A 144,179-nucleotide genomic window follows, 5' to 3' on the forward strand; every position below is an offset into this window, starting at 1 on the left:
GCTGCCCCTCATCCGTGGTTACAGCTCTGGGTCCACTTTTTCCACACACAGGTGTAGTAAAGAGGCCGAGCCAGGCAGTCGCTTAGCAACAGTACAACGCAGCGAGGAGACAACTGCGCACACGCACCCCGTATCAGGGCGGTCCCTACTGAAGGCGAACTCAATCTTCCGTTTCCCTCACCTTGCGTCTGTATCCGGGGTTTCTTCAGCTCACCCGGAAGAAGAGCGGGTTAATACGCTCGCGGGACTGGAAGTCTTCCGGTCCCCTCGCAGCCGTCCCGTGACTTTCCCAGCGTGCCGGCAGGGACGGAAGGTTGAAGTCTCTGGCTGCGCTCGACGAACCTACAACGAGCCCGCAGGCAAAGGGGAGCTTCTTTCCCTTCCGAGCGGCGCCAACGGGACCTGCTGACGTGCGGTGCCCGCTTCAGGTCCCAGGCATCTGTAAGGGAGAGAGATCATGGCGGAGCAGGTGTCATCGGGCTGCTCTTTAGGGCTTCCATGCCGTGGCTTTTTTTCAGTGTACCCACGCAGAGTCAGCGCAGCTCAGCCCTTCCCACCTCCCCCAATCCGATTCGAAGCAGAAATTGTATTAGTTGTTAAAGGATTTAGCCGTTCAAACGTAATCAGATATTTTTTAAAAGGTTTGCAGACTAATCATGCTGTAAATTAATTAGTCGGTAACTTTCTTTTACAGAGCTAAATAATTCCAGGCTTCTGTAATCTCGTTGTTTGACAGTCCTGTTACTGTAGTGAATGATGTACACGGTAGACCTTGTGGTATTTAATATAACCTAGTGTACAGTCGGTGCTAAATTGGTATACTAGTACAACAAATATAACAAATAGTATAGTAATAAATACTACTAGTGGGTATTTCTTTTGTGCAGTATACATTTGGTGTAACCACACTAGATTAATGTTTCAGTTAAAATTTGACTGCTTCAAAATTGGCCAGTTGTACTTACAATGTAGTAACTACTACATGGCTACTAAAATCTCAACCTGTAGTGTAGTCATAGAACAGACAGCAATGGGATTTTAACTATAGAAATGAGACACCCCCTCTAAAGGCTCTAAACATTGAGTTCCCCTAAACTGGTTTACTCTAAATTGGCCTATGGAGTACAGTGTTGAGTAAATCAACTTTGATTAACACTGGCAGTGTTAACAAACTTTCTATTAAGTGTACAGAGAACTGAGCTATTAGAGCTTTTTAATGGAAAATCAGCAAGAAGAAATACTGTCCAAAATTAATTTAAATTTATTTTTAAAATGTTTGGGGATTAGAATGGCAATGTTCTATGCACTTAATTGGGAGTAAAAGTACTGTATTTATATACCATCCTCTTTTTTCAAAAGAACTCAAGATAGCTAACAAAGACAAAGGAATTCGTGACAGCAGACTCACTGAATGTGCCTTATTCCTTCTTCAGAGTGGCACTGATGGAAGTGCATGTAGTAGCTGATGAGGCAGGCTGATGAAAGGACTCTTGTTCTCTATCTCTCCATCTGTGTTACGGCTTCTGATGGAGGATCCCAGTGATAGTGGGATAAGTAGACATATGGAAGGGACTAGAGTCTTTGCATTCAGTGGGTCTGACTTTTCAGTAAACATGCATGGATGGGATTTGAGTGTTATTCTAACCCTGTTTATCTAGAAATAAATCCTGCTAGTCTCATTGACACAACTCTTACTAAACCTGCTTAAGATCTGGCTGTAAATATAAATAGTTCACACTGTATGGATATGTTGGTTTTGAAATAACATAATTTAAACGTCCTCATCTGATTCTTGGGATCTTTTCCCCTTTGCGGTAAGTACATTTGGAGTGCACCCTAAGAATGAATTCCATTGAACTCGGTGAGACTTACTTCCCAGTAAACACTCATAGGATTTACGTGGGTAGCCTCCCAAGTACATCTACAAAGATGGAAGTCTCATGGAATTTAGTGGGACTCCTTTCCAAGCAGCATGTTTAAGAGGGATGGTAACTGTTGAAACATCATGTAGAAATGTTTATGGAACTGTCTTGAGTGGCTCAAAAATAAAACTTTTTATCTTTCCGTATTAGTAACTAATGTCAGCACCATCAATGAAGGAAAGGCAAGCATGTTGGGAAGCACGGGATAAGTTCTGGAAGTGCTTAGATGAAAATATGGAAGATACATCCAAGTGTGAAAAGTCTAGGTGTTCTTTTGAAAGTGTATGTCCACAGCAATGGGTAAGTGATACTGATTTTTCAGTATTCACGCTAGCCTTAGTCATAGAAACTGGACAGGATACAAGGGCACAGATTGTATTTGTCACCCTAGGTCTACCAAAGTTACACAGCATTGTAGTTACACTGTTTTAGAACCCCAGAATGCAACTTTATCCTTTTCTTTACAGTAATCTGTCCAGTGAGATGAAGCTAGATTGTGCTACCTACTCACCCGATACCAAGGAGAGACAGAACCAAACAGTTCTTGAGATTTTTTTTAAGTCATGTGTCCTTAGATAACACAAGTTACTTATAACCAGTGCTTTTTTGTTTTAAAAAAGGTGGCAGTACTCATATGTAAGGTTCCACTGATTTCCACCAATTCCCAACTGGGGAGAGACATGCCCCAAAAGTGTTGGTACTCTGTACTGTTGAGTGCCACCACAAAAAAAGCCCTGCTTACAATGTAAATTAGTATTTAGTTGAGTATCACCAGTATCTCTCTTTTTTGAAAGTAACAAGGGAGGTGATGGATATTCCACACAGGCGCCTAGGGCAGTAATGGGCGGAATGAGGGCTAATAAACACCATCCACTTAAGACAAGTATTGTTGGTCAGTTTTATACTAAATCAAGGATTCAAGAAGCAGTCTCTTCTGTATGGGGTTGCAATCTTCTTGAAAGAACAAGTTTGAGATTTGGGGGTGCAATTAGATCTGTCTCTGTAACTGAAGTTCAGAGCTCTGTGGCATGTCACACTTCTGGCAAGGTATGATTGGATCATTACGTCCACTCTTTCTTGAAAAATGTGATTTGGCCACTTACGTATGCTCCAATTACATCCAGGGGTGTATCCAGTTTGGTGTAGTGGTTGAGTGCTGGGACTCTCATCTGGAGAACCAGGTTTGATTCCCCGCTTCTCCACTTAAAGCCAGCTGGGTTACCTTGGGTCAGTCACAGCTCTTCTAGAGCTCTCTCAGCCTCACCCACCTCACAGGGTGATAGTTTTTTTCATTCTTTTTAAAATAAGTTTTATTTAAAGTTTTATTTTAAAAGAAAAATTAATTTAATTTATTACATTTATATTCCACCCTCTCCGCATCAGCGGGCTCAGGGCGGATAACAACAATTCAACATATTAAATATCACTAAAAACTTTAAAAACTTTAAAAAATGATAGTAGAAAGTGCATAGAAACATATATAAAATACAAAGCACTACATTTGAGTTACGTTTGAGCCACAACAGAAAAGCGTATTCAAAATATGTAACAGCACAATTAGCTTATATAATAGTTCTCTTCCCCTCTCGATTGCTTATACCCAAACTTTAATATCAGTAATTTTTAATCAGTCATCTCTTCCATATTTTATCTCTATATTATGATTACCTTAATTTTTCTTAATTTCGACCTAAGTAATGAAATCTTTCAATTTTTTCAAGAATTCTGATACTGGTCTATTGTGCACATAGGAAGTTAATTTAGCCATCGATGCATATTCATACAGCTTGTCTATCCACTTAGGCATATCAGGGCAAGAATCTGTTTTCCATTTTGCTCGCTGTCACTGTACTGAGAGATCTCCCTGTTCTTTTTTAACATTATTTGGTAAGATATTTAATAGCAGGGTGATTGTTGTGGTGATAACATACTTTTTGTAAACCGCTCTGAGTGGGTGTTAAGTTGTCCTGAAGGATGGTATATAAATAGAATGTTATCATCATCATCATCATCTGCATATTGTGCTGTCATTGCAATCATTTGCAACTGGGTTTTCTTGTGTGGACTAAACAATCCAATTGATTGCCATAGCATACCAGTAGCACAATATCTAACGATATGTGGATGTAGCCCAGTTTAGACTACTTGGCTGTTTTGAAGACCGCTCAGCTAGTTCACAAGATTACTGGTGTAGCACAAATTAGAGCACATGCCTCACCTTTGCTAGAGGTGAATTGAGACTAGAATTGAATTGAGACTACAAGCCAGTTGGTAGCCAGAGTGGTAGTTAGCATCTTTATACTGTCTGGGACTTGAGTGTTTAAAGGACTGGCTGCTCCTGTATGAACCTCCCTAATTAGTAGTCATCACCTGAAGCCGTGCTTCATCTGCCACTATTTTTCTGACTTACAGTAGGTGCTCTGTCAGGCAAGGATTTTTCTGTGGTGGCATCTCAATTATGGATCACCTTCCCCCACAGACATCTGGCTGGCATTGAGTGAAAAGTTCCTGGTGCCAACTAAAGATGTATTTTGAATGTGATTTTATGCTTGTATCTTTAACAATTAAAACAATGAGCTTTGAGTACCTTTGAGAAAGAGTAGATACAAATGAGTAGATACAAGAGAGTAGGTACAAATGATTATATGTAAATGTGAATTGCTGTAATAGTGGTCTAAATTCTGTAAGACTAAAATTTTGCTGTACCAGTCTGGTTTCCTAACAGTGATTTTGTTCAAAACAGGTTAAATACTTCAATAGAAGAAGAGAGTATTTAAAATACAAAGCTAAACTAGAAGCAGGAGAAATTCAGCCTTCAGAGACTACTGAGAAGTCATAGCTACGCAATCCTTTTCTGGATACTTCAGCCATAAGAGGGTTTGCCAGAAGAAAAGCACCAATCAGCCAACAGCTCCTTTTGAATTAAAAGGAACACTAATCATGTGATGGCTAGAATGCTGGTGTGTTGCTTCCTTTGACGAGGACAGTAGTGGCCTGTAAATAAAATGTCTAAAGATACGATTGTTTCAGTCTCCCTCTTCCATTCTTTGGAGTGTTGGGTAAAAGAAGGGTGGTCACCAGTCCCTTCAACTTAACAGGGCTTCTACCACAATTAATTATAAATAGAGACACTCTATCAACTCAAATGTCATGTTATGAGTGCATATTATCACTATTTTATTCACCTCCAATAGGGAATCCTTCCTGGCAGGTAATAAGCCAAATACTCCAAAGCCGTTGTGTTACGCCAGTTTGTCAGCCAGCCTCTTTAGAGAGGATGTAGAAGTCTGCCTTCATTATTTCTTTGCATATTGTATTGAATTCAATCTTCAGGTAGAAAATACCCTTCTGCAAGGGTCAACATAGCTCTTTTTTGGATCTTTACTGTCTTGGAAAAACAGCATTGCTAGATGGCTTGTTTGAAAGGCTAAGTTTGAGGTGTTTAGAATAGGATACTGAAGAACCTCCAACAAGTCCTGCAGGTTCCCCACCATGCAACTGGGCCTGGCTCACCTGGGACCACACCACTGGGCCATAAGGGAGAGGATGCTGAGGGGGGAGGAGGAAAGGTGGATGGGAAAGACAGAAGGAAGCAGGAAAAGGGAGAGAAGCTATAAGGAACAGGGAAGAAAAAGAGGATGTATTGGAGGGAAGGAAAATGAGATGCCCCCCCACCAGACCTTGCAGTCCTACTAATATATTTATAAATACCTTATATGAAAAGTACAAACATGTTCATGTGAGAGTCTTTGGGGAGTAGTAAACTGGTATAGAATGATTTTGCAAGTATGTCCCAAAAGCCAGAGTAGTTTAGAAGCTGGAGAATCACTGCTCAGCTTCTTTATGCCAGGGTTAGAGTTTTTGAGTATCTTGGAAGCCACGCATGATAGCTGCATTTATTGATGGCTGTTGTGGGTTTTCCGGGCTATATTGCCGTGGTCTTGGCATTGTAGTTCCTGACGTTTCGCCAGCAGCTGTGGCTGGCATCTTCAGAGGTGTAGCACCAAAAGACAGAGATCTCTCAGTGTCACAGTGTGGAAAAGGTGTTGGCAGGTCATTTGTATCTACTCAGGAGGGGTGGGGTTGAGCTGAGTCATCCTGTAAGAGTTTCCCAGGGTGTGGAATGCTAATGGCGGGAGGCTTCACTGTATCCTGAGGAGGTTCTTTTGCATATGGATTGGTGCTTGATGTGCTAATCTTCTCTGCAGGGCTATTGTCGAGTATAGAGTGTTTTGTTAGCCTGGTGTTTTTCAGAACTGGAAACCATGCTCTGTTCATTCTTAAGGTTTCTTCTTTCCTGTTGAAGTTTTGCTTATGCTTGTGAATTTCAATGGCTTCCCTGTGCAGTCTGACAAAGTAGTTGGAAGTGTTGTCCAGTATTTTGGTGTCCTGGAATAAGATACTGTGCCCTGTTTGAGCTAGGCTATGTTCAGTCACTGCTGATTTTTCAGGTTGTCCAAGTCTGCAGTGTCTTTCATGTTCTTTTATTCTTGTCTGGATGCTACGCTTTGTGGTCCCGATGTAAACTTGTCCACAGCTGCAGGGTATACGGTATACTCCTGCAGAGGTGAGGGGGTCTCTACTGTCTTTTGCTGATCGTAGCATCTGTTGTATTTTTCGGGTGGGTCTGAATACTGCTTGAAGGTTATGCTTTTTCATAAGCTTTCCCATCTGATCAGTAATTCCTTTGATATATGGCAAAAACACTTTTCCTGTAGGAGACTGTTTTTCCTTGGTTGTTTGATTCATCCTGGGTTTGATTGCTCTTCGGATTTCATTTCTGGAGTAGCCATTTGCCTGAAGTGCGTGGTTTAGATGATTAATTTCCTCATTGAGAAAGTGCGGCTCACATATCCGTCTTGCGCGATCCACTAATGTTTTCATTACGCCTCTTTTCTGTCGGGGGTGGTGATTGGAGTTTTCGTGTAAGTACCGATCAGTGTGAGTTGGTTTCCTGTTTTTTCAAAATGTTCCATGTAGAAGTTTGCTATAACTGGGCTGAGAGGGCTCCCCATGGCCACCCCATCCATCTGTTCATAGAATTCGTTATCCCATTGGAAGTAACTGGTTGTCAGACAATGATGGAATAAGGCTGTTACATCCTCTGGGAAAATCTGATTAATAAGTGCAATAGTGTCTTTTACTGGAACCTTGGTAAACAGGGATACAACATCAAAACTGACAAGTATGTCTTGTGGATTGAGTTTCAGAGAACTGATTTTGTTGATGAAATCTGCTGAATCTTTGATGTAAGACGAGGTTTTCCCGATGTGGTCCTGCAGGAGATCGGCCAGATGTCTAGCTAATTCATATGTCGGTGAACCAATGGCACTCACAATGGTTCGGAGTGGGACTGAATCCTTATGTAATAAGTCCTCAAATTCACAACAGAAAGCACTACTGGAAATGGAAGATTTGTATTCACTTACCGTGAAGCTTCCTTTCTCGGTTGTCCAGGAGTGGGGCAGTCCTTACTTTTGGGATATAGCTCCTCCTCTCTGAAGGCAGGGTCAGTCAGCTGATTTTGATCCTGGAGGGGATGGGCTTGTCCCTGGAATCACCAGTCTGTTCCCAAGCCCTGACTCCCCATCATGATACCAGAAGGGAAAATAATAACTCCCCTCAATTTTTTTTTAAATAGACAGATCCCTCCCTTGAATCCACTGGGAGGAAGACTATCGTCCTAACTTTTCATCCAATCCTAGAAGCCGCCCTGCAAGAAACTCAGGTGGGCAGGACTACCCCAGTCCTGGACAACCGAGAAAGGAAGCTTCACGGTAACTGAATACAAATCTTCCATTCTCCGGTGGTCCTAGGAGTGGGGCAGCCCTTACTTTTGGGACATACAAGAGCAGTGTACCCCAGGGTGGGTAGTCCGGCTTCCAGGTCTAGAGGGTGTGTATTAGTACCCTCCTGCTAAAGGTTGTCTCTGGGGAAGACAACTTATCTTAGACAATTATTGGGAAGACCACCTTATCGATCATTTCTAATGACTAAAGGATTTATAGGTTGCCTGTGTAGCTGTTTCCCTTAGTGTGTGAGCCCTGACATCTATGGGCATCTCCAGACCTCTGGCTTGACATGCCAGAATTATGTACCCTCTGCTTTACCTACTTAGCCAAGAAAAGGACACTCTGGGTCCCAAGAAGGGCCTCCTGCAAACACACAACTAGCGTCCCAGACTTCTGAAACACTGTTTAGTCCTGCCCAAGTGGAATCTCACATCTCTACATATATCAAAGTAGTGAGATTTATTTATTTATGTATTCGTTTTTTTCCTGTGCTTTGGATTAGATTAGAAGGAGGTAAGTACTATCTCTCCTGTCCTATGAAAACATGAAGTTCACCTTTGGAAGAAAGTTGTTTTTGTTCATAATTTGCTCTACCATCTTGGAGGAAAGAGCATGGCTCTCTATCTACTGCTAGTGCCTGCCATTCTGACACTTGTCTAGCTGATTTTTATTTGCATCTGAAAGATGGTTTTAAAGGTCAGTTCCTTTAGGGGACATGAGGTCATAGGCTCAAGGCATCTTTTGTATAATGCTCTCAATACCAGATTAAGATTTCACGGAAAAAACCAGCGAATCCTTGGAAGATTCTACAATGAGGTCCCCTTTTAGAATCCACTGCCATGAAGGTGATATATAAGGGAACGTCCCTTCCTAGAACCCCTAACTGGTCACAACCTGTTGTCTAAGGGTGTTGGTATTAAGACTTTTCTTCAACCCCTCTTGAAGAAAGGATAGTAACTCCCTAATTAGCCCCAAAAGATTACATGACCCTATCCATGCACTCTTCTGAGAGCTTGGCAGGAATTTTTAGACTCTCTGGAACTCTTCCTGGAGATTAGCATAGTACCAATCATGCCTTCTGTTTAGTCCAACCCTATTAGCTGTTTGTGTTCAACCTCCACACTGTGAGGCTTGTCAGAGCTGGTTAGGGGCATCGTATTGATCCCTGCATCAATGAGCCCTCCTTCAATGGAGGTGCCAGGGATCAATGCTTGAAAGATTCTTCAGGTTTTGAGACCATATTTTTCTGGACCTGAAAGCTGCTGCATCACTTCTGCACTTCACTGTGTGATCTTCTGAACAGCCCTGTGCAATAGCTGTACTGTGGAAGACATACAGGACGTGTGAAGGCAGCTTGCTGCTCACATCATCTATCCCTACGGTTTGAGGGTTTCTTCTCCTTGCACCTTGTTGAAAACTGTGATAGACCAGTTGGGGAAATCTCTCTGGATAGCATCCATTCTGTTTGGTCCATCACTCTCTGGCTTAGCCAGTCTGCCTCAGAGTTGTCCTCTGAGATTCCACCATACCATGTCTGATGGCTCCAAGTTCCAAAGGGTTTACCCTGTTGATCATTTGTCCTTCAGTCAGATGCCCTATGTCATTCTTCCTTGGGTATGGGATCCCCATCCCCAAAGACATGTCCATAGTCATCGCTGTTCTCTCTGGTTCCTTGAGTGGGACACCAGCGTGGGACTGAATGAGGTACAGCCACTGGTTGTTTTCCTGTTTGAGGATCTCTGGCAATTCAACTATCTTGGACCTCTGTGATCTAACACCCCATGATATGGCAACAGGCATTTCTGCAGATCAAGATGTCATTTGGATATGGGGAAGGAGCCACTCTCTGTGGCCTAGCCATGCTATCAGTGATACTAGGATTCTGAAGAACACCATAGGTGGGGTTTTCAGCTCAGAGGAAAGGCCCAATGTTGGAAGTGCCTCTGAGAGATCGATGGAAGCCAGACAATCTCCCTTCTGAACGACAGTCATGACAAATTTTACCCTTTCTATTCCCACCTTCTTGTTCCTAGGCGTCTATTTTATTTGACCAAATTCCTTTGGATCTAGGGGAAAAGGGACCAGGTGGAACAGAATTGAATTCCACTGATCACATTATCAGCCTGTTTCTTATTATTAGCTGCCAAGGGTTTGTCAAATATTGTAAGCATCCCCCAAACACCATCACGCCTGCTGCCTTGGTGTAGACACATTGAGTTCCCTTCTTTGGCCCTTTAGTATTCTGATCAGATTTGCTGAGGGAGAAGGTACTACCCTCCTCTCAATGTTTGGTCTGCTTTCCTTTATTTAGAGTTTCTCCAGACAGGTTCACATCTTTGAAAGGAACCACAGTTACTTTGGCTTTGGGACAAATGGTCCACGTTCCAATTTCTAAGCTCAGTGTTGTGCCTGGTTTCCTGAAAACCATGATCCTTGTTGACCACAGCATAGTATATTGCCGGGGCTATTTTCTTAGTTTTGCTCTTTGGCAAGGGTTTACTGCTCACTGCAGCCAGGTCTGACACCCGAGAGAATGTGACTCCAGGAAGGAGTGGAGCTGCCACCAATGCTCTGAAGGATGTAGCGGAAACTTCCAATTTTCTGCGCACAGCCAGTTCAAACCACGAGGCTGGAATCCTTGTCAATGGGCAGCACAGGATTAGATGGCAGGCTGGTTACCAGATCATCCACTAATGGCAGCTCGATCCTCTCAGTAACCCCTGGAACTAATGTATAAGACTTGGGGGGCGGGGGGGAGGAAATAAGAGTAGTTAGTTTTGCCAAAGTGTCCCTCTTAGACTTCTACAAGTATGTGAGACTACTGGAAGGGAATCCCTGATGGGATTATTCCTGATTCTAGAGATGATTCTCTCCAACCCCTTAGTCCTTAAGGGAGAAGACTCCAGGATCCTCATCACCTTAGGGAGCTTTCTAGGATACGGCCCCTGAGGAAGACCTGCTAGGGAATTTTCCCTTCTTTTAACAGCTCCCCTTTCTTCTTGACTGAGGGAGAAAACTGATAGCTCAGGGTCCTCAGGTTGAAGGCTTAACCAAGATATGTGCTCTTAATGGCCCTTGCCTCGCCTTTAATCTGGGGAAGGGGCACCCTTTTACCTATTGGGAGTCAGACTCCCATACTGGAATGCCTCTCTTACCCATCTGAGAGTCTAGTATTTATTGGTGTGCTTTCAGGACCTCTTTGAATTCCTTATTTCATCCTGGGCCATGCCAGTTCGTTTGTTAAATAGTAACTATGGCTGCAACTATGTAAATAGGGGGCATGTAATTTTTTTTTTTTAGTGGTAGAAAAAGTCATCCAGTCATAGTTGCCTCTGCAACACTGGTCTTTTTTGGAGGTCTCCCATCCAACTGCTAACCAAGGCCAACCCTGCTGAAGTACTGAGATCTGATGAGATCTGGCTTGCCTGGACTGTGATATCACAGTCAGGGGCTGTAATAAGGTCAGAATCATCATCATTCCCCCAGAACTGCTAGGTAATTGAGACTTTTACCCAAGGTCAGCCACCGAGTTCAAATAATTATGAGACTCGAACCAGCAGGGTAATGATTCTCAGCCCAGCACTTAACCACAACATTACAGCAACTCATTTCAGGCTTCCTTGCCTGGTGCATGCAAACTCCAGACCTTCTCCCTTTCACTAGTCGCTTGAGACGCCCGAGAGTAGGCCAAGGCCTGGGAATTGGGCAAGTTTAGGCCACAGGCTTGCACTCTCTGAGGCCTGGAAGGAGGCTAGGCCTGCCTTTGCTGACCTACCACCAGCAGAAAATTTTCCAGGCATTCTTGCCTGACGGGTCCAGGCCCTTGGGCTTTTTCTCTTTCACTGGCCTATTGAGAGGCCTAGAAGGGGCCGAGGCCTGGGAGTTTGGAAAGTCTAGGCTGCAGGCTTACGCTCTTTGAGGCCTGTGAGGTGGCTAGGCCTGTCTTTGCTGACATTCTGCCCACAGAAATTTCCCCTCCAAAAGGAGAAATGAAAGTGAAAGCATACCTCACAAGTCCCGGCTGAAAGGAAAGAGAAATAAAGGAGGGCTCCCTTTTATTTAGGGCGAGCTGGCTCTGAGGCTTCTGCTACTCTTTTCTCCTCCCTCCTTCCTTTCGCTGCCCCCATTACCCGCAAGATCAGTCTTACCACGGTTCAGTCGGGACTGCCAGGGTTGGAGCAGGTCCTCTGCTGCTGCTGGGGGCTGCTCCTTCCAAGCCTGAGGGAGTTCCCAATAATATCGGTCTCTACAACAGGCTACCGCAGACTCAAACACCGCACCCTCTGGCCATCTGAGGGGTGGGGTTCCTTCCAACCCGAAGGTGGGGAACCTTGGTGGAGTTTTGCGGTTGTGGCCTTGGAACCTAGGAGCAACCTAGGGCCGTCGGCTCTAATGCTCGCTGTCGCTCCGAGCGAAATGGGGGTGTGGTAGGCTGTAGGGCCTTTCCTTTCCCCTGCGAGCTCCTCACTGCCTGTGGCCTTGGCCTCATTGAGTACTGGGATTACAGGCATGCGCCACCACGCCTGGCTCATCTCTGGCAGTTTCTTCTTCACCAGGATCACTGCGCTCTGAAGAGCGTTGCTGAAGACGTCCTGCTCGGATGGCAGGGCCAGAAAGACTGGTGATTCCAGGGACAAGCCCCTCCCCTCCGGGATCAAAATCAGCTGACTGACCCTGCCTTCGGAGAGGAGGAGCTATATCCCAAAAGTAAGGACTGCCACACTCCTAGGACCACCGGAGAATGCAAACTGATTCCCCTGTATTCCCTTCCCCACACTATTTCCTCTTTCGCTCTTCCTGGCAGCCTCCATATCCTCACCTTTTCCTACGCCCTTCTCTTCTTCAAAACCACTGAACAACTTACCTTTTATCTGCCCCCATCTTCATCTGTATTTCTTAATGTACTTCATTTATATGCTGCATTTCTGCACAATGGGGACACACAGCAGCTTACATCATTCTTTCCTCCATATTATCCGCACAATAACCTTGAGATGTAGGATATGCTAAAAGTGTGATTGGATCAAAGACACTCAGTGAGCTTTCACAGCAGAGTGGCAATTTGAACCTGGTCTGCCAGAGTCTAGGTTGAAACTCTAACCATTAGACTACACTGGTTTTTGTGGGGTATCTGCTGTTTTAACAGTAGCAAGCAGCAGAGCCTGGGTGAGTTATGCAACTCAAGTCACCTGATGGTTGCTGCTGGGCCTGGTCCCAATGAGTCTCCCCCTCAAAGGCCAAAACAGAAAAGGGCCCTGCCCTCCTCCCCCTACCTTTTCCTGACAGAAATCAAGCCTGGAATATAGGCTAATGGTTGGCTAGCAACAGCCCCTGAGGGCATCTGGTTAAAGCTACAGGCACTTACCATTTTCAGTTTTTTTTTTAAAAAATCCCATTTTAAAAAAAATTCTAATTTTTCTGCAAACCTGGGACATTTACAGCTGTGTAGGAAGGTCTGTCTTGTCTGTTCATGACTCCAGTCTCCAGCGTTAAGTATCCTCGGATCAGGGCTACTTGGCTATTATTATATAAGATATATTACTACTGAGCAACAGACTATTCCCTTTGCTCCTCTGTCTCCGATATTAGTGTACTTGATGGGAGGGGGTGAAGAGGAAAGAACACATCGTCTCTGCTAGTAGTCAACAAGATAAGCCTACAATAATAGCCTTCTTGCATCTGCACCAAGACATTCTCATGTATCCCAAAAGTATTTATTATCAACAGTTTTAATTCAGTGATGGTTTAAGGCATTTATTTTTTTAAAAAAAGGCGCATGCAAAAATTATGAAAACTTCCTTTGACATCTACAATTGCTTTTTGGATTTTATAGCACCATCGAAGCTGCAAGTCTAATATAGTTTGTACATTTATCTCTGTAGTTTTTGCCTGATGATCTGTTGCCTTGTATATTCCCAAATCAGCAGAGCTCCACTTACATGGACATTAAGTGACCGAATAACGCCTTGCTGAGGAATTTCTACACAAACATCCAGCTGCTGAATCAGATTTGCAGGAATTCCCTCATGCTCATTTCTGATGATAAAACACAAACATTCAGAGTTAGAGAATACAGAGCCATACTCAGGGCTGGCGCGCCCATTGAGGCCAGGTAGGCTGTGGCCTCAGACGCAGGGTGCCGGAGGGGGCGCTGAAGGAGGGGCAGGAGGGGCAGGAGCGCACGCCATGGAGCTGCAGGCTCCTATCCCACCCTGTGCTGCTGCTGCCACCAGCACACACCCCCGGCCAGGAGCAGCAGCCGCGGGCAGGCGTCTGCGGTGGCGCAGGGCAACCAAGCGGGAGAGCTCGGAGACCACCCACGCGCTGTCCCAGCCGCACACACGTGATGCCATCTGCAGGCCGGCGCGTGTGTGGCTGCAAGCACCAAAAACCCTGCAGCCGCTGCTGGCCATACTGTTAAAACTCTGGTTTTGTTTTGAGGAGAGTATTGCAATGAGGCAAATTCCTAATATTGGTTTTTGGTTCTGGTTCACAGAACTCAAAGAATATCAGCCCTGATAGGCTTTGAACAATGAATGCTTAGACCTCTAATAAATACCCTATACCACTGGCAGAGAGCTTTTAAGAGAAATCTTTTAAATGCTTTCAGTACTAGGTTATCTGATTTCTTAACAGTATACCTATTTTAATTTACTGCAATGATGTGCTTACCTATGGGGCTACAGATATATTGGTATTGTGTTTTATATGAGAAACTAAGGTACCATGATGTCTAGAGACTAAATGAGAAGTAAGAAGGCCATTTTGTGTAGTGGCAGCAAGTATACTCTTAAATACATAAGACACACAAGTAGTAATAAATAGCAACCAGATAAATGTTGAGGGTCAGATCTGGGAAGTTTGTAAACAGCCCTGCTTGGTCAGAGGCTTCCCACATTGGCATTTTACATTAGACTAAACTCTGTAAACTGGCATGTTAACAGAAAGAAGAAAAGAGTGATGCTGGGGTCAGCATGTTTTATTTTAAAATATCATTGTTATGATCTGTACTTTCTTTAGGGTGGATTTTGCTTTGAATCTCCCCCTTACACCCTCTGGGTAGTTTGCTGCCACCAGGAATATATTATTCCAAAATGCTTTATTTAAATTTTCCCTTTTGTAACGTGTTTGAGCATCAGGCTCCTTCGTGGTTCTATGTGGCCCTGAGGATAGGAATGGGAGATAACTCTGGGATATAACAAAACAGTTTATTTTTTTTTAAGAAGCGTATTGGTTACATAAAAGTCGTTCTTAGTTCTTCTAGTTGCTTCATCCAAACTCATTCACACAGATCTCTTGTAAGGCTTCACACACAGTTAGCCTCTTTCTCTAGGCTCTATATTTCCCTCACAGAGAACTCCTCAGGCAGCACACAGCTAGCCTGTTTTCTTTTCACTCTCAATTCTTTCTCTCTCAGGCGCACACACAGTTTGCCTGCTTCAAATAGAGTGAATATATAGTCTCACAGACACACTCAGTTCAGGCTTCCACTCAGGTTGCCTTTCCCACACAAATACATGAACACACTCAGGCTGCACACAGCTCGCCTCTCTTGCCCTAACTGAATCTTTTTTCTCTTCCTCAGTAACTGAAAACTGCCTTCACTCCGCCCACTCTGTCATCAACCAATCATATCACTCACTCATCTCTCTCTTTCACCCCCCACTCTTCACCTATCTCACCAAACATTTAAAGACACATGCACCCATTTCTTGAAATCATTACAATCATCATCTTGCAATATCCCTGATGCTGCAGAAAGAGCATTGATCCTTCATCTTATGGGTTTGGAACTGCGAAAAGAGTTCAAAACTAGGGAAGGAATTACTACATCGGTTATATTTTGTCTACCATCTCCACAACCCCTTCCACAACTAATACGAGACAGAGATCCATTGAAATAGCGATTCCTGTCTGAGCTCCTGAAAACTGCACTCCGTGCTCTTGTATCAACCTGTGAGGGGTCACTGTTTGACATCCCTTCAGGCACTTTCTCCAGAGGGAGACCACTGAAGTTGAAGTACAGGTTCCTCGCATAGTGGAAGCGGAATACACAGAAAGATCCAACATCAAGCAGAGAAAGATTAGGAAAACAAATCGGAACATAAGGGGGTTGGTGGTGGAGAGGGAGAATCTTGTTTTTCTTACCCCAGCAACAGCAGGGATTTCTCTGGAAAGTGATACTCTGTTAGATCACAACTTTTAGCTGTTTGTTCCACACCTATAATAGTGTACCCTTCACTCTTCTTCTGATCCAAATAATCAATGAGCTGAAATGGCTTTACCTGCATATTAAAAAAAATCCCAAGATTTGTTTGGAGATATCATAAAATCCTCTGACATACAAAAACAAGTGGGGGACTCACAAGAACTTGTGGCGGGGGGGGGGAGATCTCATTTCCCCCTTCCCCACCATGTCCTCTTTCCCCCATAGACTCTCCCCGTAACCTGATTCCTTTTCTCCTTCCCATCCACCATAGTCTGCCCTTACCCCATCTTCACCTCCCCCCACCCCCGCAAATAGCTTCTCCCTTTAGGGCTAGTTGCATGGTGGGGACCTTACAAGGACTTGCAGGGGGTACTGCACTTTCCCCTCTATCCCCTTCCCCACACTATTTCCTCTCTCGCTCTTCCTGGCAGCCTCCATATCCTCACCTTTCCCTATGCCCTTCTCTCCTTCAAACCACTAAAGAACAGCTTTTATCTGCCTCCATCTTCATCTATATTTCTTCATTTACTTCATTTATATACTGCCTTTCTTCACAATGGGAAGTCAAAGCAGCTTACAGCATTCTCTTTGCCTCCATATTATCCTCAAAACAACCTTGAAAGGTAGGTTAGGCTGAGAGTGTGCAAAGTCCCCCAGTGAGCTTCTATAGCATAGTGGTAATTAGAACCTGGGTTTCCCAGATCCTACTCTGAAACTCTAAACACTACAATACACTGGGTTTTGGTGGTAGTGGGGGGACTGCTGTTGAACAATAGCAAGCAACAAGACCTGGATGAATCATGCAAGTCATGTGGTATCAAGTCACCTGGTGGTTGCTTCTGGGCCTAGCCTTAATGAGTCCTCCCAAGGCCAAAACAGCCCCAGAAAGGGCCCTGTCCCTAACCCCTGCTTTTTACTAACAGAAACTAAGCTTGGAATGCTGGCTAAACTGTTATGGGTGCCTAACATTAGCCACTGAGGGAATCTGGATAAAGCTACAGTGAACCGTTTATTATTTTGGAATTTTTACAACTCCCAAATATGGGTGGCTTTTTCAGGTTTATAGAAAAATCTGTCTTGTCTGTTCATGACATCAGTCTCCTGATTTAAGTATCCACAGATCAGGGCCACTTTGCTATTAGTATATAAGATAACTGTATAAAGTCATATCATGTCAGATTTTTATTAATTCAAAGGCTAATGTTATGTGTATTGAAATTATTCTTAGTAAAACTGGTCAAGATATATCACTAGAACAAATAATGTTCCCTTCAACAGGAACAGAACAGCCACCATGCTGGGTCAGATCCAAGGACACATCTAGTTCAACATCCTATTTCCACCAATAGCCAGCCAGCCAAATGCCTCCAGGAAGCCCACAAGCAAGCTATGACCAAAATGGCCAGCTTCTCACCTTGCCACCAAGAAAGTGAATTTCAGAGGCAGAGTGAAAGATAAAATATTGCAGAGGGTGTCAGGCAAAGAATCTGGGAACACTCCGTTTTTTAAAACTTATGTGAGACACAGCTGTAGCTACTCTTAGGTAAGAAAACCATGAATCTTTACAGAGCTGTTAGAGGAGCTTTGCAGGCCGCTTATCTAAACATTACTGCGAAGTAGAGCACACCTAGTTCACATTCCTTCAGCCACAATCAAGTCAGCAAGAACACTTTCACATCCAAGTTGGCAAGAACACTTTCCCAGCTACTCTTATCAAGTTTGCTCAGACAGCACAAATTCTTTCTGTCTGTTTCAATAGGACTTTTAAAAAATGGAATTTCAGGGACACACTGCAGATTAATTTATAAATTATATATCTCACCCATAAATATGTGGGCATTTACAGAAATGTAAATATACTATCTTAGAAATAAAAACCAACAAAAACAAAGTTATACCCTCTAGATATATTGTCATAAAAATGTTAGTTTCTGTCCAGGTTGGGCACCCTGCCACCCCCAGACTTACCCCCCCCCCCCCCGAGAGCTAGGAAAGACCCAGGTGTGCTGGTCTGGCTCACAGCAGCTGCGGAGGCTGCAGGAGCAGCTGCAGGAGCCAGGGAAGCTCCTGGCGTGCCAGCCCAGCTCGCAGTGGCAGAGGAGGCTGCAGGAGCGGTGACCAGAGCTGGGGAAGTCTCAGTGCGCCGGTCCAGCTCATGCAGCAGCAGAGACCGCAGGAGGGGCAGCTGGAGCTGGGAAAGACCCAGGTACACTGGCCCAGCTCACGGCAGTGATGGAGGCCATAGGAGTGGCAGCTGGAGCTGGGGGAACCCCCAACAAGCAGGCCCAGCCCCAAACCCCCACCAGCCCCGAGGCCCCCTGGCAGGCCACAGAGAATGCCCCCAAAGCATGCCCGCCCCCAGAAGACGGGCAGGCAGTGCCTGGGCTCTTGGGAGCCACTGGCCCACAGGGAAGTTACTTCAGCCGAGTCAACTGGGGACAGGTGACTCAGGACCAAGCCCAGCACAACCCAAACGGCCCCACCTGGCCAGAGGAAAGGGATGGCTGGGGGCGAAGCCTAGCTTTAGCAGGGAATGGGAAACGCACAGGGAAAGGCCAGTGCCACTGGCAATATCTCTGAGAGGGGGATGGGAGCCTCAGGGCCAGGTTGGCGCCTGGAGGGGGTGGGAGCCCAGATGGGAAGGCTCCATAAAAGCGGGCAAGAAAGGGAAGCAAGTGAGGAGTGTTGGGAAACAGAGTGGGTACGAGAGAGAGAAGTGAGACAAGCAAGAGAGAGAGAGAGAGAGAGGGGAGAGTTCTGTCGGCCTTATGGAGGGAGAGAGTGAAGAGGGTGCTGCTAACCCCCTCCTCCCCCCATTCTATGGCACACCCTTTCACCGGACAAAAAGGAGGGCCAACCTGGAAGGCCCACCAACCCCAGGTACCAACACCTCAGAGTCAGACTCTTGAGCTTCATAATAATAATAATAATAAAAAAAACCCAAACCTGGTAACACAATCCAGCCAAAGTAAGACCTTACATGAATAACTTTCCCAGTGGAATCACTGAGATGCAACAGTGCTCAATTATCTGAGCAAAGCTTTCTGCAAACAGGTAAAAGCAGCAACTGCCCATTCATGTGCATTAAGGCCCATTATGGAATAGTCTTGCTGAGACTATTAGGAAGGCCTCCATAACTCCTAGCATTTTGCAGAATGTGAAAAAGACAATTGTTCAGGTGGGAATTTTTGTGGAAGGAGCAAAGCTGTAGTATAATAGGAGGTGACTTTTACTAGGGAGAAAGTCTTTTCTACACTGTCTTGTTGCCTTAAACAGATATGGTTGTGTGTGGGGTTGTTTTCTCCCCATTCTACAATCTCAGCCCTACTGCATTATTTTGTTTTACTAGGAATCTTTGTTGCTAGATTCAAATATTACCATATCTTGTAATCTGCTTACTGTTTGATGGATGTTATCATATTTTATAATCTATTTACTGATTGAATGAGAATTTTTTTATCATACTTGTTACATGCCTTAAGTCCTAGTGAGAAAGGCAGTCTATAAATGAAAATAACAACAAAATAATAATAATATTAATGAGCTTTGGCTGGATGGTGACCCTGGTTCATCAAAAAGTGACAAAAACTTAACAAACGCATAAGATCTTGATATTAACATGAAGTTTAAGGCCAATTCATGAGGACTAAAGGCACACCTCTGAGTTCTGCACAGTAATTAAATCTATGTGATACAGAAATAAGATTTTTTTTTACCCACCTCAAGAAGGGAAAGCCATTGTTCAGCAGAAACACTGAGATACTGAAACTGTTTGTCATTTATGTACTGAAGGTTGCCAACAATTAGAGCTGATACCCCAAATATTTCACATGTACGACACAAGCCTACAAACAAACAAAGCATTTTCAACTAACTACACATCTGTTTCATCAATTGAATACTGAACTTCGATATTGAGGAAGGGAAGGAAGACAAGATTCATAGGAGGCTCACACCTAAGTAAAGCTTATTCACAAGCACTAAACAAGTAGGTTATAAGCAAGCACTAAAGCAGAAAGCTCTAATTTCCACTTTATTAATCTTTAAGCTCTAGAAGAAAATGCGTACATCTTACAACACAGTCTTCCAAACATTTCATTACTTCAAGCAGCTGTACTAATTCATAATAATTATAGCACAACAGGGGAAAAGGGGGAAAAGAACAACGCTTCCCTTCTGTGCTCCAGATTGATCATAAAAAGAATCTATTTCCATCTGAAATCTTTAAAAATATTTCTAGGATGAATACAAAAACAGACTAGTTAGTTTTTAATTATAAAACTTAAAAATAAATGCTACGGGATTAAAATAAATAATCTTACCTCCCAAATTGGTGGGTTTATCAATGAGTGAAGCCACTACAATCAGTTTACTGCTTGATTTACCAAGTTTAGTAGCCCGATCTTGAAAAACAAGCTCTAGATCCAGATCAGGAGTACTGTTCTTCCAAGGAATAATCTTTTTTTGAACATCTGTCCATTGCCTTGGATTATCTGGCTCAGTTGACTTCAAACCTGAGATAGAATTTTTAATGTGATTTTAAATTATTATTGGATGTTGACTTGGGTACTCTTGTGGAAGAAGAGTTAGAGATTTTTAAAATATAATTATTTAAAGGCAACAAATTTTGTCCTTAATATATTCAAACTAAGTCCTTAACAGTTGTTCGCTAACACTACTTAGCTAAGATAAAAAATAGTCTGCTTATAGTTTACCTATATCTTGCTGAGACCAGTCATTGGGTTTTAGATCAAGGAGCTCAGTATGAGAACAGGAGCATGGAAATGTTGCACTCAAAGGTATGTCTGTGAATACTCTAAATTTATTGAGAGAGATCCATTCTTCTTCAGCAATTTCTGAAAGACGTGGTAACGTATGAAATATTGTCTGCAATGTAAGAGTTTAAAAAATTATACTAACATTAAAAATGTACCTTCCTCCCCTCCCCTTTCACACAGAATGTAACAGAATCCTGGTTACTTGTCATTCACAAATGACTAAGGAACTGCTTAGCCAGATTCCCCCCTCCCTTTACAGGAATCTACGCTTGAATTAAATTGTTTTGGAGGGGGGTAATAAAGTCTGGTTAAGCACCTGTTTTCATATGTTATGGGTAACCTGAATTAGTTTTAAACCAAGATCCCTTCAAGATGAGAGCCCAGCAACAGGTTGGCTTTGGGCATATTCAGTCAGCTTGACTGAGATGCATGAACGCAGCAGTGACTGGACAAAGGTTAACAGGGGTCTTCACAGTTGACTGAGGATTTCGAGATCTCCCTACACTAAGTCCAGCTCACTATCACCTCATTCAAACAATCAAGAACCAGGTTGCAAATCTAGAAGGAGCTTTTTAAAAAATCTGCATATTTACCTCAAGACAATAATCCTTAAGTGGATGGAAGTTTTCAAAAAAGAAGTGTTTTTGGATACGCTGCCAATTTTTCTTAGCATTCCTGCAGGTAAGAAGAAAGACATAAGCCTGACTAAATAAAAAATAAAAAACTTCAATAAACCTTTACAAAGGGGATTGCCAAATCAATGATGAACCACTTTTACTTTAATTGCAATTTGTTACAATTTCCAAATAGCAAAAGAGTGATAGAAAAAGTATACAGTGGCAATGCAAATGAAGACACTTCTTACTGGTGCAGGGACTCAAAAGACAAAAAGGGGCCCCACATGATTCTGCACAGGTTTGGGATCTCTCAATTGAATTGAATAAAAAGGCTTATCTGACCAAATACAGATCTGGGAATTGAACCACCTTCTATGACTGCAAGACTCCAGTCTCTTTTGAGTTTCTGGCTTTTGCTTTTGGACCAGTATGGCTATAAATAACTTGTCTACTTATATATGATTCCTGAATTCAGCCGATCAGGAGAGGCTGGTGTCATCTGGAAACAAATGGAATTAGCAAGAGTGTGTGAATAGGAAAAAAGCTATATGGGACAATGACAACCTACACTGGGGCTTTAATTGACTATATACATCTTGTAATATTGCAAATTCATTTGAAAGTACTCACATTCAGGATATGATTTCTATCACTCTGTCTTCAAAAAAGAGACTGGAGCCTTGCTGGATAAGAGGGGTGTTACGGCCCTCTTTATTTCAGTTAGATTTTGCCTTTAACATTTCTCTTACACCCTCTGCCACCAGGAATTATGTTCAAAAATAATTTTAATTTTAATGCCTAGTGGCAGCTTCCACCAGGAATTATATTCCAAAATAATTTTGATTTCCCCTTTAATAACATGCCCAAGCATCAGGCTCCTTCATGGGACTATGTGGCCCCAAGGAAAGGAATGGGATATAGGAATAAGATACTCTGGGATTAAACAAAACCAAACTAAACCTTTATTTTTACAAGAAGCATATTGATTTCATACTGTTAATTAAGCTTGATGGTTTTAAAAATAGTTGTTAGTTCTTAAAGTTTCTTTTCATAGGCTCAGTCACACAAATCTTTATAAACTTTCTCTCTCAGGCACACACATAGTTTGCCTGCTTCAAATAGATCAATCACTCACTCAAATATACATAGACTTTCTCTCTCAGGTGCACCCACAGTTTGCTTACTTCAAATAGAATGAATGTTTACTCTCATAGACACACACAGTTCAGGCTTCCACACAGGTTGCTTGCTTTGCTCAGACTCAATATTTCTCTTATAAATGCGTAGACACCCTCAGACTGCACACAGCTTGCCTGCTTTGCCAGACTGAATCTTTTCTCCCCACTCAGCAACTAAAAACTGCAGTTCACTCTGCCCACACTTCCAGTCATCAACCAATCACTCATCCCTCTCTTTCACCCCCCCCAATCTTCATCTGTAACAGACCAAGCATTTAAAGACACGCACACTTAAAATCATCACAAGGGGGAACAGAAACATTGAGGGGAATTGTGGCTATGGAGTTTGCTTTACTGTCACTTTTCTCACTGAGACTCAAGGCAGCTCCTGGCCTACCACAGCTCACATCATAATCTTTGTTCTTGCCTGCCCAAATATCCACCATGTGCTGGTATGAGGAAGTCTTTACATCAGTACCTCAAGATCATGCTTAATATCTTTTTTTCCTCTTTTTATTTTGTAACATCTGGCCTGATGAAGAGTTCTGGAAAACTTGAAAGCTTGCACACTGTTATGTGTCACTGGGTTGGTCCTAATGAAAGGTATTACATGGACTGTGCTTGTAGACCAATATGCCTATAAACAATTTGCCTACTTGCAGCAGATGGAACAAAGCATTGCTTGTTCCATGAACACTGCTTACGCAAAACAGAATCAAAGTCATTATCAGACATCTAGCTCACTCAATATGTCTCCAGAGCAGAAATCATTCCTTAAGCCAAACACTTTCAAAAGCAACTACCTCACTGCCCCATTTTTTCCTTTTCCCTATTCCTGCAAGGCCCCAGTAACTGCCTTTCCATCCTAATCATTCATAGTAAGATGGAAGAAGAAATATGCAAATAGCTAAATACTTGTGAGTAGATATAACTCATTCAAAAGTGGTCTAAAAATGTCATTAGACTTATGACAATAAGCAAAGAAAAGAGAAAGAGCACAACATCAAACATGTACTAACCCTGTTCCATGCATGCTTTCTGCTTGTTGGAGACAACTTTCGATAACTGGAGATAAAGTTTCAAAATCTTCCATGCAAAACTCTTTGCACATTCCCCAGATTTTCTTAAGAGCAATAAAAGCATAAAGTCGAACACTAAAATTGTGATGGAAACACCACTGTAGAACAACAGTCAGGGCTTTCTTCAAAATTGGTGTCTAAAGAGAAAAGCATTCTTTAGTTCACAACTGAAAATTTTTGCACAGCAATGAAATAATATAAATATTATTCACCCAATTCCTAAATAACAGACATTTTATACTTGGCTCAAGTATCAACTCAAGTTCATTAAGGAATTCTACATCCAGAGATCAAATTTATTTTTCCAATTTATATTGTACCCATATAACACTTCTCTACAATAATCTTTGACGTGTCACAATACTGCAATAAATCATACAAAAGTATAACCCTGAAAAGTTTTTTTCTGTGAAAAGGCTATTCAAAACCACCGTGATTCTAGGGAAATGTTCCACTTGATTTTTTTTTATCCCCTTATACACAATCTGGTTTTTAAGAAGAAGCACTTACCTTCTCAGAGGTATTCTGAAGAACTGTGTCAAGGTGTGATAACACTGACAAAAATGTACAAATGCTAGTTTTAAGCCGGTCTTCATCCTGAAAAATAAGCTATATATTATCAGTACTAAGATTTCTCAATGCATGTAATTTAGTAATAATTTTTTCTACCAGACTTGGGCTTAGCAATATAATCAGACACTTGGCCACTATAAAACTGTGTGGCCATCCTGGAAAACTATTGGAGGTCAAAGCTAGTGGCAGCAGAGCCAAAAAGAGTACATAGTGGTCTAGGGTCTGCATTGGCTTCCTTTGGAGCATAGTTCATTATGCTGATCCTGATCTGATCTATTAATGTACTGGATGTATATTAGGAAATAAATCCACTACAACGTATTTCCTATCACTATCATCTCATGCACTGAGATGTATTTTGAGTGCCCTTTTACAGTATCTCTGCACTCTGTACTCAAATGGCAAGTATACAGTGAGCACTTCTCAATGGCTGTCTCATAAACTCCAAACTCTTCTTCCCTGCAAGCTTCCTAAAATGCTTGAGCATTTTCCAGGAGCCACAAAGACAAAAGGCAAAATGACAAATAAGCCGAAGCTAGGGAAGCACTGACTTAGATAGCCCAAGAGAGCCTGATCTTGTCAGATCTCAGAAGTTAAGCAGGGTGAGCCTTGGTTGGTAATTGGATGGGAGATCTCCAACGAAGACTGGGATTGCAGAGGCAGGCAATGGCAAACCACCTCTGTTAGTCTCTTGCCATGAAAACCCCACCAGGGGGTCCCCATAAGTCAACGATGACTTGAGGGCAGGATTTCATTTTCCAGGGTAGCTTAGGAAAGGCACTGCTAAATGGGGAGAAGGGTTAAGAGGAGTAGAGCGGAGAGTGAAGCTGTTCTAGGCAATTTAACAGCAGCATGACAAAAAGCATAGAAATGGCAACACAAAGGAATGTGAAGTGAAGGTGAAGGAACAAGAGGTGGAAAATGCTAAGAAATTAGCACAAAAGCATTGGAAGTGGTATTAAGCATAAAAGGAAGCCAGCACAGCACCTGAAGTACTGATGTATTGTGATAGATATTCTAAATGCACAAGAGCATACGTGAGCTAGAGAAATCCATGTAAGCACCGGAATCAGTAGAGCTGCATTCTTTGAAAACTCAACCCAATGATCTTGGAATTGATTTATGAGTAAACAAAAACTTGTGCTATGGGATAATTTATTACATTTGCATTCAAATTATTCATTGAACTGAACATCTAAACTCTTACATAGCTAAAGCAATCCCAAAATTTTTGGAGAAAATGAGGAAACTTGTGAAGAATCCAAATGATGGCCCACTCTATTAAATACTTTACAGATGCTTGATTGTTGCTATAGCCAGCCTGTAGAATCCGATCAACAGTTCTTGTCAAAATATCCTGAAAAAAGCAGGTATTAAATCAATAGCGTAATTCATTTTACACACCCACACCCACTTCATACACCTTTTTCAAGATTCCCCCCCCCCTAATAATAGATCATTAAGTACAAAGCCAAGGCATTACCATCATGTCCAAAAAAGATACGGTAATTAATAATATTGCTTGCCAATTTAAGTAATAAAATTTCCTCTTCAAACAATGTGTTCTCATCCTACGCTACAGAAAAACATAAACACATCAGAACAAATTCTGGTGGAATTGCTACTGAAGGGAACAAGTTCAAACCTCTGCTCTGTGGTAACATTTCTGTTGAAACACCACTAGCTATAAGTAATGAACATGCATTTTGTGTATAGTAATACCTCATGAAGTTTTGGTAAAAGGACTAGCAGCGTCTGCCATAGTCGATTTTTAACTCTGTGTTGTAAAGAGTTCACATAATAGCGGACGTTTGATTTGGACATCAGTTCACCCTGCAGAGAATATAAACACTGATATAAGCTGCTACAACTTACTTACTTTATTTTATTTACTTTCGATTTCTATTCTGCCCTCCCCAACTAGCAGGCTCAGGGTGGATTACACTCTGCAAAACAACACACTAAAAACTTACATTTTACAATGTTAAAATAACCATATAAAACAGTGCAATATAAATATTTTAAAAGGTACAAAAAAGCAGTGCAGGAGTAGTCAGCTGATCAATCAGTCTGCCACCTACTCCACCATATTAAAATTACCTGTGTGGTAGGTTAAAATTTAGTTCAAACAATACCCTCTTTGGTATCAATGTACTGGAGACACAGTATGCAAGCTTTCAAAACAGCAGATAATGACCATGTAAAACACTTTCTCTATTCTACTGAACATTATTTAAAAATAATTTTTAATGCAAGTCAGAGGGAAGACTAGTTGGACAATAAAACAATGACTGAACTGTTTGTCAGTGAAAATGATGGGAGTGTAATAGTTCTAGCTCAGAGGTCCCTAATCTTTATAAGCATACGGACACCTTGGGAATTTCGAGAGAAGGTAGCGAGTGCCACCCCAAAAATGCTGCCTCAGGAGGTGGAGCCAAACAGAATACCTTTCTTCTCACACCTCCTGGGAAGAAGGAAATCCTGTAGGGGGAATGAAACCAGATACTGACTAAGGAAAGCCCAAGTGCTTATCAGAGCAGAACCACAAGTGACAAAAGGCACAGATTGGACACTAGTCAGCTTCCCTCAAGTTTTGATGGGAAATGTAGGCATCCGAGTCTTGCAGCTTGGCTCTCTGACTGCTGTCCAATGGACTTTTCAACTGTCACTTGTCCAACATTCCGCCAAGCTGCCTACATTTCCCATCAAAACTTGAGGGAAGCTGACAAGTGTCCAATCTGTGTCTTTTGTCACTTGTGGTTCTGCTCTCAGTCCTCCTGATGCTACAATGGGAAATCCTTTAATTAGAAAGAGCTGCAGCCAATAACAAGCCCTGCCTTTCAATGGCCCCATCCACTTTCTGAAAAGCTCAGTGGATGCCGGGAAGCACTCACAGGTGCCCCTGGGCACCATGCTGGGGAACTCTGCTCTAGCATTACCGTTTTCTAGTTTATATGCATTACGAACTCTAATTCTAACAATGAAATCTAAAGGGCACAACCCCCTTATCTGAAACCCAGGCATGCAACTGCCACATGAGTAGGACTATCAGGCTCCTACAGTCAATTTGGGGCAACTGAAAAGGAGAAGGCCCAGTAAAGAGGGATGAGTTCAATAGACTGCAGCCAAAGCAAAGCTTAGATGTATAGTACTCACAATGCACCACAAATAGTCTTACTTTATCAAGCAGATTCATGAAAAAATCTTCTATAAACTTCTTGTGCAATGTATTTGTTTCATCTAGCAAGCATAAGAATTTGATGGCACAAACTCTCACATAATGGTCATCTCTGTTTGTACTGTAATACATTATAATACTCAAATATGAGAATACATCAGTAAATTTTCTGCAATACTCAGTATAGCATTGAAGATTAACACATTTTTGTTTCTGTACTAGAATCTGTATTACAAGAAGCATATTTGCAGAACACATTCCTGTTTCACATTGAGACTTTTTCTGTTCCTGAGAACCCGAGCCTTCTTGTTTGAACAACTATTCCTCTCCTTTCAGAAACTGAGGGGAAAATGGGCATGTTTGGAATACAGAGGGAAATATCACCTCTCCAGCTTTTATAAGTAGATAGTAATGTGTCCTGTCAGGATCACATTTGCAACTGTGTAATAATGACTCTGCTAAAGGAAGTCATTATCACTGGAAAGCACAAATGGTAGCTAAAATCCAGATTAGAACAGAAGGGGAAAATAATGAACAAATTCAAATATATCATACATTGTAAATATCAACTTGTGTAGATTTACTCTCCTTTTGCAAAATAATAATAAAAAGGAGTAATGGGGATTCTAACTACATTTACGTAAGATATATAATGAAGAACAATTTTTAATACTCTGGCTTAATGGTGTGTTTGTTGATAGTATTTCTATACTAGTGCATTAACACTATGCTTCTTTGCCCGAAAGAACTCTCTCTCTTCCCTTCAAGATGGAAGCAAAATATTCCAATGCAAAATACAGGAGCAGTGTTTTAACATAAGACTAAGGATCTACCATTATTCTGTCTGCTCAGGAAATTTACAACAGCATATACTTCCCTTTTTCTCCTATTACGAGTTGCTAGCAACTTCGTGTTCACATACACCGCAAAGCACAATTCAAAAAATCTTGCTTCAGAAGAACATCTGTAACATGTTTGTTTCAGTGAAAGGATTTGAGGAAGATCAATGCTAAGTCATATATTTGCAACTACACTGACAATGCAATCCTAAGCAGAGTTACTCCTAACTAAGCCCATTGATTTCAATGATCTTAGACCAGGAACTCTGCCCTGGATTGCATTGCTAGTCAAACTGTGAAAACTGACTATATGAAAGGAGAGGATGCAACACTACATAGTATAAAGGAAAAGCAGCAGCTACAATTAAACCAAATTGCTAAATACTGACCTTTCTGTAACAACATTTGCTGAACATTCATCTCCAAGATTTTCCACAAAAGCACACACCTCCTGACTGAGTCTTGGTATTAATTTGTATTTTAAAAGAAGAAAAAAACATTTAAAATTAAAGTTTTGAAATAAACTTCTAAATTATTCCTTAATATCTTAAGCTATTCAGTTACCTCAAACACAAAGCAAAGGGGACCCCCCTATATAACATAAAATAGAATACTTCTTTTTACCTTTGGTCACGCCTGAAAACAGTTCCAAACAAACAGGCCTCTATGAGAAGTTCACTGTAATTGCCAGCATTTGAGAAAACATTTTCTACCGCATTTCTATTATCAAAAGTAGGAAACATCCAAGTTTGACAGCAATAGCTTAACAGTGTATTAAAAACTCCAGTCTTTGTAGAAGACATTTCAATCATCTGAAACATGATCTGAAAGAGGGAGGGGAAAAGCCATCATGGACCCCCAAGAAAAACACAATCTGAAATCCAAACATTAAATTTAATCACCCATTTTAGCATCCTGTAAGCAAGTCTTGCTTCAATAAGGGGATTTAGCTTCCTTTGTACTGGTGCAATACCATGAAAGCTCTCTCTCTCTCTCTGTAGCATTTTTTCTATGCTCTCATGTGTATAATAATGACCACTGCTTTATCTAGATTGAAGTAAACCCAAAGCATGCATGCATAATATATAATTTATTGTGAAGGTTGAGGCACAGAAGTAGTTTCAATTTGCAAACCAAAGTTAGCATTAAGTAAAAGAGCCCATGGATCTAGTGATTATTCCTACACAAAGGAATGGAAGTATGAAGAAGTCTTTATTATAATAATAATAATAACATTCGATTTATATACCGCCCTTCAGGACAACTTAATGCCCACTCAGAGCGGTTTACAAAGTGTTGTTATTACCCCACAACAATCACCCTGTGAGGTGGGTGGGGCTGAGAGAGTTCCAGAGAACTGTGACTCGCCCAAGGTCACCCAGCTGGCTTTGTGGAGGAGTGGGGAATCAAACCCGGCTCTCCAGATTAGAGTCCCGTGCTCTTAACCACTACACCAAACTGGCTATTCTATGTCTAAGACTGAAAAAAAACAAAGGACTTTCTTTTCCACAAAATTTGTATGAGAATATTACCTATTAAGGCTTTAAAATATCTCAAAAAATCCTAGTTAAGTAGAATGATTTCAAACCCATGCAATAATCATAAACTAAAAAAGAAATCATAGGCTGGATCCAGTGGAAAGGTTTGTGGGATGAGTTGGTGGGGTGAATCTTTGCTTCCCTTCCCCAAGCAGTCTGTTTGTTCTGAAAAGCCTCTTGGAGGCTGAGGAGAGCATCCTTCCCCCCCACCTCCCAAGCACAATACAAGGCACTGCACCAACAAGGGAAAACCAGGTAAAAGCATTTCCTTCTCTCCACTCTGTTAGTGGGTTGCACCTGTAGAGCAGTGATATTCAGTGGCTTGAAAGCCAAATGTGGCTCTCTGACATGCTACCTGTAGCTCTTCTGAGCACTGTTCCCCAATGCTGTCCCTGCCCCATGTCCCAGGAAAGCAAGCAAGGTGACTGCCTGGCAGGCTCATGGTTGGCAGGTCCCTACCTTAAAAGCTGATGCCAGAAGGACTATTGGATGGGTAAGCTGTGAGCTTCCCTGACCTAGGGATGGAAGAGTGCTTCCAAGGACCTCCCACACTCCCTGCAGCATCTGCATTCTCATCTCAGCACCTGAGCAACTGCTGGGAAAACAGCAAACTTGCCACATAGAAAAGATAGGGGAGCCACCACTGTGGCAGCTGTCCATGAAAAGAACAAGCCAAACACAGCAGGGTGGTAGCAATTTTACTCTCTCCACAGCCAGTATAGTTTCTTCCAGGCATCTTGGCAATCTCACTCTCTCATCTGAGCTGATGTGTATCATGCTGAGTTGAGAGAAAGAAGGCAGAGAGGGAAGACCTTCCTCTCACTCTAGGCTCACAAAGGATGGCTGAGGTTAAACAGTGGTAAGGAGAGACATGTGCAGAGATACTCTGGTAATTAAAAAGGTTGTGTGTGTGTGTTTTATTATGTGTGTGCATTTAGTGGGGTCATGTGCAAGGCACAGAGAAGACATATGGCTCTTTTGATTGATGGTAACTGCAAATGTGGCTCGCTGTGAGCCATGGAGTACCATGGCCGTACAGGAACTGGAGGCAATTTTACCTGACTCCTCCTCATCACAGCAGTGCCCCATACTTTGGTGCTTTCTCATGATGAGGCTCGCCTGACCTTCTGAGATGATTTTCATAACAAATAGTAGGATGCTTGAGGAAAAGGCGGGCAGGAAAAGATCTAGTCTCCAACAACTCCTCTAAATATTGCCGCTGGACCCAACTCCGTTTTAAACAGTTACCTGTTTTATTTTTATGTATGCTTTGCTCTTATTCTTTGCAGCAGCAGCAAGAACTTCAGGATCAAATACAAACTGTACAAAAGCTTTTAAATTAGGCCAAAATATTAGCTGTGTGTTAAGAGAAGATATAATTTTCCATGCCAGATCAAAAGCCTCTATGCATAGAGATTCAGAAGATTCCAGAAGCTAAAGACAAAAAGATGAAATGGCATTTAGCTTTTCAGGAAAATAATCAATCTACTTAATAAAGCCATACATTACTTTCAATCACTTACCTTGGGAACAAGTATTTTCATGCAATGAAACACAGGTAAAACATGGTCAGAAGGGAGAATTGTTAGTGCTTCCAGGGCAGACTGTAGACTCCTTGCATGCTTTTGAACATCCAACCAAAACTGCTCCAGATTTTCAGCTTCAGAAAGGTTTTGATAGTTATTGAGACCAAAACTAAGACAAACCCATTGATCATGTATGTATCGTGCTATGATTTTCCCCCACCCTTGTTGAGATGATGGATCCTCAAGGCAACTGTAAAAATTAAATATACACTACTTTTAGTTCATCATAAAGTCTGGCTTTCTTTTTTAAAGAGGGAGGATAAAGTCACTTTATAGAATTCCAAAGGAAAAGCAGACTAAATTCAAAGTCTAATTAGAAATCATGGTGTATTAAAATTAATAGGAACATACTTCCAACTAATTAGGATTGCAAAATCTGATTAAATTCTAAACACTTTACATATTAGGGAGTGGGATAATAGGAACACCAGGAACTGGTTAGAACTGCACTGTAAGACAGTCTGATTTTTTTTCCAAAAATTTAAGGCAGGAATTAGGAGAGCAGGAAAAAAAAAAACATTTTTTGACATAGTTAATGAAAATGATTAACCCATATACCTATTTTTTTCCATACTGCAAGGCTTCTTTAATACATGGTTAAGTTGTGAACAGGAAATAAATGTTTTCAACATTTCAACTGCTGGCAGAGATTCAAGCTGAAGAGCTGGCTTCTGATCAATAATTTCACAAACCACACTTAGGGATGCCATGCTCACTACCTTCTGAATCTGCTCCCCAAGTTTTACTTCCTGAAAGTTAAGATAGAAAGACAATTTTCATGTAGAAAACCTAATCCAATAGTCTGTAACCACATATGAAAAAGCAAAAATAATATTTATACATGTATTTCTCTGAATCTGAACACAGATTAAAAGGTCTGCTTACTTAGCATTACACAATATATAAAATTCAAAGTGTCCCTCTGTGGGCTGCGTCCAACAATGCACCAGCTGAAGGTTGTTGTTAACAAGGAACTTCCCTACCTCCTCCTCTGCCTCCTCTCAGAAAGCCCCAAAATCTCTGGAAAGAGACTGCTGGCAGCCACAGGACCCATATGGTCAGAAAGCCACATGGCCCAGAGACTGCAGTATGGAGGAGGTGGCCCCATCTTGCTCTTGCTTTCTTCGTCTTCGTCTTCTTCACAGGGATGGTGACAAGACTAAAGAAATAACGCCCCCTTCTCTTGCAAAGATGCTGCAAGACATAGCATTATGTGCATCTTCACTACATAAGCAAGACTGGGACCTACTCACACAAAAAAGAGTGATGGAGTATCTGAGAAATCACCATGTGAATCAGCCAATGCCAAGAGTCCTTAATAATTCTCACAATATTTCACTGTTTGTTTTCTAACTTTTACACATAATCAAACAGCATAAAAACCTATTGGTATAACAATAGCAACTTTAATATAGTAATTTTGTGTGATTTTACTTTCTATTTCCCCCCTAACTATTTATCTAGGTATTTGTTCAAGAGATACTGGGTCTGCTGACAAAGAAAAATAAAACTTGAGGAATTCGTTTCATATTTCTTTGGATCCTGACCCCTATTTACAGAAAAACAGTACATTGGGATTTCTGATTATCTTGCTTAATAACTGATATATAATATTTTAAGAAAAACTGGGAACATTGTTTTGATAAATCTAAATTCACCTTCCTAAGCACATCTTAATATCTGATTTTCTGGTGTAAGTTAAGCAATACTATGTCACTTCTGTACAGCCAAACTACACTTCTCTTAGTGCTGCATAACATTTTATGCTACTTCTAATGGATTCATATGTGAAAATATGTGGGTCATACATAAGTACCACAACTCTGAACTTCTGTTTTAGGACTTGCAAAATTACCTTTTCACTGCTCATTTCTTGTAAGTTGCAGAGAGAGGCATTTATCAGAGAGGAGAGGAAACCACAGATAGACACTCCCCTTGTCCCACCATTGGCTGAGCAGAAGCACAACAGCTCTGACAAGACTTCAAGATACAAATTACAGCGTTCCAAATCTGAAATCTAAAATTAAGAGGTAAGTTACTGCACAGAGCCAGAAAATCCCCTATCCTAAAGAAGAAGCTTATATAACAGTAAATGTACAGGGCATGAGTAGATAAAAATCATGAAAATCCAAAGAGGCATGCCCAGCAGTATTTATTTATTTCCTTTGAACAGCAAACAGCTAGGCCATGTTACTTATTGTATAAGCCCCCCAGCCCCATTTCATAAGTGGTTTGAATTATCTTAATTCCTCTTCACCCAATTTCTCACTGAAACCACATAACCCATTTTTGCCTCATTTTAGGAATCTGGGGTCTGTTTCAAATAAATTCTGCTTTGATCAAAACAGAAATTCAAAGAGAGGAGGGGCAGAAAGGGAGGTTCTACAAAATTAAAGAATTTTATTCTGTAGATGCTCAGAGGCAGAGAGTGTCTTCTCAAACTCTCTTATCCTCCTGCTAGAGCACCCTGTGGCATGTAACATCAAAAATCCTGCAAGTGCTTAAGTTACAAAAGGGTGCACAGAAATATAATGAAAAAAAGAAAGCAAACAGAAGTTTTTCTTTTGAAAGAAAGTAAGAGAGTAAGAGAAATCAATGGCTAGATTTAAACAAAGTGAATTTTCAAAAATGAAATTCTACTTCCCATAAGAAAGGAAGGGGGAAACATTTCAAGGTATGAAAAGATGCAACAAATGAAAATTGTCACTTATTTAAAAATATATATGAATGTTCTTTATAGTGTAAGACCTTCTCATGTAGTACATAGTTCACACACTAAGCAACCCCACAGGACTCTTAAATGCTTCCATCAATTCCCCCCCTCCCATGCAAAGATGCATACCCCAAAATTATACCAGGAAATGGGAGGCCTACTGATGACTCTATTATCCCCATCCAGCCCTCATACCCTTCCTTTTTGCTTGATTAAATTACACTCATATGATTGGTCAAAGCAGAGTGGATGAGGCCATGAGAAGGCATGCAGATCTCCCATTCCCTGCAACAGCCGATTCTGCTGCTTAAACAAGGGCTGTAATCCCCAGTGTATATAGATATTGCATCCACGCAGGGAAAGATCATACCTAGTGCTTACCACTGGTAGCTGAGTCCAATGATACTGTGTATCACGGCTGTATATTCTTCATTTCAGCCTGACGGGCCCATTATTGTCAGAGAACCTAACCCAAGTCACCAGCTGAAGAGGGACGCAGCATTAATTTCATCCAATTCCGCTTCCTCAGTGTAACCCACCCAATAGTTAGGTATTTTTCCCCAAAGGGTTTCCTTACCCTTAGAGAGGGTATTCAGGACAGAATGTAAGCTGCTGGGTGAAAGGGAAAGACTCTTCTACTGTATCCCCTACTACTGAAATTATGTGGACCCAAACAAGCCTAATGGCACACAAAACTTGTATAAATTTCTTTAATATGATTCCAACATCAAGTAGTCAATATAAGAACAGAACCATTAACTGACAATGAAAATGAATCACTGGACTTATCATGAAGGTTTCTTCTAATCAATAGAATGGAAGGTATTCTTCAGATTGGGTTCCTTTTCCTTGCTTCCTGGGCAGAGTTTATGCAAATGATTTTTGCAAGGCTTCCTTTGTTGATTGGAAGTAAATCCTTATTGACTTGAAGAACTGAAAGAGCTGAGAGTTCTGACTTGTGAGGGCTACAGTGTAGGTTACCTTGAAGGCCAGTATCCTCAGAGGGATGGGCCTCAAATATTTGAAAGGAGGCTTGTGAAGTCCTTGAACTACTCTATGTAGGTCCCATAAGGGTAATCTATACTGAGAAGGAGGGCTAGACAGGGATACTCCTCTGAGTAATCCCTTGATGTGGCAGTTCCTGGAGGTGAGTTGGCCTCCAATGGGCCAGGCAACTAAAGACAGGACCACTGCTTGACAAGAATGTTGGGGTGAAGGCCTTGGTCAATCCTGGAGGAAGAGAGGGACCTCTGAAATGGAATCTAAAGGGGGCTTGACCTTCTTTCTTCTATACCATCTTAGAAATGCTTTCCATGTGGTCTTGTAGATCCTGTGAGTGGAAGGTCATCTGGAAGCTAAGATACCTTTGACAGATAGCCATGACTCTCTAAGAGCCATCTTTCCATTTTCAGGTGGAGAGGTAGAATACGCCAGAATGGGATGGGGAAAAGGGCCCTGTAGAAGAATGTCGTGTTGGTGGAATGATCTATGAGGATGATTGCACCATTGCCACAAGGGTAGAGAACTAAGGTCTCCTTGGCATGTACTGGTAGATGAAGACGAATTCTGCTGCTTCCATCCTGTAAGCATATACGTCAGGACGTTGCCAGGAAAATTCACAAAAGGCTCCACTGGTTGGTTATATGAAGATTTATTGTAAAAATTCCAGTTCATGGTATAACGAAGACTTTGTTAGGAATGACATAATATTTCTAGGCATAGATACATAAAGTATTAGCTCCCTCCCTTGGGGGGTTGGACTGTCTGTGAGAACTGCAATCTCCAAGGTCAACTCTCAGCAGCTCCCTGCACAAATCCTCAGAGAGGAAGAAACATGCTGCTGTTTTACAATCCACTGGGGGGCGGGAGAGGAGGAAGGGATGAGGATGCCAAACTCCAGGCAGGAGCAACTCTTGACAATATAGGAAACATGGGGGTTGGGAGGTCTTGGCTCTGAAAAGGAACCTTGACAGGAATCATGGAATTTTGCAGTTGACTGGAGATGAGATAAATGGTCCGGGCAAGGGAGATCCAGCCTACTGGCTATCACCCTAAATATTCTGAGTTTGAAGGCCCATACTGCCTAGTGCAGATTGTGACAGCTGAGCCAGTCAGACATCAGGGTGTAAATGCCTTGAAGGTGCTGGGCGCAAAGAGGAACGATGACTTTCTGTCCTATGGAGAAGTGCAGCAGCCTCTCAGTGTAGGGACTGAAATCAGTTAATATAGGCCTTTACTATCATGCTGGAAGTGCTAGAAGGCAAGAGCCACCAGCAGGATTATCTTTGGCCCTAAGCCAATTGATGCTGTGGCCTATTCCTCAGCTCCACCTCCACCAAGAGATTTGTCAATGGCAGTGGGCTTCCAGCCAAGATACACTCCACTCTGGATCATAGATCCAGAGGAGTTAGCCGTGTTAGTCTAGTAGCAAAATCAAAAAGAGTCCAGTAGCACCTTTAAGACTAACCAATTTTATTTTATTGTAGCATAAGCTTTCGAGAATCAAGTTCTTTTCATCAGATGCCTGATCCGAACTGGTCAAATACAGAAGAGGAGGGGAGGGGAAAGAACAGGACATATATCACAAGAAGACAGAATGCAATTAGTGTGAAGGCAATCAAAACATTCCTTTGCTTGTAAATGTAAACATCTCCTTTTGGTGTGGAGTCAGTTTGCCGCAGTGAAGGTATACAATTCCTATGTAGTATAAGCCCTCGATAACCACAGCTGCAGCTGGATGGCTCTGGAAATGCCCCTTTGGAGGGGGATGTCCCTCAACTACCAAAAAAAGAACCTGTGCACAAAAGAAGTGGTTGGTATCCATTTGTGCCTGTGATGCAGGATGTAGTCCTAATAAAGGAGGAGGAGCTGGGAGTAGAGATAGACACATGGCATCATGTCTAGCCAAGATACCATGATGGCGAGGAGCAAAAGATCAACTGATGTCACTTACACAAGCAGAACAATATTTTCCTAGAGGTTGAAGTGATGTTCCCATAGGAAGGAGATGAGGGAAGAGTGGTGCCAATGGTTGTGCCCAGGTACAAGATGGCTTGTACAGGAGGCAGGCTGTTCTTTTGGTGGTTCATTAGGAGCCTGTAGGGGTGTGCACCCCAAAAATATTCAGGTTTCCTGCTTCGGGTTTACCTGAAGCAGGAAAAACATTCGGAAATACCCCAAACCCGAAACTGCTTGTGGGTATTTGAATTACTTTGGAATGCTCCGTAAAGATTCGGAGCATTCTAAAGTAATTCAGGGGGCTGGGTTTTCTCCAAGTCTTAGGCTTTGGGCTCTTCACGGCCATATCTTTCTTCCAAAGCGCCGTTTTCAAGCGGGAAGATCTCTCCGTCCTCGCTTTCGGAGTGAAAGCCCTACAGATCTTGCAAGTCTGATTGTTGTGCCCCTCACTGAGGCAAAGGAGGCAGAGCGAATGCCTGTCTGTCTTTGCCATTTTGGAGCTGCATTTAGAGCAACACTTGAACAAGGCTTTATCTGCCATAGTTCTACTAAGAATAATCCTTTCCTCTCTCTCCTAGATAAAGACGGAAAGAACTCACGAACAGCTCCAGCTACTGTGCATGTGGGAATGCACAGAAGACCAACAATGAACTTATTCTTCCTATCACTAGTATGTTCTTGGGAAAGACAGCGACAGTGATAAGACCAGCCACTGATGTGTCTTTTTATTCTTCCTCTTCTACAAGTGTGAGCTGAGGAAGTCTATTCAGTCGCAGGCAGGACACGGACTGGGTTCAACCAATGAAGGAAGCCTTGCAAAAATTATTTGCATAAGCCCTACACACAAAGCAAGGAAGAGGCATAACCCAATCTTAAGCATACCTTCCTCCATTTATGGATAATTTAGAATTCTTGCGACGGACATATGCCACACATTATTATAAAACTCTCAATAAATCAAAATCTGACCTACAATTAATAGCCATTAAGTGTTCTTTCTCAATCACCTGCCAACTGAGACAACTTAGTTAAAACAATTATTTATGAACTAGAGTGCTTTACTTAAACCAATTATCAACATACAATTTAGAGGCCGTATTAACCAAACTCTCTTGCATCTGAACTGAAGCATTTTTTCTTTACAAAGCTAACACTGATAAAAATATTTTTAGTATAACTCTCTTGGTGCTTCAAATAAGAACCTTTTAAAATATTGTTACCTCTGTACAAGAACAAGCAGAACTTCACCGGCATAGTAACTATACTAAGTACTTACGGCATTTAATTCATTTGCTGCAAGTCTTCTAAGGAGAAAATCTAAAATGCTTTCCAAGGCAGTCATAAATTCATTCCGGAGAAATGTTATTACCCCATCTGTACAAAAATACACTAAGTTATATAGTACATATTTGATTTAGAATACTATAAAATATCTATGGGTTAAACCTACAATTGCTTATATTGTGGAAAAAGTGAAACCCAAGCCAAAGTCCATATAAGTATTTAAATGAACAGTGTCTTATTCTAATTTACAAGTATATCGTTCTAAAGCTCAGGTCTTGGGGCATTTTGGATAATTAAGCAGTCATCTTTAAAATTAAAATAGATTATTTAAAATATTTAAAATCATGTTCAAAAGTATCTTTCTGTAGAAAGAGAAATTATTACCCCATAATAAGGCAAAACAGCAAATATTATCAAGTTTACCCACATAATTTAAATTATACTGCACTGCATGTTAAAGTGCTTGTTTTTTCCACTGCCTGTGTCAAAGCTTTCTATATTTAAATGTTAACGTTTTAATTATATGCATTTTGAAAGCTCTTTGCAACCATTCTTTTAACATGAATTGCAGTTTCAAAACAAAGTGTTACAACTAGTTGTTGAAGTGCTGTCAGTAGCCTGATACTGTAATGCTAGCTAGAAGAGAAAGACTGATAAAGAGCAACATACTGAAGACACCACTAACCAGTTTGTGGACTGGAACATCTGACTGAACATGTCTGCAGTAACTTCAACAATAACTGAAGGCTTTTATCAGTTTTCACTGTGGAGATGTAGGGATTAGTGCCAACTTTCAGCAAGACATTCAGTAGAGGATTAAGGAGAGCCTTCAATTCAATCCGTTCTATACTGCCAATACCACAACACAAAACATACATTAAAAAGAGGGGAAAATATTCTACCATCTGTTTTGCTGACTTTTTGGATAAACTGTATTTTGCAAACATGCAAAGCAGGTTGCTATCACTGAAGTCTTATTTGTATCTTCCACACAAGCTGGAAGCAACACTGCAGTCTACTTTATAAGATCTCAAGCAAAAAGACTTAACAGTGTTCAAACTTTTGCGCATGAATATCTGTATAAAGCACAAAGAAAAATGAAAATCTTTTTTAGAAATATGAAGATAGTTTGAAAGAGGGAATGATGCTTGTGTAAATGCTTATCCCACTCCTGCTTCTCTTAGAACCATAAAATCATTTGCAAAGCCTGGAAAACTTGTCTGAGGAGAGGCAACAGGGGAATAAACAATAAACAAAAATGCATGCTCTCTATTCCAAACCATTTTGAACACTTCTAAAACTATGGCTGTCACCAGTCAGTATTTTCTGAAGGTTGCCGCTTTGAGCCTCTGGTATACATAAAGAGTCACCACACCATCAAACCACAGAATTAACAACTAGTGTTAATTTTTCATCTCCAATTAATAACAAGTTACTTGGGGGTTGGGTTTTGATTAATGTACAAATGATTATCCCTTATACATTAAACCATGCTGGATTGGTTGCTGTGCTATAAAATAAATTTATGGTTTATAATTTATAGATTATAAAATAAATTTATTGATAGATGGTTTATCTTACACATACTGACGACAGGTTCAAATTTCAAAGCAATATATAATGATCTATGATACATTTAAACAACCATATCTGGGCCAAAGCTAACCTGCAAATTACTTCATGCCAAGTTTGAACATCACTCCTCTAGCAGTTAACCCTGATCTCCCAACTCTTTTTAAACTTAAGAATCCAAGGATTTAAATTGGAATTATCTCTTATATACAACATTTGCATTCATCTTTAGAGTACCAAAGTCAGAGATAAATGATAAATGGGATAAAGTAATAACAACAACAAGTGTGCTTATATACCACTCTTCTAGACAGATCAGTGCCCCACTCAGAGCAGCGAGCATAGTATTATTACTATTATCTCCACAATACAGCTGGGACTGAGAGGTGTGGCTAATGGCAGTGGAGGGATTCAAACCAGCAGAGTGCCGATTTGTAGCCCAACCACTTAACCACTATGCTACAGCAGCTCAATGGTTTGTGTATTACATCCTAAGAAAAATACAATAGGATAACATAAAGCTTCTGCTTACTTGGATTCATGTGTCATCTCTTCTACATCTGCAGCCAGAAGAATCATTGTAGCAACAAGCTTAGCTTCAAACCAATCAGGCACAAAGCAGTCTTCTATAACATAAATAAAATAAAATTTCGATTTTTTTAAAATAAACATTGTGTAGGTATACATGCATGAATATTTTAAAATATTTAGGCTGGAGTTGGGACATTTTCCAAACTGCTGTGCTGTATTAAAATGTGTTCGTATTCTCAAAAGCATCACAATCTCTGTCACTTAAACATATAGATTTAAAAAAAAAGATTTCCAAACATCATACAAGGAAAAGCACAACAAAATGATTCATTTTGAAAACAAGGAGTAACCAATTCAGTTATTCAAAAGATTTTTACTTCACCCTTCACTTAAAACAGCACTCTAACAAACCAGTAAATAGGAGGGAGGATCTACTGCCCTTTTATGTAAATTAAGTACCCCTCTACATTTCAGATATTTCTACAGTAATAATCTCTTAAGTAAAAGATGGAATTAAGTATCTTTTGACAATCACATTGGTTTTGCTTGATTAAACCACAAAAAAGAAATCTCTACTGTTGAAAAGTATTGAAGTTAAACATCTTTCCCCTTTGCTTCCAAATTGATCTTTTATACAGGAATAAAAATAGTTTGATGTCAGTCCTAAACTTAAGGCTCACAACCACAGCTGCATCAACATGTGGCAAGACAGTTGAAATCTTGCAGCACAGGCATCCCAAACGTCGACAGTGCAGAAACCATGGCCATATTCATCAATACCATTGACTGATAAATGTGCTGAGTCAACATCATGGCATACATGCAATCAACACATGATGACCTGCACACATTATTACACACTTCAAAGGACCACCAACCTATATCATTAAAGATGTTTAAATTAAAAATATTTAAATCAAGAAAAAAAAACCTGCTAACTTTGCAAATCAGACCAGCATCACAGGCTTCTTTCAGTTGTTCCAAGCTGAGCAAGATGTATGACTTTGTTTTAAATTTTTTTTAACCAACAGCACACTGAACATGATCTTCAACTTTCTCTCTGAGATGGTTATTCCTACATTTGATTTCTCTTGACCCTTCCTTAGTCCTACTCTCCATTGACTGGGATGCCTATTTCCATTCCTCAGCATCTTTGCCTCTTCCTTTTTCTCTTCAATTATAGCACATATCAGAAGTCATGTTAGCAATCTGCTTACCAAATGGTGGGGAAGTACATGGCAACAACATAAAGGTGAATAGATATTCGTGCAATGAGGAAGTTAGAAACAGTGGGTTTCCACTACCCCAAACTCTGCACTATCATTCAGTAGCTTGTTGCTGGTTCACCCTTGTATGCCCACATACTTCTTTGTTTCCAGACTTACTATGTATGGAAACTTTGTCCTTCTCCTAAACATAAGGTATATAGCAAATAGGTCTGAGATGAAAGTTTGAGAACTTCAGCCATTACACTAATCTTCAAAATGACTGATGGTTCCTTAAAGCAAGGAAATTATCCTATATAGAGAAGTACATAAGGTTGGAATTTCTCCCACATGAAGCCTATAGATTCCCCAGGCAAAGTCTTATTGACTTCCCTTCCCTCTCAGCTTCAAAACTGTGCTTTTCCTATGCTGGCAAAATATTTCAGGATGAGAAGGTAGGCTCCCTGTGAATATCTGGCCAAGTTGCAAAAGTTGTGCAGTAGCAAGTTACTCAGCTAAGTTGGGGGGTGGCCACTGCCAGGCCTGGCCAAGTTGCACAAGTTATAGGGAGGCTGCCACTGGGTCCAGGCAAGTTATGTAGCATCAAGACATCCAATACCTGCCACTGTACTTGGGTGAGTTGCTCAAATTGCATGGTAGCAAGCTGCCCAATGGCTGCTGCTGAATTTGGTCCTGATGTGAACTCCGGACAGTGCAGGAGGGAGGGATGTTGGGGAGGCTAAGAGGCCTAGTAAGCCCCCTTCCGCCTTTCACTAATAGAACCCAAGGTTTGAAGGCTGGCAATAGTGTTGTGGTTGTCTAGCAACCCCCACAATGGCCACATAGATTTTAGAGAGCATTCATTTCTTAATGGTACAGCCACTGCTTCTATTATTTTGAGATTAACTCCTCAATGTATTTTTTTTAGATTTCATTTTTTCCTGCAGACTTGGCAGATTTCTCATTGTAGAAAGATCTGTCTTGTCTGTTCATGGCTCCAGACTCCAGCATGGAGCCATGATAGAGCCATGCTGAGAATTAGATATACACGTGGGGACCTGTGATACATGCTGGCGAAGGGAGAGAATCCCATCCTCCTTCCTCTGAGCCAACCACCTGCCACTTCCCTCCACTCACCCAACAAGAGACTCATGGGAGATTTCATTCTGCTTTCCCCCTCCTGGCTGTTCAGTGGAGGCTCCCTCTCCTCCTCACCTACTTGGCCCTCCTTCAGAGTTGTCACCTTAGCAGTGGTACTGACAGTGTGTGGGGGGAGGAGGTTGCGAAGCAGCAGAACCTCCTCATCCTCCTATCTCTGCCTGCCTCCAGCACAGCCTCCTCCATAGTGGCAGTTTCAGCAGTGGAGGGGAGGTGCTGACTCCCCCTCCTCCAATTCTGCTGCCTTAGCAGTGATTTCAGTGGAGGGGCTCCCCCTCCTTCTCACCAAGCTGCCTGTGCCTCAGGGGCAGGCTGAGGATGAGAAGGCACCTAAGGAGACAGTTGACTGCATAAATTCATGTTTTGGGCATTAGGGGAAAAACTATTTTTAAGTTTTCAAAAACTGGAAATCCAGTAGTTCCTTAGTTAAATCTCTCTAGGACACGTGCTTCAATGCAACTGACTGCATTCAGGAATAGTCTGGGCAAGCTCTTATGCTTTGAAGCCTGTCACTTTCTGATAACGGCTTTAAGAAAGTATGACTTTTATTAAGCAGAATGTAAGTAACCAACAAATAATGATGTTCAGAAATTTCAGTCATTTTTTTATTATTTAGCAAAATATCACCTTTCTGCCCTCATATTGGCCACCAAGGCAATTAACCATACTACATACTAAAATCATATTATAAAACCATTAAAATCAAACAAAATGCATCATTAAAACAGCATAGTGGTTAAATGGCTGAGCTGCAAATCTACACTCAGCTGGTCCGAATCCCACTATTGCTATGAGCTCAGTAGGTGACCTTGGGTAAACCATTCCCAGCTCCCCAGCTATACTATGGAGACAATAATTACACTGACTTTGTTCACTGATCTGAGTGGGGCATTAATATGTCTAGGACAGCGGCATATAAGCACATTTATTATTAAAGCCAGAGCTTAAAAAACATATAAAGACAAAAAACAGGTTAAAACAGTGCATTTTAGCAATGTATCTATATTTTCTTGAAGCATACAGTGAATCATTACCAATGAAAATACTACAACTGGTTTTCATGATGAATAAATCCTAGGCATTTAATATATTATGACTTGGATCCAAATACATACTTCATAGATCCTCAATGGCTGATGCACATCCAGTGGGTTTTTTAAATATTTTTGCTGTGAACAACATATCTATAGAGATATATCACAATTGCTTTTGAAACTCCTCTTTGATTCAAAAGCAATTTGCAGTAACGCTCGTAACTGGAAATGGTTCAAGAACAAGCTCTAATGCCCTTTAGGCACTCAAAACTAGCTGTGCTGTTTTTTGGTCCCTCGTCTTTATAAAAATTATCAAATGTTTTTATTTCCATGTATATTATTAATGTATTGTCGAAGGCTTTCACGGCTGGAGAACAATGGTTGTTGTGGGTTTTCCGGGCTGTATTGCCGTGGTCTTGGCATTGTAGTTCCTGATGTTTGTGACACTGAGAGATCTCTGTCTTTTGGTGCTACACCTCTGAAGATGCCAGCCACAGCTGCTGGCGAAACGTCAGGAACTACAATGCCAAGACCACGGCAATACAGCCCAGAAAACCCACAACAACCATATATTATTAATGTTTTAATGAATGACACAAGGTTAAAAAATACACAGCGCTACTAGCAATGAGAGAGTTATGAATTCTAGAAGTCTAAAAATGTCCAGAAATCCCTGCCTGAATATCTTTTCTGATTCAGATTCTTTATCTACATAATTTGTCTCCTTTACTGAAATAAATGGGGACTCTCACACATGAAGGAAATCCATTATCTGAATGTATTCAGATGTTGGATTTTGAATATAAGTCTCACCTTCCAAAAATCTAGAGTTTTGCCAGTTAAATTTTATTTTTATTTTATTAAATATAAGCTTTCATTCAATTAAACTCTTAGCAAAACTCTTAAGACATTCAAAACAATAAATTCAACCATTTTATAATTGTACTTATTTCTATGTATAAACCACTTACCATTGGCTATAGGTGTCTTTAGATAGTCCTGTACAAGAAACTGCACATAAACATTTAACAATGTTCGGTCTTGAGGGACACCATAGTTCAAAGGCCTTCGAAAGTGCTTGTCATTTACATGCAGCCAGTCACAAAGCTAAGCAAAACAAAACGAATTATTCTTATGCTACATCTCCAAACCATAGCTGAATTATATATAGGCAAATACACTCACTTATCCAAATTACCACCACTACTAAGTTTTTGGAGGAAATTCGAACATTCAGATTGACAGCAAATTATTGTTCGGAATGGAGCATATCAGCTGCTCTACCAGCATAGTGTCACTAAATATAACATATATCACCACTGGAGGGATGTAGTTAATGACAGCAAAAATGTTTAGTGTGGAAATGCTAATGAGTCTTGTAGCAAGGTGTTTGTTCTTTTTTGTCATAATTGAACAAATTTTGTCATAATTTGTTAACCAGCTTCTTTCACCAACCAGAGAATTTATACATCTTCATAGGAAATCTCTTCACAACTCAATATAGTTTCTGCAATTCTATTACATTGGATGTTCTATCCAATTGACGGCACTGATTTGAACTATGTAATCTGCCTCAAGTTTCAATGAGAAAGGTGAACTATAAATAACATAATTGAAATAGCTGTGTAAATTGAAATATGTTTAAATAAAATAGATTTTTTTGAATATTTTATGCATTTTGCATGAGCCTAGAAGAGCTCTGCTTCCTCAAGTTTTGATCCTCAGCTAGCATGCCTACAGCTTCCAGACCAAATTCTTTCCCCCATTCCCTCTGGTTCCCCTGTCCTTCCAAGCCCATTGCACAGTTATCTGGCTAATCATTTATTAAGTACTTTGTATATGTTTTTTTTAAAAAAACTACTCTAAGAAAATTGAGGAAGTAGCCTTCAGGTGGAACTGGCCAGATAAGTGCTATGAAAATCCAGCATCTGCTCAAAACTAAAAGGGCAGGTTTTCCTGAGCTTGTTCTGGGGAAGAATGTTTTAGATGTTCTTCCACAGCAAGCTCACCAGTAACATTAAACATATCTGAGCACATCCTAACATAACCACTGTCACCAGGGTTAACACAACAATGAATATAATACTTAAATTTCAATTCTCTCACCATTTTCCACAAAACAGTTCCTCTGCCTAAAGACTCTTCTGGTCTCAGAGATATTACGAAGTTTGAAATATCTGAAAGTGACACTTTCTCCTAAATAAATCAAATAAGTAAATTAACGAGAAACTAAGAAAGGCAAGTAATGCTTCTATTTTACAAGTAATTATATATAGCAATAATAAGTATGTCTTTTCTTAACTACCATGCACTGACATGCAGTTTTTCTTCAGTTGCCATGACAATTTCATAAATATATATAATCAGTTTCTATATTTGACATAAATAAACTTAAATTCTTGTTTACTAATGCATTGTTAAAAGAGACAGCAGTGATATTAATGTTGGCACTCAAAAGCTAATCTTAATTTAAAAGATTTTTCAAATAAACAAATCTGAGCATTCAGTGGCATTTCTTTTAAGCAAAAGAAAGCACCCAATGAATAGAAGAGATAGCATTTTAAATACAAAGTCTAACCAAACCATCCAACACAGTACCAAAAAGCTTAGATAAAATACACTGTGGCTTTTAAAAAAGATATTATAGTTCTAGCGGCCAAACTCATTTTTGTGAAGTAAATAGAGGAGTTTCCTTCTAATCTAGTAATGGGATAACGAATTCTATGAACAGATGGATGGGGTGGCCATGGGAAGCCCTCTCAGCCCAGTTATAGCAAACTTCTACATGGAACATTTTGAAAAAACAGATCTAGAATCAGCACCCCACAAACCTACAGTCTGGTTCCGGTTCGTGGATGATACCTTTATCATTTGGAGCCACGGTGAGGAAGAATTGATGGAGTTTTTAAACCACCTCAACAATATCCACCGGAACATACAATTCACCATGGAGAAAGAAATTGAGGGTAAACTTCCATTTCTAGATACCTTGGTCATCCGCAAAGCAAACTTTCAGTTAGGTCACAAGGTCTACAGGAAACCAACTCACACAGATCGGTACTTACACAAAAACTCCAATCACCACCCTCGACAGAAAAGAGGCATAATAAAAATATTTGTAGACCGTGCAAGAAGGATATATGAACCACACTTTCTCAACGAGGAAATTAATCATCTAAACCACGCACTTCAAGCAAATGGCAACTCCAGAAATGAAATCAGAAGAGCGAGTAAACCAAGGATAAATCAAACAACTAAGGAAAAACAGTCTCCCACAGGAAAAGTGTTTTTGCCATATATCAAAGGAATCACTGATCAGATGGGAAATCTTATGAAAAAGTACAGCTTACAAACAGTATTCAGACCCACCAGAAAAATACAACAGATGCTACGTTCAGCAAAAGACAGTAGAGACCCCCTCACCTCTGCAGGAGTATACCGTATACCCTGCAGCTGTGGACAAGTTTACATCGGGACCACAAAGCGTAGCATCCAGACAAGAAGAAAAGAACATGAAAGACACTGCAGACTTGACCGTCCTGAAAAATCAGCAGTGGCTGAACATAGCCTAACCCAAACAGGACACAGTATCCTATTCCAGGATACTAAAATACTGGACAACACTTCCAACTACTTTGTCAGACTGCACAGGGAAGCCATTGAAATTCACAAGCACAAGCAAAACTTCAACAGGAAAGAAGAGACCTTAAGAATGAATAGACCATGGTTTGGACTTCCAGTTTGGATTTATGGTGGTCTGAAGCAGCCTAAGACTTGGGCTGTCCGAGACACTGTTTTTCTTGGAAAGCGAGGCACCTCAACGCCCGTTTCCACCCCAACTTCAGGGAGAAGTTGGGCTTGAATGCTATGCACCCCCGAGAGTGAGATCTCGGTGAGGAGGGGGTTCTGAATTAAGGACTCCCACCATCACCTTGAGGTCCCTTCGGAGAAGGGCGAGCTTCTATCTCTGCAGTGCCTCAGGAGTCATTAAATTGGCATAAGATCGTCAGAACCAAGCTTCAGCAACAGCTTTTACCAAAGATTAAGCAAAGGAAACAACACAGACAACTCGCAGAATCGGCAAAGGTAAAGATAGTTATCAGACTTCTAAAAATGGAACGGCAGTAAAAAGACCAAGGGAAAATAAAGTAATGGACAGAATATAAAAGAAGAGACGTTTAGTAATAGAAGCAGAGTAAAATTGAAGATGCTGTGGAAGTAAATATGGACTAAAAATCTGAAACGAAATATTGTTTATATTTACTGCGGTTAGAATTGAGATAACCAGCGTGAGAAAGCGGAGGGGGGACTGGAGAAACATCGCAAGACAGGAAGTTAACAGCAGAGCAGACAATTGGATTCCTAGCAAGGACAGTAAAGGGAAAGGGAAGAGGATTGACGGGAAAAGGAACCAAAACAAATATACTACTGAGAGGCTACGAAGGAAACAGGAACAGGAAGTGCGCCATCTTAAGTAAGGTACGAAGCTAAGCCAGAAACCATAGAGACGCTGTAATGGTACCATAGAGAAAAAACGCCCGACATTTTGGACTTTAAAAAGACCTTTTTTTTTCTTTTTTAAAGAAATTTTAAGAAAAGGCAAGGTTTAAACAATTCAACACGGATTTGAGAAAAAGGGCAGACACGTGGGGAGGCTCGAAACCGCTCATAAACAATGATTACAAAATAATGGCAAGAATACTGGCGGATAGGCTCAAAATATGGTTAATGGACTTTATAGATGAAGATCAGGCCTGATTCTTACCAAAGAGGCAATTAAAAGACAATTTGAGAGTAGTGATAAATGCTATTGAATATTACGACAAGCGACCTGATAAGGAAGTTGGCCTATTCTTTGTGGACGCAGAGAATGCCTTTGACAATTTGAACTGGGACTTTATGTTCGCAACTATGGAGAAGATGGATCTAGGTAATGAATTTATACAAGCAGTGAAAACAATTTATAACTTACAAAGGGCAACAATATGTGTCAACGACGACCTGACAGAGAAGTTGGAAATAAGGAAAGGAACCAGACAAGGATGTCCACTATCGCTGCTTTTGTTTGTGATGGTCTTAGAAGCATTATTGAGGAGGATTAGAGAAGATGATAGTATAGAAGGAATAAAAATAAAAGGATCCTCCTACAAATTGAGAGAATTTGCAGACGATGTGATGTTTATAGTGGAAGACCCTCTACAAACCCTGCCAAGACTGCTGGACAAAATAAAGGAGTTTGGAGGTTTGGCGGGATTTTACATAAATAAAAAGAAGTCAAAAATAATAACCAAAAATATGACTAAGAAGAAACAACAAGAACTAAGTGAATTAACAAACTGCGAAGTGGTACACAGGACTAAATATTTGGGGATAGAGCTGACAGCTAAGAATATAGACTTGTTTAAGAATAATTACGAAAAGCTCTGGGTTCAAATTGAAAGAGACATGATAAAATGGAATAAATTAAATTAGTCGTGGTTAGGCCGAATTGCCACAATCAAAATGAATGTACTGCCTAGAATGATGTTTTTAATGCAAACAATTCCAATTGTGAAAGATAAGAAACAATTTGAAAAATGGCAGAGGAAAATATCAGAATGTGTATGGGCAGGAAAGAAACCAAGAGTTAAGATGAAAGTTCTTTGTGACGCTAAGGAAAGAGGAGGAATGCAGTTACCTGACCTAAGACTTTATCATGAAGTGATATGTTTGGTGTGGCTAAAAGAATGGGTGTCTTTGACCAATCACAAGTTATTAACATTGGAAGGATATAATAAATTATTTGGATGGCATGCATACATGTGGTATGAAAAGTACAAAATGGATGCAATGTTTCAGCACCACTACCTTAGAAGGAATCTATTGTCAACTTGGCTCAAGTACAAGAAATTTATAGAACTAAAGAAACCACTTTAGATTGTTCCAGCTGAAGTAATTAACCCGAAGATGGAATATCAGGGAAAGGAGTGGCTTACCCTCAAAGAATTAATAGTATTAGACAATGATGGGTTGAAACTTAAGCGAAATAAGGAGTTGCCATTTAAATATGGTTGGTTACAATATAGACAAATTAAAGATTTATTTGATTCAGAACATAGAAAGAATGGTTTTAGAATTAAAAATTCAGAACTAGAGGAGCTATTATTGGGGGATAATAGTAAAGCAATATCTAAAATGTATAAGTTGTTACTGAAGTGGTTTACAGAAGAGGAAACAGTCAAGGTGCAAATGGTAAAGTGGGCCATAAATTGTAATAAGGAAATAGCGATGGAAGCATGGGAACAATTATGGAAAAATACCTTAAAAATATCAACTTGTACCAGCATTAAAGAGAACGGTTATAAAATGCTGTATAGATGGTATTTAACACCGAAAAAATTAGCCATAGCTAACAAACAGTTATCGAATAAATGTTGGAAATGTAAGGAGCATGAAGGTTCTCTATTTCATATGTGGTGGACTTGCCAAAAGGCTAGAGACTTCTGGTCTAGAATATGTGCTGAAATGTCTTTGATATTACAATATAATGTTGCTAAAAATCCAGAAATGTTATTACTATCTTTACATTTAGAAGAGGTCAACAGAAATGATAAGACATTGTTATATTATATGATAGTAGCAGCAAGAATTTTATATGCTCAATACTGGAAAAAAGAAGAAGTACCGAATACTGAAGAATGGACAAGGAAGCTGTTGTACATGGCCGAAATGGACAAATTAACTAGAAATCTGAAAGAGCAAGATCCAGAAACTTTCTTGGAAGATTGGAAGAAGTTTAAGAAATATTTGGAAAAGAAATGCGATGTTAAAGGACAACTGTGGTCTTTGGAGAGATTTTAAACTTTATTAAATAAGACTTTAACGAAGGGAATATATATTAAAATCTTTACCATGGTTAATATAATATAATTGCAATATAGTGTAATAATAATCTCTATGAATAAACCGGGGGTTCGAGTGTTGTTGGAAGTCAACAGAGAATAGGGGGAGGGGAGGGGTGGGGTCATATATTTAGAAAGGTTTAATTTGGATAAGATGTATGTATTAACCAACTATTTTATATCACCTCATCCAATAAAATCTATTTTAAAAAAAATGAATAGAGCATGGTTTCCAGTCCTGAAAAACACCAGGCTGACAAAACACTCTATACCCGACAATAGCCCTGCAGAGAAGATTAGCACATCAAGCACCAATCCATATGCAAAAGAACCTCCTCAGGATACAGTGAAGCCTCCTCCATTAGCATTCCACACCCTGGGAAACTCTTATAGGATGACTCAGCTCAACTCCACCCCTCCTGAGTAGATATAAATGACCTGCCAACATCTTTTCCACACTGTGACACTGAGAGATCTCTGTCTTTTGGTGCTACACCTCTGAAGATGCCAGCCACAGCTGCTGGCGAAACGTCAGGAACTACAATGCCAAGACCACGGCTATACAGCCCGGAAAATCCACAACAACCATCGTTCTCCGGCCATGAAAGCCTTTGACAATATACTTACTACATTGATCAAGAGCATTGCTGCTTTAAGAAGGTAGCACTGTGCAGCTCCCCGTAGCAGAATCTGATGTGTGATCATGGTACACTGGAGCACATCTCTGCAAAAAGACAAAATGCACTTTGAAAACACAATGGAGTGAAAACAGACTTAGGGGTGTGCGCTTCAGGTATCCGATTCGGAAAGCTTCGTTATTTCCAAATCGGGGCCAGATTTGGAAATACCAAAACAAAGATTCCCGAAACATTCGAAATGCTTCAGGGGCCCCGGGAGTTAAGTTTAAAGGGCCCTGTTGCAAGCGGCAGGGCCCTTTAAACTTTTCCATTCCCACCCTTTCCTCCCCACCCCCACTTACCTGGCACCGGCTTGAGGAGGAGGCCCTCCTGTCTCCCTGCTGGCCTCTGGCAGTGGGGGCAATCTCTGCCAGCCAGCCACGCCGGTGCAGTGCAAGGAAGGCACTCTCTGCCGGCCAGCCGCACCAGCATGGCACTGGCAGCAGGGAAGGCCCTCTCTACTGGCCAGCCGCACCAGCGAAACTGCGGCAGGGAAGGCTCTCTCTGCCGGCCAGCTGCAACAGCAGCAGGGAAGGCCCTCTCTGCTGGCCAGCCACGCCGGCGGCAGGGAAGGCCTTCTCCGCTGGCCAGCGCAGCACTGATGGCTGGAGCCTGACCAGGTAAGTGGGGGGGGGGTTTAAAGGGTGGGGGTTGGAGTTTAAGGGTGGGGGTGGCCTCCCCCCTCCCCTGTGACTTCAGTATGCTCTGAATCTTTACGGAGCATACTGAAGTGACTTAGAAACCCGAATCCAATTTCAGGGTTTTTTCCAAAGCTTTTTCCCACTTCAGGTAAACCTTAAGTGGGAAACCTGAATATTTTTCGGGTGCACACCCCTAGAACAGACTACTCATGTAGGCAAAACTCAACTTGTTACCTTAGAGCTAGGAGTCCTTCCATATCCAGTACTCTACATGCTGGAATATGCGCTAGTGCCATGGATAGAAACAAAATGGGAATAGCACACCAATGCCTATTGCTCATCCTTCGTATAAATCTTAACAAAAAACTACCTGGAAAAAACACACAGAAATAAAATATTTTTTTTAACAAATGGTAATATACCAATATTTTAGCCATCTATTCTCTGAAGCCAACTCCCTTTCACTAATCCCATCCTCAATTCACCCACAGTCATTTGACTGATGATAAAGGATGCAGTACAGAAAGCAGAAACACATGCCAGCAAAAACACAGCAAAAAAAAGAAAAGATGGTTGTCACACATCAGGGTAAGTGGCATCAAAACAGAATAGGACTCAGCATGCTGAGTTCTATACTGTGAAAAATTACTGAATATTGTACTTTTACTACAGCTTCCCCCACCAGCACACCAATTCCAAGTCCAGTCAGATTGGAAAGCATAAACTGGAGAAAAAGACAGGGCTGGGGAGAAGAGATTGTGCCCTATAAAAGATAATTATGAACACACACACACACCCCATTAATGTACTCAAGACTATCATGATCCCAGCATGGGAAGGAAAGGGGAAGGGTATCTCTCAGGCCCTTTTCACACAGCCTTTGTAAACCATTTTGGCTGCTGGTTGCTAGTAGATTGTGCCATTTCAGACAAAGCTGCTTTTTTCTTGTTTGCAATGTACGGTTAAACCTTTTTTAAAAAAAATTGTAATCTTTTCTTTCATTCTCAAGTGTTCTGTGCACTTCTGAGTTGCTACAGTGCACTGTTTGAAATGTCGGTGGCTTTTTCTCCAGCACTATCTTTTTAATTTTCCTGCCTATTTCCAGTACATTCTATTTTTTAAAAAAATGGATAGTGCTACAAGCATTGTTATGACAGATGCAGGAAGTTCTCTGAATTCCCAGCTTTCCAGATGAAAAAAAGAAGTCTCTAGCCCCCTTCCATTGTGGAGATATGACTTTTTCCTTATCTTTGATCAAGTGGAGCGCAAGTGAGTGGCAAGTGAACAGGGAGGAATACACATGAGTCTGTTCACTTGCCAGGCAAGTGTCATTCGTCACTTGTAGCTTGGCCCTTTGAGCAGAGGAGCAAGAGGCCAAGGTTATGCTTAACCCTATCCCTGCCAACTACTCAAACAGTGCACTTCTAAGCAGAGTTATACCATCCTAAGCCCAGGGACTTCAACAGACTTAAAAGGATATAACTCTACACAGGACTGTGCTGAAAATAACCCCACATTTGCATTTCCCATTGTGATGTCACAAATACATGTTTACATGAGTAAAAACACATCTGGAATCACATAAGGGAAGCAGAGGCTTGGAGGAGAATTTTAGATGTAAAGCCAGGTGGCTAAGAAAATATCAATTCCCCCTGCTGCTCCTCTGCTCAGAAATCATTCTCCTGTTATTTGTTTTCATTAAAAGCAACTGGGGCTTTTTTATTCACTTTGCATGTAATGTGGAGTTTGTCCTCAGAGCACTCCAAGCTCTGTTCCTGGGGGACAGGCACGGGGGAAACCACTTTTCCCTCTTTCCCAATCAGTTCCCTGCTTTAGTCACATCTCCACTTTGTCATATTGGGGCTTAAGCACAGTAAAAGCAGCGAGATATGAAAAACATACTTTTTTCTTCCTCTGGGACATTTGTGAGGAAGGCAGCCAAAAACTTCTGCAGCTTTATTCCTAATGAAGGACAGATCCCTATCACCTGGCCTGATGACCTGTTAAGATAAAAACAGAAAACATATCCGGAAGGCATCTATATTATTGCAGAGTCAGAGCTAGGACTCCCAACTCCCACCTGATGGCGTTTAGTTGACCTGCCATTATCTGATCAATCAATTAAATTTAAATTATGTATGTTGCCAGAAATTCAGTATTTCAATATTGAAATGTGTTCAAAATGCAACTTAACTAAAGCTTCCATGTTCTGTTATGAAAACTAATATTTAATATTAAACTAACACACCAGACTCAATCAACATATAAACATGCCTGAACTCAGAGCCCCATTTATGAATCCACAGACAGATCTTTTGCAGAGTTACGTAAGTCTATGGATTTTAATAGAGTACAATGCAATACCAAGAACACATTCTTGGGAGTAAACCACAATGAACAGACCTCCTTAGGACTCCTCTTAGACTAGAGTCACTCTACAAAATTGTACTGTGGATCCACTAATTAAGGGTTGCATCTCTTCATAAACTCCTTTAAAGTGAAGCACCCTGGAGATTTATTATTATTAAGCTATGTCAGCATCTGAAGGAAACTTTTTTTCAACCTTTATCTTTTTTTTAAGAATTGCACAGCACTCTAAATGCATCTGTCCTAGGATTATGATGATAAATATTATTTTTCCACTTCCTGACTAGAAAGAATTCCAGAGATCAGCTGTGAGATATCTATGAAAATTCAGTCTTCACAACAGATGCATATCTATTGATAACATAAACATCTGATTATCAGTAGACATTTAGTTATCCACTTTCTTACTGGATAATTTATTACCTGGAATAAAAAGAACTTTCTGAAAGAACATCCATTAACGGTCCAATAACAAACTGGGGAAAAAAAGAAACCATATTTACATTAAATGTGTCAAGTGTACAGGACCAGAAATAAGGATCACTTGGGTAAATACATTAAATAACTTTTACCTAAATTAACAGCCCAATCCTGAGGTGTGTGTGGAAAGTGCACAGGGAGTGGAATAAGGGTTACACCATCATATCCCAGACTTGTGTAGGCATAACCCCCTGACGACGGCATCCAGCCAAGGTTCTGCTCTGCCTCGGCCCCCCACCTGCACCTGGCTGCAGCGGCCAGGCATGGGCGTAAGTGCAGCATAAGTCCCTGTGCCAGCGCCCAGGGAGGCAGTCTGGAAGGTGGAGTACAAGTTAGCCAGCTTCCTACACCAGGCTTGGGAACGCCTGTCACAGCGGTGGAAAGTTTCTAAAGCATGAGGCAGGAGAGGGTCACATGGTGGCAGGGCAAGAGTGCGCAGGGTTGGACCTGGTGAAATCTGGGCAGTTCTGTGCACTCACTCAGGGGAGGAGAGCAGAGTCAAGTATGTCTAATTACCACCCAAGTTTCATTGCAGGTTATCCAACTCCCAAGTCTTGGCTCAGGGAGGGCTGAGGGTGAACTGACAGGGGAGACAGCTGCCCCGGCTCATTCATTCACACCAGCCTCCCGTCTCCCTACTTGTACTCCCCCCCCCCAAACACTGACCTCTGCAGTTCAGGCTCACCAGGGGAGCATGGCTCTTGCTCATGTGCCCACAGCTATTTTGGTGAGGCCTTCCAGCAGCCCACGCCAGGTCTCTGCTCAGACTCGCTTGGCCAGGCTCCCCACTCGGGCAGAAGTGAGAGCATGGCTATGGGCTGGGGTGAGTGGTGCTTGCTCCTGTAACTCGCCTGCGAGGGTGGCCACACAACCCCATGTCTGTCTCCCTCCTAGGATCAGAACTCCAAGCAGCCATGGGAGCAGAACAGCCAGATGCAGATGAGAAGCACTTCTCTGCCAGAGGGGAATCCCTCGTCTGGCTACCAGCAGTGCCTTCAGACAGGTCACGATCCTGTCAAGGAAGTCAGGGAGTGTGGCTGCTCCAGCTTCCTGGTGATCCTTCTCCCCTGCCATCCAAGCCCTGCCCACAGAGCTGTTCCCCCGTCCTGAGAAAGCAGCATGGGGAAATGGCTTTCCTCGCCCCAGCTGCTGCACTAACAGGTACAGCTCTCTTTGCAAGTAAAGCAAGTTGGCAACATGTGTCCAGACATTCTCTTCACTTTTCACCAGTTCAATAAAGTCTTGTCAAACAATAGTTCCCCCTATCTGTTTGCTTGTCTGTGCATAACAGTAACCCCCTCCCTGAAGGGCTGCTTGTCACACCTCCAAGCCAATAGCCTCTGGCTCTGGGCTGGGATGAATGGGGTGGCCCCAAAAGAGGCTGTAGGTGCCTCCATGCTTTTGTGTGACTCTGCTGCCAAACGGAGCAGGTTCTAGTGGCACCTTGGTGGCTCTAGCCAGCTTCTCTCCCCCTTCCCCCCCCTCAGATTCACCTCAGGCAGTGAGGTGAATCACCTGCATGTGTCCAGTGTGGGGGGCACAGGACTCTCAACCTCCGACAGCACTGCTGGCATCTGACAAGCCAGGCAGAAGGTCTCTGCATGTGGGGACTGAAGCAGATGCTGGGGGAGGGATGTGGAGCAACATCCTAGGATCTCTGAGGCTTCTCCCATGCAAGGCCAGATGACTCTCCTTTTTGCTCTGTGCAGTGTGCGAAGGCAGGGATGGACTTCAGGAATTTTGTGCTGGGAATGGGATGACTGTCCCCAGAGCAGTTTCTCTGGTCCTGCAGGCCGTCATTCCACTCTGGGGCATGGCTCACAAGGTCCACACTGCGTTCTTACACCTTTTCAATGCAGTGATGTGTTTCAATGGAGCCCCTGCAAGTTGATGGGCATTTGTTGCTTCCATCACATCCAAAGGGCCATCCAGCCTCTCCTGCAGTTTCCAAGAGGCATTCCTGTCAGTCATTACAGAATCTGTCCCCTGCTCACTTCTAGGCGCTACCTCTCCAAGACCTTGGGGAGCTGCACCTGAGTGCAGCCCTCACCAGGTCTCGCCACCTTTCTGGTCTCATTTTTCAAGGAGGGGGAGCATGTTTCTCGGAGTGCCAGCACCAGCGGGGTAAAGTTTGCAAACGAGCATTGCTTCAGCCACCAGCCTGGCGGGCTGCAGTTCTTACCCTATCCCCTAGGGGAGCATGCCCCATCTGCCGCTTAACTGGGCGCCCTCCTCCTAGCGAATCCCACCTGCCACTCAACCAGGCACTCTCCTCCCAATGTGGTCCCAGCAGCCTGTTCCCTGGCAGGGGGCGGTGTCACCAGGCAGTGGGGATTGCAGCCCACCCACTGACTGTGCTGTTCCTTGCCCCTCAAGCACTTGTTATGGGGGCAGTGCAACCACTGTCTGGTGTTGGTGGGGTTGGCAGAGGAACAGCAGGATGGACACTCTCAGTAGCGGTCGCACCGCACCTTCCCAGGCTCAGATGCCAGCATAGCTCGCCTGCCGAAGTCATTAGGGAGCTGATGAGCAGTACTGCTGTTACGCCAGCGCCAGGCCAGCCCTTTGGATTGGGCTGCCCAACACTTTGGAAGCAGTGGGAGAAGTATAAAATACTTCCCGAATAAGCTTTTAAAATATCTTTAAAAAATTATATAGCTGCTGTTACCAATATCTTCCAAGAGTCCTGTAACTGAAAAGATATTTTCCCCCTCCTTTCTTCCACATAAGAACTGCATTTCTGTATATCTTATACCAAAAATTAATAGAGCAAGAGTACTGAGAAAACTCATGAGTCTTTACTGAAATTCTTTGCAGTTTTCCTTTATATTTGTCCCTTTTTAAAACAACATGGAAATACAAATTTCACCATATTTCCTGGGCTATTATTTTAGCAAAGCATGTCCTATGTTTCACAGTATATAGTCCTTTTTCAGACATTACACTATTGTAATTAACTTGGCATAGTTCAGCTGCATAGGTTCAAATAGTTTGTAAGATGTCATCATCTTCCAAGAAGAGAGATAAGTGTCAGGTGATGTAGACAACTGTTACCAGAACTGTTGTCTCCTCACTGATATCCCCTTACTACTGGTGCATACTTTTGATTTAGCCAGAAGGATAACTCTACAAAAACCTACCCCAGAGTAAACCATACAGTATGTGCCTAAGGCCTCAATGGATATAGTGCTCATGTGATTTGTGGAAGATGTTGTGCTTTTCTAGATTTCTGCAAGAACCTATAGGATCATGCTGCAGAAGTATACCCTCACTATCTTATAATCTCTGCTCCTACAATCCCTATTAAACTATTAATATTCCCATAAGAAGAGCAGAAAGCAAATACATTTTCAACTCAAATACACAATGAAACTGGATTCCAAAGACATCGGGGTAAAGTACTATGCAAGGAATGTTAAGAAACAGTAGGAAAACAGACCTTACCTCTGAAAATCCTGGTGATCTAGGAAGACATTGTGTTTGCCACATTTCAAGGAAATGAATAACTCCTTCCTTTGCCAATGTTTTGTTTTCACTTTCAAACATTCTTCTGTAAATGCACATAAGCCATGATGGGTGAAACACCCAATTATCTGTTATTTTAAAAAAGATTAGTTCTCACCAACGTGCACAACAAGGATCTCTCAACATATTTTATGTGATAAAGTATGTGGAAGATTATCAACTATATTTATATATTTATTTCATTTATACCTTTTCTCCAAACCCCAAAGCAACTTACATCTTTCTCCTCTCCTCTGTTTTATCGTCACAAAAATCCTGCGTGGGTAAAGCTGAGAATGTGTGACTGGCCCAAGGTCACCTAAAAAGCTTCCATGGCAAAGTGGGGAGTTGAACCTGGATCTCCCAGATCCTAGTCTGACATTCTAACCACTACACCATAATAATCAAATCACAATATATTTGCATCAAATTACATACAATTCTAGTTTTAAGAAGCTGTCATTTGGACACATATTAAATGTCTAGTTAAACCTGGCTGCTAATGCCTATTAGCGCATGCTTAAATTTTTAGAAATAAGTATTACCTGCCCTTCATAGTGCCTGCTGACTTTTTTTCTCCACGTCCCAAAGTGGAGGGTGAGCTTACATGATCTTTGGTCAAAAATGTGTGGATTATCAGGATTTCTCACCACATATTCAATTCATAACGAAGAATGTGCATGTCTATAATGGACTGAGAGCTAGTTTGGTGTAGTGGTTAAGAGCATGGGACTCTAATCTGGAGAGCCAGGTTTGATTCCCCACTCCTCCACTTGAAGCCAGCTGGGTGACCTTGGGCTAGTCACAGGTCTCTGGAGCTCTTTCAGCCCCACCCACCTCACAGGGTGTTTTGTTGTGGGGATAATAATGACATACTTTGTAAACCGCTTTGAGTGGGCATTAACTTGTCCTGAAGAGCAGTATATAAATTGAATGTTGTTATTATTATTATTTGTCTGGCGCTGGTCTCTGCCCCGCCCATCCTACCTTTGCAGTAGCAGCGAGCAGCCTTGACAGGCCCTATGCTACTCACAGTCCCTCCACCTGCAGCAGCCCTGAGGCAGCCTCACCTCTTTCCAAGAAGGGCAGTGGGCTCAGCCCAAGAACAGCCTGGCCAGCAAGAAATCTTCAACAGCTTAAGCTTGGAGGGAGCAGGCCCTAGGATGGCAGGCAAGCCAGGGGTGGGGCCTGGGCAGGCCAGCCCTGCATGAACTGGAAGGGGAGAAACCAAAAGAGCTAAAAGTCTGACACAGCCCTTCCAGTTGATAGGCTGAGGAGAGGGCCATTCAGGGAGGCCAGGGCAGGACTGGAAGCAGGTCTGGGGCAGGACCAGGAATCCCCTGTATAAGTGAGCTCCTGTGAGTGCAGATAGTCATGGTTGGAAGATAGCTCTGAACAAGCTGGCTTCCTCAGTCAAGAGAAGGAACAATGTGCCGCAATGCCCGTCCCTGTTTGGTTAGAGGCCTGAGGACACCCATTGACAGCAACCAGTATGATGGCAGAAGGCTGGCTGAGGGTGATAGTGAGGGAGGAGCCTCTCAGGATTCTTGCAAGCCTTCCTCCATCCATTTTTAGAGGAAAGTATTGCAGGAATTGAACATACATATATCCTAGACAAATGTTACACAAAAAATAAAAAAAAATGGAATGCACTCTTGAAGTCCAATTATACTAATAGATTGCAGAATATCAGTTGTTGAACTTGCCTTTATCTAATACCCATGAGTGACCCCACAGCAGGGACCAAACAACATCTGCACAACAGGACCTTCTAGGATAGGCATTTCTGCAAAACTGGGACATTCACTAAGTTAAGAGAAAATCTTAATGTTTAAAAAAGGGCAGGAGGGTAAGTTCTTGTAGCATCACAAATAAAAAAAACACAAATGCTTTAACAACAAAGACCCAGTGAGAAGACATCACAAGATCTGAGATGTCATTTGGGCTACCAAAACAACCCAAGCAATAGAGGGCCCTCTCCCAAGCATGGGCAAGTTGCCAACCAATGCTTGGGGGGGGGAGGGGGAGAGACGGACTCTGGCAGAGGTAAGAGGCGGGAAAACAAAATTCAGGGGGGCAAAGACAGCTGTAGATGATAGGTAGGGAAAGAGGAGGAGGAGAAAGGAAACAGATACTGAGCAGAAGAAGTGGAGGGAAAACAAAGCTGAAAGTAGGAAAAACAGAGGCTGGCAAGAATGGAGGCTCAGTGGCAACTGAGCTGGCACAAGGAAAGAAGTAGGATAAAGGAAGTGATTTCCCATCCCTCACAAATGATCACAGGCCCCCAACTTTTATATTGTTATCCATCAGGCCAAGACAATTATTATTTAACTTGCTGAGCAACCAGATACCAGGATTTTTAGCAGCCCTATAAAGAAATACATAATTTTTCTTTTCAGTACCTGACATAGTGTTATTGTTTGCAAATGGTCTTACCTTTTTGTTCCGATATTGCATATTCATATAGGCTATTTAACTTTGGCAATACTGGCTTTATAACATGAATCTAAAATTGAAAAAGAGACACTACGTTAATCTGATTTTATAACTATAGTACAAACTATGTACTAGTCTCTCTTACAGTATACAAGACTGCAATAAATCTGCAGTCATGGAAATTATGGCATGCTATCTGTGTAACCCAGTTTCAGCATCCCTTTGTGAACCACAAACACAAACATAATGCTGCTGTTGTAATATTCTTTTACACTGGAAAATATATAATCAAACCAAATAGTTTTTCCTATGGCCCTTTTCACACTTACGGTTTAAACCGCCATTTAAGAGCATTCGTTGCAATCGCAATGGCTTCGGCATGGCACCCCCACATTTCACACTGTCCAAGGCTGTTTCGATTTGGTATCTTGTTTTTCATTTTAGATGGGCTTTGAAGCCTTGGTGCAGTTTCTGGCATTCAGGGCTTTGCAATTCACGTCACGTTTTTTTAAACTTTGAGCAGGCCTAGTAACGTTGCAGTGTTGGAACCCATCTCCCCCCCCCCCATTTGATGATTGGGCTTTCCCATGCCCACCAGAGAAGCAATTGGTGGCAGAGTTCTGGGGGAAAACATTTACTTTTCATGCTTGTTTCACTCTCATTTTTTAAAGCCAAGCCAGGAAAAGGTTAAAGTGCTGCTGCATCATCCCCTCCTGCTTTGTTTCCAAAAGGCTGTGCAAAATGTCTAGGTTTTTTTTCCTCTTTGGCAAAGCCCGAAACATGCCTTGCAGGGAGGGAAAAGCAGCCACTTAATACTTTCCTGGCTTTTAAAACCAGGAGGAATGTGCAGTAACATTACCATATTACAACATTACAACCTATTCTTGCCTTTGGGTAAAAAAAGAGAGAGGAAAGGAAAAAAGCAGCCTTTTAACCGTTCCCTGGCTTTTAATGGTAGCAGGGACTAAGCAGCAACATTAGGAATCATTCCTAGCTTTGAAAAAAAATGAAAGTGCTTGCATAGCTGGGAGGAAGAAAGCCAAGGGAGAAGAAGTCTTTTGCCCCTCACCTCGCTTTACTGATAAAAATGGTGGGAAAGGAGTTCAGAGAGCTGAGGAGGGTGGGAGTGGTTAATTCCACACAGACCAATCAGCTCCTGAGGAAAAGGAGAGGGGAGAGAAGAGAAGCAGGAGAGTATAGAGGTCACTCTGACATTAATCGGGCCAGACGCGACTTGGCAGCGGCTTCAAAATAACATGGCAGTATGTCCGCAGGGAGAAAAATCAGGGATACCATGGACAAACATCGATACTGCATCCCGTGACTTCCTTACAAGTGTGAAACTCCTATAAACATGGGAAGTAGAATAGATACTGAAACGCTTTAAAGTCCTAGTGCAAAAAGGACCTATATTTAAACATTTTTACCCAAGGGAAGAAATGTTAGGCTTGAAATGCATCAGCAATGTTCTGCTTGACAAGAAGTCATTTTCAGCATCTGTTGACTTCTGCATTCTATATATGTAATGTTAAGTGCAGCTCTTCTTCCCTCTATAGCAGCTCTCAACAGCAATTTGTAAAGATATCACATTACATTTACCTGATTTCCTTCCAAAGTCTCCATAATTAAAATATAGTTTTCCCAAAACGGAATAAGTTTATCATTTTTCTCAGCAGACCACCAGAATAGACATGGTCCTAGAAGATAAGCAAATCAGATACATTATCTCTTTCTCCTCTAAGCAAAGGAAACATATAAATAATGCCACCACCAGCAAGGTCATTAATATGAAAAGGTAACAAACGCAGGTTTGATCTTTTCTCCATAAATAAACCTACCAATGTTAACAGGAAATTTAATGGGGAAAATCCCACTTAAGCAGCGGGCAATGGCTATGAACACCACAGTCTTTCCCTTTGTGGAGCAGAGGGAACTCTCACAGGCTTCAACTGGACTTTCTTCCCACCAGAAACCCTTATTATGAGATCCAGAGGAGTTAGCCATGTTAGTCTGTAGCAGCAAAATCAAAAAGAGTCCAGTAGCACCTTTAAGACTAACCAATTTTATTGTAGCATAAGCTTTCGAGAATCACGTTTTCTTCATCAGATGCATGGAGAGCAGAAGGAAATGGGCCAAATATAGAGGAGGAGAGCACACTGCTACTGGGCCAATACACCTAGCCATTCCAGATAATGTGAGACCCTCTTGTATCTCACATGATTATTCAACTGCCCATTTTCTTCAGCCTCTTGTTACAGGTTTCTTCCAGAAATAACATGAGCATGCTGAATGATAGAGGACCTATCAAGGAACAGTGAGTTAAGTGGTGTATCATAGAATTATAGGGTTGGAAGGGACCTCTAGGGTCATCAAGGTCAATCCCCTGCATGGCACTCCCAGTGACCCCTGCTCCATGCTCAGAAAATGACAAAACTGGACTGGAGAAATGGGGGGCCCAGACTTACCTGCGCCTCCTGTTGCCGCCGGCGGGCGGAGGAGCGGGAACCGCGCCGGCCGCTTGCTTGCTGGCTCGCCCGGCATGCTCCGGGCGGGCCAGCGACCAATCGATTCAAACTCCGGGCCAGCCAATCGCGGCGGCCCGGAGTCGAGCCGGCGGTGGGCGGGGCCAGCCACGCGGCCTCGGTGGCGGTTCCCTCCAAGGTCCGGCGGCAGGGTATTTAGCCGGCTGCCGGACCCGCCCTCGCCCACTTCGGCGGCGGCGAGCGTGCACCCACCCTCCTCTCCCTGTTTCTTTATATTTATCCGTCACAACTTCGGGCGGTTGGGCATTGGATCGGATCCCATTTGGGGGGGAGCCGGGCCCTCGGGCGCAGGCTCCCCAGGCAGGGGATTCCCATAAGGAATCTTGGGAGGGAGTATGAAGGCACGCCCAGCTCGGGGGCTGCCGGGGCATTCTCCCTCCCAGGTGGCAGGGGGATCACCAAGGATGTACACCAGGTGACCTCCCCCCTTTACAATGCCACTCCTCTGGTCCCCCCCCTCAGTGGGCGCCTGAGGGGGGCGGGGGGTCATCGGCTGGCAGGCGGGTCAGCCGATGCAGTCAGGTGGATCCGATCCACATGCCGCGCCAATACTCCTGTTGCTGTTGTTATGTTAATAAAGTTGTGGCCATTTTTTACCCAGCCAAGGTGTGTGTGTGCTGTTATTTTGCCGCGCGATCCCTTCCCGCTCCTCTTCCTCGGCCATAGGCGGTAAAATTGCTTCCTGACTCCAGCGTGGTGATCAGCATTACCCTGGGCATGTAAGAAGGGGCCACGAGAACTAAATACTGATGTTACCCTTCCTGCCCTCCCTCTCATGATCTGCCTAGGTTCACAGAATCAGCATTGATGTCAGATGGCCATCTAGCCTCTGTTTAAAAACCTCCAAAGGAGAGCCAACCACCTCCTGAAGAAGCCTGTTCCACTAGAGACTGCTCTGTCAGGAAGTTATTCCTAATGTTTAGCCGAAAACTCTTTTAATTTCAACCCATTGGTTCTGGTCCAACCTTCTGGGGCAATGGAAAACAACTCTGCACCATCCACTATATGACAGCCCTTCAAGTACTTGAAGAGGGCTATCATATCATCTCTCAGTAGTTTCCTCTCCACGCTAAACATACCAAGCTCCTTCAACCTTTCTTCATAGGACTTGGTCTCCAGACCACTCACCATCATCGCTGCCCTCCTCTGGACACATTCCTTCTTAAATTGTGATGCCCAAAACTGAACACAATACTCTAGATGAGGTCTAACCAGAGCAGAGCAGATGTGAGGTTGCAGAAAACCTTACACTACCGGGAATGACTAGACATACTGTATATTGTATTGCATCTGGCACAGCAGAAATGTGTCCAGACGAGGGCCAAGGATAGTGGAAGAAGTCTGAACGTATGAGAATCTCACAGCATGTACTCTGTACAAGTGATAGAGGAAGGACTGCATTTTAGATGTGGCCTCCTCTGTTTTAATGCAAAAGCAAATTCACACTTAAGGAGGTGCTAGCTTTACTGTGACATCCCTAGGTTTTGTATGAGCAAATGGCATGTAATGGTCATCTTTCTGATCACTGAGCCACCTATCCTCTTTCACAATCATACCATTTAAAAAGTTTTAATCTAATTTGGCATATAAGCATTTATTCAATGATCTCCCCAACAGAAACAAACAATAACAACCAAGGAGCAGAATCACAGCTCCAGCTACTTCACAGTTCCATAAAGAAAATCTCATCCTTTTACACACACTCCAGCAAATGTACAGGTATCTACAGAGAGGCACTACCGGTTGTGCCCATATTCAACTTTTCTTTTTTAAAAAAGCAAGCCAAAGAACAACAATGAAAACACCAAAACAAACAAGGGCCAAATAGACATACAATATAAAGCAGGGCAGTTCAGAGATGCCGATACGCCTTGGGCTGCTTCTGCCAGCACTTGTAGAATTCTTTCTGCAAGTTTATCTTAAATTTATCTGAGGAAGATCAAGTAACAGTAAGATTTCCAAATGTGCTTCTGCCAAGTTTGTAACATCCATGGCATGAAAGCAGGCCAAGATTTTCCCATCCACACTCTATCCCTATCTGCTATGGCCCAAGTGCTCCAACTTTCATGGAATCAGTTCCAAAGGAAAATGGGCCAGATAATCTACTAACTTGTCACAGGCCTCTAAAACTTATCACGTGAGAGCATCTGACAAATAAATAGATGAAAGCATAAGTGGTTTGGGGCTGGCACACACTTAATTAAAGGCACTGGAGCCAATCTCGTTTATGTACCCCAACCATCCTCCCTGAGAATTTAATGCTGTTATTGTGATGCAGCCCAATCAACCACATCAGAGTGATGAAGAAATTTGGAAGAAAAAGTCAGATCGTCATGACTTTCAGCCGCTCCCAGTTCAGTGTAACTAAGGGAACAATCCTAAGCAGGTCTATTCAGAATCCTACTCGGGTCTATTCAATGGAGTTTACTTCCAGGAAAGTGGTTTTAGGATTGAATTGCCGATCACCTGTATAATTTTCGAGCCTGCCACACGGGAGATGTAATTTTTAGCACACCTCGATTAATCCACAGAGAGGTCTGTGCTATCATACCAAAAGTTAATCGCTGCAATTGATAGATCAGGGTGCGCTCACATCTAAAGCCTGCCGAGTTGATAGCGTTAAGAGGGCCACCTCATCACACATACTCCACTTCCCCACGGCAGCAGCATCATTATCGTAAGAGACTAGGCAAACCACTAGCCCATGTACCATTTCCAGGGTCCGGGCTGCACCCGCACTCCGACTGCAGCTTCTCCGACATATCCACTGCTCGCTTCAGCAAGTACCGGGCTCTTTTCCTGCACAAAGCGTCGCTCTCCGTCAGCCCCTTTTGTACCACTTTCCAGAAGCCACTCGAGAGCCGCGCGTCCAGCAGGCAGGGAGCTTGGCCTTCAGCGCCACCGCTCAGCTGCTGCACGCCTGAATTGAGCACGGCGTCGGAGAGGCTGCTCAAGACCAGCAGGGTCCGGCTCACCGCCTGCGGGGCGCCTTCGGGTGGGAGCACCAGACCTTCCCACACGCGTACCAGGGCGGCGTTGTTTCGCCCCAGGGCGGGCAGCAGCTTTGCGGCCGCCAGCAACGTTTTGTCCTCATCTTCCTCCTCCTGCAAAAGCACCAGGGCGCTTCCCACGGCTCGCTCCACCAACGCCGGCTCCACCAGCCATGGGGCCATTGCAGCTAGGAGCTCGACGGCAACCTCAGTTTGCAGCCGCCCGGCCGGACCGGCGGCCAGCGCCTCCCTGGCCAGCCGCTCTGCCAGCGAGGGCCCGCAGAGCGAGGCACAGCAGCGCAGCACCCTGCAGGCGGCTCTCACCAGGCGCAGACGCTCTTCCGCCGGCCCCGAGCCGCTTCCGAACAGCGCCGGGAAGCAGTGCCCCAGCGCCACCTCCCAGGCCAGCCGCCTCGCTTCGGCCTCCCCGCGCCACCCGCCTCCCGACACCCGCTGGAGAAGGAAGCGCAGCGCCTCCGCTCGCTCCACAGAGAGCGCCTCGTCTGGGCCGCACACGCCCCGGAGCAGCGCGACAGAATCAGGGCACTGCGAAAGCAGCGTGTCCGCCAGCACTAGCTCCATGGCTGGGGCGCTTCCAACCGCCAAACGAGCCGGCCGGCCGGCAGCTCCTTGCCTGGCGCTTCCCCCCAGCAGCCTTTGCGCTGAGGGTGGCTGCTGCAAAGCAGGGACTGTAGCGCTGCAGTAGGCCCATCGGTGACTTGTTTCAGCCGCTTTGGATAAGCGGACGTGGGACAGGTGGAGCGGCTCCTACTTGCAGCGCTGTAGCAAGTCATGAATCGGACTCCGGCGCCCTGCCGCTGGAAGCGCTACTGCGAGAGCTGGTCTCGTTCATAGACGCTTTAGAATCATCTCCCGCCTTTTTCAAAAGACAAAACACAAATGGGCGGAAGCAAGATGGGACCTTATTGCCCTTCCATCCCTAACCTCCCGGCCACTGACGGGCTGCTAGGTAGCTTGGGAGGTATACGTGGATGGAAAGGGCTTCAGTCTCTCATTATACTGCTAAGCTCAGGGCTGGGCTTGATGGCAGGCGGCCAGGCCCCTAGCCAGAATTTGGGGGGCGGGGGGATGAGCGCAGTGGGAGTCTGTACAGAATTGTCATGCTTATTTTTCTAAATACTTAAATAAGTGGTGTACCATGCAGCTAGAAAGTTTTTGTTGGGGGCGATGAATGCAGTGGTAGGCAGCCCATCATTATTTATGTACTTTATTTATAGTCTGCTTTTCTCACTGAGGCTCAAGTGTAAAATGCCTGTAATCAAATAATAGCACGAGAGATCTATTAACTTGCACAAGTCTATTAGATTTGCTTAGAACAATGCAATACAGCTAAGATCACAAAAACGAGAAAAGTGCAAAAAAGTATCAGATTCCACATGAACTCCCTGAAGAGTTAAGATTGTTGCTCTAAGTATGCTCCTATGGATAGTTTTCACGTCGTCTAATATGTCATGGCAATTTGCTTAATTTTTTTCCAGCATTATTTCAGCTCTGATTCAGATTTCTGCTTATTTTCAAATTTCTGCAGTCATTACCCTATTGTTGTTTACTGAATGCCACAGCCTCTAATTATATTGACTGTGTAATCCACCTTGAGTCTCATTGAGTCTCATTGAGAAAGGTAGACTATAAATAATGTAAATAAAATAAAAAATTCAAGCTTTGCAGAAAATAGACCAACAAAAGTAGAAAACAATTCAATAAGAGCATGATAGAACATTAAATAAATAGATCATACATAGTGACGTGCAGTCCTGTTCACAATTGCTTCATTACCTTTATAAAATGGCCTCCCAAACATCTCTGTTTTACATGGTTTTCAGAATTACAAAAGTATGGAAGTCTTTCTTCCAGTTATTGAAACTAAAAACTCTAAATACAATCTCCTTTCTCCTGTCCTTTGCAAATTTTCTGCAAGGGAAACAGAAAGCTCTGTCATTTGAAACAGAGTATTCCAACCAAGGATACCTTGTTATACCAGCTGAAGCTAGAACTCTATAAATCTAAATTTGATTCTGCGTCAACTTAGAAGTCCAGGTTGTGAAGGGTTTTCTGGATGTAGGTCTAGAGGACAAATCACTTTTCTGCAAACTACTGCAGTTCTACACTAGAAATCAAACAATTCATGTCCATTTCTAGTTACAAACCTGTATTTTTGGACAAGAGAATACAGAGATTATTAAATTGATGGCAAGTGAGATACCCACTATTCAAGTCAAAGTTATAAAAACTTTGTAAATGATTCACAAATTGAAAACAGAACTAAATCACTAATTTAAGCATTTTAAAGGTGCCATCTTGCAAATGGCCTTGTGGAATGGCCTGCCTGAGGAGGTCAGGAAGGCTCCCATGCTTCTGCCATTCTGCAAACGATGTAAAGCAGAATTGTTCAGGAAAGCATTTCCATAAAGGCAATAGTGTCATCCTATAACTGAATGGTTCGGAAAGGTGCTTTTATAAGGGGAACCTGACTATGGACTGTATCACTGTATGTTATCTGTTTGCTGCATGTATTATGCTGCTCTTTCTGCATTGCTTTCTTCCTTTGTAATACAATTTTCTGCACTGTTCGACATGTTTAAGAATTTTTGCTCTGTTACAAACTTCTGTAACCCTAGTCCCATTGTATTGCATCCTCTGCCTTGAGTCTTGGTGAGAAAGGGGGATTGAAAACAAAGCCGATAAATAATATGCATAGGAACAGGCTGTGAGTGGGATTGTTTTCCAAGGGGACATGCATAGGATCAAGCAACAGTGGCATAATCCTAGAACTACCCACAGGTGAGGGATCCATTCCCAGAACCTTTGTATCTTCAGAGCAAACACCACAGCCCCTCCCTTATAAATACAGATTCCTATGGGTATTACATATTAGCAAACCTCTGGACCTAAGTTCTTGCCCTGTCAAAAATAATTTCCTGAGTGATAATTGATCTGCAGGACTATTGTGGAACACTTAACAGTTTCCTTCTCTCTCTTTTTCTATTCTTTGCTTTGAGTCTGCTCCAATGCAATTTTTACCTCTTCACTCCTTAGTTTTTCTCCAACATGATTTTACTACCCACCTCCTTCCTTCTCCTGTATATAGCTCTTCTACTACAGACCAACATGGCTATTTATTTATTTAGATTTATACCTCACCCTCCCCAGGGCGGCTAACAACAAGAAAATACATCATATGTTATATGTTAAAACCATATATAAATATCTAAAAACAAAATGAATTTTTTTTAAAAAATAAATATAATACAAAACTGGTGCCATGAACAACACAAGCTACAATAAATAGCTAAAAACCATGGATATAGCTGTGGCACAGGCCTAGGGCAGCCGCCCATGGAGTATGGGATGTGGAGGGCAGGAGAGGGACAATTCGCTGGCTCTCAACCAAAGGCCCAGCGGAACATCTCCATTTTGCAAGCCCTGCAAAATTGTAATAAGTCTTGCAGGACCCAAATTTCAATTAACAGCGCATTCCACCAGGCTGGAGGCAGGGCCGAAAAGGCCCTGGCCCTGGTTGGGGCCAGGCTAATGTCTCACGGGCCGGGAACCACCAGGAGCTGCTTATCCACAGAGCTCGAGGCCCTGTGGGGAACATAGTGGGAGAGGTGGCCCTGCAGGTATGCAGGTCCCAGTCCATAAAGGGCTTTAAAAACTAAAACTAGAACCTTGAACTGGATCTGGCATTGAACTGGGAGCCTACTCACCTTGCTGCAGGTTTTTAAAATCTGGTCTCTCCAGTCCTGTTAACTACTAATTCTGTTCTAGTCATTTACAGAGAGAATTCACACTGGGAAGATTTATGACAGGATTCACATCTTTCTACCCCAACTCCTTTCTTTCTCTTTGCATAGACAATTTACACTTGAAAGACTAATGCTCATGAAGGGGGCACAACAAATTTTTGATGAGGTACCACCCCTTTCTGCACCAAAGTAGCTATGGGCCTGCAGGTGGCCCAGTTGACTACTTGGGCCACCACATTTGGGATATGCCTTTCACAGGCTAGCCTTTCCACTATCCTGCTAAACTGTCCTTTCAGTTTAGCAGAAACAAATATTGCTTATAAGCATCCATTAAATAAAGTTGTCATTGCTTGGCTGTGGTAGCAACACATTATAAATAAAACATCCCAAGTTTAAATAGTAAAGTCCTGTAATGATTTTAAGTAAATGTGTATGTGTGTCTTTAAATGCTTGGTGTGGTATAGATGAAGAGTGGGTGTGAAAGAGAGGTATGAGTGAGTGAAATGATTGGTTGATGACTGAGAGTGTGGGAGGAGTGAATGCAATTTTAGATTGAGAGTGGAGAGAAAATATTTAGTCAGGGCAAGAGAGGCAAGCTGTGTGCAGCCTGAGCTTGTTTATATTGTCTGAGAGAAATATAACCTATGTAGAAACCTGAACTGTGTGTCTGTGAAAGAACATTCAGTCAGGGAAAAGCAGGCAAACTGTGTGCGCACCTGAGAAAAGGTCTTGTAATTGAGAGAGAAATTAATATCAAAAGCAGGCAAACTGTGTGTGAAGCCTGAGAGAAAATCTGTGTGACTGGGTTAAAGTAAAGTAACTTTAAGAATTGAGAACTACTCTTTTGAAACTATCACATTTTAGAAATAATACGAAACCAATATGCTTCTTATAAAAATACAAGTTTACTTTGTTTTTTTTATATCCCAGAGTATCTGTCATTCCTATATCCCATTCCTTTCCTCAGGGCCACATAGTACCACGAAAAAGCCTGACCCTTGGGCATGTTAGTAAAAGGAGAAATTTAAGTTATTGTGGAATTTAATTCCTCGTGGCAGCAATCCACCAAGAGGGGGCAAGAATAAAAGGCTTAAAGACCAAATCTACCCCAAGAGGAAGAAAGGGTCGTAACAAGTCCAGTAGCACCTTTAAGACTAACCAACTGTATTGTAGCATAAGCTTTCAAGAGCCACAGCTAACTCCTCTGGATCTATCCCAAGTTCAGTAAGCATTAATCCCAGACCAATTTGTTTTTACTGGTTTAGCTATGGCATGAATACATATGTACACCTAGCATGCAAATTTATTAATTTAAAACATTTCTAAGGCAGTTTATTGAGCAAATCTAGCAAATACAGTAATTAGTGAGTCAAATTAGTAAGTCACAGGTCTCTACTTAGGGATTCACTAGAAACAAAATGGTTCCAAGGTAAAGGTAGTAGAAACTTTGTGTTTTCACTTGAAATAAATGGAACAATTCCTTAAGTCTTGTTCTTTTCCTCAAGCCCAAGAAGTCACACAGTGCCTAAAATAGGGTTGCACAACTCTGAAGTGTACATCTATATTTTTATAACCCAAAACATGATAGCAAAAAAGTTTTTTTCTAGTTTTTATCTTTTTTGTTGTTATCCTTTACGTTCTCTGAATCTTGAATCCTCTGGATCCTTCTCTCTAACTCCCTCTCCCAACATTTATTCAGCTTTGCTCTGCTGTTCATCCAAGGCTCTTAGGGAAGTGTACATGATTCCAACCCCATTTTGTCCTTGGCAATTTTATAAGGTTCCTTAGTGTGAGAGAGAATAACTAGCTCAAGATTACTCAGTAAACTTTATTGCTAAGGTAGAGATTTGCACCTGAGTCTCCTTATTTAAAAAAGTGACACTAAACAGTTAACCCAACTAGCTTTCAACTTTTTAAGGTCAGCAGCGATGATGAGCCAAGCCCTCAAAAATCCAGGTTGGAATTGATGCATCTGGAGGGGAAATCCTGCCCCAGTAACTCAGAGCCAAACTATACAATACTAATTACACGTGTATGACATGTGAACACCCTTACCGGTGTTTCCCCATTGCTTTCCTGTTCACTCGCACACCACGATCACACTGCACTCAATCTGCACTCAATCCCATGCTCGGACTGGCATGTGTTTCTTCCCCATTCCTTCCAGATGAGAGATGGTAACCCATGCTGCACCTTCTCTTCATGCATGCTCAAACCTTTCTCAGTAGCTTTTCTGAGAGAGAGAAACTTGTTTAATTAATTGGATGTATCAGGGACAAAAGCCGCCATTTTCCTGGAGGGGGCTGTAAAAACAGGGCTTCCACATCTCTGCTATCCCCATAATGGGGATTTGGAATTCTCTGAGGGTCCCAAATAGGTAGAGGGCCACAATCAGGGCATTATGCTGTGCAGACATGAACTAAACTGTGACTGTAATTCTATGTCTGCTTCATTCATGTTAAAAAATGTGGTACAGTTACTGCATTTTGATGACTAGGCAGTAATTATTTTGATTTTAAATTGGTAGTTGAGTACATTCTTATTAAAAGACATATATGTTAGATAAACATGGATCTTTCCTTGATGTATGGAAAAGAAATTTGAGCTCTTCAAAGATGGCTGAAAAGTACGTTTTTGAAGGAAGAAGCAGCTGACTCCCATAACAATCAATATTTTATTTTATTTATGTCATTTATAATCTGCCTTCCTCACTGAAATTCTTTTTTTTTTGAAAAATTTTTTATTGGGTTAGAACATTTTTATTTTTACATTACAATCAATTTTCCCCTAATTTTTCGTTTCTAACCCCCTCCCTTTCCCCCCCTTTTGTTGACTTCCAACAGCTTTCCCACCCTCTATCCCTTTTCCCTTACTTCTATTAAATTCCTCTGTCTAAAACATATATACATTCTCCATTATATTAAGCAGTACATCATTAACTCCTTTAATTATTATACACCCAAACTATACGTCTTTAGATAAACAATTTATCCCATTTTCCAGTTTTGAATAATTCTATATAAACCTATATATCATAAACCATAAAAATTTCCCACATTTAAATCAAACAATTTGATTTATTCTCTATATATTACTCATTTCAACTTTTTATGGTAATTCTATATAACTCCTCAGATACTCAATCAATTTAACTCTTCTATACATTCAGTTTGGTGCATATAAATCTTGTCAAAGAAAGAAAATATTGTTAGTTAGTCAATCCTCATGTTTAAACCTTATCATTAATTATTCTCTATCAGTTGACCTATACATATCTATATATATCTCAATCAATTAATCTAACTGCTTATAAATTCACATTTCTCTTCCTCCCCCGGTAAAGTCACCCCTCTCTTTTATACTTTTATTATATTTCAGTAGTTCTCAAACTGCCACAGTTTTCCTCCCACCTCCCATTTCTTCTCCAGGTATTGTTTCAGCTTCTCCCAGTCTGTGTTGAACTGCCCTGAGTCCAGATCTCTCAGTTTTCTTGTCATCTTGTCCATTTCAGCCATATACAGCAATTTGTAGATCCAATCTTCAATAGTTGGTACTTCTTGTACTTTCCATTTCTGCGCATACAAAAGTCTAGCTGCTGCAGTCATATAAAAAATCAACGTCCTATGATGGGCTGGAATTCCCTCCATTCCCAAGTTTAGCAGCAGGAGTTCTGGGTTCTTATTTATTTGAAACTGTAAAATTTCACTCATTTCTCTTATTATTTCCCCCCAGAACTGCCTAGCTACCTCACACGACCACCACATGTGATAGAGGGAGCCCTCATATTTCTTACATTTCCAGCATTTATTAGAAGTATTCAAATTCCCTAGCGCAATCTTCTTTGGTGTCATGTACCAACGATAGATCATTTTGAAAATGTTCTCTTTAATATTGATACATGTCGTTGTCTTCATTGTAGTTTTCCACAAGTATTCCCATGCCTCCATTGTTATTTCTTTATTGAAATTTATAGCCCATTTCACCATCTGTGTTTTAACTATCTCATCCTCAGTATACCATTTCAGCAATACTTGGTATACCTTGGATATTCTTTTCTTGTCTTCTTTAAGAAGGGCCTGCTCTAGTTCCGAGTTCTCTGTTCGTATGCCCCCTTTTGCAAAGTCTGAATTGTATAAGTCTCTAATCTGTCTATACTGAAACCAATCATAGTTAGGTGATAGTTCCTCTTGCGTCTTTATTCTAAGTTTAGATACTTCAATCTTAGTTATTTCTTTATACGTTAAACATTGTTGTTCATTATCCACAGCTCTCGGATCTATCACCTCATATGGAACCACCCACAAGGGGGTTCCTTCTTGTAGGTAAGTTCTGTACTTCTTCCAGATTGTAAATAGACTTCTCCTTACAAAATGATGCAGGAACATCGAGTTGACCTTTACTTTGTCATGCCATAGGTATGCGTGCCATCCAAAAATTTTTTTATATCCCTCTAGGGCTAATAGTTTCTTATTCTTTAATGTCATCCACTCTTTTAGCCAAACTAGGCAGATTGCATCATGGTAAAGTCTCAGATTGGGCAGTTGCATTCCGCCTCTCTCCTTTGCATCTTGTAAAACTTTTACTTTCACTCGAGGCTTCTTGCCTGCCCAAACAAAATCTGATATTTTCCTCTGCCATTTTTCAAATTGTTTAGAGTCTCTGATGATTGGTATTGTCTGTAACAAAAACATTACTCTTGGTAACACATTCATCTTAACTGCTGCAATCCTGCCCAACCATGACAGGTTCAATCTATTCCATTTGATCAAGTCTCTCTCTATCTGAGTCCATAATTTTTCATAATTATTCTTGAACAAATCTATGTTTTTTGCAGTCAGCTCAACTCCCAAGTATTTCACCTTACTAGTTACTTCACAATCCGTTGTTTCCATTAACAATTGTTGTTTCTGCTTAGTCATGTTTTTGCATAATATCTTTGACTTCTTTTTGTTAATGAAGAAACCTGCCAAATCTCCAAACTCCTTGATCTTGTCTATCACTTTTGGCATGTTCTCCAGTGGGTCTTCTACAATTAACATTATGTCATCTGCAAATGCTCTGACCTTATATGAATAGTCCTTTATTTTTATTCCTCTTATTTCCTCATCTTGTCGAATTTGTATCATCAGAATCTCCAATACTAAAATGAACAACAATGGAGATAACGGGCAACCTTGTCTTGTTCCTTTACTAATCGTCAATTTTTTGGTCAATTCATCATTCACTACAATTGCTGCAGTCTGGTCTCTATAGATTTCCTTGATTGCTCTGACGAATCTTTCTCCCAGTTGTAGCTTTTCCATAGTGGCAAACATAAAGTCCCAGTTTAAATTGTCAAACGCTTTTTCAGCGTCTACAAAGAAGAAACCAACCTCTTTGTCACAACGCTTGTCGTAGTATTCAATAGCATTGATCACTGTCCTTAAGTTGTCTCTTATTTGTCTGTCTGGCAAAAAGCCTGCTTGTTCCTCCTCTATGACTTCCGAGAGCCACCCCTTCAATCTCTCCGCCAATATCTTCGCAAAAATTTTATAGTCATTATTGAGTAGTGATATAGGCCTATAATTTTTCACGCTAGTCAGATCTTGGCCCTCTTTTGGGATCAATGATATATTCGCTTCGCTCCAAGTGTCTGGAATTCTTTGATCCCTAAAAACTCCGTTCATCACCTCTTTTAGGAGTGGTGCCAGTTCATTGGCCATTGCCTTATAAAATTTAGCCGTAAGTCCATCTGGCCCTGGCGCCTTTCCTAAATTTGCGGATTGTATTGCCATATTTATTTCCTCATCAGTTACTTCACTGTTCAACTTATTTCTCCAAGCTTCCGAGATCTCTGGAAGTTTGGTTTTCTCCAAATATGATGCTATTGATTCTTTGTTTACTTCTTTTTTATTATACAGCTTAGCGTAAAATTTATAAAAGGCTCTGCTAATGGTAGTCTGCTCCAAATACGTTTTGTTTTCTTCACAAATTTTATTTATTATTTTCTTTTCCCTTTTCTTCTTTAATTGCCATGCCAAATATTTCCCAGGTTTATTAGCACCCTCAAAAGCTTTTTGATTCAGTCTTTTAAGGTTCCACTCCAATTCTTTGTTACTCATTGCTGTTAACTGTTCTTGAAGAATTTTGATTTCCTGATATATTTTCTTTTTCCCTGGTCTCTTTTTTAACTGTACTTCTTTGGCCTTTATTTTCTCCTCAATCTCTTGTCTTTTCTCCTCTTTCTTTTTCCTTGCTCTACCATTTAAGTCCATTAGTATGCCCCTTACAACCGCCTTGTACGCGTCCCAAACTTTACTGGTTGGTACTTCTTTATTCACGTTGTATTGTATAAAAAACTTAGTCTCTCTTCTCAGTGTTTCCATATTCTCACTTTCCTGTAACAAGTCCTCATTTATTCTCCAGGCTTTCCTTTTTCTCCTTTTTCCAAATTTCCACATAATTGGGTTGTGATCTGAGCCTACCATCGGCATTATTTCTACCTCCTTAGTCCATAGCGCTAAGTCCTTTGAGGCCCAGATCATATCAATTCTTGATAATGTAAGATGCCTTGCAGAATAAAAAGTAAACTGTTTGGTTTTAGGATATTCTCTCCTCCATACGTCTTCGAGAGTTTCTTGTTGAATCAACTCAAAAAAAAGCTTTGGCAATAGTCCTCTTTTCTTTTGTGCTTTTGTAGTCTTTTTGTCTAATTCCAAATCTGTCACTCCATTGAAATCTCCAGCAAGAATTATCTGGTCATATACAAGATCGTCTAGGTGCTTCCTTAAGTCCTCAAAGAAGCTTTCCTTTGCACCGTTAGGTGCATAAAGTCCGACTACCAACACTCTCTTTAAGTTCCAATTACATTCCACTGCTACAAATCTAGCTTCCACATCTCTCATAACAAATTTTGGCTGCAGCTCCTCTTTTATATACAACACCACTCCTCTTTTTTTCTTGTTGGAAGCCGCTACAAATTCTTTGCCCAATTTTCCAGATTTTAAATATTTTACATCCTGTTTTCTAATGTGGGTCTCCTGCAAACAAACAATATCACATTTTTGTTTTAGTAGCCAATGAAAAATATTTTTTCTCTTATTCGGTGAGTTTAGTCCATTTACATTCCAAGATAATACTTTACACTCCATATTCATGGTTTTGTTGGTAAGTCTTTTTCATTGTCCTTGATAAATCTCTCCATCTCCCGCTCAGATCTGATGCGTTTTTTTGCCCCTCCAAACTCAAAGGACACTCCTTCCGGTAACTCCCATCTGTATCTGATATTCATGTCCTTCAAAGTCTGAATTAGCACTCTATATTTTTTCCTGTCCAATAACACTGATCTGGGCAGTTCCTTCATTATAATAATCGTCTTGCCATCAATCTCCAATGGATCTTGAAATTGTTTGGTCACAATCCTCTCTTTCATATTTCTAGTTGTAAACTGCACAATCACATCCCTTGGTAGTTTCCTCTGGGTTGCAATTCTCGAGTTCACACGATACGCCACATCTAGGATAGCCACAATTTCCTCCTCCTCCTTCCCCAGGTAATCAGCCAACACCTCAGTCATCTGTTCTTGCGCTGACTTCCCTTCCACTTCTGGCAGACCACGAAAACGAAGCTGCTTCTCCATGTGTTTAGTTTCTGCAACTGACATCCTCCCCTTCACCAGCCTCATCTCTGTTTGTTGCGTGTCTATTAAATTCTCCATCGCGTCTTCTACTGTTTTAACTCTCTGCTGCGTTCCTTGTAATTCACTGCTAATCGTTTCCACACCTTTTTTCACTTCTGACAGCTCCGACTTTACTGTCTGTGTAACTTCCTTGACCTCTTTAATAAGCTCCAATTTCGTGTCCTTAAGTTCTTTCATCATGTCTATAAGTTTTTTGTCCAAGTTTTCTATTGCCGATTGCCACTCTTTTTTCGACATCGTGGGGCTTGCTTTAGCTCGCTCCCACGAATCTGCTCTCTTCCTCAGCTCCGTGGCGTATAATTAAACGTTTTCCTTTTTTTTTTTTTTTTTAAATGTCCCAATCTTTGCCAAAATTAATTTTTTATATCCAAAATGTCGGGCGTCTTTTCTCTATGGTTTCTCTATGTTATTATAATCCAAGATGGCCTACTTCCTCTTCCGCTGAAGCCACGACCCTTCCACTTTCAAAGATGGCGATTCCCCACTTCCTGTCCTTTGGCAAGGGCCGCTTCCCTCCAGCCACTCTATTGTTGTTACGCACTTCCTGTCTCCCGTCTTCCCACAGCAGGTCTCGCGATGGTGTCTTTTTCCCACAGCTCCAAAACCACAGGTATTCAAAACAATAGTCCGCTTTTTGTAATAACTTCTTTAAACTTAGTCTCTTTTAAAATACAACTCCTGCCGAGTCTTCACCTCCTTTTCGCTAGTCTGTTGCAGTTTAAAAGTCTACTTTCTTTCCTCTCTGTTTTTGTCAATCTGTCCCGTTTCAAGAGATAGCGATCTTTACCTTCTCTCCAGCTTTCTCGGGTTGTAATCGCTGTTTCGATCTTAAATTCTCCTCTCGACTTCCCTCCCCGATCGAAGCTTGGGTATGTAGGTCTTATGCCAGCCGAATTGGCCCCAGAATTGCCGCAGAGATTATAGCCGACCCGTCGCAAGGTGGGACCTCAAGGATCGGGGGGAGACTCCTTGTGTAGAGCCCCCCCTCGTCCGAGATCTAACTCACCCTAGGGTCTTGAGCGTTCTTTGCCTGCTCCCCGCCTGAGAGCAGTCGGCCGCGGGTTATTTTCACCCCTCCGGCCGGTTAAAACGGCAATCCGGTCAGCTCCACAAATGGAGCTGCGTTAGACCTCCATGAATCCCAAACCGGAAGTCTTCCTCACTGAAATTCAAGGTGGATTACATAGTATGAGATTATTGAAGACATTTCCATAAACAATGCCATAGGATCAATACAAGTTTACAAAGACATATCATTAGCAAGACATATCATTAGCAAGAATCCAGTACAGAACATAAGCAATTCAAGGACTGACATTAGATAACATATAACTACTAGGCATGGGCATGAATGGAAATACAAATCAAATTTTGTTGGGCCGATTCGCGTATTGCAAAAATGCATTTCATGGGGCCGCATTTTTCACGAAATCCATTACTTTTGGGGCCAATTTGTTCAATTCGTGAATACTTCGTGATGCCAATCCATTGATTCCCTAGGCAACATAGGCCCAGAATATCTGCAGACCTTATGTTGCCGAGGAAACCTCAATCTTAGCCCATATAACCTTGATAGGCACCTCTCCCTGCCAGCCTGAGAGCTCCCATTCTGTTCTATGAGAACAATGAGCCGGGGGGGGGGGGGGGAGATGGACCTTCTGTAGCCATGGGAACACCAATCTCATCCTTCCAAACCCTGTTAGGCAGGTCTGTCTGCCAACCAGAGAGCTCCTGTTCTGCTCTATATAAGGCACAGCTCTGTACCTCCTGCTTTCAGTTCCAGTAGACAGAGAGAGAGGGAGGAGCTGTTGCTGGGATTTAGAGTGAGAGAGAGTGGATTTGGGAACTTTGGGCTGGATTTGCTGCTGCTTCAAAAGAGACTGAAAAGCCTCTTTCTTATTTTCTGCTCTTGTCCTTGCTGGGAAGGTTGTTGGGTGAGGGTGTTTTTTTTCTTCCACCCCACCCACCCCAGTCTCAGGGCATTGCCTGGCTCTGGGGCCTAGCGTGACAGGCCACCCCCACCCCCCAAGCCTGTGGCACCCAAGGGGGAAGAAGGGAGGCTGTCTCCCAGTCAGCATGTTGCAATCTTCACCAAACTTGGAAGGTGGCTGGAGGAGAGCCTGCTGAAGTCTCCCTGCAAGTTTGGCATCTCTGGGTATGAAGAGGGCCATTGTAGGGCCCCGGGATCTGACGAATCACGAACCTAATGAATTGTTTTGCGAAACAGGACAATTTCGTGAAAGTTCATGGTTTGTGAAACACGACGAACCATGAAACTCAGGGTTTGGTTTTTTCCCATTTTGTGCCCATCTCTAATAACTACCCAGTAGGATTATACTTGAAGCACAGGTAGCACACAGGAGCACTTACTTAAAGCAACAGATAGGACATAAGGCAACATAGTGGTGAAGTCTATGGTCCCTAACTTGTTAGGGAAAAATCTGAGACCCCCCCTCCCTACTATACAGCCTTCCTATCCAAGTAGAAAGCCCTTTTGAATAATTTAGTTTTGCATCATTTGCGGAAAGCCAGGAGAGTGGGGGATCTCCTCAGGCAGGCTGTTCCACAGGGTAGGGGCCACCACAGAGAATGCTTGTGTACAGACAGTTGGTTTCATCCATGTGCAGGGTAACACCTGCAGGAGACCCAGTTCAGATGAGTGAAGCTGCTGTGGAGGAACATAAGGAGAGAGGTGGTTCCATAGGTATGCTGGACCAAGGCTGTGAAGAGCTTTGTATGTGATAACCAATACCTTGAACTGAGCACAGTAACTGATAGGTAGCCAGTGGAGTGGCTTAAATATGGGAGTGATGTTCATGCTCCTGCTTGCTCCTGATAACAGCTGAGCTGCAGTGTTTTTCACCAATTGAAGTCTCCTAGTTAACTTTGACAGGAGACCTATGCATAGTGCATTACAATAATCAAGTCTTGCTGTTACCATAGCATGGATCTAGATGACCAGGTCAAGGTAGGAAGCCATCTTCCAGGTTAGAGTGAGATTGTAGAAAGCATTTTTTACAGTTGCCATAACTTGCTTTTCTAGTAGTAGCACTGGATCCAATAATAACCCCTAGGGTCAGACAAACTCGATCGAAAGTGGGGAGTATAATGTCAGGTTTAGAATGGTATAACTGTCAGATACACCCCAGTATATCTGCCATGATTTGCTTATGTAACACGTTCTGAACCTCTGAGAATGTGCAAAGGGGACACAGTTGTTGCTTAGCTGCTTATCTTAGCTGCTTGTTGCTTAGCTGCACAGTTGTTGCTTAGCTGCATATCTTGCAGGTGTTTTGCTTTCCATTTCCTGGCCGGCTTGAGAACATGGCCTTGGAGTTCCAGCCAGAGCCATCTCATCATCCCTGAGAACTGGGATGCGCTCATCTCTTCTTTCTCCCCCTCCTCTCTCAGCTCCTGAGCACTTCGCGCCAGAACCCTAATGGTCTCTCTTCCCCAAGGGTGGAAAGGTCCCCCTGTAATTAACATTGCTTGCCCACCTTGTGTCACTTCTGCCAATGCTTCTTTCTGACCATCTTGATACTGGTATATCTCATCAATAAAGTATCTTTAACTCATACCCTGAGGTGATGCAGTGAAGTGACAAGACCTGGCAATAACTGTTTAGGATTGCACTATTAAATTGAGAACAGCCTGCTGTGCTTCTCTTGGAACACCAGAGGGTGGTATTGGCAAATGTTTCAATCCTAGTTTTTTTCTAAACTCTGAAAAGCAAAACTTGAAAGTAAAAATCCTGTGTGCACATATATGTGTGCATGTATGTTTGTGCTAGTGGTAGTTAGGCAACTTACGGCTACCCTATGAATAAAAGACTTCCAAAATGTACTATTATTAACAGTCTTGCTCAGATTTTGCAAATTGGAGGTTTTGGCTTCCTTTTTTGAGTCAAGCCATCTCATTTTGGGTCTTTTTCTTTTCCTGTTACCTTCCACTTTTCCTAGCATTATTGGCTTTTCCAAAGGGTCTTGTCTACTCATGATGTGACCTAAGTATGATAGACTCAGTTTCATCATTTTAGCTTCTAGAGAGAATTCAGGCTTGATTTGATCTAGAACCCACTTATTTGTCTTTTTGGTCATCTGTGGTATCAGTGAAACTCCTCCAGCACCACAATTCACAGCGGATTTGCCTAATAATGCGAGCAAAACTTCTTTCATGTAGAAATGGGCTCAGATTTGTTCATCAGAAATATAGCATAGATAAACCACCAATTCTTTAATCACTCAAGATATGCAGTAAATCAATTGCCCTTGTATTTAACAACTATTCGTTTTATGTCCCACTGTTCTCTGGAAATGAAGTGATAGTTGAACACTCAACTCTTAAAATAGGAAAAACAGATAAGAAGGCAAAGTGGAAAGAGAGGTGGTGAAACGGTTAGGCACCATCTCCTTATGTTGCTCTCCATTGCCCCTCTGGAAGTTATTTTTTTCTGCAAAAAAAGGGGCTGTGAAACTGCTTATTTTACATTTGCCTATAACTTAGGCCCTCATACCACTGACATTTACAGAAATGCTTGCTCAGAGGCCACAACTGCACTAACTAGAGCATGTGCTCTTAACCAGGGTGATTTCATCCCAGGGGTGATTGAAAGGGGTTCAGGGGGTGATTGAGGAGTAGGGCTGCCAGACCCCCGGTGGGGGCGGGGGATCCCCCGCCCTGCCCCTACTTACCTGGCCAGTGGGGGGGCGCATCTTCCATATGTGCCCCCCTGTGGTAATGTGCACCCCCACGCACAGCAGCTGCCAGGATCAGGCCTGTTTTGGCCTGGATTGGGGCCCCTCTGGAGCGCGGGAGCACTCGTGCGCTACGCAGGGGGCCACAACGGACCCGATCCGTGTCAAAACGGGCTCAATCAGCGACAAAAAGGGCGTGGATTGGCCCCGTTTTGGCACGGATCGGGCCCGTTGGGCCCCTGCGGAGCACAGGAACGCTCCTGCGCTCCGAAGGAGCCCAAAATGGACCCGATCCATGCCAAAACGGGCCCAATCCGCGCCCATTTTAGAGCGGATCAGGCCCGTTTTAGAGCGGATCAGGCCCGTTAGAGCGGATCAGGCCCAGTGGGAGATTGAGGGGGCCTGGCAACCCTACTGAGGAAGAGCTGAGATTTTATGAAGATTTAACTTTTTAATATCAAAACTGATCTAAACATGAGACAAAAAGCATTCATTTAGTTAAACTACTCTGGGGCAATCCCTGCCTGGGCCCCAGAGGCCCAGGCAGGAGTGCCCCAGTAACCAATTGTTACAAGATTGTTTTCTGCCTGGGGCTTGAAGACTAGTTGAGTTCTGTTGCTTGTGTTTGCTCTGTACTCTGTATATAGTTATTCCAGTAAAACTGTTTCTGTTGAAATCCAGTTGTGGACTGAGTTACTCAGCAGATTTCTGGCTAACAGGGGAAACCCCAGCAGTATCCTATCAGGGAAGAAGCAGAAATACTTAGATGAATACTGGAAATGTGAATTCATTTGTTCAGCTGATCATGATAGAATAGTAAAGCTGCAGTGTATTCTGTGGTAAACTTCTCTGCAACAACACATGAAACCTTCAAAGCTTAACACCTCAAAAAAAAAAACACTAAAATTTCCCAAGACAGCCTTGACATTTTAAAGCAGAAAGCAGCTTTGTTCCAGTCAGGAGACATTGCCAAAACTGGGATTTTTATCACCACAAAAGTCAGCTCTGGGGGTATCTTCTAAGGTTGCTTACCTCATCGCAAAATACAAAAAGCTTAATACAATTGGTGAAAGTTTGATTAAACCATGTGTCTTGGAAAAGGTTGAATTGGTTCATGGAAAGAAGCAGAGAAAACTTGTTGCAACAATTCCTCTATCAAATGACATCATTTGTTCTCAAATTATCAACACGTCAACTGACATTTTGAGCCTAGTGGCAAAAGAAATAAGAAATACTGGCTTTCCCATTGCCTTGCAGATTGAGGAAACCACGGATGAAGCTCAGTTTAGTCAACTTTGGGTTTTTGTCCAGTATATCAAATTCTTCAATCAAAGCGGAATTTTTATTTTGTAAGCCTTTGAATGCTATCACAAGGGTTTTGGATGTGTTCAGCATGGTCACTGAGTTATTTTGACAGCATCAGCTGGACTGGAAAAGAAAACTGTGGTCAGTTTGCACTGATAGTGCACCCTCAGTGCTAGGAAAGAAATCTGGATTCACCTTGCTTGTAACAATGGAGGCCCTGTAAGTCAGTGTGACTCACTGATTTTTGCATCAACATGCCCTGACTTTAAAAACTCTTTCTCCAAATCTGCCATGGCAGTTGCAGTGAAAGCAGTTTTAGGTGGGTAGCCATATTGGTTTGCAGAAGGGAGCTCTGACTCTTGAAAGCTTACACTCTGAAAATCTTGTTGGTCTCTAAGGTGCCCCTGGATGCAAATCTTGCAGTGAAAGCAGTCAGTTTCATCAGGTCTCAGGCTATGAATCACTGCCTCTTCAGATTTCTGCAAGGAATCAATTGCAGCACATGGTAACTTGGTAAGTGGCTTTCTTGTTGCATGCTCAATCAGGTCATGGAACTACATTGGGAAATCATGCTTTTCCTTCCATAGAAAGAAAGCAAATTTGCTGATCAGTTTAAAAGCCAAGACTTCATTCTTTCCTTGGCATACTTGGCTGATGGATTTTCTCATCTCAATGACTTGAACATTTGAATCCAAGGGCCAGAAGTTACAATTATGGAAGCTAGTGAAAAAAGTCTGCATTTCTGGTATCTGAAGGAGTGAGCTGTAAGTCATGAAAGCTCATACCCTACCACAAATTTTGTTAGTCTTATAGGTGCTATTGGATTCTTGCTCTTTTATTTCTGCAGAAGTTAGCTTTGTGGAAGATGCCAACAACTAAGCCAGTTTCCAAATTCTAGAAACCCTTTCATTTCAGACCTGGATATGGGGCATCTGCTCCTATTTTGGAAGAAATTTGAAAAATCTTAAGGATTCCTTCAACACCTATTTCAGGTTCAGTGAACAGTTGAAAAAAGACCAATGGATTCACAATCTGTTCTCCTCTAACCTGGATTCCGTTGATGAAAGAGACCCATCAGAAGATGACCTGATTGATCTGCCAAGCAAAGCTAAGCTGAAGCAGGATTTTGGTGTGAAAGGTCTTAGTGGTTTCTGGAGTTCTCAAAGGCTTTCTTACCCTGTTGACAGAATGGGCATTCAAATCTTGGCCTGCCACATCCTAAACTGATACTCTAACCACTATTCAGCATTGGCTTCTTTTACATGGATAGGCAAATTATGGCTATGTGGTGGGCAGTTTGCAGCATGTTTCAAATGTGCTGAGCTAACACATCAAGGAGACCTAGAAAAAGCCTATGGAGAAATCTGCTCCATCCTTGTTTAGCAGGCCTGATTCTCCATCACCTTCCGCCTTGCATAGTCATTTGCTTAAATGCAGAATGAATGTTTAAATGCTCATGAAATGTTACTGTGATGATGTATCATTTAGCAAGCACATTGAATTTGTGTAATGGAAGGCAGTGGTTACTGTTTGTGACCATACCACATTGATGAGTTGGCTGGGTTGTACTTTGAACTGCAGGCTTCGAAGTGTTTCTTGCACTTCCTCATTCCTTTGAAAGTTCTTCTTTGGATCTTAAATGAAAACGCATAAGCATCTCATTAGTATGGTTGAGAATAATGGTCATGGAAAACATCTGCTAAAAAATGCAGTCAGAAAAGAGGCTCTTGCTCTTTAATGAAAGTAGCTAATCCTCTTCTTCTAATCATACACATAGCAGCATGGTCTCAGCTAAGGCTTGCCGTTTACTTGGAAAAGGCTTGACTCATTCCAATATCTTTTACATTGAGTTCAGAATATCTTCATCAGAAATTGGTCACTCTTTAGTTCTTTTAAAAGGCTTTTTCTGGAGGCTGCAATCTCTTCATTTTAACAAATCATCTTAAACCAGAATTCAATTATTCTGAATAGTGGATCTTTTACGTGAATGCTCTCTGCATTAAAAAGAATAACCATCTAACTAAGAAATGCATTCATTTAAACACTGTGTAATCCACATTTCCATTTTCTCCTTGGGGAAGGTTTGCCAAAGCCAGGGCACCATCATCATAAATGTATGTCTGTAATTGTTTTAAGCTTCCTTAACAAGATTTTTCTTTGCTCATTCCATATTGTTCTCTAAGAATATATTTAGAAGCACGTTGGTCCCATTGCTAAAATAGTTTAAAGTTTCCTAACATTAAATTTGCTTTGGGGCAACCATGGGACATAGTCATATTCCAGAAATCTTGAGGAAAGTCTAGTGTCCATGGACCAAACAGCATCTGTCATGGGGCTAATAGTGAATTATCCTGCTAGGATGACCAGATGCAAAGGAGAATGGGCTATAATGACTTTTAGCTGTGTGTTGAAGAATTCTGACAGGTACAGCTTATCTTGGGGGAGGGGGAAGCTGCCTTTGTTGATGTTCCCTTCTCCACAACTATGAAAACCACAGTGACTGTTATTCTTCACAAAGGGTATTAGAACTGAGAGAAGCACAGAAAGATGGCAATCACTATGCTGAGCCATGGTCAGCCAGATCTGAAGAGGTAGGCGTGGGCTTGTTTCTCCATTGGTGGGGAGCGGGGAGGTGTTTAAGACAGGTCCAGACACTGGCCATTTCCACACACGTTGAATAATGCACTTTCAATGCACTTTAGCAATCCTTTGGAAGTGGATTTTTTGTTCCACACATGGAAAAGCAGTTCCAAATGTTGACTAAAGAGTATTGAAAGTGGATTATCCAACGTGTGTGGAAGCAGCCATTGAAGGAGAATTCCCTACTGAAATAAGGAAGGCTGCACTCACTCCTTCCCAAGAGACCAAACATTTTGCCTAGCTTCTCACACACACAGCCTGAGGATGTATTTCACAGCTTTCCTGCCTTTCTACCTACTTGGCTTTGTTCTGTCTATGGGGAAAGGAGAGGGAGTTGCCTGAAATCCCAAGTATGTAGTTCAGACTTTTCCAGAGTCCAGAAATTCAACCTTTTTCCTCCTGACTCCTCGCCAGATTTGCCTATAGCTAGTCCCGTCAACTAGTAGGGAACCCATAATTTTCTTCTAGGCCTTAACCAAAATTATGACAACTCCCATCCCTCCCTGCCACGCCCCCAACCTTCTCTTTTTAAAAAAGCAACAATAGCAGTGAAGAAAGAGAACAGCTCTCAAACATTTTGTAGTCTCAGTCCTAATTCTCTCTGGGTTTTAGTGGCTGAGGTTCATGTGAACAGTCTTGATGACCTCTTTAGCTCTAGCACAGAACATGGACACTTTTTTGATTCTCTGTTTCAAAGAACAGAGGCAGAAATTTCACAACACGCACACCAAAACCCACCAATCTGTTCGAAAATGAAAATGGTTAGCAGTGTGGGAGGGGGACATCACATGACATCTCTCATTGATGGTATTTTAATGAATACCAGTTATAAATATATTCATTGTGCAATACTGGGACCAGGATTAAAAATGAACAGTTGGATGGACACTGGCTTTGCTATGCAATGCTCCCATTGTGAGTGAATGCAAATTCAGGATGTAGGTGGCTGTTGTTTGTTCTTCTGAAAATACTTAGGAACATGAGCTACAACATTTTTATGGACCTGTGCCCATTCTTTTCTTGATTTTGTTGTAAAGTGACTTGGGAATTAAGCCTCTGTTAAGGCAATCAAATCTTTTGCATGTTAGACAACACTGAAAAATGTTTTGCAAGTAACAGTAGAAGAGCTAGCTCCAAAGACCCGTGCTGGGTCAGCAGTACAGCATGTGATTAGAGGTCAGAGGAGGACCATGGACATCACAGAATTCTTTGTAATGTAAAGGAAGGGGAAATGTGAGAGATGCTGTCAGGGAACTGCCAGTGTCTTCTCTGCTTTGACCCTAAAGCCCTCAGTTGGCAGGGAGGCTAGAGGCATGATTCATGAACACAGGATTTCTACCGTTTGGTTTTCCCACCAATGTCAGCTTGCATTTGCTGTTCTGCAGTGTCAGAAAACAGGCTGGGTCAACAGCAAACTCCATGTATCCAAGAATGGGAAACAAGTCTTTAGGGCAAACTTTAGTTCCTGCAACTTTCATCATACAAATTAACACAATAACAGCAATATTCCCAAGATATATAAGAACTATTTTATTTAGCAGTTACTCCCAAATGACCCAAAAGAGGAACAAAAAAATATTCTTAAGAAGTGAAAGGAAAACTAGTATAGACCTTTGAACAATGTGACTGTCATTGTTGTTGCATTTACAGCTAAAATCCAGCAGATGGTATAATAAAACTATAATGAACAAAGTGGCTGCTGGCTGCAAATAGGTTCATTGTGGAATTTATTTTATATTGAAGCAGCTCATACATACTTTAAATTCAAAAGAAGTCATTCAAAGTATCTGTAATTATAAAAGGTTTGTATGGGACTTATATTGAGGCTGCTTCCACATGGGGATTTCTTCCTGTTGGGAATGCAGGAAGCCCCCAATTTAAATGGGAGCATCCACATGACATTGTGCTCATTTGGAGCCTCCCAGAGTTTTCCTCTTTGAGAGGGATCAAAGGAAATCCACTTTTGAGTCAGCTCAGTGGGTGGTTACAGGCAGAGCATCTATGAGGATACTTCACCCACAGCCTCTACAGGGAGGAGCAGAGCTAAACTCCACTTTCCCACCCTCCCCTTTGACCCTTTACACTTTTTTTCTTTTTCCAATTGAGCCACACTGTAGTTTTACCTTGTGGATCAGCTGGGAAAGGGGGTTGGGTTGCTGGGCTGCAGGGGAGGGAGATAATGTGGGCAATGCCTGGAGTATGGAGAGGAAAGGGAGCTCAATGGGAATGCGATGCTACACAGCCCACTCATAGAAGCTGCATTTCCTTCAGGGAAACTGATCTCTGTAGTCTGGAAAGCAGCTGTGATACTGGGAGAACTCAAGCCCCACTTAGAAGTTGACAGCCTCAGCCCAATGTGATCTCAGTCAAGTCTATGCTTCTGATCGAGGAAAAAGGCAAGGGGAGGGGTGGGTGAGCCCACAGCAGCAGCAGCGAGAGGCATGGGATGGAGTGTATGGATACCATTAATAATGGGAAAACAAAACTGCTTCTTTGTGGGGAGGGAATCCTGCACAACAAATGATTAACAACTGCATATTTCTTACTCTGGTACAAATTAGCACAACAAGCTGAGTTTTTCTATTTTAATAAGCTTGTGCTAAAAATACTGTTATAAACATAAATGTTCTCAGTCCAGTTTGTCACATGGAATATTTTAATAGCTCCAAAAGAGCAATTATATTTTTACAAAGGGGAACAAGAGAAGTGAAAAGGTGCTGCACCTCCCAAGTCCCCCTCTTCTACACCACTCTGAAGATACAGCAATTTCTAGGAGCAAAAGCTTATTCCCATAGATAGTTTCTGTGGTGAGCTGGGGTGGCAAAAGAAAGCAGTAAAATATTTTTGGCATGAAAACCCCACTAAACCCAGTGCCACTCTTTATAATGATAATGTGAATTGATTTTGGGATTGATCAAGGGCAAATGTCCTCACCATACTTTCCCATCACAGCACCAAGCATACCTGTGAAAGATGTCAAAGCAATGTTTATTTACTGGCCTACCAGTGGTTGGCACTATTTACTGCTCTCCACCTTGGATGTAAACTGTGACGGTGTCTCTGAGGTGTCCTCTCCCCTGCCTTGGTAAAACCCAGTTATAACCTTTTCTAACCGTACTACCAAGGAGGAGAACAGTGAACACAAGAGAAAGCTTATATATATATATATATATATTGTGTCAGAGTAGAAAGAATGCCAATAACTGCCAGACTACTTTGGACTCTAAAAGCTGTTACTTTCTTCCACAGGTTCTGAACCATTTTGAAACCACAGATGTGACCCATAGCTTCCAAATAACCCAGAAAGACTATGAATGAGACCCATAAGTCAGATTGTGCCACACTAGGCCTCCACACTAAACAGCCCCCTTCCGTCTGAAGGCAGAGTAAGATCCCTACTCTGCTTAAGGAACTTCTAAACCCATGGGTTCCCAACATAGTTCCCATTCTTATATACCTTCCTTTTAGCCAGATTAGTGCCCACACAGAGCAGTGAACAAAGTCAATGTTATTATCCCCACAATACAGCTGAGGAGCTTTGATTTAGAGGAGTGGCTTACTGAAGGCCGCCTGCTAAGCTCATGGCCGTTGTGGGATTTGAACCAGCAGAGTGCTGATTCATAACCCAACACTTAACCATTATGCTACGGCAGCTCTCTCCCGGTGTATTTTTTTAAATGTCCCTCTTCCCCCCTGCAGTTGGCACTCTGTGTGTATAGCTCTGCCTCCTGCAGCAGCCATTTTGTGCTTGGCTCTACCTTCTTCAGTAGCCATTTTGTGCTTGTCCCCACTGCCCTGTGTCAGAATTCTAAAGGTGCCCTCTGGCTTAAAAAGACTGAGGACACCATATTAAACAGTTATTTTTCTTTCTGTTCTCCCTCCCTTCTCCCACCAAAGGTTCTGAGGGCCTAGGTTGGCTGCTGGCTTTCTGTCTAGACCACCAAGGGACAGGCCTCACTCTGTCCATCACAGTTACCGCCCTGTAAAAACTGAAGGAAGAGGATGACTTTGGGAACAATCCTAAACAGGTCTACTCAGAAGTTTGTTTGGGCTTATGCCCAGGAAAGTGTACTTAGGATTTGTAGCCATACAGTGCCATCTTAAAGCAGCATTACACCTTTCTAAACCCAGTGAGTTCAGTGTCCTTAGAAGGGTGTAACTTGGTGAAGGATGGCACTACTAAACACCTTATTGCATTTCAATGTGTAATTGGTATGAAGAACTTGTTCACTAGTTATGCTCTATGTCTCAATGTTTGCTTGTTTTGCCATCTCACTTGTGGAAAAGCTGTAACTTTTGTGGAATAGGTTTGCTTTGAAAGTGAGGAACATTTCCACTCTTTTTTTCTCTTATAAAAGTCTGGCATTTTTAAAATGGCTTTGGTCAGCAGCAGCCAAAGTTAGGTTTGCTGTGATGCCTTTGTATGCTGATGGCATGGGCTGTGTGATATGTTTTATTTTGTTTTAGTAAACTGGCTTGGGCCCCTTTTGGTAGGGTGGAAAGGCAGGTTAGATAGTTGTAAATAAATAGAAAGGGAGCATAAAACTTCTTTGTTCTAACGTGAAAGGTCTGCCTCTTGGCCATATGGGGTTAATAGAATTAATCATGCTGATAAGAAATGGCAGATGTTGTTCTGTATGTCACAGGTACTAAGGACAACTGGAAAATCACCAAGGAGATTAAATAATTGCTTCAAAATATCAGAAGCAAGTGAAATATGCAAGGCTATATGATAGTTTCTGGAGGGTAGCTGGTCTGCAGTAGAAAAGCAAGATTTTGGTCCAGTAGTACCTTAGAGACTAACTAGATTTCCAGGGAATGAGTTTTCAAGAGTCAAAGCTCTCTTTATATCTTACAAAGGGCACTTTGATTTTGGAAAACTCATGCCCCAAAAGGCTATTTGACTATTCCTACATTATCTGTAATGTATTGATCAGGATGGAATACGTTAAACTGAACATTGTTGTAATTTGGTTATGTGTTAGGAACTTCTTTTAGGGAAAAATGGGTTGTACTGCCTGAGGGATGATCACCACTTTGGAACTAATTCCTTAAATTTTCCTAATTAGGTTAAATTTGCCACTTAGATTTAATCTCTGGACAGCCAAAACAAACAAACAAAACCCTCTTTACATTAACAGCATGAGTACAACCCCCTTCCCCCTTACATGATGAACCTTTTATTGATTTATTTTAAGAATTTATATCTGGCCTCTATCTTAACTCAAAGTGACTTACAATCCAAAACATAAAATACAGTCATCAAAATAAAACCACCTTGACTAAAAGTGAATGCTACAAACTGGATCCGTTACCAATTAACAGCTCATGAATTCAGTCAGCACATTGGACTATATGTCTGGGAAGCTTATTTAGTACAGGTCACCAGCATCTATGACATCATGATTTTATTGATCCACTCTGGTAGTTCTTGACAATGTAGTTGCATTTTTATATGATGCTGCTGACAAATGACCTAATAGCTAGTCAGTTCATTTTTCCCCCTAATAGCATGCAAAATCAGTTGAACAGAGATTACCAAAATATAAAGGGAACTCTGCCAAGGAGACTTATCCAGATGGAGGTTCATAGTCTTTAGAGTGGAATATGATCTACTTGGTTTGTGGTTTGTCTAGTCTCTTCCTGATACTCTAGCAGGTTGTAACCAGTGAGAAAGATGAAATAGGAGCTGCTAATTACCGGTTTTTAAAGCCTAGTGGGTGGGAATTTGAAGGCATTGCACATGGATTTAATTTAATTGAGCAGCTGCTATGATTCAGCATATTGATGTCCCATACCCCACACAGGCTAGGTGCTTTATCCCAATCTGGCCCTGCCCCCAGTCCATACAGTTGACAAGGACCATTCAAGATGGCTTCTAGCATATATGCCCTTTCAGTGACGTTTTCCAGGCCCACCCACTTATGAATTAGTTAAGAATGATGCTGCTACTGAATAAATAGGGTTCTGAGGGTATTGATCTGTTTCAAAATGCTCTGTTTACTTTGCCACGTGTATCCACAAAATCAAGCCATCATTTAACCAAGTTACAAATTACATGAAGCAGCACTTAGCAAAATAGGTTAACAATTCCAGAACAATGAGAAAACTGATGAAGAAATCTGTTATTGTTATACAACAATGTAATTTATCTCAATTCTTCTCTCCTGAATTTATATATTATAGTTTTTAGAATACAGCAGATATAAACGTTTCATTTAATGATTAGCTATTTTGCTGTCTATACATCAGAAGCCACAGTGGTGGTGCTAAGATACCAATACGGATGGCAAGTAAGTTTCTGCACACAGGGTGGTTCCCACCCCCACAAGAATGGGGTGAAAGAATGCAATAGCCTGGACCCACATACCTGTGGGACCATCTCTTTCACTATGCTCCTCTACAACACCTTCATTCATGTGAGCAAAAGCCTTCTGAAGGGATCAATCCACAGTTGGGTAAGATCAGCAGCTGCCTGTTCACAGGCATTCTCTGTGGTGGCTCCCACCTTGGGGAAAAGCCTGCCTGAGGAGGTAGGAAGGCTCCCATTCTTCCTTCTACAGAACATGCAAAACACTAATGTTCAGGAGGGCATTTTATGAAGGGCTGAATCCACACACCCGTGGAGCGTCCCGGCATTGCGCTAAATGTTCGCTAAACACCTGGAAGTGTAGCGTCTTTCTAGCGCGTGCTAGAAAGATGCTACACTTTCGGGTGTTTAGCAAACATTTAGTGCAACGCCATGACGCTCCGCGGGTGTGTGGATTCAGCCAAGGGCTTAGAACTACAGCAGAATGGAACCGCTCAGGAGGTCATTTTATATATATTTACATGTTAATAGTGTATTGCAAGGTTGTTGGTTTTTTTAAAAAAGAATTTTATTTAAAAAGAAAAAGACAATAGAAACTGCATAAAAAGCTTTGATAATATACAAAGTAGTAGATTTAGGCTACAACAAGAAAAAGGAAGCTTATATTAGATGTCTGAAGAAGTGAGCTGTGACTCACAAAAGATCATACCCTACCACAAATTTTGGTAGTCTTATAGGTGCTATTGAACTCTTGCTCTTTTCTACTGCTACAGTCAGACTAACATGGCTACCCGTCTTGATCTATATGAGATATATAACAGCACAACTAAATTACAAAATACTACTCCTCTCCCTCTCCTTAATTGCTTATACTCAAAATTTTATACTTAACATTCTATATTCAAACTTATATTCATGTTTTTTATTCTACGTTTTTGAAATCTTAATTTTATAATTAATCTATGTACATATCAACTGTTCTTGATTGTTCTTAATTTCTGACTATATAATAAAAAAAAATCTCTCAATTTTTCCTGAAATTCCAATGTTGGTCTGTTATGCATATAAGAAGTTAGTTTAGCCATAGACCCAGATGTGAATCCCCACTCTACCACCAAAGCCTGCTCGGTTACCTTGGGCCAGTCACACACTCTCAGCCTAATCTACCTCACAGGATTGTTGTGAGGATAAACAGAGGAGAGGAGAATGCAGTAAACTACTTTTGGTGCCCATTGGGGAGAAAGGGAGGGTATTAATGAAGTTAAATAAATAAATAAACCTTTATGAATCTATTATATCATAGGCATAGGAAAAGTTTACTGTCATATTTGAAATCTGTAATTTTTAAGAGCATCCTAGCAATTCAACAAGAACAGATTCAACAGATATGGTGGAAGATCAGAGTGGGATCCACTGCCAACATTTGGCTAAAATGCAAACATGAGCATCTGCTATGTCTGCCAAGGCAGGTTAATAACAAGTTTTGTGACTTCATAGCAGTTTCCCTGCAAATGATTTTGCTCTGTACAAAGGCAATGACAGTCATGTGCCAACCCTCCCCTGTGATTACTTCAAAAAAAAGATTGGAAGATAAAGGGAGACATTCGAGTTTATCCAGTAGGTTCCTTGAGGATCCAAGAGTTCTCCAACTTTGTTCATACTACTGTGCTAATTTCTCAGGTAGTCCAAGGTGTCTGCAACTGTCAATCATGCCCTGTCAAGGCATGGATCAAAAAATGCACAACACAAAATGCTTAATTAAATGAACTCACTACAAAGTAATGCAATTGTGTCTTCCTTCCTACTCCCTTCTCACCAGAAGCTAGCGGTCTGAGATCTTCATGTTCTGCAACTGCTTGTAACACAAATTTGAGTATCAAGAACCCTTCTATCTTTTTATCTCCCGATTATTTTTTTATCCCACCCTTCTTCCAAAGAGCTCAGGGAAGTACAATTATTCATTCATCTCCATTTCATCCTCAAAACAACTTTGTGCAGCAAAGTTAGGCTGAGTGACCCAAGGGAACTCATGGCAGTAAGTGGAGGGTTGATCCCAGGCCTCTCTGGTCCTTGTCTGACACACTAAATCCAACAACATACCACACCAGTTGTCTCTGAAGCAAATAGTCTGCCTCAGCATTCAAGTGTATGTATTGTTCAGAAAAGGTGCCGTGATAGATCAGAACCACAAGACACAGTCTCTATTCTAGAATTTTCCATTGAGGGCTCCAGGGAACCCTTGGGTTCCATAATCATCCCTCAGGAATTCTGCCAATTTTACAACCTCCTGTCTCACTTCGCTGTCCCCACATCATAATGCCTAATTAGAAAAAATACCTTTGAATTTTGTAATAGCTATGTAATTTATTTACTTACTACCAGTTTTTACGTTGGATTTGTATTCAGTGGTTAGAGTCCCACAGAATATAATGACATATTACATGGCATCCTCAGCCAGAACAGGCTTGAAAAACACAGTTCTACACTCTGAGATTAAGGCCTTTTTCAAAACTGTTCTTGACTTCTGACCTTAAAGAAGAACAGGGTTAGGATCTTATTTTATTTTATAAAGAAATCAGTGAAATAATTGGAGACTAGATCTCAAGCTATCACACAACCATGACTATTACTTGTATGCATATATTGTTGTGAGATTGTCACAGGCACCTATTATATTAATGCTGATGCTGTTGCTGATAACTAGAGACACCAGTCACCTCTCCAGCCTGCACAAGGTTGGGGTTTTTGAAAAGCAGATTTATTTTTGCTTGTTTTCATGTTTGTAATACTTTCCAGGAAGGATGAGTCTATTTCTGTTCCACTGTGTGAATGCTCCTATAGTCAACTGAAAGAAAAAATATTGACAATACAGGCCAAGCCACTCATCTGTCCTGCATAAATGTATTTTATGAAAACATACTCCTTCATGCTCTCAACCCTCCAACGCATTAACTCTGGTTTGTTTTGTTGACAGGGCAAGCAGGCTTTTCCCAGCATTGAGGCTATGCTCAGCACAGCAAGATTCATCCTTCTTCTATTACATTTGTACAATTACACTTTCCTTCCAGAACCTACACTGGAACAATGATAGCCCCAAGACATTTCAATTTGGGCAATTATTGATGTCTAGAGCTGCACAGGGAATTCTTCTTGTGACCTTCCCCCACCCCATTCCTTTTTTAAGTGTTTTGACTACTTGGTTCGAAATATTGTGTTGTGCCTTTCGAAATAGGGATGGGAAAGACAGACAGAGAGAAATTCCCACAGCAGTTTCAGATAAATGCTGAATAAGTATAAACAGAATCTTGTTGTCTTAAACATTAGATTAAAGTTGAAAATGAAAAGTGCGATTTCTGGATTTCTAATATGTATGCAACTAATTATGTATGCAGATGCAACACAGGTACCCTGCTATAGAGTTGCATTTTGCAATAGAAATGATCTGATTATCTGTTTTTATAATTCATTAGGTTTTTTTAGGGTGAACTGAGACTTTCTTTTCTCAAGATAGTTTTAAGTGCAAGGAATTCTCTCTCTCTCTCTCTCTCTCTCTCTCTCTCTCTCTCTCTCTCTCTCTCTCTCTCTCTCTCTCTGTGTGTGTGTGTGTGTGTGTGTGTGTGTGTGTGTGTGGAGAGAGAGAGAAAGATCTAATAAATTAAACAGCAAAGCAGAAAGTGTATGGAAGAAACATTAGGTAAGATATCTACCTACCCTTAATATTTCAGAAAACATAGAGAAGCTAGAGGTCACTGCGCTCCCAGTTTTGGAGACCAGATGCCTTATTCTTGAAGATTTCATATTTTGTATACATTTCTAAATTAAAGTCAGATAGCATACTTCAAACCATGAGAAATATCTATCTATTCTTGAAAATGTAACGTTGAAAAAGAATAAACAGGTTTTATTTTCCTTCTGAAAATACATGGCAGCTAGTTTTTAAGCTGAGCATTTATTTCCTTACAACCTAAATAGGAACAGTTTAAAGTCCAAAACTCCATTAAAATCTTATATTCTTTAAAAATTAACTTGTGTCTGTGGGACACACAGCAAAATCTGGCACCTAACTGTTTGGGGAGGAGGAAAAGAGCTATTCAGCATTAAAGATTTAGGAATGTCTGTTGACATATTAAGGAAACAACCTCGGGGGACAGCTGACAAGGCTCCAAGAAGCATTACCAAGGGAACAGTGACGCAAATGCATTCCATTTTTACAGGCTGGCACATTGCCAGATTCTCTCGCCTGATGTCTGATGTAATGCTAAGCCCTATCTGGGTTACTGCTTAGCTATCAACCACAACAGCTCTCTCTGCTACAATCAATATTCTGTAGTGTTCTTTTTCACAAGAAAAGAAATGTAGCCATGGCTGAACACTGAGATCATGTAAAATACAATCACTTAAAAAAAAGGTTTAATGCTCACTGTGAAATCCTTTGGTGCCTTTGTAATGTGTGCATGGGTCCCATCCAGAAATTCACTCAGATAAAAATACTGTTGCTAGTTTACATCCTTTTTCAAAATGAACTGAAGCCATTCAGTTGACTTCAGGGGATACTGTCTGGACCAGGAGTATTTGTATTAGGTAGCACAGAAACAGGAGAAAACATGCAGCATGAATTTGAGGGGAATGTTTGTTTTGTATTAAAACATGAACATTTTGCATTGATTGCTCCACAAAAGACTGATAAACATTAACTGGGCTTTATAAAAGTCAATACATACTAGAATGCCTGTGGAGCTAGGTAGTTAAAATCTAAATGGAAAGAAAAGGATATCATCAGAATGTTTTTTTTCTACCTAGCATTCTCCTCTCTGTGAAATAGCTATAGTGTTACCCTTTTGAATATCAGAAGTCCCATGATGGGGGGGGGTGCTCTTTGAATACTGAAGTTCAGTCTTTATCTTCAAAAAGCTTTTTACATTTTAAGATTGAAAAATCAAGTCATACCTTTTTTTTAAAAAAGGGATGGGGAAAGGGGGAGATTTAACTGGTAATACTGTATTTCAATGTAACAATTTTGGAAAGGTACTAAAGCCTACCTTGTCAAACGTAGATACTGGGGCAGGGGGAATCTAGTCCTTCCAATTGAATTTTGGCTTTAATAAAACATTTTGTTGCTATCCATTGTCAGAGAATATCTCATTCTATTTGGTTACTTGCTTGCCCATCTTAAACCAAATGGCAAAGTACTTAATTTAATTGTCATTTCCCTGTAGGTCAAGTTGATAGCACTTGAGATTAATATATTATCTTTCCCATGTTCCACAGCTGGCTTCCAGTTCAGGAGTCATTGGATTATTGGGAATTATGTAGATGAATTAGTAGGCATCTTCCTTTCTTCTACATTATATGCTTCATGTTCACATTCCACCCAAATGTCATTGTGTCTTCCAATTTTTTCTGGGCCCAGAAATATCAGCTCTTCTTTTGGATCTTTGAGACACTTTGGAAGCACCTTTTTCCCTACAGAAAGGGAAAAAGTCACAAGAATGTCACATAGTATTGCCAAGTAGGCCCCCTCTCCTGCTCTAAGGCCTGCCATGAACTGTGTTTGAGTTTCCTGCACTGCTGTTCTATAACTACTCCAGAGACTGCCTTGCATGTGTGCACTCTAGTACACGTCTCAGTTTCCTGCCTGCTTGCTAGTTATCCTGCTGTTGCAATAGACTGTGTCAGTTTCCTGAATCCATGTCTGGACAACTACACTAAGGACTCTCTTTCTGGGCAGCCTTGCCCAAGCCTATATCTGGACCTCCTTGTGTGTGTTTGGACTTTATTACATGTGTGCTCCGTGCCTGCCTTGCCATCCACCACGGACTGTGCCTGTTCCCTGCTATGGACAGCGTTTCACGTGCTGTTTCCCTGCCTCCATGGAAGCCTGCCTCACCTGGGCCCCAGCCGCGCTGTTAGCAGCCAGGTGCCAGCCGGGGAAACCTCCAGCGAGCCTGACAGGGCACCCCCTGGCCAGTTCCTGTCTGGAGACTCCCGCGGGTCAGTCACCCAGCTTGCCCTCGCTACCGGGCAGCCTGCTAGCAAGCCCCAGCCATGCCCACCTGGCAGCCATGTTCTTAGGCAGCCAGAAGACCCAGAGAAGCAGCCTGCTTTGGGGAGCCATTTCGGAGAAGCGAGCAGACCACGTCCGCAGCGGCGAACCTCACCCTGCTCTGCATATCTTAATAGCCGCCCCGGAGAAGAAGCTAAGTGCTGACCATCCCAAGCACTTAGAGAATGCATCTCAAAGCAGCCTCCGCATTCCAGAGCGGGTGACATCAGGACAAGCCCTGTCCGCTGGAACATCCATTCAACCCGTCCGGATCTTCCCCTCCCTCCTTTGTCCCCTCTTCCTAAGGTGTCACTATAACATAATCAGATTCCTTAAGTGGCCCATCTAAGGCATTCAGAAAGCCATTAAAACCTTTGTTTTAACCCGTGAGAACCACAAGGTACAGCACCAGCACCATGGTACGTTTTGGGGTATATAAGCCAGCCTCTCAGGCCACATGGCGCGCGTCATTCCTATCCTGACCCCCTTGCTGTCTCTATTCGTGGCTCTGGTGCTGGCATCGGACCACCTCGCTGCTATATCTCTGCTCCGCTTCAGGATTGTAAGTATACCCAACTCCATCGTGGGGTACCTGCTAATGCGACCGTCTCTATTTTCCTACCTCTATGTTTCCTAGTCCTTGTATGTAACCTTGTATGTGTGTGCAAGTTCAGGCATACGCCACATTACTAGTAAAGACACGTTGTATTGTGATTTAGTCTGCCTCTTTATTACGTGAGCGTCTGGAGAAGGGAACTTAGTATAGATGGTTAGATCCACGCTAAATTTAGTTCTGGACTGCTAAGCTAATTCCCCATTCAAAAAGAGCAGTTCCGGTAACAATAGCCTGATTGGCCACAATGCTTAAAGGGAACTATGTTTTCTTCTGGAAATGAACGGATGCAACATTAAACTAAGGGCATAACTTCATGATATGCCTGATACATGTCTGGTCATAGATGCATGACAGGACTCACAGTCAAATGTACATGAGGGTAACTCACCTTAAAAAGTGCTTGTTCACTTGGCACCACAAGGGAGCACTGTGAGGGGGAAGAAAGAATGTCCATTTTCCCTCTCGCTTGGTTTTTGTCAAGAGAAATGGTGGCAGGGGAAGGACAAATGAAGCCAGAGAAAAGGAGCAAAAAGTCCCTCCCCACACTGCCCTTTCCACAGGTGAAACCCCTTCTCTCTTCTTGTAGCACTCCCTTGCAGTTCTGAGAGAACAAGCACTTTTTCAGGTGAGTTCCCCAGATATATGCCTTGACTTCGGTCATGCACTTATGATCTAGCATGTGTTGGGTATATTGTTCAGTTCGGTCCCAAATCCACATCTTTAAAGAAAGGTACAGGCCTACATTTAGGTCTCCACGGCTGCCTGTAGAGACTGACCAACAAACATTTGTTTTTCCCAGATGTTACCTGTTTATATAGAAGTTGTATTAAATCAAGTCTTAACAGTTAGTGAATTAAGGTGCAAGATAATTTCATTAGAGATAATACATGTGATCACAAAGTACATTATGAGTCATATAGGTCGCTATCACCACGTTCTGTTTTAAACAATCCCTATGTAACTCATGCAGAGCTCTGGATTACAGTATTTGTGCTAAACCCCGTTTCCATCCTATTTACCCTTTAGATATACCCTGGCCCAGGTAAAGGGGTTATTGTTACAAGGACTCAGATCCTCCCCACAGTGGTGCAAATAGGGTAGTATCTTCTCCAGCTGCTTCTCTGTTGGTTTATAACTCTATAGTAAAGGTATGTGTAAAGTGCCATAAAGCCATAGCCAACTTATGGCAACCCCTGCTGGAGTTTTCAAGGCAAGAGAGGTGATTTACCATTGCCTGCCTCTACATAGCAGCCCTGGTCTCCTACCCAATTATTAACCAAGGATGAACTTGCTTAGTTGCTGAGATCTGATGAGCTCAAGCTTGCCTGGGGCAACCAGGTCAGTGCTCTGTAGTAGGAAGGGTTTCTCTTTCTTGTCTTATGATTGATTCAAATGAGAGAGAAAGAGGTGACAAAAAGTTGTCAGGAATGGTGGGATGAAACAGCTGACCTGTGTGAAATGTAGGTACATGAAAACAAAGCTAATTTATTTGCCAAACACTTCAAGAAGCTGAAGTCAGCATACTTAAGAATTGTTCCATTTTCTCCTTACTTCAACCCTGTGGAGTAAATTTAATTGGAATGTGGCAATTTGCCCAGGGCTGCTCCACAAGTTTCCCAGTAGTGTAGGGATCTGAATCTTCCCACATCTGTGTTTTTAACCACTGCACTATATTGGCTGTCTAAGACAATATTTGATACGGTTTTTTTACTATGAGTTTTTACAGAAACAGGTGATAATACCATGCAACCTGTTGGCATGAGTCTTATTTGTGCTTTCAATCCCTCCTCCTTCCGTCCCAACCTGAGTGTGCAGTCTCTTGAAGACTCACCAGCAGCCATAATTTCCAGGTCATCCAACAAGCCATCCATCTACCAGACCCTTTCGCTCTTACTTCTGAAACTCTATGGTTTCAGCTTTATTGCCAGTTTTTTGGCATCCTAGATGCTTGCCTAGTTTGCCTATGTGATTGGGTGGCACTGCCCACAGCCAGCTTCTCAGTGCAAGACTGGTTATCAAGTAAGCTTGCCTAAGAATCCTTCCACTATTTTGCAGCCTCACAGCTGTTTAGATTAATGGGTCCCAAGCTCCCAACAATGTGAATTGTCCTACTGCAAATATTTCCCCATATATACTAGACACACAAATTCCAATGCCTTACTTGCCTGCCCTTGGCAGAATTTCAGTAGTGATCAAGCTGGCAGAGTTAGGATTGCTTCATTCAGGAAAAAAAAAGGCATCTGAACGGGTCTGCCTAGGACTGTGAGCAGGCATGTAGCTGACTCCAGGTAGGGGTGTGCTCTAAAATATTAAAAACAAGATACGTATCAGCCTCAGTACCCTGCAGGGTGTGTTGCCTTCTTAATCTCTCACACACATAGAGTACTCCAATTAGTATGACTCAGGTATTATCATGCAATGTTTCTTACTCAGAACACCACACCTTGTTGGTGTCATCATGATATTACAGCATGCCTCAGAAAGAAAGTATTTCAAAAAGATGATGTCAATTTAAAAACAAGTAGCAATTTACTCAAACTATGGATGCATTGTATTAAAAATTCCTTGTCTGATAGGTATCCTCACTACTCCAGGGTTGTTTTCACATGCAGAAAATGCTCTGTGTAACTCTTATTGCTGCAAGTGCAGAGGCATTTACAGTAGCAATGAAGCAGCCACACAGCAGTTTCCCAATACTTTCCTTGCTTCATTCCCACCCCCTGTGGTTGTCATATCCCCTCCCCCATCAGAGAGTTTTAAAAAAATCAATTGAAAGATCATCAACACAATGAAATACTCTATAACAACAAAGTATCAAGTTTTCATTTTAGCAATTATGTCTCTAGGTAATTTTGTTGCAAAGTTATATCAGGAAGCACGCAGCCTGCACTATTTGCTTTATAATTCAGCAAGGAAAAGAGCTAGAGACTTATTTATTAAAAGAACTGAAAACTGGGAATGAGTACAGCACTGCATTTTATTGTTAGCAGAGTTCAGGAAACAATCCAATAATCATCCACACTTTGGATTTGCTTTAAATGAATTTACTGCAACAGGATTTTTGCAGAAGACAAGAACTGACTTCAGGCCATTAATGCAACAGAGATGCCTTCAGAACACAAGTACTAATACATACTAACACATAGCAGAGAGACAACAACAAGAGGTACATTGAACTGCAAGAGAAAACATTCAATAAACCCTAAACAGAGAATGTTCCACAACTCCCCCTAGGGTACAAGTAGGCTAAACTACTTTCCCAGCAATATTTACAGTAACGAGATTCTTAGCAGGTTGTTGCTTCTCCAACAGTTATAACATTAGTGCAGTATAAAAATCTGATTTTTTTTTAATCCAGTGGAAGGGAGCATGGCACCCATGGAAGACGATGTAAGGAAAATGGTAATGATGTGGGTGGGCCCTACAAAAATGTTCGTCTTCATGTCCACGTGGCTTCCTAAAGCACAGTGAGACCTTTCCAAAAAGATAATACCAAACCAGGCTTGGGAGAGATCAGAGAAAAGCAGGGGGAAATACAGAAAGGACAAACAGAGGACAACATCATATGAATACTCCTGAAAACAGTGCTACTGTAAGGAAGCCAAGGTGGCGCAGAGCAATCCATGTGGAAACAACCCCAGATGTCCAGAATTCAAGTCCACTGGAGCTGTTGCTGCAGGAAGCAGACCAAATAATCATCATGTGTCTTCAGGATAAGGTTGCCACTCTTCTTACTAGCAAGATTCCTGTACCTCCTGTATACATGGCTGGCATAAGTTCAATAAGAGTAGTGCCGCTGATACATAATGCAGGAAATGACTCCCGTTGAATGCCTGCCAGCCAGCCAGCCAGAAAATGAATGAGGTTCAGGAACCCACCCCTCCTCAAGATTTCATCTATTTACAGATTTATTTTCCACCCTTCCTACATAGAGTCTGGCTTACAGTCTGTCAAAAAAAATTAAAAACAATTGAAACAAATACAATATTAAATTTTTAAAACCCCCACAATATTCATATCACTAAAAACTCCTGCAAAACAGGGTAGTTTTTCATGTTCATGAAAAGCTAATAAAGAAGGTATTTTTCCTGCCTTCTTCCATAGACCATTTGACAAAGTGGGAGACATAGCTGAGAGGGTATGAGCTCAGACTGTTGCCTTGCCAACCACAGAGCTCTTTCAGCAAGCTCTCAGTAAAGGACTCAAGCTGTACATGGACCCTACAAGAAGAGACAATCCTTCAGGTGGTAATTTTACTTCAAACCCTATAATTGTACTAAATTATCATGCAAAGACTGATTTGCATTTCATTCTCGGATAAGGACACAATCTGATTGCAGTAAGTACAGGAGATGAGGAAGCAGCAACTGCCACCTGGGGCTTCCAGCTCTGTGACAAAACACTTGCCCTTTCTAGTATATGTTGCCTTTCCAGTGCAAGCTAAACATATCTTTCACATGAGGAAGCAAAACAAGGCAGGGTGTGGCTTGGCCTCCTATGTCAGAACTTTTCCTGCCAGGCCAGGTGAAGGCTCTGTAATATTCCACCTCCAAAATCAGAATAACTAGTGTGTTGTGCCAGAAGATGAGTCAATGGTCTTGAGATGGACATGTGAAACATGTGTGCTTATAGGAAGGTAAAGTCAAACTGGCAACTGGGAATATTTAGTGGATACTCCCTTTGAGAGAGATCTTCCTACACCCACAAATCTCAGCTAAATAGGTGTTAATAATTCAGTACACGTCAGCTCTCATACTTTGATGTATGACACAACACCTCTGCTTGCCAGCAATTAGGCTGAGTACAATTCAGAAAATACAACGGTAAACAGTCACTAACCAAAAAAGAAAATAAAAGCTTGTATAGAATAGTGATTAAGAGCTCTGAAGTCCTGATTCAAGTCTCACCTCAGACATGACCTCATCTTAGGCAGTCCAATGAATTTCAGTCCCCATTTGTAACAGGGGAATGAGAATAATGACAAACCTTACCTAGTTTTTGTTTTAAGCGTAACTGTGAGAATACACATTAATTGCATCAAATGCACCAGGAAAGCAGTATGAAAATATTGAGTAAGCATTATTAGAAGAGGGAAATCAATGGTTTGATTTTAGAGGAGAAAACCAACAGTCCAAGGGCCATTTCATATTTAACCAATCTTACACTATTGATGGGAGGCAGGAAATTTTGTGCTTACAGAAACATTTCAGCTGAGTTAGGTCAAGCTGATTTAGCATTCACAGACAGAATAATGAAATTTAATGTTATGGAACTGAACATTTTAGAGTGCAATCCTAAATAGTTACAGTCTTTGAAGCCCATTGACTAAGTCAGCATCCAGGTGTCAGTTTCTCACAACTGCATCACTAAGGGCCAAGCTAGAAGTGACGAATTACACTTGAATGGCAAGTGAACAGACTCAGAGCCAAGCTACAAGTGACGCCTTACACAGGTTGGACACATGTCAGCTTCCCTCAAGTTTTGATGGTAAATGTAGGCATCCTGGTTTTACAGCTTGGCTCTCCATTACAGCTGCAAGACCAAGCTGCCTACATTTCCCATCAAAACTTGAGGGAAGCTGACAAGTGTCCAACCTGTGTAAGGCGTCACTTGTAGTTTGGCTCTCACATGTGTTCCTCCCTGTTCACTTGTGCTCCACATAATTGCGTGGAGTGCAAGTGGAGCACAAGTAAACAGGGAGAAATACATGTGAGTCTATTCACTTGCCATTCAAGTGTAATTTGTCACTTCTAGCTTGGTTCTGAGCTAGAACCAAGGAACAGAGGACTACATACCATTTTCCAATTACCTCTGCATATGACCTATTTTGTCTGGACTGAAGATACCTCAGAATTGGTGAATATTTAGCACCACCATACTGAGAATTATATGTTTAAAGAGGGACAAATCCATCCATTCTGATTTATGATATTGCAAATATATGAGTAGCTAGAAATTCCAGGCATTGTACATCATTCTCCAGTAGTGCTGGATTACCACAACTCTGAAGCTGATAGTACTCTTGCATTTGCAAGTGCTTCAGCCATTTTATGGTCAACTTTGGCAGTAAACATAGCAATGGACAAAAGAAAGCACTAAAAAACAAATATATGGGTATCTCTCTTATTCCCCTCTACTGAGTTCCAGAGTGCAATTTCTATTGTGGAAGAGGCACTGCATGGAAAGGGTTAATTTTAAAGATTTCTACACTGACTAGGATTACCAACTCCATACTGGGAAATTCCTGGAGATTTAAGGGGTAGAACCTGGAGATGGTGCAGTTTGGGGAGCAGAAGAACCTCAGTAGGGTATATTGCCATAGGTCCACCCTCCAAAGCAGCCTTTTTCTCTAGGCTAACTGATCCCTGTAGTCTGGAGATAAGCTGTAATTATAGGAGATTTCCAAACCCCACCTTGAGGTTGGCCAGTATAAAACCACCTTTCTACTAATAAAATCAGGGCTGGATCTAGAATGAAAAAAGCATCAGGTGTTGGATTTGAGGAGGGAGCAGCCTCTGTCACGTTCCCTTCATCATCATTGTCATCATCGTCTCAACTTGTGCTTCACCCCAACCCTGAACTTTGTTCTTCCTTGTTCCCCAGGCATTTTTAACCCCAGTGCAACAAGCTAAACGTTCCCGACTGGTCTTCCTGAATACTTGTAGCAGGCAAAGGTGGTGAAAGCCGGCAAGCAGCGGCAGCTTCAGTCAGTTGGCACCCATTGTCGAGCAACCACTTACTTTCCCACCCTATAGAGCCACATTCCTGAGGGCTCCACTGCTGTTTTTTAGTGTTAAAGAAAGTGTCAGGAGCTCTCCCATTTAATGGGTAGCTAGGCTTTTAAGAAGACAGAAATACTGGGGCCTCTAAGGAAATGGAACCATGGCCTTGTTTGGTTTACTTACAGGGCAACCCTATGCATGGCAATTCAGAAGGGATCCAGAGTGTTCAATGGTGCTTACTCTCAGGAAAATGTGCCTAGGACCGCACCCTTAATTTTTAGGTTTAGTCATTTGGGCATTTAATTATAGAATAAATAGTCTGAGAATTAGAAGAATCGCAGTGAATTGCTACAGCTCAACCAGAAGCATGGAAGTTTCCACAGTAACTGGCATTCCCCACCTAACTTTTAGCTGTCGTGCCTTCGGGCCCATCAAATGATCCCACACACAAGCTTTTGTGACGTGTCATCAGTCTATACAGTGAAATAATGCTAGTGTGGTTGAGTTCACTTAAGATTTCCTACAAGTAAAATGGTGGTGTTAATAAAACCGCTTCCTGATGAACAGTCCCGAGCTTTACGAGTTGAGAGCAAGTTTTGCATGAAACTCGATAATAACAACCCAACATTATTCCCTCCTGAGAACTTTCTCCTTGGTCACATAGTTTAAGAAGACTAATTCCTTTTGCCTTATGCTGGCCTCCAATATCCTTTGTGGCATTTCCAAGAAAGGGGAGGGGGCAAGAATAACAGGAAGAAAGGAAACATATATGGTCTCTCCAGCCTAATTTGCTATGTACCCCTGAGGAAATTTGTTTTGAAAATACCTGACACTCACTGTACAATCTGATTAATTCCCAAGGCAAAGATTTTACTTTTCAAAAGTATTTTTGTAAGCTCTGGGGATCAGTCATGTCTGGCAGGGATGATTAAGCGGAATGTGAAACAAGTTGTTTGACTCTATTAAAGGCAGAGTAATCACCTCCAGCTTTCCCTCAGTTTGGTGGCAGAATTTTAACAAGAGACTCAGAGACCCCGCCCCCCCTCCAGCTTTTCAGGAACATGATTTTACAGAATCAGTTCATGCCTGTTTCAAACAATGGTGTTAGTTGGATCTGCAGTGACATTTGTGAATCCCAAATTAACCTCTGGTTCCCCATGAGAAGCGGTACCATTTTTCATGGACCTATTCCTGTACCTTTAACAGAAGCCTAACAGAGGCAAAAACATGAAGGCTTTCAAGTTACACAAAAATTTTCCTCAGGACAGAATTTAGATTGCCTCTCAGATATGGATCTGGAGCCTGTCAGGAGAAATGTAACTTGACAAAGGGGAATTTTAGTGGAAAGAGTCCTCTCAACTACAAATCCTTCCAGGGGTGCTTCGTAAGACAGAAGCAGCCAGCTTACTGGGTTCAGCATGGCTGCATTGAAATATTTTGATGTCAGATATATTGGTTATCTCTAGTAAAGGTATAACTCAGTGAATTTTGGTATAATGGACCAACATTATCTGTTTTTTATCATCTATTAATTAATGAACAGAAAAAGTATTTATTATACTCCACTCAGAGTAACTGTTGCCAATCACTGTTTTTCATTAATATTCTCAGTATGATGCAGCAGCAAAAAAAGGCGAAAGCAATCTTGAGGTGTATCAACAAAGGCATAATATACATATCACAGGATGTCATTGTCCCACTATATACTGTGTTGGTCAGGCCACTCCTGGAGTACTGTGTGCAGTTCTAGAAGCCTCATTTCAAAAAGGATGTGGACAAATTGGATTAGGTGCAGAGAAGAGCAACCAAGATGATCAGGGGTCTGGAGACCAAGTCCTACAAGGGATCTGGGAATGTTCAGTTTGGAGAAGAGGAGGTTGAGGGGAGACATGATTGCTCTCTTTAAGTATTTAAAAGGCTGTCACTTAGAGGAGGGAAGGGAGCTGTTCCTGTTGGCAACAGAGGACAGGACGTGAAACAATGAGTTTACACGAGGGAAGGTACCGGTGGGATATTAGGAAAAACGTCTCACATTAAGAGTAATCTAGGAGTGGAATCACATCCCTGCCTAGGGATGTGGTGGGTTCCCTCTCATTGACAGTCAGGGCTGCTTTAGGCTGTTCCTGCATTGGGCAGAGGGTTGGACTAGATAGCTTGTAAGGCCCAACTCTGTGAGTCTATGATCATATGATGATTCTCAAATACCAAACCGTTTGTCTTGCAGCCAATAATAATGGGGTAGGGTGGGGATGGAATAAGAAAAAAGAAGAAACTTAGAATATAATAATTACATTGGAATGCATGTCCAAGGTTTTTTTTTTAATTACCAAAATATGGAAAGACCTGTTTAAGATGTGAAATGTAAGGGTTATTGAAAATGAAGTTGAGAAGTGAGCATACCAGAAGTAATTCTGTTGGGAGAATACAACTGAAAACCTAGAGCATTCTGGGAGGTTCTTGAGATTGTTACAACACTGTTTCCCTTATCCAGATTTGGAGGAAGGGGGGATCATGACTGGTTATGTTTTTTTTTTTCTGGGGAGAGAAAATAATTGAGCTGCGCCACTCGCCTTGCAATGCAATTAAAGTCATTAATTCCTTACAAGTGACTCCATTTTCTGTGCCTCCCTTGTTCATTGTTAGTATATTTTATATGCATCAAGCATGCTGGTGTACTTAAAGACAGACAGTATAAATGCCGGCATTTAACTTTTTCTTTATTCATTTTTAAAATGAAGAGATTCCCTCCTCCCTAAATGAGTCAGATTTTGCAGAACCAAAAATTGTTTTGTTTTCTCCCCATTCCTGCATTTGTTCAATTGTGACACAGCAATGATCACAATTGATTAAACTAGTCTGTAACATGATTGCAAAAACTTCATTGGACTCAAGGTACACTCACATTCTCTTGCGTGCTCTATCCCACATTAACATCATCATTATATCGTGGCTTTTCCAGATGCTATGATTTGCCTGAATAAGAGGTTTTGGTTTATGGAACACAAGGAGCTGTTGTGGAGAAAATGTGGACCCAGAAACCGCATCAAGGGTCAGTATGGCTAGACACCTGGTAGAGGGGCTGCTGCTGACACTTGGCCCATCTGTTCCCACCAGAAGAGGGGAGCTTACCCTCTGACAATGCAGGAACTTTTGAGGTAATTTTCCATTTTCTACCAGAAAACACACTTGGAAGAGTGCAGCATGATGATCCCTCTCTCTCAGTTACATCTAGTTGATTATAAACTGGCTCCTTCTCTAGACTCTGCTGACTTCTCAATGCTGAGCAATACTACTATAATGTCCAGATTGGACTAATGTACTCTTCATGATGCTACCCTGGTGACATCTCGGAACCTGCAGTTGGTTCAAAATACAGCAGCAATGCTCCTCTCTGGGATAAGCTACTCATAACATATAACTCCAGCGATTACTTACATCTACCTATTTGCTTCCAGGCCCAATTCAAAGTGCTGGTAATTCCTGTTAAAGTCCTTCAGGGTCTAGGCTAAGGCCCCCAACTTACTGAACTGCATCTCCCAGTATACTCCCATACATAATTTATGTTCTTCAGATTGTTTTCTCCATAAGATGACCTCTCTTAGGACAGTCCTTGTGGGTACATTGAGACATGGGCTTTTCCATGGTGGGCCAAAGCCTTTGGAATTATGAGAGTGGGTGAGGAGCGTGTCTTTGTTTACTCTGCGTCAAGAGGCACATAGTAAACAAAGGCACCCTCTTATTCCAGAGAGATGTGGTGGAAGGTAAATTGTTTAAGCAGATTTGGCTGTGCTCATTCTAATCCTGTGTTTGTCAATCATGTTTTTTTAATTCTTGTGCATTTTAAATCTTGAGTGCTATGCAAAACCGAATTATTCAGGAGGGCTTTCGTATATAGGTATGAGGGCTGTACTGTAAGGAAATGGTTTGAAGAGATGCATTGGTAAAGGTGTAGGGACTATAGACTATACTACTGTTTACTGTCTGTTGCTGTAAGTATGTTTCTACTGGGTAGTTTCTGCACCGTTTAATTGCTTATACCTGTTTCAGCTCTGCATCAGGTTTCTGCTTGTTTTCAAATTTCTGCAAGTTTGTATTTGCATACCCTGTTGTTTATTGAATGTCCCAGCTCTTAATCGTATTGACATATACTGTGTAATCTACCTTGAGTCTCACTGAGAAAAGTGGACAATAAATAATGTAAATAAAAATACATTAAAAATGTCAAAACAGTAGTTTTGAGTAAATAAATAAAATGTTTTCATGCTTCTTACAGCTCCTTTGATGCTGATGGACCTAAAAGAAGCATGGAAGAATTGTGCTACGTTTTGATCTCCGTTCCAGAACCTGAAGGAAGCAAAGTACAGCCTTTTCACATTGAATTTGGCCCTGTTAGCACTGACAGGCCTTAAAGGACCATGAAAGAAACATATCCACTTCCTTCTCCAGGTGCCATTACAGCCGTTGGAGTAATGTGTGTGTGTATTCCTTTTAGCCCTATCTCTACTGCCAGGGTTTAAAGAAACACAAAAGAGTCATGCTCCACTCGATTCTGCAGAAGGGAGAGTGAGTGAGAGCAGGTGCCAAAGTGAGGAAGTGGCACACTTAGTGGGGCATCTTTCCCAGGGCCCCCAATATCTAAAACTGGCCTTATGTATACTAGTACTCAACCCAGTAACTGACATTTCTGATAAACTGCCTCACATTTTGTTAAGACCCAGCATTATTGCTGGAGAAGCCAGTTAATTCTACTGCAACTCCCTTCTCCTCCCCCCCCCCCCGGGCTCGTCCACACTTTTTTTCCATTTTCACTTAGCTCAGAGGATGGGCCTTGACCCAACCAATCCGACCATGTAGATCCATGTCATGGTAACCCCAAGACTAGACTGTTTTGAAGACAACTCAGAAACTCCAGCTGGTGCAGAATGCTGTAACTCATTTACTACCGGGAGTTGGATGGATTATGCATATTACAGTCACTCCATTGATTACAAATTAGTTCCCAAGTTCAATTCAAGGTGCTAGTTGTTACCTACAAAGCCCTTCATGGCCTAGGACCCACTTATCTACAGGGCCACCTCTCAATATGTTCTACTGAGATAGCTTCACTCACCTGAACAAAGCCTCCTGAAAGTTCCACCCTGCAAAACGGTCAAAACAACTGCAGCCCATATTCAATCTTTCTCCATTGCAGTCCCCACTTTATGGATTAGCCTGCCTGATGAGATAAGAAAGACACCCCACACTTCTGTCCTGTCACAGAATGTGTGAAAATTGTTAAGGAGGCCATTTGCTTAGAGGGAACTAGGATGTAGGGGAACAGAATTCTACAGGAGAGCAATTCCTATATTTGTAATACAATTTTAATTTAATTTTCTGTGACATTGTTAGGTGGCCTTGTTTTCCTCCTCCTTTATCCTGCATTGCTTCGGGCCATACTACATGTTACAACATAAATGAGTCTTCCATGGGGACTCGCAGCCATATTGCAACTGCCAGTTCATAGCAGGAGCTCCATTTAAAAGCCCTGTGGGGGCTTGTTTCAGATCAGGACCATGGTGCAGAGGACAGACGGGCTCCTGCTCTCCCCACATGCTGTTTTCCTGACCTGAATTTTCATCAGAAGCAACATTTGCCCAGGGCTGGGGAAGGGTTGCTCACACAATCACTCTGTGTACATTGGTCTCCCAGTGAGCAAATAATGCCCCTTTGGCCATTTTGGCTTAAGAAAATGATGTGATGGGAGGTTAGGGCCCCACCTTCACCCACATCACAGTCCTGACCTCCATCAGCCCCTGTACCACTTTTAAATGGAATTTTCAGCAACAATTCACATCCACAATATGTTTTGAAGCCTCTGTGGTGGGCTCACATTGTTATTATATGTAGTTTGGCCCTTACTGGGTATACTGTACTGTAAGGAGTTAGTGTCATGTAATTGTGAAATACATCTTACTGGATCTTTGTTCTCTAATTGCGAAATTTGGTTCATGTGACATCTTAAACTGTTCCTATTTCATTCATTCTTTAATTTGTGTAATGCAGTGTTATTGCATTGCCCATAGTATATACTGCTGTTTATGTATTCTCTTTTAAAACACTATAGTCTACCTTGAATCTTAACAAGAAAGGTGGATGACATATGAAGTAAATAAATATTCTGTGGGGATGACCCATGTGGTCATGGCGTGTGAGCCATAATTGCCAGGCATACCCCACCCCCACCCCTGCCAACTTGTACTAGTTTGCATCTCTATGTGGCAGGAAATGCTTTCTGGCATCTTTCTTTTTCTTCATACTCATCCAGTGCTCATCCAGTGCCCTCCAGTGATGGGCAACCTACTTAACAGCAAGACTGGCCTATTGCACTGGTTTGGCTAATATAGACACATTCTAGTAGACAATGGTACTACCTAAAGGGGAAAGTACCTCCCTCTAGAATGGCCTGCAAAGCAAGTGAGATGGTATGTTTCTTAGAACAATTAATGTTCAAAATGCTTATAGAATTTTATTAAGCTAACTCCAGTCTGAACATGTCATACTGTTTGCCATGTTTAATTTTTGACCTGAGCACCTTTGTCTGCTGTGCAAGCTGAAACTTTCTTTTCCATATTGTCATCCAGTACCTCTTTTGCTTTGTGTCTCATTTTAGCAAAGCTGTCTGAACCAGAGTAGGCCTAGTTTGCATAGTTCTAGATCAGAGCCAATTTAAAGATGCAGAAAAAAACCCTTTCAGTGAATTGCTGATGTGAGAGCAGATGGGTTGTTATAAATCAAACTGAAACCAGCGATTGCTACAGCCACAGTGGGCAGAAGACAGGACCCCTGGCCATTGGCCATTGTAAAACATGGATCCCTCTACTGCTGGCTTCCAAAGTTTCACCATGAATTCTTTACATAATTATAATCCTTAGGGACTAGATTTTTTTTTTTTTACATTTGATATTCACTGTGTGATATGATCTCTGAAACACAGCCCTGCCCAAAACATACAATTACACCAGGCCTAAAATCCCTACAATATTCTGAGGTAGGGGCTGGAACAGTTGCCTACTTTTGATAATAGATGGACGAGACACAATATCTGATGCCTTTACAAGACGATTACACTTCTCTCTGTCATAGTTGTGGTTGCAAAGTGCATTGAGCTGACTGGCAGAGGCACTTTTAACTTGAAATAAATCAAACCTCTTTCTGGTGCTGTTTAAAAACAAATCTTGTCCTTTTTTCCTTCCCAGACGCTAGGCAGTCTCCATGAAATGAGACAGCTTTCCTTTCAATTTTTTCCAGGAAATAGAGTTGTCTTCCACATGTTACACTTAATGTAACTCAAACAAATGTTTTAGGAAATTCCTACTAATTCATTGAAATGGTGACCTTGGCAATAGAGAAATGGAAATTGAACTCAAAGGTATTGTGTTTCTTTTTAGCTGTCCAGGCAAGCTAGCCTTAAAACTGACTGCTCAGGGAGACAGAAACTCATGTTACACATAAAGGATCTGGCAGGTCTGAACACAGAAATTTCCAGAAGTGTTTGCGTGGCAAGAACTCTGTGCCAATCCACATAGTTTAGCTATTCTGGCCAGATGCCCAGTGTACAAGCGAAGTTGTAGAGCAGTGCAGTTCACTGGCTTCCCTGATAAGTTTCCATCCCACATGGCAACGCTGGGTAATTTTGCATGCCAAAATCTCCTGCTACTTATATTGTTACAAAATACCAGATGTGCTTAATAAAGAGCAAGCGAAGCTAAACCTAGGGTAATCACATAACCTATCATTAACATTTTCTTTTTTTAAAAAAAATGCAGTTGGAATGCCAGATTACTGTTTTGCTTTGTTTGCTTTACGCCCTGTTGATGGAACCCAGCCCCCCAGGGTGATGGGAACAAGAGACGGTAGGAGTAGACAGTTTTGGAGCATTTGACGACATTGTTTACAATCACACCCCTGCACATCTGAAACATGTGTGAGAAAGTAAAGGCGAAGCATATTTCCTTTGCACTCAGCACAGGGAACAAAAGGGAGGGGAAGAGGCTTCAGGAAGAAGTCTACAACAAAGAATGCAGTGGTGGTGTCATGTTTCCTTATCCCATGGAGAAGAACAGAACAAAATAACACCATTCGTTTGAGTCTTTTGTCCCTTGGACACCCAAAACTCCCTCATATGCAAGGAATGCACAAATAGCTCTTGTTAGAGGAAGCTTAATAGCAATTGAATCCTCCCCAGCTGGTTGAAAACCTGGTTTTAATAGATCAAGCACCCAGTCACCAAAATGTGCTTGCACACACCTCCCATTGATTTAAAAAGGGTGTTGCACGCGTACATTGCTCCAGCTGATCCCAATTTCAGGAATAATAATTAAATCTTGTGAATAGCAAGCAACTAGTTTCTGCTGAGGCAGACGTGGGAAAAGAAAGGAATCCAAGTATGCTGCTGGTTTTGCAAACCCTTCTTTTTAAAGAAAAAAATGCAGACGATTTCCTCTAATGCAACAAGAATACCATAAAAGCCACAAGGTATTATGAATATGAAATGGATGTCAGAGGGAAATTGCCATTTTTCTTCCAATGAAAAGAGTTTGTGGTTAAAGCAAAGCATTTTAAACATGATAAGTAGAGGAAGAATAAGATTTCCATGTTTATCTAAGTAGTTTTATTACAGTTATCATCCAAATTGTACAGATCTGAAACGCATCTGAAATTGGCAAAATTGTACAGATCTGAAACTCATCAAAACCTTAATTATAGCTTAAAGAAAAGTGTGCTATGCATTTAGCTTTTCATAGTAGAAAATTGTTGATAAATGACGCTTCTGTGTTATGTTTAAGAAGGGGAGGAGGCCTGAATATTTATTCCCCAAAGAGAAGACTTTCTAAAGCATACTGATACGGTGGGAGTGTTCTGATATGACAAATGCAGATTTGGTAATGAGAATTAGTTACAGTCAAAAAAGCAACAGGTGAGTAACTGATGATAAAGCTGAGTTACAGAAGCCTAAAGGGAGCAGGACAGGCTCCTCGATGCTTGTTCTCACAGTTACATAATATGACAGCCAAACATTCAAGAATGCAATCATGGTTTCCTCACAGGGAAAAGAATGGGCCACTGCAATCTGTCAGACAGGCAGTCAGGATGGAAACCAGGTTCTTTCCTAACTGATTTACCACAAAAGCTTTTCACAGGAAGCCTTCAAGGTGAGTTGCTGGGAAGATGTAGGGACTTTACATGCTTTACTTGGGAACCAATTCCCAAGCCCGGTTACACACAATTTGTATCTGATATGAAAGGTATGAGAATGTGATATGTGCTTTTCCAGAAAAAAATGTTGTCCAGCCAGGCCGGACTCAGCCCCACCACCGCCCAGGCCAACCCCCTGCCGGGAGCCACCGACCCCCCCCAGCCCCGATCCCCACAGTGGGCCTACCTGGCCAGGAGGGCCCAACGAAACGCCCGCAGCCGCCTGGACGCTCTGCCGTGCCGCCGCGGAGCCGGGACGCCTCGGCACAGGGGGAATCCCCACCCGCCAATCAGCTGGCAAGCATGCTGCCGTGGCCACCACGGAAGGGCCAAGCGCAGGCCAAGGGAGCGCTGACAGCGGCCCCTGAGACCCAGCCCGCCCGCAGGCCCCCTTGGGGGAGGCGCCACCGCGGCCAGGCTGGCCAGCGGGCCGCAAGGCCGCCATGCCACCGGGTCGGAAGAGGCTGCACCCGGCAACCGAGGGGCGGGCTCGGCTGGAGCCAGGGGAGGCGGGGAGGCAGGAAGCTAAGGGAGGGCTCAGGAGCCGTGGAGAGCCCCCAGATTGGCAGGCAGGAGAGACAGGTAGGCCAGCCGACGGGTTGCCCCTATCAGGGGAGGTGGAGGGGGAAGATGGAGGGAGGAGGAACAAAGGGACAGGTGAAGGGAGTTGGCACAGGTGGTGGGGATGATGGGGAGGAAAGGATAAAAGGGGCCTTCCCAAGGATGCCGAGGAGGAGCGGGCTGAGGCGACTGGTGAAGGCTAGAGAGAGAGCGAGTGAAGCCAGAGCCCAGCAGGGTAGGCAGCAGGCCTAGGTGACTTAACCCCCGCCCTACCCACATCTGAGGCTGAGGGAAGGCCCCTAGGAGGGCATCCAACACAGCAGAAGGGGGCGCCAGCGCAGCAGGCCAGGGAGGGGCGTACAAAGTGGTGGAGAATGTGGGCACCAGCCCCGCAGTGAGCTGACCCCTCCCTCATCTCCCAGAGCCCACCGGCTGGATGAGCTCGCGAACCGTGCTGCACCCAGCCACCCTCCAGGTAGCGCCCCCAGCCCCGTCAGGCGATACCATGAGTGGCTCACCCGCGATGGACCTGACTCAGCTGGGCCAGTGGATGGCCGAACACCAGAGCCAACTCCTGAGGGAGGTGGCACAGCAGCAGCGGGAGGCTCAGGCGGCCCTTGCCCAGCAGCACCGGGAGACTCAGGTGGCTCCGGTGCGGGACTTGCATCAGGCCTTGGAGGCGGGCCAGGGGGCTGGAGGCCCGAAACCCCCCCTTTCATCTCGCCAAATTAGGCCCGGAAGACGACGTGGACGCCTTCCTCAATGCCTTTGAGCGCACGGCCGAGGCAGCGCAGTGGCCCCGACGGCAATGGGCCTTCATCGTGGGCCCGTACCTCACGGGCGAGGCCCTGGCCGCCCTCCAAGCCTTGCCCAAGGCCGACAGCACGGATTATGACAGATTGAAGGCAGCCATACTCAACCATTGTGAGATTACGCCGGAAACCTACCGGCAGAAGTTCCGCTCTCTGACCTACCAGAAGATGGACCGGCCACGCACGGTGGCGGCGGCCTTGAAGGATGCAGCATATCGGTGGCTACAACACATCACCCCGGAGGGAAAGCGTGTGGCGGATGTGATAGTCTTGGAGCAACTCCTCCAAATGATACCCCCCAGGCTCGCGCCTGGGTGGCATGCAGCAAACCAGCAGATCTGAAGGAGGCTACCATGCTCTAGGAGAACTTTGTGGCTGCCGAGCCTAAGGAGACAGGGGGCCCAGAGGGGAAGGGAAGTAAGCCAGGAGCAGCCCCCCCTGCCGAGGGGCCCCACGCCAGGCGGGCCAGGATTGGGCCCGGCCCTGGGGCCTACTGGGGTGGGGCCGGCCCCCACCCTCTGGACTACCATGGCCACCAGGCCCTGGGTCCTTATGACCCCCTCCGAAGGGGGAGAGCCAGGAACCCGCCCGGTAGGACGCCGCCCAGGGCCCCTGTTTCACATGCAGGAAGCGGGGCCACTGGCAACGAGAGTGACCCTTGATGGAGAGTGACCTAGGGTGGGACTCCAGCCTGCAAGCGGTGTCCCGGGCAGCCCAGCCACCCCCCTTGGTGACCATGGTGATCATCGCCGGTTGACGACTGACCGCCTTGCTTGACAGCGGGAGCTCCGTCTCAATGATCTGGTCCCACTTGTTGCTGCTGGACCTCCCCGTGGTGCGCAAGGCCATTATCGCTTGTTTCCACCAGCACGTGGAGGAGTGCCCCGTGGTACGTGTGCCTGTGGAGTACCAGGGGCAAATCCAGGTGACAGACCTTGCCCGAGTGAAACAGCTGCCCTACCCCGTGCTCTTGGGGTGGGACGCCCCCCACTTCTGGCCCGCCATGCAGCAACTGATGCCGCCCGCTGAGGTGGATCCCCATGAGACCCTCCTGGGGGAAGCACCGGAGTCGGATGAAGAAGCACCCGTGGTGCAGCACCTCCAGCTGGGCTGGGAACAGGACCCCCACTTCGGCAGGACCCAGGAGGAGGACAGCTCCTTGGAGTACTTGAGACGAGCCATGGTGGTGAGTGAGGGGGTGACCCTAGATGCGAGGCGGGCAGGGCGGTTGCCCCGGGTGGTAAAGGAGAGGGGGCGCTGGTACCGGCTGGTGCAAGGGCGCATGGGGGAAGTATACCAACTGCTGGTCCCTGCCAGGTACCGCCTCGCGGTACTGGCGGCCACCCATGACCACCCCTGGGCGGGGCACCAGGGGCCGCAGAAGACAGCAGAACGGGTGACGGCCTACTTTTTCTGGCCGACGCTGGCACGAGACACCAGAGAGTACTGTCGGGCCTTTCCCCAGTGCCAACGCCTGACCACACGGGGGCCTCCGAGGGCCCTGTTAGCCCCTCTCCCAGTGATGCAAGAACCTTTTTAACGGGTCACCATGGATTTTGTGGGGCCCCTGCCCCGCACCCGCCACGGGAACCGCTATCTGCTAGTCCTGATGGATTATGCTACCCGCTACCTGGAAGCAGTGCCTTTGAGGGATATGACCGCCCCCAGCGTTGCCCGGGCCCTGACCTGTTTCTTTGCTCAGGTGGGCCTGCCTCGGGAGATCCTGATGGATTGCGGACGGCCCTTCATGGTGAAGATCACCCGTCAGCTGTGCCAGACCCTGCAGATACGGCAGGTCTTCACTAGCATCTACCACCCCCAGACAGACGGGTTGGTGGAGCGTTTTAATCAAACATTAAAGGCTATGCTGTGGAAAGTGGCCCACAACAAGTCCGCCCAGTGGGACCTCTTCGTGGACCCCCTCTTTTTCGCGGTGCAGGAGACACCCCAAGCCTCGACCGGCTTCGCCCCCTTCGAGCTGCTCTACAGGTCCAAGCCTCGCGGCATTTTGGATCTGGTCGGAGAGCAGTGGCAGCGACGGGAGCCAGTGAACCCCCAACCCGTGCCCACCTACATACAGGAGCTGCGGGCTTGCCTGGAATGGGCTCGAGAGGACGCCCGGAAGAATTTAGAAGCCACCCAGGGGGCCCAGAAGACCTACTATGACAAGGGGACGCGGAGCCGTCGTTTCAAGAAGGGGGACCGCGTTCTGGTAAGCCGCCGCGTGATGGGCCCGGGTCCAGGGGTCCCTTGGCAGGGCCCCTTCCTGGTCACTCATGTGCTGGGGCCACTGTCCTATGTGGTCCAGTGTGGCCCACTGCACCATCATTGTAAGCGTCTCCATGTGAACAACATAAAAGAGTGGGTAGAAGAACCCCCGTTGGCCAGCCCCTGTGGCCTGGCGGAAGAACCCCTCGATCTCCCGGAGGGGGACCTCCCTTGGATATCAGCAGAGCAGGCCCCAGAGCAGCTCCTCCTCGACCCTGGGCTGACCGAGGTCCAACAGGCGCAGGCCCAGGAAGTGATAGGTCGCCACCCAGGAGTCTTCTCCCATCAGCCTGGGTGCACCACCTTAGTCACCCATGCCATCAACACCCCCCTGGGGCTGGTCGCCTGGGCCCCGTGGAGGCCCCTCCCTCAGAAGCGGTGGGAGGTAGTGGCCCGGAAGGTCGAGGACATGCTGCATCTGGATGTGATAGAGCCCTCCAGGAGCGCATGGCAAAGCCCCATCATGCTGGTCCCCAAGCCCGATGGCTCTGTCCGCTTCTGCGTAGACTATCGCCAAGTCAACGCACTGGCCAAGTTCAACGCATACCCGATGCCCCGGGCTGATCTCCTGATTGACCAGCTCAGCACGGCCCAGTACCTCTCGGCACTCGATCTCACGAAGGAGTAGTGGCAGGTCCCCATGGCCCCTGCGGACAAGGAAAAGACAGCCTTCACCACCCCGCAGGGCCTGTACCAGTTCAAGATGATGCCCTTCGGCCTGCACGGGGCGGCGGCCACCTTCCAGCGGCTGGTGGACCGCATGCTGACCAACTGCCAGGGATTTGCCAGAGCCTATATTGATGATATCTTCATCTTCAGCATCGACTGGCCCACCCACCTGGAACATCTGACAGTGGTGCTGCAGGCCCTGGCGGAGGCAGGGCTGCAGGCCAACCCCCTTAAGAGCCACATCAGGTTTAGGGAGCTCACCTACCTGGGATACCGGGTGGGTCGACGGCTCCTCCGGCCAGTACTGGACAAGGTACACACGCTGGAACAGAGCCCCCAACCCCGGACCAAGAGGCAGATGCAGCGGTTCCTGGGGCTCGTGGGCTACTACAGTAAATTCATCCCCCACTTCGCCAGCCGGGCCAGCTCCTTGTCCGACTGTTTGAAGAAGGACCAGCCAGCCCTTGTGTGCTGGACACCGGAGCGCCAGCGAGCCTTTGAGGTCCTACGCCGTGCATTGTCCCGGTCACCAGTGCTCCGTAACCCCGACTTCACGAAGCCCTTCATCATCCACACTGACGCCTCTGCGGTGGGCCTGGGAGCAGTGCTGTCCCAGGTGTTGGGGGGCCAGGAGCACGCAGTCCTATTCATCAGCCGCAAGCTGCAGCTCACAGAAACCCATTATGCTACAGTTGAAAAGGAAGCATTGGCTGTTAAATGGGCCGTCGGAGCTCTGCAGTTCTATTTGGCACACAACCCCTTCACCCTTGTCACAGACCACGCCCCCCTCCTGTGGATGGCGCGCATGAAGGAGCACAACCCCCGCATCTTACGGTGGTACCTCTCTCTTCTCCCTTTCAGCTTCACCCTGCGGCATCGGCCGGGGCACCAACATGCGAATGCGGACTACATGTCCAGGATCTACGACGACTCCCCGAGCAACTCAGCACCGGACCCCAGGGAGGGGGTGTGTCTGGCTGGGCCGGACTCAGCCCCACCACCACCCAGTCCAACCCCCCACCGGGAGCCACCGACCCCCCCGGCCCCGACCCCCACAGTGGGCCTACCTGGCCGGAAGGGCCCAACGGAACGCCCGCAGCCGCCTGGCCTCTCTGCCACGCCGCCATGGAGCCGGGATGCCTTGGCACAGGGGGAATCCCCGCCCGCCGATCAGCTGGCGAGCGCGCCGTCGCAGCCGTCGCAGAAGGGCCAGGCGCAGGCTGAGGGAGCGCTGCCAGTGGCCCCCGAGACCCCGCCAGCCCGCCCGTGGGCCCCCTTGGGGGAGGCGCCACCGCGGCCGGGCTCGCCAGCAGGCCTCGAGGCCGCCATGCCACCGGGCTTGAAGCCAGGGGAGGCGGGGAGGCAGGAAGCTGAGGGAGGGCTCAGGAGCCGTGGAGAGCCCCCAGATTGGCAGGCAGGGGAGACAGGCAGGCCAGCCGACGGGTTGCCCCTATCGGGGGAGGTGGAGGGGGAAGATGGAGGGAGGAGGAACAAAGGGCAAGTGAAGGGAGTTGGCACAGGTGGTGGGGATGGTGGGGAGGAAAGGATAAAAGGGGCCTTCCCAAGGACGCCGAGGAGGAGCGGGCTGAGGCAACTGGTGAAGGCTAGAGAGAGAGCGAGTGAAGCCAGAGCCCAGCAGGGTGACTTAACCCCCGCCCTACCCACATCTGAGGCTGAGGGAAGGCCCCTAGGAGGGCGTCCAACACGGCAGAAGGGGGCGGCAGTGCAGCGGGCCAGGGAGGGGCGTACAAATGTATTTTATACATTGTATTCCATTACAAAATTACTCTGATTATGGTGAAATGTTATGCTTGCCCTCAGGATTTCTACTGAGCTTTTGTTTACATTTAGTACCTGTGACATCAATAATAATAAAAGACACATCCATACCACACCCATACAATACTGGTTTTCCAAAAAAATATAATTATAGCTTGTTGCAAAGGATTTTAGTACTTTCTAGATGGAAAACATTCCTGTTCTTTTGCTGGAGTCCTTATATGGCTCTGCAGCGGAAAGGAAAGTGGAAACAGAATTTAAGTTTATAGCTTCTCCTTCAGCAATGTCCTGCCACTTCAGTATATTTGCTTCTTTATGAGATATTATTTCTTTGAAGGATTTGTGCTTCCTCTCTTCCAGTATGGAGAGCTCCTGTTGGATTCTCACCCTAAATTAACAGCCCTCAACCTTGTTGAACCTGTGGATATTATTGGAATTTGGAACAGGTAGTGGGCTGTCCAACTCTCCCTTGTTGAGTTTGTTCTGGGTGACCACCCCCTCCTGGGATGCTTTCTTCAGCCTTGGAGCAAGGACTGGGCCTCAGAAATGTGGGAGTGGAAGAGTTCCAGTGACATCCATGTCCTCCTCTCCTCATGGAACTGGGCTTTCCCACCTGCAATGTGGGAGATGCCTCACCCTTCCTCCTTGGCCTCTCCAAGCCATTGGAAAGAGCCAACTGGAGTATATAGAAGGTTTTCCCCCATTCTGGGGACCATTGGACTTGGATGGGTTGTCCTTTGCAGTGGCAGTCCGAAAGGGAGGCAGCCTTGGGTGCAAAATGTGGAATGGAGCAGTTGTAGTACCCCAACACCCCCAGAAACTGGTGGACTTGCTTCTTGGTCTGGGGCCTAGAGTACTCCACTAGGGATGCTACTTTTTCTGGCGATACCCGCAAGGACGACTAAAGAAGAGGTTAAAAGCGCCATTTTGGAGGTCCGTCGGGCTTCTTCAAAATATGCAACAAAGCGACAGTTGCCTCGTGAGATCATTATTGACTTTTCATTTAAAAAGATTCGGGACACCATCCTATATAACTCATACAATGCGGATTTGGACTTTATGGGTTTGAAAGTCAAGATTTTGAAGGACATTCCATTTCTAGTCCGGAAACGGCGTTTTAAATATAAAAAGTTTGCAGCTCTTCTGAGGGACCATGGAATAAAGTACAAATGGTTATTCCCGGAAGGAATATGGTTCAGATATAAAGATCAGGCCTATAAGATATTATCAGAAGATCAACTAAAGGATTTTGAGAATAAAAACCCAGAACTCTGCTGCACCGAGAACGAAGAAAAGGAGGAGCCGGAGGGGGGGGAGGAGGAGGAGAGCACCGCAACAGCGGTTGCACAGAGAGAACTGCGTCCGGGACCTAGAAGGGGGAGGAAAGTTTAATCAGAATTTGAAATGTTTATTCTCTGTATGATTAACCACTCCATCATTATCCTATGGAGCTATTTTTGTATTATGACAGTATGAAGGGAAACATTGAAGTGTAGTGTTTAGTGTTTGTAGTTCATTCCCCTCCCCCTTTTTCTTTTTTTCTTTTTCCACCCCCCTTTGTCCCTTCCCTCTCCCCTTTCCTTGTGATAGTCTTGTGTAGTGCTGTGTAGTGTTTTGTAGTTATGAAAAATAAAAAAAAATTATAAAAAAAAAGGGATGCTACTTTTTCCAGCTCAGTCCTCAGACTTTGGTCTCCCACTGCAAACCCCAGGTAGTGGAGCTCCTTGAAATCTATGTTGCTTTTTGTAGGGTTCACCTTCAGACCAATGCGGTCTGTTCAGGCTCTGTTCTAGAGCCACTGTTGCAATTTTTAGATTGCTTCTTACAGCCAGCCATTTGCAGGGCATTGACTTATTTAAAGGATACTCAAGGATTTCATTGAGAAGATTCTCAATAAAGAGGATTCTGAGAGGTTTCTGTTTTTGTTACAATGTATGTAACATCCTTATACACATCCATTCCCCATGAGGATGCCAGAGCAGTAATAGAGGATGCACTACTTTCTAGGACTGATCAGGATCTGTCCACCCACTTTTTGCTCTCTCTAGTCGATATCATTCTTGAAAAAAAACTATTTCAGATTTCATAATTATTTTTACTACCAGATCAAAGGTGTGGTGATGGGGTGTGCTGCAGTACCCAGCAGCACCAACTTATTTATGACAAGACTAGAGGGCGAGACCATCTTGCATAAAGACCAGAACCCCTTCTTTCACCAAATACCTACGGGACCGCCTCCCTCCCTATGTCCCTCCATGGCAACTTCGCTCATCTGAACAGGGTCTCTTTCAGGTGCCAGCCTGTACATGGGCAAAATCAACAGCAGCCCATACACGGGCTTTCTCTGTGGTGGCCTTTACCCTATGGAATGGCCTGCCTGAGGAGGTCAGGAGAGCTCCCATGCTCCTGACTTTCCGCAAACAATGCAAAACCGAATTATTCCAAAAGACTTTTTTCTCGGATAGGAGGGTGGTATTGTAGGGAGGGGGTCCCAGATGTTTTGCTAATGAGTTAGGAACCATAGACTTCACCATTACATTGCCTTACATATTATCTGTTGCTTTAAATATGTACTCCTAAATACTACCTGTGCTTCATGTTGTTTAATGTCCATCCTAGAATTGATTATGCTCTGCATCAGCAATTCTTCAACCCCATATTGAATCCTTGCTAATGCTGTCTTTGTAAAACTTGTATTCATTTACCCTAGGACATTGTTTATAGAAATGTTCTTAACACTGTATGGAAATGCCTGCTCATGTCCTTGCTTCTGATTGTACTAATCTCACACTATGTAATCTGTCTTGAGTCTCAATGAGAAAGGCAGACTATAAATTACATAAACAAACAAACAAACAAACCCTATTTTTCAGGAGGTACATTGATGACTTTTTTTTTAATTTACAGGGGCGAGGAGACTGTGACTCAGTTCTGTGAGTGGATGAATTCCATCAATCCAAACATTAAATTTATGCGGCAGGTCGATAGAAATTCAATCACTTTCTTGGACGTTGCTCCCTTCAGGACAAGAGACAACAGTACAGGAGTGAGACCATTCAAGAAGGTCACAGATAAGAACTCATTTCTGCACTTTAGTTTGTTCCACCTCGCCTACCTGAGACAAATTATTACATAGGGGCAATTTTTATGCCTGAAGAGGAATTCTTCTTCCAATCAGGACTATTTCAGAGAAAATCAAGTCTTGTGTGCTGGCTTTATGTGGAGAGGGTACCCCATGCAGACAGTGGAGAGGGCAGACCACAAAGCAGCACACATCACTAGATCGGAATTATTTGCACCCAGACAGAGGCACCAGGAGGACAGAATACAATGGGCAGTGGAATTTTCTCCATTAGCATACAACATTAGTAGAATTACCATAAAGCAATGGCACTTAGTTGAGGAAATCTCTGGCTGTGCCAGTACGCCCTCCATAGGCTACAGGAGAATGAGAAGCCTCAGAGATGTTCTCATTCATTCAGACTTTAGACCTCCTGTACATGGGAACACTGGACCTGTGGAAGGGCAGCCTTTTTGTAAACAGGACCACAGGAAGGAGCATATATTTAAAATCTTTCTCTACATGCAGCACAGTGGGAGTAGTGTATGCCCCCTTTTGTACATAGGGACTGGAGGGAGTTCAGATTTACAGTTCTATACATGGCAAAAGTGGGTGTCTCTGAGGATGTTCAACAGGAACTTTTACAAAAGGAGGCTTTTTGGATTTTTAGCCTCAAATCTCTGGCCCTATGGGGGTTGAATCAGGATATCTGTCTTGTTACCTGTGAGGGCTGTAGCTATATATATTTTGCACAGTTTAATTTGTAGATGCATTGGATTTAGTGTGTATCCCTTTAAGAGATTCTTGGCTGTTAATGCATTGCGCGGCACTATACAAGGTTTTGTTGATCACATCCACTTTACCCAGGTGGTCACAAGATATAAGGAGTTGCTGTATGATTTGTAGCAGTTACTTTACATGAGTTGGATGCTTATGGAGTAACCATGCATATTAATATTAGATAAGCTTTCTGGTGGTTGGTTTTTTCATATGATTTATTATTACAGCTTTGGCAAATCATGGCAAGGCAGCACATTCTTGAAAAAGTTGCCTTGAAACGAGGATATGAGCCGGCACCTCATTGAGAGCAGCTGGGAGGCTGGCATCTCCATGAATCTGTGAAAAATCAAATAAAGGGGTTTACTAGCCAAATATTGATTAGACCACACCTTTGGACTTACCTTGTTTGCAAGACTGGCAGAAGCGGAGCCAGTGAGCATGCCCTCACTCTAGACCCTGTGAGAGAGAAAAACAACTAAACAGTTTACAAAAGTGTTAATTCAATCTTGTAGTCATTTAACATTTTATAATTGGGCACTGTATGGATTTATATAATCATTAGATTATATGTATAGGATGTGGATGGGTACAGCTGTTTTATGTATATGACTTATATTTATTGCACATAAACACTTTAATATAAAGAAATACACTTTGTCTTTTGCACATTTTGAATGTTGGCATTTATAATATTTATACTGGTTATTTATATATTGTATTACTTCTTTGTCATGGAGGGCTTGGGGCTCTTAATTTTGGCAACACAACTGTCATAGAAGCAAGGCTCAAAAGGTCCCCTGATCAATCAGACTCTCTGCTGGTAAACCTACCATGGTGAAGAAACAAACCAATGCCCGGACTACCACAGAGGTCTGGAGGGGTATGTACCAGCATCCTCTGCGCATTCGGGACAGCAGCCCCATGAAGTCCATAGCAATTCTGTGGAAGGGCATGAGTATGGTAGGCAAGGGGGCTAAAGGACCCTGAGGTAATAATAATAATAATAATAACATTCGATTTATATACCGCCCTTCAGGACAACTTAATGCCCACTCAGAGCGGTTTACAAAGTGTTATTATTACCCCACAACAATCACCCTGTGAGGTGGGTGGGGCTAAGAGAGCTCAAGAGAACTGTGACTCACCCAAGGTCACCCAGCTGGCTTTGTGGAGGAGTGGAGAATCAAACCCGGCTCTCCAGATTAGAGTCCCGTAGCATCTGAGATGAGGCCTTTTGGCAGACAGGGCGAGTACAGCAGTGAGCCTTTACCTCAGGGAAAACAGTTGGCCAAAAGAACCAGTCCAGCACCCAGGTTAAGGTTTTAGCAGACCCTGATGGCCTGCCCCAGTGTGTTCATGGATAAAGCTAAGGACTTTGGGCTGGTAGGAAGTGGGTTCCAAGAGCTATTTGATTTCTCATGGACCTTGCGTATCCTGATTCACCTGGGTCCACATACTATTTGTTTTTTCGATGTGCAGGACCCAATGCACATCCTGAGAGTCTCTTACCTGTCCTTCTTCCAGTGTCACTTCCTTTTGCAGTTGAAGAAGGGACCCATAAGACTCCTGGGCTTTCAGGAACACTGGGGTAGCACCCCCCTTGGGGTCACTCTCCAGGACTTTGTCCTTTGTTGGAACATGTGGCTTTTGGGAGTCCCTCTTCTTCCTCCCATTCCCACCCGACAAGTTCTCAGCCAGGGCCAGGGTTTGATGAAGGAGTTGGATGAAAGTTGGAGTGTCCTAGCCCAGAAGAACAGGGTAAGGGAGGTCTTTGACCCATGTAACTTCCATTTCTAGTTTTATCTCCTGGATTGTTATGGGGATCCAGACAACAGGCCATCTGTGTTCATGTTGTGACATAAAAGTTTCTTGAGTACATCTCTATACCAGAAGGGCAGCCTGCAACAGGTGTTCCGTGCCATAGACATGATGCTGCTGGAGTCCAGGAGGCCTTTACCTGTCAACCAGGAAGGCCAGACACCCAGACTATCTAACTTGCACCAACAGAGCCGCTTCCCACCCAGTGTCAAATTCTATCGAAGGGCATTCCCATTGGAAGTGCCCCATTTCACCACACTTATAGCAAGGCCCATGGTATGCTGGATCTAGCCAGGTGGGGCCAGAACTGCCTTTGCCTCCTGGGACAGCTAAGGTAAGCCCTGCTCTCTTGGGGCTACCAGGTGTGTTAGAAAAGCCCCTGTCAGGGTTGCTCCAAAGATCTCATCTGGGCTTGGGCCTGAGCTGTCCATGCTTGGGCTCAGAAACAGCAGGATGCCAGGGGTTAGTCCTGGGGGAGAGGGAGTGCTTCATGGCTGAATCCACCACATCGTCAAGTCCATTAGGGAAGATGGCTTGCTTCTCAGAGCCCAGGCCTGGATGTTGAATGGCACAATCTGGAGCATTTGCTCTGCCACCACCATCTCGGTCAGAGTGGTCTCACCCAGAGCCATTAGGTGGCCAGCTCTGTCAATTCCACCACTACCAGTCAGTTCCCCGTATTCCACTGCTTGGCTTGACAGAAAGTCTCTTTAGTTATCTCATAGCAGTTCAGAATGGTCGCTTTTAGAATATCATAAAATGGCTGTTTAAGCTTTTGGAAGGGCTTGCAAGGCTGCTTGAGCTGCCCCTGTGAGGTATGGTCCCAGTATGAATGGCCACTGAGCCTTGGGACATTGGGTAGCTTCAGCCATTCTCTCAAAGATTTACAGGTAGGATCTGACATCATCCTCTGGGATCAACTTGGTCAACTGGAAGAATGGGGGGCAAGTGGCAGTGACTCCAGGGATGGAGACTGGGCAGCCTGGGCTGCCTCGCAGGTCTTATACAAGTCCCAACCCGTACTATGGCCACCTGGGCTTTCTGCTGCTGGGCTACAATATCCCACAACTGCTTGTCTTGCTGCCTGGTGAGCCATCGGTCAAACAGGGCTGGGTCCCTGGTCCCAGCAACTTTCAGAGGAATCGGACACTTGCTCTTTGGTGGAAATTGTAAAGTGGCCAAAGTGATGCAAGGGTGGCTAGTCACTCAGCTGCAGGGGCAGTGATATGCACATGAGGCCAAGCTGAAATCCCCATACAGGCCACCACTTTGTCCAATTCTCCCCCATTGAGGTGAGAATCTAGGGCAACCACTCCCCTCCTGGGGCACTTTCTCCAGTCTTGGGGCAAGGATTACACTGTAGAAATGTGGGAGGGTTTCCAGTGACACCCATGTCTCCCTCTCCTCATGGTGCTGAGCTCTCCTACCTGTATCATGGAGGATGCCTCACCCTTCCTCCTTGGCATCGTGCAGTCTGGCTTTTTAAAGGCTCTATTAGGGGTGGGCTCCATCTGGGCTCCTCCCACCACCATTTTCCGTGGCCATCCCTGCTAGAAAGGCGGAGCTGGGGCCAACAGTAAATCATGTGGCACAACTATTTCTGGACTATATCATTTCAGGTTGCAGTGTGTGCGTAGTGAGGTGCTTATTTAAATGGTCCCTCACTGAAAAAAATAATAAAAAGCTAGGTGAAAGGGTAAGAATTCTAGGTTAGCTGTCTTCTAGCTGCTACCTTTCTATGTGTGAGGGTCTCTTGTGTATGGGGAGCAGTTAAACATAGTGTGTCCTTGCTATCTACAGTTGTACACACCAGAAACAGCTTTACCATGTTAGTAGTTGTGCATGTCAATTGGTGCTTCAGACCCGTTGAGCCCTGACTCCAACTCTAGTCACGAGAGGGGAAAACAGAAACCCCCATGGAAGTACCTTGTCCTTGTGGATCTGTAGAGCTCTACTATCTTCTCTTTGAGAATTTCTGCTTTAAGCTGAACATCACAATGTGGTCATGAATCGTCTTTCTTTCATGATCACCAATCAATTCATAAACCTGGTCCAAGTATATTTTTCTAATTTTTCATATCAGTATAGTAGCAGCAGGTGAAGGACTGGAAACCACTTTTAGTGGCTGGTGTGGACTCAGACTTAGACACTCAAAGGCAAGGTAGTCACTGTGAGAAATTTAGCAATTTACAGAACTGCATTTGCGTGAGTGGTTTGGAATCAGGATCTAGGTGGCCTCGACCTCATTTAGGAGGCCTAGTTCTTCCTCCTGCAGAACAGCCAACAACAAATCACGTAGATGGAAAGTGCAGTTTTCCTTTCTCCCATCATGAGTATAAGCCCAAAGGCTGCTTGAACCATCTGCATCCAAAAAGGCAGCTTAAGTTACAATACTGCTATGATAAAAAGGATAATTCCTTAGATATGGCCCTAGTCAAATGGTTTATGGATAAAGGTGAATTGGAGGGAGGTTAGAAGCGTGGGCACCTGCCTGTATTATAATGCTAGAAGAACAGCAAAGGGAAATCCCACTTGTGAAATCAAAGCAGATGGACACTCCAGTGGAATCCTAATCTATAGATGTGAGCATTCAGTTCCTGTATTGTTCTACAGGCTTTATTCCTTCATACACTACAAATGATTTGACTGTGGATCACTCATTGCTTATTGAACTCTTACACTCTCTACATTTCTTCAGCCACGATGCTCATTCCTTTCCATCATATGCAGTAAGTATTACATTAAACAAATGTCAGAGGAAGTTAAATTCTGCAGAATAATTATTCCAATGGACTGTCATTTTTTTGTCTCTTTGACTTTCATTCAGCAAGCCCCAGTGTTGTTATTTAAAAATATAATTGAAAGAAGGAGCAACAGGCCTGAAATTAGTTTCATAATGATGTAGCCTCCAATTCCCTTAAGTTTTTAGTACCATTAACTTCAGTTTCTGTGTATGTTGGAACTTAAACCATCTTTTTTCATATTCTCATATTCATATTTAAGGCAACTACCAACCACAGTACCACAATAATCAAGACCCCAAAACATTTGTTAAAACCAGTACAAGAGGATATTGCTTACCTGTGACTTAAGGTTAAACTAGATGAAATGCTTTGGCTTTCAATCACCCTTCTAAAGTTAAAAAGCAGTCATGGAGGACCCTGGCTAGATTAGGGCTGAAACAGTAGGGAAGGACCAAACCCTTTCCCTCTTGCTATTTTCCTACTTCAAGCTCCCCTCCCCCATTCCATCATGTTGTTGTTTATCCAATAGAGAAAAACATGCAGGTATCATATTTGTGCCTCATCTATATTCTAATGTACTTCAGATGGTCATCTCTGCAGTTGCACAACCCATCCTCCTTCTTGGCTGCATGTGCTTCTTGCTTTTTGAAATTCCTTTTGCAGTGTTTGCCAAAGAATGGCATGAGAAAGTCCTCAACCTGCTCTGTCTCTTGATCTGTGAGCAGATAGTAAACAGTCTTCTTTCAATAAAAGGGGCAGGAGCACCTGTTCCCTGGCTAAAGCTCTACAATATCACTATAGTTGGTTCACTTCAAGTCTATAACCTGTACATGGATAAATTATCTGGAAGAACATCAGTTACAGGGAAGCAAAATTTATTTCCCCTGCACAGAATTCCTAGAAATGAACAGGAGATATTTAAAAGAGTGCCATTCTTATTCATTTCAGTGTAGCTTGCATCAGGATACCTTCTTGGGCAGACTGTATCCTTTATCAGCTTCTTGTGGTAACTCTTCTGTACTTTGGATGTTCTTGTTGCATCTGGGGAATTGCTTCTTGAACATGACAGCCGGTGTCACTGAAGAAGCCCTGTGCCACTACAGCTGCATTATTTATTCACCTCAAGCAAAAACTGCTCTATAGTTAGCAGATGATGTCAGTGGATTGTTTGGATCCCTGGAAACTGGCAGGGAGCCACTTCTCACATGATATATGAAATCACTGATAAATGCTTCTTTTCAGTGAAAGAAAAACGGCTTAATAAATGCAGTTCTTTTTGGCTTTCATCTTTCCTCCCACCACTTCTGGGATTTGTCTCTCCCAGGCACAGCTCAGTAGAGTCTGTGAAGTGGAAATGAGTGCTCAGGATCACAGATCAGAATTAGGCATTTCGTATGCTCTGGATGCCGTCCCCCTCCACCCCTCCTTAAACTTGGAGCGCTGCCAAAGACCTGGTGAGTCAGACAAAAAAGAGAATTGGTACAGCAGAGGCTTTGTGGAGATTCAGTATTTCTGGTATGTGGCTTCAGGTTGTGTGTGTGTGTATAGCAGACAGCTATAGGGGAAGGAAACTCAAGAGCAATTCCTTGTTTCATGTTTTGAAAAATGGCAACCTTACAAAGTCAGTTAGACTCTGGAACAAAACAACTCTCCAATGCCTGGATCCATCTGAAAGATATTATATGAAATGTCTATGTAGAAAAGTTTCTATAAAACACTATTGTGGGACATGCCTAAGTAAAGACAAAAAAGATAATTTATGACAAAGGAACCCTGTTTGGCTGGGCCAGACTGTGTGCTGCTTGGAGATGGCATAATTCCCCAGAAGGCAAATGAGTTAATTTATTGAATCCTTTATACCAAGATTAAAATAAATGTGCTGCTTTAATAACAAAAAAAAAGACTTAGCAGCTCAGCATTTCAGATGCATCCACATCAGAGAGGGCGTAAGCTACACTCATGCATCAAGTTCAAGGGGAAATGAGTACCACCTCTAAAAGGCTCTGTCTATTCATAGCTCATGGACCTCTCGGAGGGGATTTGCACAAACCACCCACTTAGGTCAGGCTCACAGCATCTTATCAGTAAGCCTTAGGAATAATGTTTCTGCGCTGAATTTTTGTACAAGCTGTTTTGTCATTTTAACTGTTACCTGAACAGATTAATCACATGTTTGAATTGATAACACTCCACTGCAAAAACATCTTGGTTTCCATCAGTACAAAGTGAATGAAACGTTTATTTTAAACCCAGGGCAATGAACACCTCATACTAAGAAGTCTGAATGAGGTGAGTAAACTTTTCTCAGGCAGCCGGTAAATGAAACTGATGAACTAAGTGCACTTATTTCCATAAGAATTCCTGGGGGACTTACACAACTGGAACCATTCATTTTTTTTACTGTCATCAATTTCCAGTAAAATTTTCTAATACTGCTTACTAGCAATACAACTGCACCAATGAAATCGGCATCTTTGCAGACCCATTACAGCCATGGTGGATAATAACTTGCGTCATTGTGCACAATTCAGCAGAAATACTGCTGGCTATGTACATTAAAAGCTAACATGCATTTTTTACTCTGGCCACAGGGAAACTGAGGAAATCAGCCTCCTCATGGCCATATTCTTTACTACACTGTCCATAATATCTTGTTCCACAGAATGCAGCCACTAGTGAGCAATGCTATCTTTCCATCCCATGTCTTTCATGGCCATCAGAGGAGATACTCATTTCTTGATGATCCCACTCAGCACTGTCTAAACAGTACAGCCCTGTCCATTTGTAGGACTTCCCCCAGCAATGCCAGCATTGCCCATTACAAGATAAATGTGCATTTCCATTCTAAAATCATATCTTCACTACAAATCTATGTCTTTTTTATACCAGCATAGCTATCGTGGCTTCCAGCAAGAATCCTGATGACCCTGGTTTATTAAAGATACAGGGAATTCTTCTAGAGAGATTCACCCTGTTCTCACAGGTTGATCATTCTCAGGATTTTCTAAAGAGAGGGAATTTAAATCAGTTGAGATCCATGGTGTAAACATGCCCTAATTCTCCAAATACTTCAGTTAATCACAGTATTGGAATCCTTCTAGAGAAAATGATAGTCCTTATACAACCTTATTTTGGATTACTATGTCACAGATTACTTTATGTACTTACATTTTTAATTGGATATGAACAACAAAAAATGGGAAAGCTGCTATTGATGCAAGCTTATTCAACCTTTTAAAGATTTGACTAATTTGGCTTGCATTAATCAGTATCAGATCCATCCAAATTTTTGCTTCAAAATGGGGAACAATTAATATCACAAAACCAATTTTGCCCAACCCCTAAACTTGTTTCACTGGAAATAAAATGTGATGATTTTATGAGTCTTCTGTTCAACACTTAAGATTGTAATCTCAAAGGTGCTTTGTAGAAAGTGGCATACCTTGTACAAAACTCATTCCTGTGGCACAAATACTACCTGTTCTGAATGCGCCCACCGCTGCATGGTTGAGTCTGATCTGTGACTGTCTGGGTGGGAGACTTCATGGAATCCTATGTGGGTCATTTGGTTACTATGGAAGAAAGGTGAGATATAAATTAAATAAAGGAATAAATAATGCAAAATGAATAGTTTGTGATAAATGCACACATGAAGATGCAGCTAGTCATAGAACAGACACATATGGATATGTTACACTTGAATGACATAATTTGGAGTGATGAGTCAAGTGAGGAAAGAATTAAACACTGCCATGTGTCCCATCTAAACTGTCCCTCCCAACAAGGCTTTTCTCTTATATGAAAAAGGGTCGTCATTTTATCGTATGCAATTGTGCAAAACTTTTAGTCAGTCCCTCCAGCGCAAAACTGCACAAAACTAACAAGGCTTTTGTACATGCATTTTAAATGCAGTAGCTACTTTTTTAAAAAAGTGCTCTTCCTTTGGCATCTGCATGAGGCAGAATGATATTCTCTCTTCATCACATGCACTTGGAGGTATCACCATGTGAAGGGGAAAATAACAACTGCTGCCTCTAGAGAGCAAGTTTAGGAATTAAAACCCTAAGTAACAGGTTTGCATCAAGATCAGAAGAATCTTGTTTCCATCTCCACAGCAGAAGTGGGAGGTACTAAAACAGAACAGTCAGCTCTTTCTGCACTGACAGTCCATGTACTGATACAAAATAGTAAAGACCAAAGTCTTCTTCCACAGACTTGTGAAACACCTGCTTGGTAATATTTTAGAAAGTAGACAGGAGTCCACTTGTTACTCTTCTCCAAGACAGATTATAAAGCAGTCATGCCCATCAGTGATAGGGTCCACCAAGTTGTTACACTTTTTGGAAAAACACTCAATATACCACAAATGCATGGTGAGAATGCTTGGTAAGAAAATAATCCATGTTAAACAAAAATCCCTGCCAAATTCCTGACTAGAGCTGAAAAAGAATGTTTGCAAAATTGGTGTATGCAGGTGCAGAACCAATACATGGGACTTCACAGAGATAGAATCGGCACAATCGACCAGAAATTCTCCATCATGAGCTCCATTGAAATGTACAAGAGCAGCACATATACCTGATAGCACCAGTTTTCATTTACTGCAATGGAGTTAATGGAAAAATGCTTTATGCTGTCCTGAATCAGTTTCTTTGTTTTCCTATTTTTCAGGACAAACACAGACAACTGTCAATATCTCAGCATCGTACTGGATGGAGCCATCACACCATTAATACTTTGGGTCCTCCCCCTTGCCCTGAGTAGATTTTTTCTCTTTAGTAGCCTGATATCATCAGATCTCAGAAGCTAAGCAGGGTCAGCCTTGGTTAGTAATTGGATGGAAGACCTCCAATGAAGACCAGGGTTGCAGAGACAGGCAATGGCAAACCACTTCTAATAGTTTCTTGCCATGAAAACCCCACCAGGGTCACCATAAGTCAACTGAGACTTGAACCCTCCCCTCCAACCTATTCTAAAGGTAAGAATGAGAATGAACCTGTAAAATATGGCAGCTTGCTGTACTTATATGTAAAAACTGCAGTTGGGTCTTTTGTGGATATGGCATGTTTCCCTGTTAAAAAAATTGCTATTCAGATTCACAGCTAGCTTTTAATGGATGACACACAGTGTTAATAACATCTAAATCCTCTGATATAATTATTGAAGGTTACCCAGTTTTAACAGGCACTTTAATTGGCTTTGTGGCATTATGTTCTACCCATGAAGAACCTACAAAGGGATTAGGATTTATAATAAAATTCATGGTGTATCCCCCACCAAATTTCAAAACAACGTAAGGGAGGGACCATTTCAGAACCTGCAACAATGGGAGAAATTAAAGCAGGAAATAAAAGGACAATATATCATAAGAGTTGCCACAAGGTGTCGGATCTGCATGAATCCTTTTCTTCTCCCATCTTAGATACAATACAGCTGGTTGCTATGGTAACTGGTGTAAAAGCACCTACAAAGGCTGGCAGGCAGGGACTAGAAACGAAGAGGAACATAATATTTTTAAGGCCACTTATAAGGGATGCTAAAGAATGAGATTAGCTACATTCATCATTTGCATCCAGGATAGAACCGCTGGTGATTTATGCTACAGGGAGTTAAATGAAGACATGTACATTATATTGGTGAATGATAAAGTCTGCAGTAAAAGTGAATTCAACTGAATATTGGATGTTTTCAGCAATCAGCAGCTAAGGGATGTTTACTACTACTGTGCTAATAAGAATTCGTCATCCAGAGCAAGAGAGATGCTGTCCAGTGCCAATGATCATAATACCATCAAGAAGTAATAATGATTGATTTTCCCCGTGAAATGTAAATAGTCGTGAAAATCTTTAGGAGCTGGAGGGAAATCAAAATCGACTCAGCTTCAGTCTTAAATATATATGGCCCAATTTTTAGAAATGTACCTCACATACATACACATCTAATGGAGGAGATGTGTGTGAATTGACTTTCTAAAAAGGTAGTTGTCTACTTCTAATCAGTACTTAATTTGTAAATTAAGAGATGCTAGGGCTGAAGCCTCCTTCACAAAGTCATCCTTTGACCTAGAAGTCCTATTCCCTAATCCCAGACAGGCAAAAGGGAGCAGTGATGGTTAATTAACCTTCATATACTGAGGGGTACACCCATTGCCTATCACTTCACCTATCCCTGCAATTAAAAATTAGTTCTGGGGTACAGTTCTGCCTGAAATCAAGCCCTAGTTCTAACACATATGACACATCAGTGTGTCAATAAAAAGTAGGTAAGTTAACCCTGAAAGAAAATGCCTTTTTACAGTCAAGCAGAGAGCTGAAAATGATGGGTTATAAAGGAGTGGGATGATCCTTGGTGGAGGTTGTACTGGGGGCTCTGATGTTATTACATCACACACCAAAGGCAGGCGTATTGTTAACAGTAGACAATGCTACCGAACAGATTTTGAAAACACATATAGCACTGTTCAAATCAACTATCATTTTTTTGCTTTCCATTGTGTTCAGATCTGCACTTTGCTCTTACAAATAAAAATGAGATATTAATGGGAAACTATGTCATCTTTGTCAGGTCCACTTCCAGCCAACAGGAAGACAGAAGTAGCTGTTAAGCTAGCACAGTGGAGAAAATAGCCTTGTCTTTTTTGCCTTGCATTGCAGTGCTGGCACGTAGAGGCTGTTGCTGCACTTGAGAGACCTAAATTGCAATTCAAGTCACGGTGCCAGCCATAAAAGTTAGAAGGATAAAGCCCAAAGGAGCATGTTTCTTGTGACTGGGAAACTTCGAGTCTGCTCACCACACCAGAATAATGATTAGTGCACGTCATGCTCAGCTAGAGAGTATAGTAGCTGTCACTGCTGTTGCAGCCTGTTCCTAGAGTCAAGCAGGGACTGAAATTCCCAATGCACACTGGCTCCAAATTACCATAAATAATTAGCTTCCTCAAAATGTTTTTCAGGGGCATATAATCAACTTACACTGGAAAGCAGCACCCAATAAACATATTAGCATAATCTCATCATTGCATATACATTTGCAAGCATATTCTTAACCTATGTCTAGCTTTGTTCCGCCATATTCAATTCTTTTCATGGTCAGGGTGCACAAACACACTGATAACTTTCCTGGAAAATTCTGATTATCAACAACCTCACTCACAACAACCATAATTAGAAGGGGAAAATAGTTCTGAATGCTGTATATTAACCAAACCTGCTATTTTCTTTTTGGATATGGCAAGAATTTCCCATCAAGTTTATCATTTCCTCCTCCTTTACACCCAGGCCTTGTATTTCTTTACCTCCAATAGTAGAAATAACTCACTTATAGTTGGGAATTCTATTTTGTTACTGCCTAAGATAGGGGTCCCTAAACTTTTTGAGCCTGTGGGCATCATTGGAATTCTGACACAGGCTGGTGGTCACCACTAGACATGGGCACGAACCACAAAAAAAACAAATCATGCAGTTCCACAAACCAGGAACCAGGAACTTCCACGAACTGGGGCAAGTTCGCGAACCGGTTCGTGGTTCATGGGGTTTAAATGCCCCTTTCCGGCCACTTAGCAGCGACAGGGAAATGGGCATTTGATCGTTTAAAGGCCCCTTTCCTGCCCCACCACCACCTGCTAGCTGATAGTTTAAAGGGACCTGCTGCTTCCAAGCAACAGGAAAAGTTTAAATGGCCATTTCCCTGGGGAAATGGCCATTTAAATTGCCCCTTTCCCTGCTGCTTTGCAGTGGCACAGAAAGGGACATTGCCCTTTAATACGAACCAAACAGAACCAGTAGACCACTTTTGTGGAAGTTCGTGGAAATGAGCTTCCACAAACCACTGGTTCACGACCCACGAACCGGGCTGGTTTGTGGGTTATGTTGGTTCGTATTCAGGTTCGTGCCCATCTCTAGTCACAACTACAAAACGGCTGCCACGGGAGGCACAGCCAGCCACCAAATTTCAGGGAGAGAGGTTATACATAACTCTAGTTGTAACAGTTCAGCAATTCAACCAGAGGCTCTACTTAACAGGATGCCTTCAAAAATAAAACATATTGTTTAAATGTATGTTCTTGCATACACACAGCTTATCAAAACAACCAGAAGAACCCAACTAGTTCTAAGAGACCCAAATAAATATACTTTTTTATTTTTAACAAAGTGCGTGTGCTGTAAGTGCAAGAACTTATTATATTACTACCATTTCAAATATTACAAATTCTCCTACATATACCAATGCTATAAATACAGTGATAGAAAATCACAATCCATCTATACATTCAAGAAGTCTATTTGAATCCTAACACAAGGTAAGTATACATGTCCAAAATGCAGAATGATAGCAGCTTGTTTTTTCTTCTCCTTTACAGGCAGAAGCTTGTTTTTTCTTTTCCTTTACAGGCAGAACATTCCAGGAGGAAAGCAGAGGAGGCAAAATCTCCTGGGCAGTTGGCAACAGGTACACCAGCCTTGGTTATATCCCGTTTCACGTTGCTTTTTCAAGCCAAATTATTTACTGCACGTTCCTTCTTAACAAAATCGTAACAAGCATTGGTGAGTATCTTCCTATGGCACAGCTTATCTTCAAACATGCAGTGAAGATTATTGTGCTGTGGTGGCAGCTGCTGCCAAAGCAATTTTAAAAAAATTGTACAGCCAATGAGATCTCCAATGGCCAATTAAAAGCCCTGCTAGGCAAAAGTCCCTTTCAGCCCCACCCACTTTCTAAAAACGCTTGACAGGTGTCAGAAAAGCTGTTGGTGGATGCCATGGTCCACTGGCCTAAGAGATGGGGAAGAATTATCAGGCCGCCACTGCTGCTGTACTGGTCTAATTCATCTTCAGTGTGAATGGAGATGCACATGTACCTGTTAAGCATTTTAGTTATTTTGTTTTCTGCTCCTCTGAGAAAACATACTAGGAATAATGCAGCTCACCCTTATTTTCTTTATCCCTTACAAATATGTTCATAATTGAGGGCAAGTCTAACACATAGGGACACAAAGATACCATTTCAAGATTATATTATACACAAGGTTAAGTAAAGGTAAAGATAGTCCCCTGTGCAAGCAATCCCATAGATATGCCAGACCAAAGCTGTGAAGAGATTTGTATGGGACAGCCAATACCTTGAATTGAGCCTGGTAACTGATAGGTAGCCAATGGAGTGACAGCAAAATGGGAGTAATATTCACACTCTTCCTAGAGCCCAAGAATAATTGAGCTGTGGCGTTCAGCACCAATTATAGTCTCCAATTTAACTTAGAGGGAATACCTATGTACGACCCAAGATTTCTACTGCATCCTGCAGTGATTACAGTAGTCAGGTCTCAATGTTACCATGGCATGGATCTAGGTGGTTAGATCGGTTGTGTCAAGATAGAGGGTCATCTTCCAGGCTGAACATTTTTTGCAGCTGCCTTAACTTGATTTTCTAGCAGTAGAGCTGGATCCAGTATAACTCCAAGGCTGATAACTCAGTCTACAAGGGTCAAATGAACTCCATCAAAAGTGGAGAGTACAATGTTCTTCAAGATCTCTGCCTTCCCAATGAGCATCATTTCGGTCTCATTTGGGGCCATTTTCACATGTCTTACCTGCTGCCGGAACATAGTGCAAAACACCCAGAAGACAGTATCTTCTTGTGCGAAATCGCACCAGGAAGACATGATTTCACGCAAAACTCCCGGATGACAGCATCTTCCTGGCACGATTTTGCGCGAGAAGACACTGTATTCCAGGTGTTTTGTGTGATGTTCCGGCAGCAGGTAAGATGTGTGAAAACAGCCTGGGTTCAATTTCAATTTGTTTGCTTTCAGTAATTTGACTATAGCTGTGAAGCAACAACCCAAGATTTCTACTGCATCCTGCAGTGGCAAGATATAGAGCTAGGTATCATCTGCATATTGATGACATCCAATTCCAGAGTGACAAATGAGTTCTCCTGAAGGCTTTACATAGAGGTAGAATAACATGGGAGATAGGATTGCACCCTCTGGAACCTAGCAAGATAATTAGCTGATATCTAACAGCGACCATTTGAGTCTGTTCCATGAGAAATGATTTAAACCAGTCCAAGGCACATCTCTTGATCCTCATGACAAACAAATCAGTCAATCCCTTTGTCAGTAGCTAGTTCACAAGATGGCCTATTACACCTCGGCACATTCCGTGCATATGATTCAGGATCAGTAATGAAAAACAAGCCTAGATTAACAGTAAAAAAAGTTCTAGTAAGCATATAGTTGAGTAGGACTCCAGAATAACTGGGGCTCTCCGTTATAGTGTAGTTTATCTGACACTGTTATGGTGTAGTTTATCAGACACTGTTCTTCAGCTTGCTCAAACTTATCACCATTGCCATTTTAATAGTTTGGTGAGGACACTACCATACTTGGAAGCACAAATTTCTTACAAAAATCGCTCTGATTCTTGGCTGTGACAAATAAAATGAAGACGACTAGATTCTGATAACATCGTCAAATCTATCAAGTCATCCATGATTTCACTGAATTATCAAGTCCCAAACTTTGCTGTAGAACAAAATGCTGCAATGTTACCCAAACAGGAAGTCTCCTTAATTAGTTGGGGGAATTAGCATTAAAGGAGACACAAGAGGAGGTAACTAGGTGTCTCCACCTATGTCTACAGGGATTGTTCCCTTAGAGACCTCTCAAATAAATCAGACAGATGTTCAAAAGGAAAGGGTTTTTTAATTAACAGAAAAATAAAAGACAAGTGTACAGAAAATACACACAGGGTACATACAGGACTAAATAAGAAAATCAGGGAGGAAAATTAGAGAAAGTAATTTGGGATAGAATTATAATTACCATCCTGAAGAAGGAGAGGTCCCATAGGAGCAGCAGCAAAATGACCAGCGTTTCAGAGGGAGAAGGAGAGAGCTCAGATGTATCTGAGGGTGCATGTATAGGTCCAGAACACACACCCACACTCACACTCACACACAAACACTGAGCATTTTGCTGAGAAGTCCAATTATAGAGCAAAATGTTCTCTGGGGGGAAACTGACCTCTTGCTCCCAAACTATTTCCAGAGATAAACAATGGAATTGGGAGAGGTTTGAAGTGACTATCTGGGATGGTCTATAGGTAAAAATATTGCTTGATTATCTATTAAGTACCAGGCAGGAACAGAAGGCTATCAGATGTGCTGAATAGCCTTTATTAGGTAAGTAGGAGAGGAAAGGTGGAGGAAGGCATTGATGAAATTAGGGGAGGTGTCTCTCAGGAAACCTTGTTATCTCTGATGCTCTCTGGGACATGGAGAGTCATCAGTCAGTCATCCCAATATGACTCATGGCTTGATAACTTTCCAGTCTCCTGGCTGGCTGGCTGGCTGGCTGGCATCCGCTCTGCCTGGGGCCAGGCAGTGTCCAGGACTTATTGCAAGGGGTTTATGATATTTTATATCCATAAATTGCCCTTTGCTGTATGGGGAGGGGATCTGACTGCTAACAGTAAGGGTGGGTGATGCTTTTTGCTCAAGGTCTGTGATTTGCTTCAAAACAATGCTCCACGTAAGTACTGCAATGTGATTATTATGTATTATTATTTGTTTCATTTATACCCTGCCTTTCTCCCCAGGGGGGACCCAAAGGAAGTTCTTCTCTTGTTTGAAAGATGTTGAATTATTTTTCATGATTGTTGTTACAGAATGCTTTGCATTCAACACATTGTAACTGCTGTTTCAACCAGTAATATTAATGTTTAATAATTAGCATTTTTCATGTATAATGTCATTGGTTCTGGCTGTGTATGTGAGGTGGGATACAAATTTATTCCATGATAGGAACAACATGATTTTATGGGGTTCATAGCAACTCCAAAGCAGTTATGATTTAATTACCTTTCTTGAAATTTTAATCTAATGCCAAATAAAATTTTAGTGTGCATCTCTGGTCATCTCTCTTGTACAAAAAATTAATATCGGGCTGTTAACAACCCGGGCTGCTTTTGGTCTGGAGTACCTAGAGACAACACTGCTGATACTGAGATAGGGAATGTACTGTTTATTGTTTACTGTTTCTAAACCAACTAAGACTGGATGCAGGGATGTAAGGAACCCCATCATAGAAATAATGGCTATATGAAGAATGAGTTTATATGGCTATCTGTGCTGGAGAAATTGAAAACACTGCAAACCTGATCAGCCTGCAGAAAAGAGGGATAATACAAATGCTACAATGGTGCAGAATTATCAGAAAAGAGGAAGGATGTCTGCTTATTCTCTGATCCACATTGCTGCTTTTGTTAAGAGTTTATATTGTTAATTTACTAGTCAATAAGTAGTGAACTGTGTTAGTGAAATAATTAGAATGTGCAGGTTATCCCTGTAGTAGACTACAAATTAGAGCTATTTTCTTCCAGTAAACTTATATCTGCTAGTATTGAACATAATATGCAGGGAAAATATACATTGTAATAATATATGTCTCAATAACCTGCTTAAAGCATTTTCATTTCTTAGTGTCAACTAAAACCAAAATGCTACTGGAAGAAATTATTCTGTAATTAACACTAAAGCAATTGCATTTAATTGGGAGATGTGTACCAGCGTTAACAAAGAGCATGGCAGGGGGAGCATTAATCTCATTTGAATGGAGACAAGGCAAATAAAAAATACTGGAGCCACTAGGTTGAATTCTCATTGAGAATAGCATAAAGTTTGTGACAACTTGAACTGCACAAAGCAGAGGCATGCTCAAATACTGTTTGTTGTTTTATGCGGATAATTTTAAAGGCTGAGAAACAAAAACACAACATACTTAAAATCAGTTGTTAAATATTTGATGATATAATTAAGTCTTATTAATGTAGTAGCCTTTATTTTGCAAATTAAAATTTTACAAGAAATACATTTTTGTCACATTAGTCTTGCATTTGTCATATTTGTTTTCAAAGTATTTGATTAATATTAAATGTTGAAGAGTTAAAATATCAGTTAATACTCTAAATATAATAGCAATGGAGAAAGAGTATTAATGAGTTAGTATTTATGACGCATATTGGTTCTAAATATTATTTCTGAAATTTTTATTGCCACCCAGGACAAATACAGTTCATTACAAATGAAAAATTGTTTAATCTTCAAGCTCTATGCAATAATCTGCAAAATAAATTGTTTTAGTGTTACTTTTGTGTTGTTCTCCTTCCCATTCTTGATCCCAAATCTTAGCTTTTGTTTCAATTTGTTTTCATCTCTGCAGTGTCGCTCCTGTTGCCAACCTACTGCTGGCAGGCTGATAACAAAAGGCAATAGCCGTAACAGCCCAAAATGATCCTATGAATTAAGTTAAGGGGGGGAAGGTAGGTGTGGTCTGCATCAAACCAGGCAACATTATCTAGGGAAAGCCAAATATGTGGATCATTTGTGCAACAATTTGCCAAGCTGCTGAAACAGAGGGCAGAGAAACCTAACCTTATGTCCCCTAGCCCCGATTATAAAAGCCAGATAGCCAAATAGGGTTGCCAGGTTCCCTGACCTCCCCCCCTCCATTGGGAGATCTGGGGCCCAGCTGCTACTTGGGGTTGTTACTTTTCGTGTGTGCGATAACATCACTTCCCGCACAGGTCACAGGCCGCCCTTGGAGTGCTTCTGTGCTCCCCAGGGGCTGAATCTGGCCACTGTGATGTACAGTAGCTCTCTGCACCACCCAGGGGCGCACCCAGGAGGCGCATTTCCCCCTTGCCAGCCAAGTAAGAGGGGACGGGAGGTGGAGGGTGGGACTGGCATCCCTATGGCCAAATATCCTCATCTGTGATAGGCTCTGGGAAGTGTTTCCAGCCATGACCTTAAAAACCAGTAAAACAGAACATGATCTTCCTGACCAGTTCTGCTGCTAATCTGATTTTGGAACATTGCGACATGGTAGCATTCGCCATCACAAAATGGTTGATGGGGAAGGGATCATCTCTTTCTTTTTAGGTTTTAGTTTCCAACGTGTTTGCTTCCTGCATGACTGTGGGGAGAGCTCACCAAGCCCAGACACATAAGAAAGTCTGCATCTATAGTCAAGCCAAGGTTGCAAAGCTATGATGAACCTGCAAGGATAAGCTTTGTTAGTTGGCTGGTAAGGAGCAAGGCTGGAGTCAGCACACGGAGAGGTAAGGCAGCTGCCAGGGTCCACAGCTTCTGGTGGGGCTCACTGCTCTGACTCCGTACTTACACATTCCCTTTGATGCCTTCTACTGCCTGCTTTTATGTGCCGTGTCATCTCTGCTCCCAGCAGGATACATTGCCTAGCTGGATAAGGGCATGTACGTAGTCCACAAAGCATCAGCATGTTTGGCCATGGCCGTGGTACTCCTAGATACACCCACCATCATCAGGGAAAGGGCATGCAGGCAGTGGGGGCAACTGTAACTGCAGGTAGTGGGAGAGCTTTGAGTGACGAAAGGATGG

General features: G+C 42.8%; 2 protein-coding genes across 3 annotated transcripts; one reads left to right on the forward strand and one right to left on the reverse strand.

Annotated features, from left to right (window-relative positions):
* Positions 1-230: 230 nt before the first annotated feature.
* On the forward strand, positions 231-4,940 carry LOC129330052 (cytochrome c oxidase assembly factor 6 homolog). Of its 2 annotated transcripts, none has more exons than XM_054979913.1 (3): positions 231-441; positions 2,073-2,222; positions 4,666-4,940. In XM_054979913.1, exons 2-3 carry the CDS (start codon positions 2,079-2,081, stop codon positions 4,759-4,761), a joined length of 240 nt encoding a protein of 79 aa, XP_054835888.1. In that variant the 5' UTR covers positions 231-441; positions 2,073-2,078; the 3' UTR covers positions 4,762-4,940. The 2 variants fall into 2 exon arrangements, with proteins under 2 accessions (XP_054835888.1, XP_054835896.1); XM_054979921.1 differs by lacking the exon at positions 231-441 and adding an exon at positions 448-641.
* An 8,515-nt stretch (positions 4,941-13,455) lies between these two features.
* Positions 13,456-66,849, reverse strand: TARBP1 (TAR (HIV-1) RNA binding protein 1). The gene is made up of 30 exons (XM_054972909.1): positions 65,984-66,849; positions 62,330-62,427; positions 60,731-60,800; positions 58,235-58,383; positions 54,734-54,786; positions 53,846-53,943; positions 52,178-52,313; positions 51,253-51,349; positions 45,851-45,940; positions 44,716-44,851; positions 40,349-40,442; positions 38,930-39,093; positions 38,237-38,334; positions 33,145-33,306; positions 31,848-32,038; positions 31,227-31,479; positions 30,952-31,137; positions 28,790-28,989; positions 28,555-28,626; positions 27,327-27,447; positions 25,871-25,981; positions 25,356-25,505; positions 24,086-24,172; positions 23,516-23,712; positions 21,295-21,376; positions 20,639-20,810; positions 20,246-20,437; positions 19,644-19,768; positions 15,863-15,999; positions 13,456-13,750 (listed from the first exon to the last, which is right to left on the reverse strand). The coding sequence occupies exons 1-30, from the start codon at positions 66,843-66,845 to the stop codon at positions 13,585-13,587; spliced, it is 4,749 nt and encodes a 1,582-aa protein (XP_054828884.1). The 5' UTR covers positions 66,846-66,849; the 3' UTR covers positions 13,456-13,584.
* Between the last annotated feature and the right edge of the window lie 77,330 nt (positions 66,850-144,179).

Source organism: Eublepharis macularius, chromosome 1, assembly GCF_028583425.1.
Source record: "Eublepharis macularius isolate TG4126 chromosome 1, MPM_Emac_v1.0, whole genome shotgun sequence".
Taxonomy (NCBI): domain Eukaryota; kingdom Metazoa; phylum Chordata; class Lepidosauria; order Squamata; family Eublepharidae; genus Eublepharis; species Eublepharis macularius.

Bases quoted from the DNA above. Each gene is read 5' to 3' on its own strand.
- TARBP1 (XM_054972909.1), bottom strand. From the start codon at position 66,845: ATGGAGCTAGTGCTGGCGGACACGCTGCTTTCGCAGTGCCCTGATTCT. The intron at 51,350-52,177 runs GTAACAAGTTGA...GTCTTTTTGCAG, and splicing joins GAAGGACTCCTAGCTCTAAG to AGATGTGCTCCAGTGTACCA. The intron at 19,769-20,245 runs GTAAGATTATTT...GTTTGTTTGTAG, and splicing joins TAAACCCACCAATTTGGGAG to GCTTGTGTCGTACATGTGAA.
- LOC129330052 (XM_054979913.1), top strand. From the start codon at position 2,079: ATGTCAGCACCATCAATGAAGGAAAGGCAAGCATGTTGGGAAGCACGG. The intron at 2,223-4,665 runs GTAAGTGATACT...TGTTCAAAACAG, and splicing joins GTGTATGTCCACAGCAATGG to GTTAAATACTTCAATAGAAG.